The sequence below is a fragment of the Lethenteron reissneri genome, chromosome 64 (assembly GCF_015708825.2).
Source record: "Lethenteron reissneri isolate LAM-NWPU_2019-01 chromosome 64, ASM1570882v1, whole genome shotgun sequence".
Classification (NCBI taxonomy): Eukaryota; Metazoa; Chordata; class Hyperoartia; order Petromyzontiformes; family Petromyzontidae; genus Lethenteron; species Lethenteron reissneri.
In genome coordinates, this window is record NC_083842.1 from 254,783 (window position 1) to 398,961 (window position 144,179).

The 144,179-nt window shown below is 49.5% G+C and overlaps 1 protein-coding gene and 1 long non-coding RNA gene across 2 annotated transcripts; both read right to left on the minus strand.

Annotated features, from left to right (window-relative positions):
* Window positions 1–3,817: 3,817 nt before the first annotated feature.
* LOC133359080 (uncharacterized) lies at window positions 3,818–49,266 on the minus strand. Its single transcript, XR_009757147.1, has 4 exons — window positions 49,137–49,266; window positions 48,621–48,888; window positions 28,927–29,287; window positions 3,818–7,226 (listed from the first exon to the last, which is right to left on the minus strand). It is a non-coding gene; the product is annotated as an uncharacterized LOC133359080 (long non-coding RNA).
* Window positions 49,267–98,365: 49,099 nt separating this feature from the next.
* LOC133359040 (transmembrane protease serine 9-like) lies at window positions 98,366–137,005 on the minus strand. The gene is made up of 9 exons (XM_061577410.1): window positions 136,958–137,005; window positions 122,186–122,294; window positions 112,022–112,160; window positions 110,605–110,786; window positions 109,500–109,553; window positions 104,473–104,605; window positions 102,708–102,952; window positions 100,621–100,754; window positions 98,366–99,581 (listed from the first exon to the last, which is right to left on the minus strand). Exons 2-9 carry the CDS (start codon window positions 122,247–122,249, stop codon window positions 99,309–99,311), a joined length of 1,224 nt encoding a protein of 407 aa, XP_061433394.1. The 5' UTR covers window positions 122,250–122,294; window positions 136,958–137,005; the 3' UTR covers window positions 98,366–99,308.
* Window positions 137,006–144,179: the final 7,174 nt, after the last annotated feature.

Sequence of the window (144,179 nt, forward strand, 5' to 3'; positions counted from 1 at the left end):
TCGTGCTGTAACGGTTTATTTTTTACCTATGTGACTTTACTGGAAAAACCCAAGAATATGAATTCTTGCATTCACGAAAGCTTCAAATCTAGAATTAATACTCAATACACTCTCCAATAAGCGGAGCTACTAACAGTAAGCCATACATTACACTTCTATGTCGCAAAAAAATAATGATATGCCTCCAGCTAAACTTTTTTCTTACATCACACGGATATACCCCGTACTATACACTGCCATAGACAAACTAACATTGAATTATACACAGCGTTACTATACACTACCTTAAACTCTATACCTTAAACTCTATACCTTAAACTCTTATCATAGCTTGGCTTCACGAACGAAGATCTAGGAAGGACATCCACATCTTCTGCAGGCACGCTGGTGGCTGACGAGGCCTATGTGGGACAGGCAGGTCCTGCCACAACGGCTGCAAGTCTAGGTCTGATCTGGGATGGGTGCTGAGGGGTCAGGGTTCTTCCTCCTTCTCCTTTTGTCCTCCATACAGGCCCTGCAGGTATCTTCGAAGAAGGAGGTGGCCTGGTGGACTGTGTGCCGCTTGGAGTTGCGATCGGCTGCTTGTGTTGCTCACTGACGGTGATCGATGCAGCAAGCAGTGAGGGACTTCTTCAGGGAGTCTTTGTATCGCTTTCGTGGTGCCCCTATGTCGCGATAGCCGGAGAACAGTTCCCCATACAGCACAATCTTAGGTCGGCGGTGGTTCTCCATCCTGGCGATGTGCCCTGCCCAGCGAAGCTGTATCTTGAGGATCTTAGACTATACATTGTAATACTACACTATGTATTATTCTACACACCCTACTGTATATTACAGAAGAGTCTGAGTGGTGCCTTCCTAAGTTCATGCAAAATAATCTTTATTATAAGAACTGTATCCTGCGGTGAGATTTGAATTTGGAGACCTGACATCAACACACTAAGACATAATCAGTAAATTGTTGTGTATGTACCCCCTTTTTATTTTTTTAAATATTTTTTTTTAAAGAATTATTCTGCCAACATAGATAATATCGTTTTTTTTAATAGACGCGGCCACGTGGGAACGAACACGCCCCCACACTTCCACAGAGGCCCCCACACTTCCACAGATGCGCGCATACCTCATTTCAAAGGAAAGAGGACATGAAAGGGGGGGCAATAAGGTAATAAAAAAAAACTCCCCTAAATTCACACAAGAGGAACAAGGGAGGGGGGGAATTGCAGGCGGGGGGTTGCAGAACCAGGAGACACGGAGGAAGAGATAATTATATTCTTAACAAAGAAACAGCATCGACGACAAAAAGCACAGATGGGTCTTTGAACCATGTTAAATACACAAGTTACCAACTTAACCATAAAGATTAAGCAAACAGTATCCATCCTCACTCCAATTGAAAACCAGACGACAATCTGAACCAGAATCGCGACCCATCATTGTTAATAAATACTGACATTATTTACCTTTAAAGAATATCTACACGGCCGGGCCGAAGCATCAAAGAATAATTATGGCATCGATTTCGCTCCAAAACAAAATTCCTAGCCGGGATATCAGATCAAATAATCACAAGAAGTCAAAAAATAAGTACGGAATTAAAGTAGAAGAGAAATCAAGGGCGGAGAAGGCTCTCAAAATTAACCAAACACAACACCCATGGGAAGCGAGCAACACGGCCGCCTTTGTCTTTCCGAGAGGATCACGACACACAGGCACCAAGCCAGGAAATGACACCCATAAAAGTTGGGGCAAGGGCTCAAAGGAAATTAACACACGTCTTCGAATAAATAAGCATACGCCGGGTGCTCCCACCGTGGAAACAACCGCCTTTGTCTTCCCACAACACGGACAGCAAAAATTGCACAAGCCAGGAAATGACATTTCCATGGGAGATCGGGTCACGATGAAACATCGTGAACACGGTTTCGGCATAACCAAGCAGCAAATAAGTCGCATTTCAACTTCCAAACCAAACCAACTTAAGCTGTGTGAGACAAAGGATGTGATCCCAGAGCAAGGGAGTGAATAGTTAAGCTCGCTTAACGCGTAGGTTTTCGCGACAAATAGTATTCAGTAACAAAACATGGATTCAAATGTTTTTTTTTAACTCAACGCGAATCATCGGTCTGGCTAATGGATAACTTCTGAAGCAGCCGACACGAGGCCCCCACCCCTTTCTTCCAGAACGACACACACAGCTGTGTCTTCAAAGCTAATAAACACACGGACAAACACGCACGCGAAACACACGGACAAACACGCACGCGAAACACACGGACGGACACACACACGGACGCAGATGGTCCACCCCCACAGGAAGGTTTTATGACACAGCTTTTGAACAACTCGGGAAGCCGAGTGGAATTTTCCGATATAAACCGAAGGAAAATCCATACAACTCAGATCGACAGGGGCTCTGGCCCCCATCACAGATCTCCAGGGCTGTGGCTCCATCTCTCCTCGTCGCCGCCAACGAAGAAGCTCCTGTCATTCAGAATGACGAGGTTTGCGGAGTAGCGACGCGTAGCTACAAGCCGAGGTCTGCACCACCTGAGAAGAATCGCTACCCTGAGTCGCAGAGCTGCGAGTGAAGCCAACAAAGACGCCAACGTCCACCCTGCCACGAACGAAGCATCGCTCCTCGTCAGAGTGACGACCAGCGAACAACCCGCAGGAAAGGCGGAGATCGCTGAACGAGCGCTGACCGTGCGCCACCTTGCGCCACCGTGCGCCACCTTGCGCCACCGTGCGCCACCGTGCGCCTCCGTGCGCCACCGCGCGCCATCGAGCGACAACGAGCGACACCTTGCGCCACCGAGCGACACCGAGCGACACGAGCGACCGAGCATCTTCAAGGACAGCATCGTGCCAACTCGTCATCTAGCAGTAGAAAGAGAGAGCGCACGAGCAGCACCAAGCCCCCGGAACCATCAAGCGCCAAGCAAGCAAGTTTCTTCAAGGAACATCGTGCCAACGCCGCTCAATCCAGCAGTGGAGAGAGAGAGAGAGAGCAAAAGCCGAGCGACACGCCGAGCGAGGGAGCAGCAGGAGCTGTTCGTATCCTCCCACACCACACAAGCTAACGACACAATTAATATTACGAGAGGACAACGCACACACAGCACGCACACGAATAAGACTTTCAAAAAGTGATCTTTGCGTTTCAAAAGGGTTGCCATTTCGAGGTGGTGCGTTCAATATCAACTGATCGTGCAAAGCAGTTGCTGCCGTCGAGTTGCATGAATAAGAAATGTTTTAGTCATTTTCGTTAACTGCATAATTTCGCCAATGAAGAAGTATTTTTAGTCATTCAATTTAGTTAATTGCATAATCTTGCCCATGAATTATTGACGCATGTTTAACCTGCATGATAGAATGTCACGTGCTTGTTAGAATAAAATTGTAATCAAGAAGCATATCGAGTGTTCCTTCCAAGTCCATGCAAAACTGTCTTATTCTTGACAACTGTATCCTGTGATGAGATATGAAAATGGAGACCTAAAATATTATAACACACACTAGGATAATCGGTAAATGAATCTATGATAATCGTGTTATCCTGATTGATAACTCTGGATAAACGAAACTAAGCAAATTATCATAACTGCACACATTAACATAATCGCAAGCCTCCGCATAAATTACTACGATTATCATAATTTATGCATATAATCACACGCATTATCATAATTTATGCCTATTAATACACACATTAACATAATTAATGCGATTTGCGCATTTTTCGGGAAATTATTAATTTTTATTATTTTTATCAAAATTTCATAACCCAACACATACAACAAAATGTTAAAGCGAGAATAATTGTATTATCCCAATTGATAATACCACCCTAGACAACGAAGCTGAGCTTAATTTAGCATAATTTCATCACACTTGCATAACTTAATACAATTCATTGTATTGTCCCGACTGATAATACAACCCTAGACAACGAAGCAAAGCATAACGATCATAACTATATACATTAGCATAATCCCATACTTTAGCATAACCAATCAAGGCTACCTCTCTAATTAGCATAAAGTATGCGCATAAATACATAAAATAGTAATATTTCGGATAATTACGCTGGAATCCTTTCGTCTCCCTCTAACGCTTCTACCATGGGTTTTGTTTCTTATTGGCACTCAGACGATTGTCCGTTCTGGACAGGCCCCATTTTTTCAGGTTCTAAATGGGGGCCCGGAAGGGGTTCTGGTCCTTGTGGGTATGGTGCTGGCTCATGCTGCTGCCGCTTTTACGGATCACGACGAGGACGTGTCCTGCCAGGTGGTGAGTTTGACTTGTCCGGGTTCATTGTCGGCCCATCATTGGATCACTGAACTATGCCGTGAGAATTTGTCGTTGTCCGCCGACCAACGTGTGGGGCTGCGTGCGCTGTTTACCGAGTTTGCTGATGTCTTTAGTAAAGATGATTTCGATTTGGGTCGCACGTTTCTTTTGTCCCACCACATTGATACCAGGGAGACCAGCCCTATATCGGCAAAATTCCCACCGCTTGAGCCCTACGGAGAAGGAACGAGTGCAGAACACGGTGAACGATATGCTGGCCATTGATATAATTTCTTTGTCTAACAGCCCGTGGGGGGCACTGGCTGTTCTTGTCAAGAAGAAGGATGGCAATCTCAGATACTGTGTTGATTTCTGCAAACTTAATAAGGTGTCAATGGCTGACGCGTATACCCATACGTAAATGGATGACTCCCTCGATTCGCTGTTGGGAGCGCGGTATTTCTCGACTCTCGATTTGTCTTTCGGGTTTTGGCAGTTGCCCCTGGACGACTCTTCAAAGCCGAGGACCGCATTCCGCATGCCTCAGGGACTCTTTCAATACAACTGTCTTCCGATAGGATTGAATTCCGCTCCCACCACGTTCCAATGCTTGATGGAGCTCGTTTTGGCTGGATTGCAATGGGACACTTGCCTCATATATTTTCATGATATTATTGTGTTCAGTCGCACGTTCGAGGAACACCTCCGAAGCTTGCCTGCCGTTTTTGAGAGAATGCGCTTCGCTAACCTCAAATTTAAACCTAAGAAATGTCATCTGTTTCAACGTTCAATGCGGTACCTGGTTCACATTGTGAGCTCTGACAGTATCGCCACGGATCTGGACAAGACGGCTTGTGTTCGCGACTGGCCGACCTCTACATGCGTCGGGGATGTATGGAGTTTTGTTGGGTTCGTGTTGTACTACCTTCGGTTTGTTCCACAGTTTGCTACGCTCGCTAAACCACTGCACGTGCTAACTGATAAAAATCAGAAATTTTAATGGGAACCCGAAGAGGAGGTGGTGTTCGTGTTGCCTATTGTTCTGGTTTAACCACGTGATCGTGAGATGCTTTTATGATCATCCAGTACGGATTGATTATGTATATTTGCATGGGCACTGTTGGAATACTGATGATAAGAGTTGTTGGATATGAAGTTAAGTTGAGATTGAAGTTGCTTAGATGAAAAACAGATTTGCGAGTGCTTATTTACTAAATTCGTCCGTCATTGTCATAATAACGAACAGTATCCGGCGATGAGATCTGAATCCTGAAGACCTGACATAATTTCACATGTAACTATTAAAGTGTGAATCATAAATGCTGAAGCAAGAATCATAAATGTTGAAGCGACTATCATATATATATTGAAACGAGAATCATTGAGATTATCTCGATCAGTAATGCATACCCCTAGACAATGAGAGAGCCAATAATAAATCGCACAACATAATAACGACACATACAACAACAACAACCGCCATTCGCCACTAAGTGGCGGTGACGTCACCACGACACTTGTGTCAGGCCATGTACACCTTGAGGCCACGTGAAGTGTCGAACGCCCGCTGGCAGGAGGTCACTGCGCAGACACAGGTGCCACGGGTCGACTGACTGAGATGACCAAGATGATTGGCTGATGCACTACCTGTGCCCCCTACTGTGCCAACTTGCTGTGCTTTAGCCAACCGGAGCTCCGCTCGTTGTTGTGGGCGTCACTCCTCTGCCCTCCGTTGTTGTTGGAGGGCGGCTGCCTCCAACTGCCCAGCAGCGTCCTTCACGAGCCTCCTCCACAGAGGCCGATCTTGACACCGCTGGTACCAGTCATCGGCAAATCCACTCAGCTCCACATACTTCTGTACCTCATCACTCCATCTCTTCTCTGCCCGTGCCGCGCCTGTTTAGCCCCCTCTATCCGGCTGAACAAAAGTTGTTTAGGCATGTACAAATAAAAACACATACATTAATCATATAACACATTTTATCACATTGTTAAATACACCTAACGCATAATTTTTGTTAATCACACTTAATTACCTACAATAACATATTTTACCACCCTCTCCGCCACCATCACCATCATCCACATCACCACCACCATGACTACGACCACCACCATAACTACCACCATCACAATCACCATCGCTATCACCCCCGTCACCACCACCATCACCACCATCACCCAGGACCTCCGGCATACCAGACGAGGCAGATCACATCTTTGTATATCGAGGTGTCTCTGTAAAGGCTGCTGAATGACTCTCCATTGAAGTTCCATAGGTTCCACTCTTTGTTGAATGTTCTTATTTTGTTAAATTTAATCTTAAAACACAACAAAAATAAAAGAACTCACCACCACCACATATCTATCACCTGGGTAGGTTAGTGGGTGGGTGGATGAGTGGGAGGGTGAGTGAGTGGGTGGGTGGGTGAGTGGGGGAATTGGTGAGTGAGTGGGTGGATGGGTGAATGAATGAGTGGGTGAGTGAGTGGGTACGTCGGTGAATGGGACGGTCAGTGTCTGATTGAGTGGGTGGATAAGTAGATGGGTGAGTGGGTGGATGAATGGGTGAGTGGCTGAGAGAGTGAGTGGATGACTGGATAGGCGAGAGGGTGAGATAATGGATGGGTGAGAGAGTGGGTGGGTGAGAAAGTGGGTGAGGGAGTAGGTGGGTGAGTGAATAGGTCGGTGAAAGAGTGGGTGGGTGTATGAGTGGGAGGTTGAGTGAGAAGGTGGGTGAGTAGGTGGGTGAGTTGGAGGGAAAGGGGGCGAAAAGGTGAGTGAGTGGGTGGGTGAGCGAATAATGGTGTTACAGTTTGCATAACTTCAAGATCCCACCGGCGTTTAATAAGATAAGGTTAGATTCGTGGACAGTGAAGGACTTGAAGTTTCCATTGAGCATTGGCTGAGTCCACGTCGTTTGATGTACAGCCCTGCGAGAAGAACAGAGACACCAAAGACTGAGCACTGCACCATAAACTCAGCATCGCCACCCATAAAATCAGCACTGCCACCCACAGACTCAACAATTGCAACCATCGAGTGAGCACTGCCATGCATAGACTTAACCAGGGGCGGTTTCTTCATTAGGGCGATTGGGCGACGCACCACCAATGTCATTCAACCACAGAGTCACGCTAGCCGTCACTGTGCCTCTGGATATAGTCCAATCAGCGTCATGTCACGGTCTGTGGAGTACCGCCTCTTTTTGGGCGATTTCACTCCGGCTGAGAATCGCCCCGAGTGGCCCCATAGACTTACATTCAAAAATGTTTTTTTTCGAACAGGGGGCGCTGCAATGCATTCTCTATGGCTTCCGGGAGGGCTCGCCCTAACGTGCTTACGTCATCATACGTAAGCACGTTTCATCCAACAATATAATTTGTCGCCACCTAGTGGAATCTTTAATAAAAGAAACTTGAGTGAATGGTATTAATAGTGAGTATAGAAACAAACAAGATGTATTGTAAGTCACTTTATTTTTCATTAATATTAAAGAAGTGAAGTTGCCTTTACATGCTTAAGCTGTTAATTTATCCATTGCATGGGTGGACCTTATCCTTATCAATCATCCAGACATTTGCCCCCCCTGAGAGATTTTGCAGGAGCCGCCACTGGACTTAACACTGCCATCCATAGACTCAGGACTTCCACTCATACACTCAACACTGCCACCCATAGACTCAACACTGTCATCCATAGAGTCAGCAGTGCCAGCAATAGACTATGCAATGCCACCCATGAGACGCAACACAGGCACCCATAGAATTAACATTGCCAACTATACACTCAACACTGCCACCCATAGAGTCAGCATTGCCACCCATTGACTCAATACTGCCACCCATACACTTAACACTGCCACCCATAGCGTCAGCACTGCAACCCAAACACTCAGCACTACCACCCATAGACTCAACACTGCCACCCATAGAATTAACACTGCCACCCATAGACTCAAAACTGCTACCCACAAGACTCAACACTGCCACCCATAGAGTCAGCACTGACACCCACAAGACTCAACACTGCCACCCATAGAGTCAGCACTGCCACCCATACACTCAACACTGCCACCAACAGAGTCAGCATTGCTACCCATAGACTCAACTCTGCCACCCATAAGACTAAGCACTGCCACCCATAGAGTCAGCACTGCAACCCAAACACTCAGTACTGCCACCCATAGACTCAACACTGCCACCCGCATAAGTAACATTGCCAACCATACACTCAACACTGCCACCCATAAGACTCAGCACTGCCACCCATAGAGTCAGCACTGCAACCCATACATTCAGCACTGCCACCCATAAGACTCAGCACTGCCACCCATAGAGTCAGCACTGAAACCCATGCACTCAGCACTGCCACCCAAGGACTCAACACCGTCATCCATAGAGTCAGAAGTGCCAGCAATAGACTCAGCACTGCCACCCATAAGACTCAGCACTGCCACCCATAGAGTCAGCACTGAAACCCATACACTCAGCACTGCCACCCATAGAATGAACACTGCCATCCATAAGAAATCATCACTGCCACCCATAGAGTCAGCCCTGCATCCCATACACTCAGCACTGTCACCAAAAGACTCAACACTGTCATCCATCGAGTCAGAAGTGCCAGCAATAGACTGAGCACTGCCACCCATGAGACTCAACACTGCCAACCATAGAGTCAGCATTGCCACCCATAGACTCAATACTGCCACCCATAAGACTCAGCACTGCCACCCATAGAGTCAGCACTGCCACACATACACTCAACACTTCCACCCATAGAGTCAGCACTGCAACCCAAACACTCAGCACTGCCACCCACAACACTCAACACTGCCACCCATAGAGTTATCACTGCCACCCATACACTCAACACTGCCACCCATAAAGTCAGCATTGCTACCCATAGACTCAACACTGCCACCAATAGAGTCAGCATTGCTACCCATAGACTCAACTCTGCCACCCATAAGACTAAGCACTTCCACCCATAGAGTCAGCACTGAAATCCATACACTCAGCACTGCCACTCATAGGCTGAACACTGCCACCCATAAGACTCAGCATTCCCACCCATAAAGTCAGCACTGAAACCCATACACTCAGCAATGCCACCCAATGACTCAACACTGTCATCCATAGAGTCAGAAGTGCCGGCAATAGACTCAGCACTGCTACCCACAAGACTCAATACTGCCACCCATAGAGTCAGCACTGATACCCACAAGACTCAACACTGCCACCCATAGAGTCAGCACTGCCACCCATACACTCAACACTGCCACACATAGAGTCAGAATTGCTACCCATAGACTCAACAATGCCACCCATAAGACTCAGAACTGCCACCCATAGAGTCAGCACTGAAACCCATACACTCAGCACTGCCACCCATAGACTTAACACTGCCACCCATAAGACTCAACACTGCCACCCATATACTGAACACTGCCACCTATAAGACTCAGCACTGCCACCCATAGAGTCAGCACTGAAACCCATAGACTCAGCACTGCCACTAAAAGACTCAACACTGTCATCCATCGAGTCAGAAGTGCCAGCAATATACTGAGCACTGCCACCCATGAGACTAAACACTGTCACCCATAGAGTCAGCATTGCCACCCATAGACTCAATACTGCCACCCATAGAGTCAGCATTGCCACCCATAGACTCAATACTGCCACCCATAAGACTCAGCACTGCCACTCACAGAGTCAGCACTGCCACATATACACTCAACACTGCCACCCATAGAGTCAGCACTGCAACCCAAACACTCAGCACTGCCACCCACAAGACTCAACACTGCCACCCATAGAGTCAGCACTGCCACCCGTACACTCAACACTGCCACCCATAGAGTGAGCAGTGCCACCCATAGATTCAACACTGCCACCCATAAGACTCAACACTGCCATTCATAGAGTCAGCACTGCCACCAATCGACTCAGCACTGTCACGCATAGACACACTCATTCCACCCATAGACTCAACATTGCCACACATAGACTCAACTCTGCTATGCATATACTCACGAATGCGACGCAAATACTCAACACTGCCACCCATAGATTCAGCACTGCCACCCATAGAAGCAACACTGCCACCCATAAGACTCAGCATTGCCACCCATAGAGTCAGCACTGCCACCCATAAAGTCAGATCTGCCACCCATAGAGTCAACACTGCCACCCATAGACTCAGCACTGCCAGCCAGAGACTCAGCACCGCCACACATAGACTCAACACTGCCATGAATAGACTCAAATCTGCCACGCATAGACTCAACAATGCCACGCATAGACTCAAAATTTCCAGGCATATAGTCAACATTGTCACACATACACTCAACATTGCCACTCACACACTCAGCACTGCCACCCATAGACTCAAACCTGCCACCCATGGAGTCGGCACTGCCACCCACCGACTCAGCACTGCCACCAATACATTTAACATTGACACCCATAGACTCAACACTGCCACCCATAGACTCAACACTGTCACGCACAGACACAATAATTCCACCCATAGACTCAACATTGCCACACATAGACTCAACTCTGCTATGCATATACTCACCAATGTGATGCAAATACTCAACACTGCCATAAATAGAGTTAACATTGGCAACCATATACTCAACTTTGCCACCCATAAAGTCAGCACAGCCACCCATAGAGTCAATACTGCCACCCATAGACTCAACACTGCCAGCCGTAGACTCAGCACTGCCATGCATAGACTCAACACTGCCATGCATAGACTCAAAACTGCCGTGCATAGACTAAACAATGCCACGCATAGGCTCAACATTGCCATGTATATAGTCAGCAGTGCCACCCATACACTCAACACTGCCACCCACAGAGTCAGCACTGCAAACCCAAACACTCAGCACTGCCACCCACAAGACTCAACACTGCCACCCATAGAGTCAGCACTGCCACCCATACACTCAACACTGCCACCCATAGAGTCAGCATTGCTACCCATAGACTCAACACTGCCACCCATAAGACTCAACACTGCCACCCATAGAGTCAGCATTGCTACCCATAGACTCAACTCTGCCACCCATAAGACTAAGCACTTCCACCCATAGAGTCAGCACTGAAATCCATACACTCAGCACTGCCACTCATAGGCTGAACACTGCCACCCATAAGACTCAGCATTCCCACCCATAAAGTCAGCACTGAAACCCATACACTCAGCAATGCCACCCAATGACTCAACACTGTCATCCATAGAGTCAGAAGTGCCGGCAATAGACTCAGCACTGCTACCCACAAGACTCAATACTGCCACCCATAGAGTCAGCACTGATACCCACAAGACTCAACACTGCCACCCATAGAGTCAGCACTGCCACCCATACACTCAACACTGCCACACATAGAGTCAGAATTGCTACCCATAGACTCAACAATGCCACCCATAAGACTCAGAACTGCCACCCATAGAGTCAGCACTGAAACCCATACATTCAGCACTGCCACCCATAGACTTAACACTGCCACCCATAAGACTCAACACTGCCACCCATATACTGAACACTGCCACCTATAAGACTCAGCACTGCCACCCATAGAGTCAGCACTGAAACCCATAGACTCAGCACTGCCACTAAAAGACTCAACACTGTCATCCATCGAGTCAGAAGTGCCAGCAATATACTGAGCACTGCCACCCATGAGACTAAACACTGTCACCCATAGAGTCAGCATTGCCACCCATAGACTCAATACTGCCACCCATAGAGTCAGCATTGCCACCCATAGACTCAATACTGCCACCCATAAGACTCAGCACTGCCACTCACAGAGTCAGCACTGCCACATATACACTCAACACTGCCACCCATAGAGTCAGCACTGCAACCCAAACACTCAGCACTGCCACCCACAAGACTCAACACTGCCACCCATAGAGTCAGCACTGCCACCCGTACACTCAACACTGCCACCCATAGAGTGAGCAGTGCCACCCATAGATTCAACACTGCCACCCATAAGACTCAACACTGCCATTCATAGAGTCAGCACTGCCACCAATCGACTCAGCACTGTCACGCATAGACACAATCATTCCACCCATAGACTCAACATTGCCACACATAGACTCAACTCTGCTATGCATATACTCACGAATGCGACGCAAATACTCAGCATTGCCACCCATAGAGTCAGCACTGCCACCCATAAAGTCAGATCTGCCACCCATAGACTCAACACTGCCATGCATAGACTCAACACTGCCATGAATAGACTCAAATCTGCCACGCATAGACTCAACAATGCCACGCATAGACTCAAAATTTCCAGGCATATAGTCAACATTGTCACACATACACTCAACATTGCCACTCACACACTCAGCACTGCCACCCATAGACTCAAACCTGCCACCCATGGAGTCGGCACTGCCACCCACCGACTCAGCACTGCCACCAATACATTTAACATTGACACCCATAGACTCAACACTGCCACCCATAGACTCAACACTGTCACGCACAGACACAATAATTCCACCCATAGACTCAACATTGCCACACATAGACTCAACTCTGCTATGCATATACTCACCAATGTGATGCAAATACTCAACACTGCCATAAATAGAGTTAACATTGGCAACCATATACTCAACTTTGCCACCCATAAAGTCAGCACAGCCACCCATAGAGTCAATACTGCCACCCATAGACTCAACACTGCCAGCCGTAGACTCAGCACTGCCATGCATAGACTCAACACTGCCATGCATAGACTCAAAACTGCCGTGCATAGACTAAACAATGCCACGCATAGACTCAACATTGCCATGTATATAGTCAGCAGTGCCACCCATACACTCAACACTGCCACCCACAGAGTCAGCACTGCAAACCCAAACACTCAGCACTGCCACCCACAAGACTCAACACTGCCACCCATAGAGTCAGCACTGCCACCCATACACTCAACACTGCCACCCATAGAGTCAGCATTGCTACCCATAGACTCAACACTGCCACCCATAAGACTCAACACTGCCACCCATAGAGTCAGCACTGCCACCCATACACTCAACACTACCACACATAGAGTCAGATTTGCTACCCATAGACTCAACAATGCCACCCATAAGACTCAGAACTGCCACCCATAGAGTCAGCACTGAAACCCATACACTCAGCACTGCCACCCATAGACTTAACACTGCCACCCATAAGACTCAACACTGCCACCCATAGAGTCATCCCTGCAACCCATACACTCAGCACTGCCACCCATAGACTGAACACTGCCACCCATAAGACTCAGCACTGCCACCCATAGAGTCAGCACTGAAACCCATACACTCAGCACTGCCACCAAAAGACTCAACACTGTCATCTATCGAGTCAGAAGTGCCAGCAATAGACTGAGCACTGCCACCCATGAGACTCAACACTGTCACCCATAGAGTCAGCATTGCCACCCATACACTCAGCACTGCCACCCATAGAGTCAGCATTGCCACCCATAGACTCAATACTGCCACCCATAAGACTCAGCACTGCCACTCACAGAGTCAGCACTGCCACATATACACTCAACACTGCCACCCATAGAGTCAGCACTGCCACCCATACACTCAACACTGCCACCCATAGATTCAACACTGCCACCCATAAGACTCAGCACTGCCACCCATAGAGTCAGCACTGCCACCCACACACTCAGCACTGCCACTCATAGACTCAACACTGCCATTCATAGAGTCAGCACTGCCACCAATCGACTCAGCACTGTCACGCATATGTAGTGGTGATACGCGCTGGCAGTAGGGATCGTGTGGCAGCGCGTGGTGATTGGCTGTGTATTGGTGACGCACACTGGCAGTGAGGGATCGTGTGGCAGCGCGTGGTGATTGGTTATGTGGTGGTGACAAGCGCTGTCAAAAGGGATCGTGTGGCAGCGCGTGGTGATTGGTCAACTAGAGTGGGTGCTCACATCGCGGTCCGCATAGGCTCCGCCCCCTCAGGAGCGGAGGACTATGAAAGGCGATGCGCGCGGGCACTCGGGGAGTTGGTAGCCAGTGAAGACGGAAGACGGAGGAGGAAGAGATAGGGCCCTGAGACCCCTAGCCCCGCTGTCCTTGTAAGGGCCGGGACCCTGTGTGGCTCAGAGGCGGGACCTTGGGATCCGTGGCCGGACGTCCTTGTGAGGGCCGGGCTGCCCCAGCTGGGGTGGGTCTGTGAGTTCCCCTGGAAGCTACGGGGCTGGAGAGCCCGTGTGTGTGTAGCCGGGTGGAATGTGTAGCGTGAGCTGTAGTTGTCCACACGTGTTATTGTGGCTAAGTAAAGTGTTAATAAAGTGTACTACCCGTCAAGTGGTCTCCCGCCGTAATTTACAATATTACAACTGGCGTCAGAAGTGAAACAGTCTTCCAGCCATGGATACCAGGAAGACTCATCGGACTCACGAGCGTGACCGGGAGGAAAACCACGACGACTCGGGCCAGCAGGCATCGGGGGGAGAAGAGGAGGAGATGCCGGCGCCACAGGACCCCTCATGGGCGCCCAACGAGCCGCTGGGGTCCGATGTCGGACTCCGCGACGCGCACTCCCGCCTGGCAGAGCTGCTACTCGCCGGGGCGTCCATCCTAGCGGAGATCACCACGTCTGGAGGAGGGAGAACGTCGACGGACATCGAAAGGGGTCGCGTTGCAGATTCCCGCCAAAATGTGCTTCACACGAATGACTTTGAAAATCCCGCCATTTCTACCGAGCGGCCGTCTATTGGCGGGAATCGCGAGCAACACGTGGCGGGGGTCCTCCAATCTCTGCCGCTCACGTCATCAGCGTGCGCTACGGGCCGCCATCAGCCACCCGTCATAGGGGCCGCCATTTCACCTATCGACGGTGCGGCGCGGGAAAATCACGAGGCGGTGGACGACATTATTTTCCAGCAGCGTCTTCCCACGTTGACGGCTTTCAAGGCGGAAGGGGGTGATTGGGGCGCATTCCAGCGAAGATTTCTCGCCCATCAAGAGATGTCGGCCTGGTCCGACGCTACGGCGCTACGGGCACTGCCTGCGATGCTGGATGACAATGCGCTCGCGGCCTTCAGGTCCGCCCCGAGATCGGCCCGCTCCACGCTCAAGGCCGCGCTGGGCCTCATGGCCAAGGTGTACGGACCACCTTCGGCCTGCCGCCACCAATTTTACGAGCGACGGAAGGCGGACACGGAGATCGCGCTCGCCTACCGCACGGCGTTGTTGGCTCTCGCGGACGCCGCATTCCCTCGTATGGACGAGGAGGGGCAGGACGCTATGGTTTTGGAACAACTGCTGAAGTTGGCTCAGGACCTGGGGGTCCCCATCAACACAGCCGACGAGGTGGACATATGTTTGTTGCGTGTTGCGACGAACATCCAGGCGCACGAGGTCCTGAAGCGGAAAGAGGTGGTCGTCTGCGCTTCTGCCGCGGTCTCAGCTCCGGCCCCGGTGGACACCGAGCCCCAACTCATTCGCCCACGGGAGGAGGTGTTCGCTGCAGCACGACCAGGGGATTGGAGGTCGGGGGGTCGTTCGCCTCTGCGATCGACCCGCAAGCTGGAGCAACCGAGACCTCCGACGTCCCTCGTCACGTGCTACAACTGCGGCCTTCGGGGCCACGTGGCGTCCGGGTGCCGCGCTCCACGTCAGCGTGCCACGGGACCTCGGCTGGACGACGACCAAGGCCCCAAGTCGTCCCAACTACCCCCGGCAAGTCGCGGCACTTCACATGCTCGGCCTACATACACGACACACATGGGCCGCCACTTTGCGGCGGAGGAGGTGCGATTGGGGGCCGGGGATTCGGTTCGGAAAGGGGGGTTCGTACGGGGCCCAGGGGAAATTAAATGGTCCGAGTTGGGCCACAGAATAGTGGCTGCGTCGGCCGGCTCGTTTGTCGTTACGGGATTCATAGATGGTATCGAGGTCAGGGTGTTGGTGGACACGGGAGCGTCGGCGACTATCATTTCCTGATCTCATTTATAACATTCTCCCCGTCCAATGTCGACCTCTGCTCCCGGTGGACGTGCCATGTTACGCGGCAAATGGGGGCTCGTTGGGCATTGTCGGTCAGATTCGGGCGAGCATTTGCATAGGGGATATTAAATTGGCGGGACCTGTTTTGGTCTCCTCTTCCCTAGCGGTTCCTTGTCTGTTGGGCACAGACTTTTTGGCTAAGATGCCCATTAAAATTCTGGTTGATCAAGGTTGTATTGAGCTGCCATCGGGTCGCCGTATTTCCTTTTTGTCTAACCCTACTGAAATGCGGACGGCTTGTGCGACGATCCAAGCGCTAGCGACCCATACGGTGCACGTGCCCCCGGGTTCGCAGATGTTGGTACCCCTCCGGTTGCGGAAGCCATTGGGTGGGGAGACTGCGGGACAAGGCGTCGACAAGGTGTCGAATAGAGCTGTCGGGGGTCTGGATTTGGCGGTGGCTCAAACGTTGGTTCGGGCTGACGGGGACCCGTTCGTTATGGTTTTGAACGCTGGTTCGCGGCCAGCCGTTATTCCGCAGGGCACCGTACTTGCTCACGCGGCACGGGTCCCTGCGGAGGAGCGGCTTATTGCGCATGTTGATCCCGTCCCGGCGCAGAAAATTCAATCAGGTGAGGACCTTGAATGGGTGGACTCGCTGTGTGCGGGCTCCAGTGATTTGTCGAGGGTGCAATTGGGTGCGCTGCGCGCTCTGCTGATCGAATTCTCCGATGTGTTCAGCAAGCACAAATATAATATTGGGTGCACGGACTTGTTACGCCACCACATTGAAACAGGTGATGCGGCACCAGTCCGGCAGAATCACTTCCGGCTGAGTCCTGCCGAGAAGGAACAAGTTCAATCGGCCGTCAATGACATGCTGACTGCCGACATCATTTCGCCCTCATCCAGTCCATGGGGAGCACCTATCGTTCTGGTTAAGAAGCAAGACGGGTCCTTGCGTTTTTGTGTAGATTTCCGTCGCCTTAATAAGATCTCTGTGGCTGACGCGTATCCGCTCCCCAGAATGGATGAGTCTTTGGAGGCATTATCCAGGGCGCGGTATTTTTCTACACTTGACTTACTGTTGGGATTCTGGCAACTACCACTCGACGATGAGTCTAAACCTAAGACCGCATTCCGGACCCCAGGGGGCCTGTTCCAGTTTAATCGCTTGCCCATGGGACTCCATTCTGCTCCCGCGACGTTTCAGCGCCTTATGGAATTGGTTTTGTCAGGTCTGCAATGGGATACTTGCTTGATTTACCTTGACGATGTCATTGTTTTCAATAGAACTTTCGAGGAACACCTCCAGCGATTAAGGGGGGTGTTCTTGCGGATGCGATCGACTAAGTTGAAGTTTAAACCGGCTAAATGCCACCTGCTTCGGAAATCCATAAGGTACTTGGGCCACGTTGTCGACTCTTCGGGGATCTCCACCGATCCCGCGAAGACGAACTGTGTCAGTTCATGGCCGACTGCCCACGTCGGTTTCTGAGGTCCGCAGTTTCATTGGATTTGCTTCCTACTACCGCCGATTCATTGAGCATTTCGCCACCATTGCCAAACCCTTGCATGCTCTGACAGCCAAAGGGGTCAGGTTTCGATGGGGGCCAGAGGAGGAGGCCGCGTTCTGCTCCCTTCGGGACGCCTTGGTGGGTGCCCCGCCCTTATGTTACCCTGATTTTACGAAACCCTTCTTGCTGGATACTGATGCTAGTAACACGGCATTGGGGGGGTGCTCTCACAGGTCGTTGGGGGAGTCGAACGGGTGGTCGCCTATGGTAGCAGGGTTTTATCGCCAGCGGAACAGCGCTACTGCGTGACCCGTCGCGAGTTGCTGGCTATTGTTTTTTTTGTACAGCAATTTAGACCTTATCTCTATGGCCGTCATTTTACGGTCTGTATGGACCACGTGGCACTTCAGTACGCATTGAGGGTCGCCCAACCCTCGGGCCAATTATCACGGTGGTTGGAGGTCCTCCAGGACTATCAATTTACGACCACTTACCGTAAGGGGTTGCGCCACACCATCGCGGATGTCCTGTCGCGGTTGTCGCCTCGTCCCGAATGTGCGTGCTTGATGGGGTCGGCGCGCTGTAAACCACATGTTGCTGTACCCGAGGGTGAGTTGGTCGCGGCCGCGAATGCACCGTTGGTTGACGTTCCCGCTACTCCTGCGGGCGGGGACTCGCTACTCTCACTGTCTCTCGTTGAGTGGGGCCGACTCCAGATGGCTGACAGCTCCCTGCTCGCATTGCGTCGCAGGGCGGGGGGTCCCGAGGAAGGTCAGAAGCGAGCTGGCTCCTGGCTGCTTAAGCAGGGCCTGTTAATGAGATGGGACAATATGTCCCGGCGGCACGCACTCGTCGTGCCTTCTGCTATGCGGGGCAAAGTTGTTCTGGCCGCACACGAACGCCTCTTGCATCTGGGAGTAAACAAAATGCTCGCTCTGCTCCAGCGTGACTATTATTGGCCGGGGATGGGGAGCGATGTGGTCAATATACTGAAGGGGTGTGTGGATTGCATGAAACGGAAACCACCGCCCGTTGCGCCAAATCCACCGCTGCAGTCCATTCAGGTCTCGCGCACTAACGAGCTCGTTGCGCTGGATATTTTGGGGCCTTTTCCTGTCATGCCTAGGGGTAACAAGTACCTGCTGGTTGGTGTGGAATACTTTACTCGATGGCCTATTGCGTGGCCACTCGCCAACCAGTCAGCGGCGGCCGTGGCGGACGCCTTTGTCCAGGGCTACGTCTTGGACAAGGGGGTTCCCGAACGCTTGCTGACCGACCAGGGGAAGAATTTTTCGAGCAAATTGCTGCATGAGGTGTGCGACCTTTTGGGTACAAAAAAGGTGCGTACCTCCCCGTACCACCCACAGACTGACGGGATGGTGGAGCGACTCCACAGAACTTTAACTTCCATGTTGTGCCAGCAAGTGTGCGAGGCACAGGTTGACTGGGACTTGCAGGTCCCGAGGGTCCTCGCCACGTGCAGGATGGCCCCCCATGCAGCTACGGGATTTTCCCCATTTAATCTGATGTACGGTCGGGAGGCCGATCCGCCCATGGAGACTCAGCTGGGACTTTCCGTGCCACGGCCTAATTCCAAGTTGGCCGACCATATTAAATTTAAAACTGCAAAACTGGCCGAGGCACGGGAGGTCGCACGGCTAAATTCAAGGTCTCGCCAAATCGCCAACGAGCGCTTGCGTGCATGGAAGGTGTCCGTGCACGATTGGAAACCGGGCGATAGGGCCTGGCTGCACTGCCCTCATGCACCATTGGCTACGTCGCCTAAATTATTGAGGCCATGGCAGGAGACCCGTGGAGGTCGTGCGGGTTGCATGACCCCAGTGTGTTCAGATAAAATGGGGAAAGCGCCGTTGGTATATTCACCCCTCCCGGCTGAAACCGTTCTCGCCACCATATGGCCTTCCTTTATGTCGTGAGGACCGAGCATGTGATGTGACCGACGACCCGGGGAGGGAAATGTCTCCGCCTGATCCTCACATGTTTTCACCTGATCCGCTCCCAGGTGTCTCGGAACTGACGGCTGCCGACCACCGGCGACCGGATCCCCGCTGGCACGGGCGGTTCTTCCAGGCCCGAACCGTGCCTTCCTGGGCTGCCGGAGCCACCGGACGGTCGACAGCGTCCCGTCCCGTACGACGGACCGGCCAGGCGGACTCGCGCTAGATCGCGCCACTTTTCCTGACCCAATAAATGAGGTGGAGGTGCGGGACGAGTCGGCCGGATCGTCTCGTCATGGCTTTCCCCGTCCGTTCGACCGCTCTATCGTTCCATTCAAGGAGCAAGCGGGAGGGGGATCGGGAGTCTAGGAGACACTGGACCCGTCGGTCTTTTCAAAATAACTTTTATTGTGTTACTCGTCGGTTTGTACATAGTTCGTTGTTGTTACTGGTTAACGTTCGGTGTTGTTGTGTTGTGTTGTTGTGTTGCATTATGGTTATGTTACAGGGCACACTTGGGGAGTGGGGTTTTTTTTTGGCAGCCGGGCCGGCTGCGAGCTATGTGGGAGGGGGTGATGTAGTGGTGATATGCGCTGGCAGTAGGGATCGTGTGGCAGCGAGTGGTGATTGGCTGTGTATTGGTGACGCACACTGGCAGTGAGGGATCGTGTGGCAGCGCGTGGTGATTGGTTATGTGGTGGTGACACGCGCTGGCAAAAGGGATCGTGTGGCAGCGCGTGGTGATTGGTCAACTAGAGTGGGTGCTCACATCGCGGTCCGCATAGGCTCCGCCCCCTCGGGAGCGGAGGACTATGAAAGGCGATGCGCGCGGGCGCTCGGGGAGTTGGTAACCAGTGAAGACGGAAGACGGAGGAGGAAGAGATAGGGCCCTGAGACCCCTAGCCCCGCTGTCCTTGTAAGGGCCGGGACCCTGTGTGGCTCAGAGGCGGGACCTTGGGACCCGCGGCCGGACGTCCTTGTGAGGGCCGGGCTGCGGGACCAGTGGTCGTGATCCATACCCCAGCTGGAGTGGGTCTGTGAGTTCCCCTGGAAGCTACGGGGCTGGAGAGCCCGTGTGTGTGTAGCCGGGTGGAACGTGTAGCGTGAGCTGTAGTTGTCCACACGTGTTATTGTGGCTAAGGAAAGTGTTAATAAAGTGTGCTACCCGTCAAGTGGTCTCCCGCCGTAATTTACAATATTACACATAGACACAATCATTCCACCCATTGACTCAACATTGTCACACATAGACTCAACTCTGCTATGCATATACTCACCAATGCGACGCAAATACTCAACACTGCCACCCATAAATTCAGCACTGCCACCCATAGAAGCAACACTGCCACCCATAAGACTCAGCATTGCCACCCATAGAGTCAGCACTGCCACCCATAAAGTCAGATCTGCCACCAATAGAGTCAACACTGCCACCCATAGACTCAACACTGCCAGCCAGAGACTCAGCACCGCCACACATAGACTCAACACTGCCATGAATAAACTCAAATCTGCCATGCATAGACTCAACAATGCTACGCATAGACTCGACATTGCCAGGCATATAGTCAACATTGACACCCATACACTCAACATTGCCACACATAGATTCAACACTGCCACCCATAGACTCAACGCTGCCAGGCATAGACTGAGCACTGCTACGCATTGACTCAACATTGCCACACAAAGACTCAAAACTGCCACCAATAGACTCAAAACTGCCACCCATAGAGTCAGCACTGCCACTCTCATACTCAGCACTGCCACCCATAGACTCAAACCTGCCACCCATGGAGTCGGCACTGCCACCCATCGACTCAGCACTGCCACCAATACACTTAACATTGACACCCATAGACTCAACACTGCCACCCAAAGATTCAACACTGCCACCCGTAGAATTAATATTGCCAACCATACACTCAACACTGCCACCCATAGAGTCAGAATTGTCACCCATAGATTCAACACTGCCACCCATAAGACTCAGCAATGCCACCCATAGAGTCAGCACTGCCACCCACACACTCAGCACTGCCACTCATAGACTCAACACTGCCATTCATAGAGTCAGCACTGCCATCAATCGACTCAGCACTGCCACTCATGAGACTCAACACTGCCACCCATAGACTCAACACAGCCACCCATAGACTCAACACTGTCACGCATAGACACAATAATTCCACCCATAGACTCAACATTGCCACACATAGACTCAACTCTGCTATGCATATACTCACCAATGTGATGCAAATACTCAACACTGCCATAAATAGAGTTAACATTGGCACCCATATACTCAACATTGCCACCAATAAAGTCAGCACAGCCACCCATGGAGTCAATACTGCCACCCATATACTCAACACTGCCAGCCGTAGACTCAGCACTGCCATGCTTAGACTTAACACTGCCATGCATAGACTCAAAACTGCCGTGCATAGACTAAATAATGCCACGCATAGACTCAACATTGCCATGTATATAGTCAGCAGTGCCACCCATACACTCAACACTGCCACCCATAGAGTCAGCACTGCAAACCCAAACACTCAGCACTGCCACCCACAAAACTCAACACTGCCACCCATAGAGTCAGCACTGCCACCCATACACTCAACACTGCCACCCATAAGACTCAGCACTGTCACTCACAGAGTCAGCACTGCCACATATACACTCAACACTGGCACCCATAGAGTCAGCACTGCAACCCATAAATTCAGCACTGCCACGCATAAGACTCAGCACTGCCATTCAAAGAGTCAGCACTGAAACCCATATACTTAGCACTGCCACCCATAGACTCAACAATGCCATCCATAGTCAGCACTACCAGCAATAGACTCAGCACTGCCACCCATGATACTCAACACTGCCTCCCGTAGAATTAGCATTTCCAACAATACACTCAACACTGCCTCCCATAGAGTCAGCATTGCAACCCATACACTTAGCACTGCCATCCATAGACTCAACACTGCCACCCGTAGAATTAACATTGCCAACCATACACTCAACACTGCCACCCATAGACTCAGCACTGCCACCAATAGACTCAGCACTGCCACCCATGAAACTCAACACTGCCACCCATAGAGTCAACACTGCCACCCATAAGACTCAGCACTGCCACCCATAGAGTCAACACTGCCACCCATGAGACTCAACACTGCCACCCATAGAGTCAACACTGCCACCCATAGACTAAACCCTGCGACGCATAGGCGCAACAATCCCACTCAAAGATTCAACATTGCCACAGATAGACTTAACTCTGCCACGCATAAACTCAACAATGCGATGCAAAGACTCAACACTGCCATCGATAGAGTTAACATTGCCACCCATATACTCAACACTGCCACCCATAGAGTCAGCACTGTAACCCATACACTCATCACTGCCACCCATAGACTCAACACTGCACCCATAGAGTTAGCACTAACACCCATAGACTCAACACTGCTATCCATAGAGTCAGCACTGCCACCAATGGACTCAGCACTGCCACCCATGAGACTCAACACTGCGACCCATAGAGTCAACACTGCCACCTATAAGACTGAGCACTGCCACCCATAGAGTCAATACTGCCATCCATAGATCCAATACTGCCAGCCATAGACTCAGCACTGCCACGCATAGACTCAACACTGACACGCATAAACTCAACTCTGCCACCCATAGACTCAACATTGCCATGCATATAGTCAGCAGTGCATGCATAGACTCAATAATGCGACGCATAGACTCAACACTGCCACCCATACACTCAACACTACCACCGTTAGACTCAACACTGCCACCCATAGACTCAACACTGCTACCCATAAATTCAACACTGCCACCCGTAGAATTAATATTGCCAACCATACACTCAACACTGCCACCCATAGAGTCAGAATTGTCACCCATAGATTCAACACTGCCACCCATAAGACTCAGCAATGCCACCCATAGAGTCAGCACTGCCATTCATAGAGTCAGCACTGCCACCAATCGACTCAGCACTGCCACCCATGAGACTCAACACTGCCACCCATAGACTCAACACTGCCACCCATAGATTCAACACTGCCACCCATAGACTCAACACTGTCACGCATAGACACAATAATTCCACCCATAGACTCAACATTGCCACACATAGACTCAACTCTGCTATGCATATACTCACCAATGTGATGCAAATACTCAACACTGCCATAAATAGAGTTAACATTGGCACCCATATACTCAACATTGCCACCCATGAAGTCAGCACAGCCACCAATAGAGTCAATACTGCCACCCATAGACTCAACACTGCCACCCATAGACTCAACACTGCTACCCATAAATTCAACACTGCCACCCGTAGAATTAATATTGCCAACCATACACTCAACACTGCCACCCATAGAGTCAGAATTGTCACCCATAGATTCAACACTGCCACCCATAAGACTCAGCAATGCCACCCATAGAGTCAGCACTGCCACCCACACACTCAGCACTGCCACTCATAGACTCAACACTGCCATTCATAGAGTCAGCACTGCCACCAATCGACTCAGCACTGCCACCCATGAGACTCAACACTGCCACCCATAGACTCAACACTGCCACCCATAGATTCAACACTGCCACCCATAGACTCAACACTGTCACGCATAGACACAATAATTCCACCCATAGACTCAACATTGCCACACATAGACTCAACTCTGCTATGCATATACTCACCAATGTGATGCAAATACTCAACACTGCCATAAATAGAGTTAACATTGGCACCCATATACTCAACATTGCCACCCATGAAGTCAGCACAGCCACCAATAGAGTCAATACTGCCACCCATAGACTCAACACTGCCAGCCGTAGACTCAGCACTGCCATGCTTAGACTCAACACTGCCATGCATAGACTCAAAACTGCCGTGCATAGACTAAACAATGCCACGCATAAACTCAACATTGCCATGTATATAGTCAGCAGTGCCACCCATAGAGTCAGCACTGCAAACCCAAACACTCATCACTGCCATCCATAAGACTCAGCACTGCCACTCACAGAGTCAGAAATGCCACATATACACTCAACACTGGCACCCATAGAGTCAGCACTGCAACCCATACATTCAGCACTGCCACGCATAAGACTCAGCACTGCCATTCAAAGAGTCAGCACTGAAACCCATATACTTAGCACTGCCACCCATAGACTCAACAATGCCATCCATAGTCAGCACTACCAGCAATAGACTCAGCACTGCCACCCATGAAACTCAACACTGCCACCCACAGAGTCAACACTGCCACACCCATAAGACTCAGCACTGCCACCCATAGAGTCAACACTGCCACCCATGAGACTCAACACTGCCACCCATAGAGTCAACACTGCCACCCATAGACTAAACCCTGCGACGCATAGGCGCAACAATCCCACTCAAAGATTCAACATTGCCACAGATAGACTTAACTCTGCCACGCATAAACTCAACAATGCGATGCAAAGACTCAACACTGCCATCCATAGAGTTAACATTGCCACCCATATACTCAACACTGCCACCCATAGAGTCAGCACTGTAACCCATACACTCATCACTGCCACCCATAGACTCAACACTGCACCCATAGAGTTAGCACTAACACCCATAGACTCAACACTGCTATCCATAGAGTCAGCACTGCCACCAATGGACTCAGCACTGCCACCCATGAGACTCAATACTGCCACCCATAGAGTCAACACTGCCACCTATAAGACTGAGCACTGCCACCCATAGAGTCCATACTGCCACCCATAGATCCAATACTGCCAGCCATAGACTCAGCACTGCCACGCATAGACTCAACACTGACACGCATAAACTCAACTCTGCCACCCATAGACTCAACATTGCCATGCATATAGTCAGCAGTGCATGCATAGACTCAATAATGCGACGCATAGATTGAACACTGCCACCCATACACTCAACACTACCACCGTTAGACTCAACACTGCCACCCATAGAATCAACACTGCCACCCATAGATTCAACACTGCCACCCGTAGAATTAATATTGCCAACCATACACTCAACACTGCCACCCATAGAGTCAGAATTGCCACCCATAGATTCAACACTGCCACCCATAAGACTCAGCAATGCCACCCATAGAGTCAGCACTGCCACCAATCGACTCAGCACTGCCACCCATGAGACTCAACACTGCCACCCATAGACTCAACACTGCCACCCATAGATTCAACACTGCCACCCATAGACTCAACACTGTCACGCATAGACACAATAATTCCACCCATAGACTCAACATTGCCACACATAGACTCAACTCTGCTATGCATATACTCACCAATGTGATGCAAATACTCAACACTGCCATAAATAGAGTAAACATTGGCACCCATATACTCAACATTGCCACCCATAAAGTCAGCACAGCCACCAATAGAGTCAATACTGCCACCCATAGACTCAACACTGCCAGCCGTAGACTCAGCACTGCCATGCTTAGACTCAACACTGCCATGCATATGAAGTATTCGGAATGACGGCAGGAAACCACTTGACGGGTAGCACACTCTTTTATTAAATCTTGACTTGTTACGATACAACGTGTGGTCTCTATTCTCACACTACACACTCCACTGACACGTGTGGTCACTACTTCTCCCACTACACACTCCACTGACACGTGTAGTTACTATAGCTTACGCTGCATGCTCACACTGCATGCTCACACTGCATTCCAGCCCCGTAACGTCCATGGAGCCTACAGACCCACCCCAAGCTTGGGCGTGGGTCACAACCTCTAGGTCCCGCGAGCCGGCCCTCACACGGACGTTCGGCCCCGGGTCCCAGGGTCCCGCCTCTGGGTCACACAGAGCCCCGGTCCTTACAAGGACAGCGGAACTAGGTGCCGCAGGGCCCTATCTCTTCCTCCGCCGTCTTCAGTCTTCGCTGGTCACCAACTCCCCGAGCGCCTGCGCGCACCGCCTTATATAGCCCTCTTGCGGACCGCGATGTGAGCACCCACTAGTCGACCAATCACGGCGCGCTGTTCCTACGATCCGTTTTCCCAGCGCGTGTTACCACTCCACAACCAATCGCCCCGCGCTGCCACACGATCACTCCCTGTCAGTGTGCGTCACCAACACCCAGCCAATCACCACCACATAACCCATGACCCCGCGCTGCCCTGTGATCCCTCACCGTCAGCGCGCGTCACCGGCACACAGCCAATCACCACGCGCTGCCCCACGATCCCCACTGTCAGCGCGTATCACCACTACACATAGACTCAAAACTGCCGTGCATAGACTAAACAATGCCACGCATAAACTCAACATTGCCATGTATATAGTCAGCAGTGCCACCCATACACTCAACACTGCCACCCATAGAGTCAGCACTGCAAACCCAAACACTCAGCACTGCCACCCACAATACTCAACACTGCCACCCATAGAGTCAGCACTGCCACCCATACACTCAACACTGCCATCCATAAGACTCAGCACTGCCACTCACAGAGTCAGAAATGCCACATATACACTCAACACTGGCACCCATAGAGTCAGCACTGCAACCCATACATTCAGCACTGCCACGCATAAGACTCAGCACTGCCATTCAAAGAGTCAGCACTGAAACCCATATACTTAGCACTGCCACCCATAGACTCAACAATGCCATCCATAGTCAGCACTACCAGCAATAGACTCAGCACTGCCACCCATGATACTCAACACTGCCTCCCGTAGAATTAACATTTCCATCAATACACTCAACACTGCCTCCCATAGAGTCAGCATTGCAACCCATACACTTAGCACTGCCACCCATGATACTCAACACTGCCTCCCGTAGAATTAACATTTCCAACAATTCACTCAACACTGCCACCCATAGACTCAGCACTGCCACCAATAGACTCAGCACTGCCACCCATGAAACTCAACACTGCCTCCCATAGAGTCAACACTGCCACCCATAAGACTCAGCACTGCCACCCATAGAGTCAACACTGCCACCCATGAGACTCAACACTGCCACCCATAGAGTCAACACTGCCACCCATAGACTAAACCCTGCGACGCATAGGCGCAACAATCCCACTCATACATTCAACATTGCCACAGATAGACTTAACTCTGCCACGCATAAACTCAACAATGCGATGCAAAGACTCAACACTGCCATCGATAGAGTTAACATTGCCACCCATATACTCAACACTGCCACCCATAGAGTCAGCACTGTAACCCATACACTCATCACTGCCACCCATAGACTCAACACTGCACCCATAGAGTTAGCACTAACACCCATAGACTCAACACTGCTATCCATAGAGTCAGCACTGCCATCAATGGACTCAGCACTGCCACCCATGAGACTTAACACTGCCACCCATAGAGTCAACACTGCCACCTATAAGACTGAGCACTGCCACCCATAGAGTCCATACTGCCACCCATAGATCCAATACTGCCAGCCATAGACTCAGCACTGCCAAGCATAGACTCAACACTGACACGCATAAACTCAACTCTGCCACCCATAGACTCAACATTGCCATGCATATAGTCAGCAGTGCATGCATAGACTCAATAATGCGACGCATAGACTTAACTCTGCCACCCATAGACTCAACACTGCCATCCATACACTCAACACTACCACCGTTAGACTCAACACTGCCACCCATAGACTCAACACTGCCACCCATAGACTCAAAACTGCCACCCATAGACTCAGCAATGCCACCCATACCCTCAACACTGCCATCCATATTCTCAACACTGCTCCATAGACTCAGAACTGCCACCCAACACTGCCACCTATAGACTCATCACTGCCACCCATAGACTCAACACCGATAAACTCAACACTACCAATAGACTCAACACTGCTACCCATAGACTCAACACTGACCATAGATTATCACTGCACCATAGACTCAAAATTACCCATAGACTCTGCACTGCCAATTGATTCAGCACTGAGACGCATACACTCAACACTGCACCATATAATAAACATCACTGCCCATAGACTCAACACTGTATCATAGACTCAGCACTTAGACCTATTGACTCAACATTGCCACCCATAGACTTAACAACAAAACTCTAACCTGTGGTAGAGTTGCCCATTGTTTGCTTGGAGATAGACTCCACCCGCGGAGTCCACCTCTATTTTCCTGGGCAAAGCCGGAGCGTCTGGACCACTCGCCCTCACCCACGTCGTGTTGGCGCAGTCAATGTTGGGCTTACGCCACAGCCGGTACAAGGCGTCGCAGGCCCAACATTCGTCGGACGAGCAACCTACGGCGTAGACGTCGGCGAAAATTTGCAGGAGACTTAACGAAGCCGTCAACCAGGACAGGTGCTCGCCAGGCGCAGGCGCCCTGGCGCAGAAGACGCTCCAATAGCCATCCTTGTAGCCGGTGGCGTAGATGTAGCCCGGTGCTCCGCCCGTGAATGACTGTACGCCAGCTGCACGCATCCGTTCAAATATACATTCGTTTAGAAAATGCAAGTATATGGGACCTCCTTTGCTCGTACCAAAATATGGTAATAGGTTTTTCCTCTTTTTTCTGTCAACAAAACAGGTGTTAAGATGTTAAAAGACCAAAATCTCACCCTTTTACAAGGAATCATGTCTTCATTAACCACAATGCTTGTGGTCAGAATGCAAACACCATTTGAGACGAGGCTCAAAAGAAAGCTGTCTCTGGTGTGGGCCAATCAGTTTCAAGGACAATGCATATATTATCAGAGTATGTTTTTTTGTTTGCATTCTGACCACAAGCATTGTGGTTAGTGCAGACATGGTTCCATGTAAAAGTTTTCAGTTTGGTTTTTTAACATCTTAACACCTGTTTTGTTGCCAGATAAAAAGAGGAAAACCCTATTATCATTTATATAGGGTGATTCATATGTTAAGAACGTTTTTGTACGTTCTTAAGTGTGGTAGAACACTACCCCAGGAACGTAACCTCTCCCATTAACATTTCTTCCTACGGGAAAGTGGGTTTCACTTAGTGCTGCTTTACTTAAAGTCGCATTTCCAGGTTCCTATACAAGGTGCAGCTCTGCCTGTGCATTGCTGCACTCCAACAGCACGCATTCATTAATGTGTATATACTGTATAGGGTGTGGTTCAATGTATGTACACAAATATAAAAAACAAACATTCGATCGTAAATTTCCCCCGGAATGTAATCTGCCCTATTAACATTGATTCCTAATGGAGAGTGGGTTTGCACTTAGTGTGGCATCACTTAAAGTCAGACATCTATAAAGGGTGGTTCGTATATAGGGTGGCCTAAAGTCAAGACATATAGGAACTCGATGCATCTCTATTATTTCCATGAGTCTCTATGGATCTCTATTCATCTCTAAGAGTCTCTATGTATCTTTATGCGCCTCTATGTATCTCTATGAGTGTTTATGTATATCTATGGATCTGAATGTATATTTACTTATCTCTGAGTCTAGCATCTCTAGGGATCTCTGAGTATAAATATTATATCGGTATTTCTTGTATATCTGTGTTGATCTGTGTATCTATCTGGGCCTCTGTGTATTTCTATGGGTCTTTGTGTATTTCTGTGGCTCTCTGTGTATCTCTGTGTATCTCTTTGAGTCTCTGAGTATCTTATTGGGTCTCTGAGTGTCTTAGTCTCTCTGTGTCTCTATAGATCTTTACGGGTTTCTATGTTTATTTATTGGTCTTTGTATATTTCGATGGGTCTCTGTGTATCTCTATGTATCTCTAATGGCCCTTGTTCATATCCATGGGTCTCTGTATCTCAATAGGTCTCTATGCATCTCTATGGGTCGCTATGTACAGTATCTGTATTCATCTCTAAGAGTATCTATCTATACTCTTTGGTTCTTTCGGTAAAGTCACGTAGGTATAAAATAAAATAAATCACGACGTTTCGATCGCAGCACAACTGACCGTCATCAGGTGGAACAGATACAGCAGGAGAACTACTGACGTAGGAGAAAGATCTGCTGCAACAAGAGTTTATATCGGATTTTAGTGGGCTCAATCCAATGGTAAGTGGGAGGAGCTAGAAAGGGAATTTGTACGTAATTAAAATGTCAATGTAAGAAGGTCCCCAGCCACCGGAGGTGGTGGGAATCCTGTAACTTGGCTGCCTCACCCAAGGGTAAATGTGAGGAGCTTTTCTAGCTCCTCCCACTTACCATTGGGTTGAGCCCACTAAAATCCGATATAAACTCTTATTGCAGCAGCTCTTTCTCCTATGTCAGCAGTTCTTCTGCTGTATCTGTTCCACCTGATGACGATCGCTTGTGTTACGATCCAAACGTCGTGATTTAATTTATTTTATACATACGTGATTTTACCGAAAGAACCAAATAGTATGGATCCCTGCAGTCACGGAAACTTCAGATCTAGATTAGTATTTATCTACCGTTACGTGTCTATGTATATCTATTGACGTGCATGCATCTCTATCAGTCTTTATGGGTCTCTGTGTATCTCTATGAGTCTCTGAATATCTCAATGGGTCTCTGAGTGTCTATATTGGTATATTGGACTCTCTGTGTCTCTATATTAATCGACGGGTCTCTGTGTATCTTTATTGTTTTTTGTGTATTTCGATGGGTCTCTGTGTATTTATATGGGCCTCAGTGTATAGCTTTGGGTCTCTGTGTATCTCAATGCGTATCTGTGTATCTATATGGGTCTCTGAGTAGCTCTATGAGTCCCTGTGTATCTTTGTGCATCTCTATGGATCTCTGTGTCTCTATTGGTCTGCGTATATCTATGGGTCTCGTGAATATATGGGTCTCTCTGTATCTCTTTCTATCTATGTATATCTTTATGAGTCTCTGTGTATCGCTGTGTAATTCTATGGGTCTGTGTTTATCTATATAGGTCTTTGAGTATCTGTATGGGCTTATGTGTGTTTCTGTACATATTATATCTTGTATTACATGCAAAAGTCTCTGGGCGTGCGCGCTTGCAAGGGATTTGGCTCTCAAACGGTGGGCGATTCAGTTTTCCCATCCGTAAACTTTAAAGTAGTTTAATTAACAAATCTATGAAATTTATTATTTTAATTATTTACTTATTGCGCGCCATCGACCAACTACCTGGTTTATCACTCCGCACGAAGCTTCAGTTCTTCTCGGCCATGGTCATTCCCTCCCTTCTCTATGCTTGCGAAACTTGGACCTCCCTAATGGAACATTTTTGCCAGTTAGAAACATTTAGGATGGCCTGCCTATGATCCATCCTGGTTTTAACCAGGCTGCATTGTGTGACGAGCTCACAAATCCTTTAAAGATGTGCAAAAAGTCCCATCGGTGAGCTCCTCCGGCAGCCAAGGCTGCGTTGCCTGAGTCAAGTAGCCCGCATGGCCAGCCACCGCATGCCTAAACAGCTTTTGTTCGGCCGGATCGAGGGGGCTAATCGAGCGCGGCACGGGCTAGAGAAGACATGGAGTGATGTGGTACAGAAGGACGTGGAGCTGAGTCGACTTGCCAATGACTGGTACCAGCCATGTCAAGATCGGCCTCTGTGGAAGAGGTTCCTGATGGACGCTACTGGGCAGTTGGAGGCATATGCCCTCCAACAACAATGGAGGGCGGAGGAGCGATGCTCACAACAACGAGCGAAGCGCCGGGTGGCTAAAGCACAGCAAGTTGGCACAGTAGGGGGCACAGGTGGTGCATCAGCCAGTCGTCTCAGTCAGTCGACCTGTACCATCTGGGTCTGCCCCATGACCTACTGGCAGCGGGTGTTCAACACTTCACTTGGCCTCAAGGTGCACATGGCCTGGCACAAGCATCGTGGTGACGTCACCGCCACTTAGTGGCGAATGGCGGTTGTTGTGTGTATGTCAAGTGGATATGTATGTGTGTGTGAGTCCATATGTGTGTGTGTGTAAGTCGATGTGTTTGTGTGTGTGTGAGTCGACGTGTGTAGGTGTGTGTCAGTCCATGTGCGTGTGTGTTAGTCGCTATGTGTGCGTAGCTCCATGTTAGTGATTGGAAGTCCATTTCTTTGCGTGTCTGTTGGTTCTTGTGTGTGTCTTAGTCCATGTGTGTGGTTTATTGACCTGGTCAAGGCCTATGATACCATCAGTAGGCCTGGCCTCTGGGTTGTTCTTCGTGCTTTCGGAGTCCCTGACCCTCTGCTCATGATCCTTAAGGACCTTCATGATGGTGAGCAGCCCCGCGTCAAACTACGTGGCCGTGAGTCAGAGCCATTCCCTTTACACCTTCCGGTGCAACAGGGATGTCTGGCTCCCACATTATTTTACGTATATTTTTACCACGTACTTCGGAGGAATTACCATCTGCTACAGATACAATGGGAGGCTGATCAATGCCCGGGTGCGGTCAAAGAATGGTTGCCTATTGCTCAACCACGTTATGTATGCCGATGATCTTCTATTTGCTGCTCACTCGGAGGAGTTCGAGGCGCTGCTGCTAAACCTGGAGCTTGCCACTAAGAGGTGGGGCCTAACCATCAGCCCCACCAAAACTAAGCACCTGCCTGGGTATTTTATACCATCGGACAGTCTACCCCCACAACTCCCAATTGGTGATGTGGCAGTTGTGGAGACATTGGAGAGTTTCTCATACTTTGCCAATGTGCAAATGACTGGCTCCGGTTTAATAACACAGGTCTCACTTCGAATTAGTCGAGCCACATTATGTTTTCATTGGTTACGTAACACTGTGTGGAAGCTACCTGGTTTATCACTCTGCACGAAGCTTCAGGTCTACTCAGCCATGGTCATTCCCTCCCTTCTCTACGCTTGCAAAACTTGGAACCACCTAATGGAACATCTTTGCCGGTTAGAAACATTTAGGATGGCCTGCCTACGATCCATCCTGGCTTTAACCAGGCTGCATTGTGTGAGGAGCTCACAAATCCTTGAAAGATGTGCAAAAAGTCCCATCGGTGAGCTCCTCCGGCAGGCAAGGCTGTGTTGCCTGAGTCATGAGGCCCGCATGGCCAGCCACCACATGCCTAAACAGCATTTGTTCGGCCGGATCGAGGGGGCTAAACGGGCGCAGCACGGGCTGGAGAAGACATGGAGTGATGTGGTACAGGAGGACGTGGAGCTGAGTCGACTTGCCGATGACTGGTAACAGCCGTGTCAAGATCGGCCTCTGTGGAGGAGGCTCCTGAAGGACACTACTGTGCAGTTGGAGGCAGTCGCCCTTCAACAGCAATGGAGGGCGGAGGAGCGATACTCACAACAATGAGCGGAGCGCTGGGTGGCTAAAGCACAGCACGTTGCCACAGTAGGGGGAACAGGTGATGCATCAGCCAGTCGTCTCAGTCAGTCGACCTGTGCCATCTGGGTCTGCCCCATGACCTCCTGGCAGTGGATGTTCGACACTTCACGTGGCCTCAAGGTGCACATAGCCTGGCACAAGCGTTGTGGTGATGTCACCGCCACTTACTGGCGAATGCTGGTTTTCTTGTTCAGTCTATGTATGTATGTGTCAGTCGATTTGTGTGTGTAACTGCATGTGTGTGTCTGCCTTTTTCGCCCGGGCAACGCCGGGTCCTTACCGCTATTCTGTGTATATATGGGTAGTGAGTTTGACTGAGTGGAATACATATACTTGGAGGCAACACATTCATTTAACTCCAACACACGGGGTAACATCCCCTTAACAGAATAACAACCTATGGTGGTGACCACCAGGCTAACTACACTAATTACGAAGTAATGAGCTACTAAGGACCGGGACCACAGCTCGGGTCCAGGTCCACGTGTTGGAGACTCGTTGAGCAGAGAACGTAGACATAGATGAAGGTTTCTTCAGGACGAACAACAATGCCGGTCCCTCTGGAGACTCAGCTTATAATCTTTGTGGCGTGGCTGGCTCCGCCCTTAGCCACGACCACCTTCCAGAATCCTCGAACAGGATTTAGATGCTAACCATGTGACCACCCATAGCCCCCACTTGGGCCCCTTTGGAGACTTAACTGGTCCCGTGTCCTCTCGGGTCCACCAGAGTGCCATGGCCTTTAGATGTAGGGCTGGCAATGCCAGCCCTACATCTAGTGCTATCAATCAATGCTCACCGGGTCGTTCTAGGACCGGTACTACACCCACACCATTCTGGTGTCCGCGGTGTTGTTACACTGCACGCCGTGCCTCTCTAGGGCCAGCACTGCACAGTGACATCCCGCGATGTCACTGCATCTGTATTACAGTGTATGTCTATGGGTCTTTATGCATTTCTGTGTATCTCTGTAAATATCTGTATATCTCTGTGCATTAACTGGGTCTATCTGTGTCTCTATGGGTCTCTGTATATCTTTGTGTATATCTAATGGTCTTTGGTTATCTCTCTGTATATCTATGGGTCTCTGTATCTCAATAGGTCTCTATGCATCTCTATGGGTTGCTATGTATCTCTAGTCATCTCTAAGAGTATCTATCTACCTTCACGTGTCTATGTATATCTATCGACGTGCATGTATCTCTATCCGTTTTTATGGTCTATATGTAGATCTATGGGTCTCAATGTGTCAATGAGTTTGACGATACAGCTAGACTAACCAAATAAACACGGAACTTGACTCCCACACTAACAATAGCAGTGGAATGTTTAGACGCAGATAGAATATCATTTGTACAGCTGTGTTCATTCAATAAAGTGTGAGCGGGCGGGTGAGTGAGTGGGTGAGTGTGTGGGTGTGTGAATGGATGAGTGGGTGAGTGAGTGGGTGAGTTAGTGGGTGAGTGGGTGAGTGAGTGGGTGTGTGAATGGATGAGTGGGTGAGTGAGTGGGTGAGTGAGTGAGTGGGTGTGTGAATGGGTGAGTGGGTCAACCAGAGGCCTTTAGTAACCTCATCCTTCGGCCGGCACTCTCACACCCTGTCCTGTAGGGCTGGCACTGCACAACAAGCATGGTGCCATCCAGCGCTATCAATTCGCGCTCACCGGACCGCTCTAGGACCGGTACTACACCCACCCCATTGTGGTGTCCACGGTGTCGTTGCACTGCACGTCGTGCCACTCTAGGGCCGCCACTGCACAGTGACATCCCGCGATGTCACTACATCTGTATCTCTGTGTATGTCTATGGGTCTCTACACATCTCTGTCTATCTCTGTGGATATCTGTGTATCTCTGTGCATTTTACTGGGTCTCTGTGTATCTCTAATGGTCTTTGATTATCTCTCTGTATATCTATGGGTCTCTGTATCTCATTAGGTCCCTATGCATCTCTATGGGTCGCTATGTAAATCCATTCATCTCTAAGAGTATCTATCTACCTTTACGTATCTATGTATATCTCTCGACGTGCATGTATCTCTATCAGTCTTTATAATCTCTATGTAGCTCTATGGGTCTCAATGTGTCAATGAGTTTGATGATACAGCTAGACTAACTAAATAAACACGGAACTTGACTCCCACACTAACAATAGCAGTGGGATGTTTAGACGCAGATAGAATATCATTGATACAACTGTGTTCATTTAATTAAGTGTGAGCGGGTGAGTGAGTGGGTGGATGAGTAGGTGAGTGAGTGGATGAGTGGGTGAGTGAGTGAATTGGTGGGTGATTGAGTGGGTGAGTGAGTGGATGAGTGAGTGAATGGGTGAGTGAGCGTGCAGGTGAATGAGTCATTGTGTGAGTGAGTGTGTAGGTGGTTGGGTGAGTGTGTGGGTGTGTGAATGGATGAGTGGGTGAGTGGGTGGGTGAGTGGATGAGTGAGACAGCAGATGCGTGAGTGGGTCGGTGAGTAGGTGAATGGGTGGGTGAGTGGGTGAGTGGGTGAGTGAGTGAATAGGTGGGTGAGTGGATGAGTGAATGAGTGGGTGAGTGAATGGTTAGGTGAGTGGGTGAGTGATGGAATGAGTGAATTGGTGAGTGGGTGAGTGGGTGGGTGAGTAGGTGAGTGGGTGGGTGAGTGGGTGGGTGAGTGGGTGAATAAGTGGGTGAGTGAGTGAGTGAGTGAGTGGGTGAGTGGGTGAGTGTGTGAATGAGAAGGTCGATTCATGGGTGTGTGGGTGAGTGGATCGGTGAGTGGGTGAATACGTGAGTGAGTGAGTGGGTGAGTGAGTGAGTGAGTGGATGGGTGAGAGAGTGGGTTGGGAAGAAGGTGCGTGTCTGAGTGGGTGAGTGAATGAATAGGTCAATGGGTGAGTGGGTGGGTCAGTTGATGAGTGAGTACATGAGTGAGTGGGTGAGTCAGTGAATGGGTGATTGGGTGGGACGGTGAGTGGATGAATGATTCAGTGAGTGGATGAGAGAGTGTGTGACTGAATGGGTGAATGGGTTAGCAGGTGTTTGGGTCAATGGATGAGTGAGTGAGTGGTTGAGTGAGTGAGTGGGTGAGTGAGTGGGTTCGAGGGTGAATGCGTGAGTGGGTGGGTGGGTGAGTGGGTGGGTGGGTGAGTGGGTGGGTGGGTGAATGGATGAATGGGTGAATGGGTGAGTGATTGGGTGGGTGGGTGAATGGGTGAGTGGGTGAGTACGTGGGTGTGTCAGTGCGTGGGTGAGTAGGTGAGTGGGTGGGTGAGTGGGTGAGTGAGTGAATAGGTAGGTGAGTGGATAAGTGAGTGAGTGGGTGACTGAGTGAATGGGTAGGTGAGTGAATGGGTGAGTGAGTGAGTGAGTGAGTGAGTGAGTGAGTGAGTGGATGAGTGAGCGAATGGGTGAGTGAACGGGCGGGTGAGTAAGTGAGTATGTGGGTGTGTGAATCGGTGAGTGGGTGAGTGAATGGGTGAGTGAGTGGGTAGGTGGGTGGGTGGGTGAGTGGGTGAGTGAGTGGGTGGCTGAGTGAATAGGTGGGTGAGTGGGTGAGTGAGTGGGTAGGTGGGTGGGTGGGTGAGTGGGTGAGTGAGTGGGTGGCTGAGTGAATAGGTGGGTGAGTGGGTGAGTGATGGAATGGGTGAATTGGTGAGGGGGTGAGTGGGTGGGTGAACGGGTGGGTGAGTAGGTGAGTGGGTGGGTTAGTAATCGAGTTAGTGAGTGGGTGAGTGGGTGATTGAGAAGGTGGATTCATAGGTGTGCGGGTGAGTGGATCGGTGAATGAGTGATGGAGTTAGTGAGTGGTTGAGTGGGTGTGTGTGTGAGTGGGTTGGTGAGTAGATACGTGATTGAGTGGGTGAGTGCGTGAATAGGTCAATGGGTGAGTGGGTGGGTGAATGGATGAGTGGGTCGGTGGGTGAATGGGTGGATGAGTGGATGGATGAGCGGTTAAGTGAGTGGTTGGTTGAGTTGGTGTGTGGGTGAGTTGTTGGGTGAGTAGGTGAGTGACCGAGTGGGTGAGTTGGTGAATGGGTGATTTGGTGAGTGGGTGGGACGGTGAGTTGATGAATGAGTGTGCGAGTGGATGAGAGAGTGGGTGAGTGAATAGATGAATGCGTGAGCAGGTGGTTGGGTTAATGGATGAGTGAGTGAGTGGTTGAGTGAGTGAACGGATGAGTGAGTGTGTGAGTACGTGAGTGATTATGTGGGTGAGTGGATGTGTGAATGAGTGAGAAAATGAGTGAGTGAATGAATGAGTGAGTGGGTGAGTGAGTGGGTGAATGGGTGAGTGATTGGGAGGGTGGGTGAATGGGTGAGTACGTGGGTGGGTGAGTACGTGGGTGGGTGAGTGAGTAGGTGAATGACTGAGTGGGTGAGGGAATAGGTGAATGGGTGAGTGGTTGGGTGAGTGGGTTGGTGGTTGGGATAGTGGGTGGGTGGGTGAGTGGGTGAAAGGGTGAGTGGGTGGGTGGGTGAGTAGGTGAGTGACTGAGTGGGTGAGTGAATAGGTGAATGGGTGAGTGGATGAGTGAGTGAGTGAGTGAATGGGAGCTTGAGTGGGTGGGTGCGTGAATGGGTAAGTGGGTGGGTAAGTGGATGAGTGAAATAGTGGATGAGTGAGTGAGTGGATGAGTGAGTGAGTGAGTGGATGAGTGAGTGAGTGGATAAGTGAGTGAGTGGATGATTGAGTGGGTTGGTGGGTGGGTGAATGGATGAGTAGGTGAGTGAGTGGTTGAGTGAGTGGGTGATTGAGTGAGTGCATGGGTGAGTAGGTGAGTGGGTGAGTGAATAGGTGAGTGGATGAGTGAGTGAGTAAGTGGCTGAGTAAGTGGATAAGTGATTTCTTGAGTAGATGATTGAGTGGGTGGGTGGTTGGGTGAGTGGGTGGGTGGGTGAGTGGATGAGTGGGTGGGAGGGTGAGTGGGTGGATGAGTAGGTGAGTAGGTGAGTGACTGAGTGGATGAGTGAGTGAATATGTGAATGGGTGAATGGATGAGTGAGTGGATGATTGAGTGGGTGGGTGAATTGATCAGTGGGTGAATGAGTGGTTGATTGAGTGGTTGAGTGAGTGAGTGGGTGAGTGGGTGAGTGGGTGAGTGGGTGAGTGGGTGGGTGAGTGGATGAGTGAGTTAGTGAGTGGTTGAGTGGGTGGGTAAGTGGGTGAGTGGGTGGTTGGGTGTGTGGGTGAGTAAGTGGGAGGGTGAGTGGGTGGGTGAGTATGTGAGTGGATAAGTGAGTGAATGGATGATTGAGTGGGTGGGTGCGTGAATGCGTAAGTGGGTGGGTGAGTGATGAGTGAATGAGTGGATGAGTGAGTAAGTGGATGAGTGAGTTGATGAGTGAGTGCATAAGTGAGTGGATTTATTGAGTGGGTGGGTGGTTCGGTGAATGGATGAGTGGGTGAGTGAGTGGATGAGTGAGTGGTTGGGTGAGTGAGTGGGTGGGTGGATAGGTGAGTGTGTGAGTGGCTGTGTTGGTGAGTGGATGAGTGAGTTAGTGAGTGGGTGAGTTGTTGGGTGAGTAGGTGAGTGACCGAGTGGGTGAGTTGGTGAATGGGTGATTTGGTGAGTGGGTGGGACGGTGAGTTGATGAATGAGTGTGCGAGTGGATGAGAGAGTGGGTGAGTGAATAGATGAATGCGTGAGCAGGTGGTTGGGTTAATGGATGAGTGAGTGAGTGGTTGAGTGAGTGAACGGATGAGTGAGTGTGTGAGTACGTGAGTGATTATGTGGGTGAGTGGATGTGTGAATGAGTGAGAAAATGAGTGAGTGAATGAATGAGTGAGTGGGTGAGTGAGTGGGTGAATGGGTGAGTGATTGGGAGGGTGGGTGAATGGGTGAGTACGTGGGTGGGTGAGTACGTGGGTGGGTGAGTGAGTAGGTGAATGACTGAGTGGGTGAGGGAATAGGTGAATGGGTGAGTGGTTGGGTGAGTGGGTTGGTGGTTGGGATAGTGGGTGGGTGGGTGAGTGGGTGAAAGGGTGAGTGGGTGGGTGGGTGAGTAGGTGAGTGACTGAGTGGGTGAGTGAATAGGTGAATGGGTGAGTGGATGAGTGAGTGAGTGAGTGAATGGGAGCTTGAGTGGGTGGGTGCGTGAATGGGTAAGTGGGTGGGTAAGTGGATGAGTGAAATAGTGGATGAGTGAGTGAGTGGATGAGTGAGTGAGTGAGTGGATGAGTGAGTGAGTGGATAAGTGAGTGAGTGGATGATTGAGTGGGTTGGTGGGTGGGTGAATGGATGAGTAGGTGAGTGAGTGGTTGAGTGAGTGGGTGATTGAGTGAGTGCATGGGTGAGTAGGTGAGTGGGTGAGTGAATAGGTGAGTGGATGAGTGAGTGAGTAAGTGGCTGAGTAAGTGGATAAGTGATTTCTTGAGTAGATGATTGAGTGGGTGGGTGGTTGGGTGAGTGGGTGGGTGGGTGAGTGGATGAGTGGGTGGGAGGGTGAGTGGGTGGATGAGTAGGTGAGTAGGTGAGTGACTGAGTGGATGAGTGAGTGAATATGTGAATGGGTGAATGGATGAGTGAGTGGATGATTGAGTGGGTGGGTGAATTGATCAGTGGGTGAATGAGTGGTTGATTGAGTGGTTGAGTGAGTGAGTGGGTGAGTGGGTGAGTGGGTGAGTGGGTGAGTGGGTGGGTGAGTGGATGAGTGAGTTAGTGAGTGGTTGAGTGGGTGGGTAAGTGGGTGAGTGGGTGGTTGGGTGTGTGGGTGAGTAAGTGGGAGGGTGAGTGGGTGGGTGAGTATGTGAGTGGATAAGTGAGTGAATGGATGATTGAGTGGGTGGGTGCGTGAATGCGTAAGTGGGTGGGTGAGTGATGAGTGAATGAGTGGATGAGTGAGTAAGTGGATGAGTGAGTTGATGAGTGAGTGCATAAGTGAGTGGATTTATTGAGTGGGTGGGTGGTTCGGTGAATGGATGAGTGGGTGAGTGAGTGGATGAGTGAGTGGTTGGGTGAGTGAGTGGGTGGGTGGATAGGTGAGTGTGTGAGTGGCTGTGTTGGTGAGTGGATGAGTGAGTTAGTGAGTGGGTGAGTGGGTGTGTGTGTGGATGAGTGGGTGGGTGAATTAATGAATCAGTGGATGGATGAGTGTTTAAGTGAGCGGTTGGGTGAGTGGGTGGGTGGGTGAGTGAGTGGGTAGGTGGGTGAGTGAGTGAGTGAATGGGAGCTTGAGTGGGTGGGTGCGTGAATGGGTAAGTGGGTGGGTAAGTGGATGAGTGAAATAGTGGATGAGTGAGTGAGTGGATGAGTGAGTGAGTGGATGAGTGAGTGAGTGAGTGGATAAGTGAGTGAGTGGATGATTGAGTGGGTTGGTGGGTGGGTGAATGGATGAGTAGGTGAGTGAGTGGTTGAGTGAGTGGGTGATTGAGTGAGTGCATGGGTGAGTAGGTGAGTAGGTGAGTGGGTGAGTGAATAGGTGAGTGGATGAGTGAGTGAGTAAGTGGCTGAGTAAGTGGATAAGTGAGTTCTTGAGTAGATGATTGAGTGGGTGGGTGGTTGGGTGAGTGGGTGGGTGGGTGAGTGGATGAGTGGGTGGGAGGGTGAGTGGGTGGGTGAGTATGTGAGTAGGTGAGTGACTGAGTGGATGAGTGAGTGAATAGGTGAATGGGTGAATGGATGAGTGAGTGGATGATTGAGTGGGTGGGTGAATTGATCAGTGGTTGAATGAGTGGTTGATTGAGTGGTTGAGTGAGTGAGTGGGTGAGTAGATGAGTGGGTGAGTGGGTGGGTGAGTGGATGAGTGAGTTAGTGAGTGGGTGAGTGGGTGGGTAAGTGGGTGAGTGGGTGGTTGGGTGTGTGGGTGAGTAAGTGGGAGGGTGAGTGGGTGGGTGAGTATGTGAGTGGATAAGTGAGTGAATGGATGATTGAGTGGGTGGGTGCGTGAATGCGTAAGTGGGTGAGTGAGTGGATGAGTGAATGAGTGGATGAGTGAGTAAGTGGATGAGTGAGTTGATGAGTGAGTGCATAAGTGAGTGGATTTATTGAGTGGGTGGGTGGTTCGGTGAATGGATGAGTGGGTGAGTGAGTGGATGAGTGAGTGGTTGGGTGAGTGAGTGGGTGGGTGGATAGGTGAGTGTGTGAGTGGCTGTGTTGGTGAGTGGATGAGTGAGTTAGTGAGTGGGTGAGTGGGTGTGTGGGTGAGTGGGTGGGTGGGTGGGTGAGTGAGTGAGTCAGTGGGTGGGTGGCAGGGTGAGTAGTTGTGTGACTGCGTGGGTGAGTGAGTGAATAGGTGGTGAGTGGATGAGTGAGTAAGTGGATGATTAAGTTAGTGGATAGTTAAGTGAGTGTGTTAGTGAATGGGTGATTGAGTGGGTGGGTGCGTGAATGGGTAAGTGGATCAGTGGAAGAGTGAATGCGTGGATGAGTGATTGAATGGATGAGTGAGTGAGTGGATGACTGAGTGAGCGAATAAGTCGATGATTGAGTGAGTGGATAAGTGAGTGAATAGGTGCTTAAGTGAGTGGGTGCGTGAATGGGTAATTGAGTGAGTGGATGAGTGAGTGGATGAGTGAGTGCATAAGTGAATGAGTGAGTGAGTGGATTATTGAGTGAGTGGGTGGGTGGGTGAATAGGTGAGTGGGTGAGTGTCTGTGTTGGTGAGTGAATGAGTGAGTTAGTGAGTGGGTGAGTGGGTGGGGTGTGTGGATGAGTGGGTGGGTGAATGAGCGAATGAGTGGATGGATGAGTGTTTAAGTGAGCGCTTGGGTGAGTGGGTGAGTGGGTGGGCGGGTGAGTGGGTGGGTTAGTGGGTGGGTGAGTGGTTGAGTGACTCAGTGGGTGAGTGAGTGAATAGGTGGTGAGTGGATGAGTGCTTGAGTAAGTGGATGATTAAGTGAGTGGATAGGTAGGTGAGTGTGTTAGTGAATGAGTAGAGTGGGTGGGTGCGTGAATGGGTAAGTGGGTCAGTGGATGAGTGAATGCGTGGATGAGTGATTGAGTGGATGAGTGAGTGAGTGGGTGAGTGGGTGAGTGGGTGGGTGGGTGAGTTGGTGGGTGAGTTGGTGGGTGAGTGGGTGGGTGAATGAATGGGTGAATGAGTGGGTGAGTGAGTAGGTGAGTGAATAGGTGAATGGGTGAATGGTTGGGTGAGTGGGTCGGTGACTGAGTGGGTGAGTGAGTGAATAGGTGAATATGTGAGTGGATGAAAAGTGAGCGAGTAAGTGGATGATTGAGTGAGTGGATAAGTGAGTGAGTGAATGGGTACTTAAGTGAGTGGGTGCGTGAATGGGTAAATGAGTGATTGGATGAGTGAATGAGTGGATGAGTGATTGAGTGGATGAGTGAGTGAGTAGATGAGTGAGTGAAAAAGTGAATGGGTGAATGGATGAGTGAGTAAGTGGATGATTGAGATGAGTGGATAAGTGAGTGTGTGTTAGTGAATGGGTGATTGAGTGGGTGGGTGCGTGAATGGGTAAGTGGGTGGGTGAGTGGATGAGTGAATGAGTGGATGAGTGAGTGGATGAGTGAGTGCATAAGTGCATGAGTGAGTGAGTGGATTATTGAGTGAGTGGGTGGGTGGGTGAATAGGTGAGTGGGTGAGTGTCTGTGTTGGTGAGTGAATGAGTGAGTTAGTGAGTGGGTGAGTGGGTGGGTGGGTGGGTGAGTGGGTGGGTGGGTGAGTTAGTGGGTGAGTGAGTGGTTGAGTGACTCAGTGTGTGAGTGAGTGAATAGGTGGTGAGTGGATGAGTGAGTGAGTAAGTGGATGATTAAGTGAGTGGATAGGTAGGTGAGTGTGTAAGGGAATGGGTAGAGTGGGTGGGTGCGTGAATAGGTAAGTGGGTCAGTGGATGAGTGAATGCGTGGATGAGTGATTGAGTGGATGAGTGAGTGAGTGAGTGGATGAGTGAGTGAGTGAGTGGGTGAGTGGGTGGGTGAGTGGGTGGGTGAGTTGGTGGGTGAGTGGGTGGGTGAATGAATGGGTGAATGAGTGGGTGAGTGAGTAGGTGAGTGATTAGGTGAATGGGTGAGTGAGTGGATGAATGGTTGGCTGAGTGGGTGGGTGACTGAGTGGGTGAGTGAGTGAATATGTGAATAGGTGAGTGGATGAGTGAGTGAGCGAGTAAGTGGATGATTGAGTGAGTGGATAAGTGAGTGAGTGAATGGATACTTAAGTGAGTGGGTGCGTGAATGGGTAAATGAGTGATTGGATGAGTGAGTAAGTGGATGATTGAGTGAGTGGATAAGTGAGTGAGTGAATGGGTACTTAAGTGAGTGGGTGCGTGAATGGGTAAATGAGTGATTGGATGAGTGAATGAGTGGATGAGTGATTGAGTGGATGAGTGAGTGAGTGAGTGGATGAGTGAGTGAGTGAGTGGATGAGTGCGTGGATACGTGAGTGAGTGGGTGAGTGGAAGAGTGGGTGGGTGAGTGGGTGGGTAGGTGAGTGAATGCGTAGTGGGTGAGTGAGTGTGTAGTGACATAAGAAGGGAGGGGCTGCTGGGGGCTCTGGGATCCCGAGGGCGAGCATAGCCAGAGTAGAGTATCTAGAGTATCTAGGCTGTGTAGCTAGGCTGTGTACCTAGGCTGTAACAGAGTATCAGGACTGTAGGAGTGTTGTATTGTAATAAAGAAGTTACATCTACAAGTGTCTCTGGAACCCGTTACATTTGGCGTCAGAAGTGGCTATGGAGACAAGAAGTAAGCCACGTACCTTCAGTCCTGACGGCGATGAAGAGGAGCAGGCAGCGATGGGGCGGCCAACGCCGGCCGACAGCGACGCTGCACCGCCGGCCGACAACAACGCCGCACCGCCGGCTGAGCAGCTGTTTGCTTCGCCGACCGTCCCCTTTCCAGCGTCGGGAGCAGAGATGGAGGAGTCGCTGCTTCGCCTCGCAGAGCTGCTCTGCACCACCGCCTCCCTCCTGGGCGAGCTGCGGTGCTCGCGGCCGATGGCGGGAGAGAGAGAGGAGGCGCGGCGCTCGCCCGAGCCCGCCGCCGCCGCCATTCCCCCCACGGATGTGAGGGATACTTCCGGGAATGACATCACTTCCACCAGAGGAGCAGTGACCGCTGGGAGCGACGTCACTTCCGGGCACAGCGTGTGCCAACCCGACGACGCCGCGTCATCAGCGCTGCGTCCCTCACCGCCGGGTGACAGCTGTTGGCAACCTAGCATACCGCATCATCAGCGCTGCGACCGGACAGTGAGGGCGCCATTCTTACTGTAACCAGCGCCGGGGCCGGCACATCGACCGACACGCTGGTCGCCGCCTTTGCTGCTCTGGCCAAAGGTTGGAGGTCGGGAGACCAGGCCCCTGACACTTCGTACATTTTACGCGCTCCGGATTAATGATTTTTTTTTTATATTTTCTTCGTTGTCGTCGGGGAGTCGTGACTGTTGTTGGGTAAACTGTGTGGAGCTTCGCTCGTGAGTGTTGTCAATGTGTGTGCGAAACTTGCTTGTGATTGTTAACAATGTATGGTTTGTATTGAGCTTTGTTCGTGATTGTTAATGTATAGCTTGTGCTGTCATTGTTAACGATGTATATACTGTATGGGGCATTTATCTTGAGATGGTGAAAATGGACCAGCGGGTGTTGCGTGTCTAACACGAGAGTTGTGGTCCCGTCATGCTATGGCTGACGGCTTGACCTGACGGCCTGGAGGTTGAGACCCTCCGTGGTACGTCTGGAGCAGTAGGCTCGCCCTAACGGCCCGGAGATTGAAACACTCCGAGGCGCGTTGAAATAGTGGGCTGGAGATTCGTGGTGTTCAGGTGTAGTTGTCCCGTTACGTTGGGACTGTATCCCTCAGTTGTTAGGGTGCATGTTGTGCAGGGAGTGAACAATGGGTCGTCTCAGATCGGTCGGTACAGCTATATGCTGCGATGCGAATCTTGGAGAGAGGTTGGGTCTCAGATCGGTCGGTACAGATATATGCTGTGATGCGAGTCTTGGAGAGAGGTTGGGTCTCAGATCGGTCGGTACAGCTATATGCTGCGTTGCGAGTCTTGGAGAGAGGTTGGGTCTCAGATCGGTCGGTACAGCTATATGCTGTGATGCGAGTCTTGGAGAGAGACTGGGTTGAAGTCCCCTCCGATATGGCCGACGTGCCCGGTTTTAGGATGGAGACGCCACGTTGGAAAGGCGGGGGGTGCAAACGGTTGACATGTAATGTCGGTGGTGGTCCTCATTGAGGGCTGCTGGGACGCAAGCACGGGATGCCTTGGAGATGTGGTTCGCGTGTGCGGCCACCATTTATGGACAGGAGCAGGCAGATTTATTTTGGTTGTCATGTAAATTTTATATATATATTTAAAAATGTAGATACTGGAGCAGCCCTGAAGTGCGACTTCTTTGCCCAGTACATGGGTCGGCCCTGAAGTACGACTTCTCGACCCGGGACGTAGACAGATGTCCGGATAAGTGTGTGTAGAGGGATGCTCGACATGTTGGTCTTCGCCTTCTCTCCACCTGACTGATGGGAGGCTAGCAGAGTGGTGTGGATCCCTGCCATCCATGCGGTGGTTGTGTGATTTCGGTTCGATTACCGGTGTTGGTTGTGCATCCAACGCGTCAGAATCTGTATATTTGTTGTTGTTAATTCCCCGTTTTCTATGCGGATCCCGAGGAGGGCTAGGTGTGCCGCGGGTCATTTGTTCACGTGTCATTGCTTCACCTTCTTGTTGATTGATGCTTGTATATAGTGTAGAGTTGTACAGGTTGGTTATGGTTTTTATGGTTGCTTTCTTGTTCTCTTTTCTTTTCCTGTTGAGGCTCGCATATTTTTTTTCTCTCTCTCCCTTTCGTTAATTTAAACTTTCTAATTATTGACAGTCGGGACGGCTGGAGGCTACGTAGAGGGGGGTAATGTAGTGACATAAGAAGGGAGGGGCTGCTGGGGGCTCTGGGATCCCAGGCGAGTCCAGACGCTTAAGCCTCTGGGCGCCAGGCGCTGGGTTCCCAGGGGGTCCAGACGCTTAAGCCTCTGGGCGCCAGGCGTTGAGTTCCCAGGCGCTTAATCCCCTGGGCGCCGCCAACGGGGGGGGGGGGGCTGTGTGTGCTCTGTGGGATGTCTGGTGGCGCACACGGCCCCACCCCTCGTTGGACCAGGCATAAAAGGAGAGCTCCCTGGACGATCAGCCATCTGAAGACCCTGGGATGCTGTGAGAGCCAGTGGTGGGACTCTGGAACTCCCGACTCTACGACCTTGTGAGGGCGAGCGTAGCCAGAGTAGAGTATCTAGAGTATCTAGGCTGTGTAGCTAGGCTGTGTACCTAGGCTGTAACAGAGTATCAGGACTGTTGGAGTGTTGTATTGTAATAAAGAAGTTACATCTACAAGTGTCTCCGGAACCCGTTACAAGTGGGTAAATGGGTTAGTGGGTGAATGGGTGGATGAGTGGATGGATGAGTGGTTAAGTGAGTGGTTGGGTGAATGGGTGGGTGGTTGGTTGAGTGGGTGGGTGGGTGAGTAGGAGAGTTAGTTAGTGGGTGAGTGGGTGAGTGAGTGGGTGGATAAATAGGTGAGTAGTTGGTGAGTGGGTGGGTGGTTGAATGAGTGAGCAGATGAGTGAATGAGTGGTTAAGTGAGTGAGTGGATGAGTGAATGGATAAGTGAGTGAGTGGGTGATTGAGTGGGTGGGTGAATGTGTAGTGTTGTAAATAACAGATGAAGAAACTTATTTAAGGCACACACTGGTTTATTGTCTTTCTTCATACACAGTCCCTATACACACACAGAGGGATATGCGGTTCCCTCACCCGTAGCCTAAGGTACAGCCTCCGTACCTGGCAGGACCTATACACGGCTCTTGACGGCTAGCCTAGGGAGGGACATCCTCCTAACTGGCGGGGACTATTCTCCGTCTACCCGCTACCCTTGCGTCCTCCAGCTGGGACCTAGGGGAGGCTAGCTTGACCCACCGCTGGCTCGGTGGGTCCCCTGATCACAGGTCGTGCCAAGCCTTAGCAAGAGCTGGAAGGCTGGGGAGCCAGGGTCCTGCCTGCCAGGACCTATTCTCCCCTTGACCACTGGTAACACTGAACCTTAGCTCTTTGAAGAGGTGGAAGGCTTGGTCCAGGGTCCTAGCCATCTTGGGCTAGCTTGAGTATCTGTCTGAGGAGAACTGGCGGGCGCTCGCCCTTTTATACCCGTTTGTAATGGTCCTTATCCAATCCCATGCTCCTTCGTGCGACCCTCTGATTGGTTCTCTAGACTCTGTTTTCGATCCTCTGTTACCTTAACTGACCCTTGGCCGTTGGTATGGCGGGAAAGTGTATTTACGATCCACTCCCACCTTTCCCTGACCCCGGCCGTTGGTCCCAGAGTGGTAACACTGCATTTCCCCTCTCATTACATAATGCCCCGCAGGTTACCGAATAGAGTGTGTCTAAGCACCTCTACAAATGGATGATTGGGTGAGTGAAAAGTTGAGTGAGTGGGTAGGTGGGTGAGTAGATGAATGACTGAGTGAATTAGTGAGTGGATGAGAGAGTGAGTTGAGTGGGTGAGTGGGTGGGTGGATGAATAAGTGTCGTATTACTTTAAAATAATATGCTTGCAGTATTGGTACTAATAATAAAAGCAGTGGCAGAAGCAAATCATCATCTTACACATAACGTGGTACCACGCATATCGATGGTAGTAGTACACTGCTCCCGGCGTCGGTTCTCGCCCACGCGTAGAGGTCTCCGCTCGATGTTGCGGCACCCCGTCCTCGGCCACCGGTCGATATCTGATCAAACATCGCCCCCATTGATCGCCAAGAACAACCGGACCAGATGCTGACGTCTCTGTTGCCCCCAACGCCGATGAGGATCCCTCCGGGGGACGCCGAAACGTCCTTGAACGTGCTGCTGAATGGAGTGGAGCAGACTGCTGCTGTGGGGAGATAAAGATGGGTGGGCGGGTGGGTGAGTGAGTGAGTGGTTGATTGGATGGATGAGTGGGTGGGTGCATGAGTGGATGGATGAGTGGTGAAGTGAGCGGTTGGGTGAGTGGGTAGGTGAGTGGGTGAGTTGGTTTGTGAGTGTGTGAGAGGGTGGGTGAGTGAGTGGCACCTTCACCTCTATCACCACCCCCACCATCACCACCACCATCATCGTCACTACCATCACCAGCACACTCACCATTAACCTCTGTTGTAAAGATGAAGAGAGATCCCACCATCATCATCATCACCACCACCACTATCGCCACCATCATCAAAGACCTCAAGATTATTTTCCAGAAGGGGCTAGCCAGCTAAGTGATGGGAATGCTATCGATGTTCTAGAAGGGCTAGAGAATATTCTGACTTATAAAGATCCTTGCAATGCATGGAAATATATGTTAATTGTTTATGTTCATACTGAGTAAATATTAACAATTTAACCAAGGTCTCCAATAGCGCACGTACACAGACATTTGAACCTATACACACACGTAAGAATACAAAGACAAATATCCCCCGTCTTGCCTTAACAGCTTAAGGGGTTAGGCGCTGTTAGCGAGTAGCAAGCTGCCTCTGAAGGCTGTCGGCACTGTGGTACACACAGAGGGGGTGGGTGGCCAGCACCACGCACGTCTGACCGCCTTTGTCTTCCCAGTGGCGATGTTTACTACAGCACCACTTCATGGAGATGCTGAGTCGACTTAGGGGATGCCCAGTACAAATTCAGATAACACTGTGTATCAAAAAAATTGTTCCTGGGTAGTAAGTATTATTTCCTAATTGCTTATGCCTCGAATGTATATAAAATGCCTCTTATTTCCCACAAATTAAGCTTTTGTGACCAGGACATTGATCTTTTGAAAGGTAGCTATTTTCAATGAAAAAACGGGCGAAATTGTATATTTTCTTTCACATAGAGTCAGAAAAAATTGCAAATTTATCAAAATAAACATGTATTTATACTAAAGCAATACAAAAATGACTACAAAATATCGATTAGACACCAAGACGAACGACCACAGGCGAAACAGGCCACGACGGACTGATTTCTTTGTGGGGAGGAACAATCTCGAAAAACTACTCAATTCTAAATCTTTTGTAGTAATTGTCTCTACTTTTTAGGCATAGTCGATTACGAAATAACATTTATTAGGCCGTAAGGTGAACTAGGAAAAAGTGGCTAGAAAATGATTTTGGTTCCCACACCTGGGAACTACTTTTTAAATGATTTTCTTCATAGACAAAACCATTTTCGACTTTATGTTTAAAGTTCTCCGCAAAATACTCTGCAGTTTTTTTTTCAAAATCCATAAATGTATATAATTGTGAATTGGAAAAAACGAAAATCTTATGCTGCCGGTTTTGTTTGTAACTTTATTTATATACATTTTAGCAACACCAAATATCTCTCAAACTGACACTTATACATGTACCTAAACACTTGAGACAGGTTTTGGTGCATTATATACTCAAGTGTGAATGTAGACCATGAAATAGGGCACATTTGTAGAAAATATGCTTAAACTTCACGGATTGGCACTAAGCAAAATCAAACATAAACATTTTAAATTTAGCAAAACTGTGATGTTTTGTACATCAACATTTTCAGTAGGTACTGTGTAATCACAGAAAGATACAAATATAAGCACACTTTGGCCCAAGTTGGCTGAAATGACTCGACATGTTGCACTGTCCCCTTGTTTTGGAATGCTGCCAAAAAAATACAATTCTACCATAGATTATTTACAGCTCAAAATCACCTTAAATTATAACACAGCGCATAATTACTCATCGGTATCATCCCTATCACTATCAGAGCCATCATCCCATGTAGGTCTTTCTTCTGTTTTCTGTGAAACATTTGCACAATTTTGGCATCGACATAAATCAGTACAAGACAGTCTTGCAGACATATAGGAACATCTTCCAGTCTCACATTTGCTGTGCTTGCAACTGCAGTGGACTGCCTGAAACACACTTTCAGGAACAGGATTTCTAGTCATCCAGGTCACTGTTAACTCACCATCCTCGAGGTGCCATCCATTGCCAACGGGTGAAGGGGCACACATTATACCTTTCAGAGAATGTCTCATTATGGCTGCTTGGTAGTTTGCCCTTTTGCAGTGTTGGTACAGGGCGTCACTTGTCGGGGGCATGAATAGTTCTGGAAAAGCTGACGATGCCATAGAGAATGCTTTGTATCTTGCATCGTTGACATTTTCGGCAGATGACTGGCCATACAGGTGGCACATATGTGCAAAGTAGCTCAAAGGTAGACTGATCTAGGTTAAAACTGCTACCCAGATTTGTAAAAGCAGTCAGATATTCCTCTTTCTTACAAGCAACAGAAAATGCCTTTTGCTTTTGCCATAAAAGGCACTTGTAGAGTCACAACCTGAGAAGGTATGGATCCCAGTAAGTGCCAAACAGACACTTGTGCCGAGAGCTGACGACACCTTAGCTAAGTCAATGAGCCTTGTTTTGTTGCGAACCCCCGTGAAAAAATACAACCTACATGGTAAATCCGGCTGCAGACTTTAAGCAATCGCTGCCACATCAGTATCAGGGCTTTTGATGACTACAGTTTGATGTTCCTGTGCAGCATGTTGTGCATGTAAAAACACCCTGGTGTCACATTCCTCATGATCACATGTCAGATCTTCAACAGCACTGAGAGTATGTAAACCCTCCATTACAGTCACGCAGTGTACAAGCTTAAGTCATTTCCCACAGTGGTAAGATCAGCCTCTCGCCACACAACGTAGAGGAATTCTTCCAGTGCTTCTTTGTTTGTTCCATCTGATAGAAACTTTTCCATTGTGTTGGTGTCTTCTGATCCACTCCATAAATTTTCACCAGTTGTGTACCACCACCAGCTCTACGTGACCGTTCTAGGTTTTTAATACTCATGTTTGGATACTGGTCAATCACAAAGTCTATCCGTGTACAGTTGTGTTTCAGAGCAAGTTTGACTATGTACTGCAGTATGGTCTCTGCAAGCTCTCCAAAGGTACTTGGTATTGACCGAATGGCTTGAATGACAGAATTTCCCGCAGGTAAATTTTTCTACTTTGACCTATGACGAGTAATCTGGAGAATAGTTTCTTGTCGGCACGTAGAATCACTTCTTTGCCTGCTGCAGATTTCTTCTTTGTCTTTGCTTGGTCACTAAAGGTCTTCAGTTTTTGTGTTTTTATGGGAGCAAATATGTCAACTGATGATGATAAGAGTCTTTGGTCCATAAACTTTTTGACAGCATTTTCCCCCTTTTCTGGAGCTGCGAGCAAATACCACATGATTTCTTCAGCTGCTACTGTCCCAAAGCTATGACACATAATGCCATCTTGGTGTGTGTCAAAAGGATTCAGCATGGAATCTAGGGTGGAAATTATTCTGGTCACAGCCATTTCATCAGCATGAATTTGTGTGCTGTCAAGATCTTTTCGTTTCCTTATATCGGGAGATTTACCTGCCATTGCCTCACATTGTCTTGCTATGGCAGCCCTTTCATATTGTGACAATATCCAGCGATATACTGCAGCCCGATTCTGTGTTAACCCTGTCCAACCACCCTTTGTCTTGGAATCTCTGTTGCATGTTTGCTCAATGGCCTGGTCACAAAACAATCGAGGCAAATCCATGGACACTTTGACGTTGGGCAGTCCACTGGCCTTCAACACTGAGCTCACTGTGGCAAGAAGGATGTGTGAGGGGCAAATTGATCATTTCCAGCAAGTAAGAAGATAAATACCTAGCATAATTTACATGATCGTACGCAAAAAATCATGCCATCATCAAGCGCACTGTTGACAGATTCTCGTGTTGCTCTCACAAATAGAAGGGGTATCTGTACCATGTCGATGTATGAACTCCAGAAGGCAAACGTTGGGTTTTCTGCACTTCTTATTTTAACAAAGTCTTCATATTTCGATCACATTTTGTCAAATATCTCATTTGCACACAAAACAACCATTGTTCTGTCCGGGAATGCACATTTGATCTCATTGATGGCATCCAGACACTCATATCTCTCCTCTTGTGGCAGAGAATCTAAGAAGGTGAGAAGTCTCATGCATTGCAGACTCTCATACAGAAGTTTGTGTGCCCTCATGCTGCGGTTGTAATTATGACCACTGATCACTCCATTGATGGATCCTGGGGCAACAACTTTGGACTCAATGAGTATGTCTTGCAGTCCTGCATCTCCAAACCCTTTTCCTAGAATGCTCAGGTAGGACATGCATGTGTGAAATTGACCTAGTCTAATCACTTTACGCTGAATAAAGTCATCATCTTTCCAGCGGATTTGCTGAGCTTTGGCATATATAGCTTCGTCAAAAACTAACACTATATGGTCCAGTTCTAGCTGATTATAAATTTGGACACTTCGCTTCAGAATTCTGTCGGTGAAGCCTCAATGACTGGAAGAAAATACAGTTGTAATGCGAGCGTAAACGGCCTCGCGGATGTGACGTAACAGGTGGGAGGAGTTAAGGTCACGTGGGGAGGGGGAGAGCTTTTAAGGGCAGGAACCGGAAGGTCTGGAGGAGAGTGTGGGAATAAAGACAGGAGGAGGCCACGCAGGGCAGGAGTTGGAAAGTGGCGTGATCGCCACAGGTCGGGACTCGGCACCGTTGGCCAGCGGTGTCCGGGCACGGAGGAGACAGAGAGCCAGCAGCGGGGCTGCATAGAGAGCAGCCGTGGGGCTGCAGGTCAGAGGAAGAGAGGCTGAGTGGAGAGCCAGCAGCGGGGCTGCATAGAGAGCAGCCGTGGGGCTGCAGGTCGGAGGCAGAGAGGCTGTGTGAAGAGCCAGCAGCGGGGCTGCATAGTGAGCCAGCAGCAAGTCTGCAGGAGGGACGGCAGCAGTGGGGCTGCCGAGCGGGAGATGGAGGAGACTCTGAGCGAGACGCCGTGCAGGCAAGGTTGTATGAACCACAATAAAGGACAACGGAGACAGACCCAGTGCAAGAGTCCTTTATTACACTGGTGTCAGAAGTGAAACGGCATGTCAAAACAGCTCAGAAGAAAAAATATCCACGCACCATCGTCTGCTACATCTTCTGACGATGACGACCTTCCTCAGGCAGTGGCGCTGCCAACGATGGAGGGAGATATCGACGCGGGAACGAGTGGTGGCCCGGGAGTGCAAGAGGTCGCCGCTTCGGTGGATCCGCCCGCGCCGGGGGACGCTGACCAGCGATGGAGACAGATGGCGGCGCAGCTGGAGACTTTGAAGACCGTCTTGGAGCAACTGTGCGACCTCGTCACGCCGGCGATGGGTTCGGGGAGGCCCGGGGGGGACCAACAAACCAGGGCCTTGCCTGCGCCGCCAGCACCCTCCGCCACGCGGCACGAGGACGCCATCTTGGGCGTGGCAGGGGAAGAACCGCGGGAAGCCGCCATCTTGCACCCTCCGCGGCGGGAAGCCGCCATCTTTGACACGTTGCGGTGCGACGCCATCTTGAACATGCCACGCGACGCGCCGTCTGCAGAGGACAGCGGAGCGAGGACCCGCAGCCGTCACTTGACAACAGTTAAAGAATTTTCAATTGGAGGCGACTGGAGTGCATTCGCCTGCCGATTTTTGGCGGCGGTACGCTCCGCCAGATGGATGGAGGCAGAGGCCCTGGAAGTTCTGCCAACTCTTCTCGTCGATGAGTCGGTCAGATTTTTCCGTTCCATCAAGGCCGAGAAGAAAAAGACTCTGAGAGGGGTTTTTGACGAGATGGCGGATGCGTACAAGCCACCGGATGACGCTCACCGACGATTCGTTCAGCGCCAGCGGGCACTCGAAGAGTCGCCGGTGGCATACAGGGGTGCTGTCCTGGAATTGGCCATGGCCGCATACCCTGAGACGGAGCCTGACCTATTGGAACCCCTTATTTTGGGCAAAATGCTTGAGCTGTCGAGATTTGGGGATCCCTATGCCGGTGTGCGGCTATGAGAAGTTGACGTCTCAGGCTGCTGTGAAGTGTTTGGATGCCCAGTTTAATCGGCGCCGTTGGAAGCAGGTGACGGCGTGGACGGGGGGGCCCATCGTGGAAGGGGGTGCCGTGCGTTGGGATCCCAAGAAGGCAGTGTACGTTCCTGACGGGGGGGTCCCGCAGGAATTGATGGCCGCCTCTGCGCAGTGGCCTGCCCGGGGAGGGCCGGGGCCGCGATCTGCGCCGCCGACGCGGGAGCGTTGGGATGGGGGGAGTGCTGTGCGTCGTAATGACGTCGAGTGTTTCCGCTGCGGTCGCAAACGCCACTTAGTCAGGGATTGCTGGGCCCGTATCCCGGGGCTGCCCCAGCAGGAGGCCTCGACCGCAGACGTGCCACGGAAGGACCCTCCTGGACAGACAAGTCGGTGCGCAGCAGACACCCGGCAAGGCTTGGCACCTCATTCATCACCGTTGCCGCGCGATCCGGGTGTCGTTAACAACGGGAGGCCGCCGACTGGCCTATGTCTCTTGGTAACGCAGTGGCGTAAATTGGCATGGCGGGTTGTTGCGGCCGGTACTGGTTCGTCCACTGTGCCGGGTTCTATACAAGGGGTCGACGTGCGCATTTTAGTGGACTCCGGTGCGTCCGCGACGATTATATCGGATGTCATTTTCCATCTGTTGGGCATCCCGCCGGACGCAGTGCGCCCGGTTTACGATTCCTGTGTAGCAGCGAACGGGGGGAGTATGGGCATTGTGGGCCAGGTGGACGCCAATATATCCATCGGGGGGGGGGGGTGTCGGCCTCGGGAACTGTGTTGATTTCGAGGTCCCTTGCGGTTCCGTGTTTGTTGGGAACTGATTTTCTGGCCAAAATGCCCATTCTAATAAGAGCTAATCAAAATTGCATTGAATTACCGGGGGGTCGAAAAATTACATTTTTGCCGTCGCCCTGGGGGTGACCCGCTCCGGTCTGCCAGGTACAGGCGCTGTCCGAAGTATCTGTTGACATTCCACCTGGTTCACAGATGCTTATCCCCTTGCGATATCGGAAACCGGTGCCTGGTCGGGAAGGAGCGCCTGGGGTTTTGTTATCGCCGTCCGCAACCATAACGGGCGGATTGGCGCTGGTCGGGGCGCAAACTATTATCCGGCCGGACCAGCAGCCGTTTTTGCAGGTGCTTAATGGGAGTACGGAGAATGTTTGCGTGCCGGCCGGAACGGTCGTGGCCCATGCCACAACAGCGTTCATGGCCCAGGACGATCTGAGCCGCCGAGATGTGGTTGGCGGAGTTTTGGGCCCTGTGGGCCAAGATGATCGCTGGGTCGCCGAATTGTGTGGAGAAAATTCATCCCTGACCGGGGAACAGTGATCCGCGCTTCGCGCGCTATTGTTGAGCTATTCCGATGTGTTTAGCTCCGACGATCTGGACTTGGGACGCACCTCCCTGCTTTCCCATCATATTGACACAGGGGATGCTGCTCTGATTCGGTTGAACTCGCATCGGATGAGCCCGGCGGAGCGAGACCATGTTCGTGGAGCAGTGGATGACATGCTGGCTGCGGACATAATATCTCCGTCTAACAGCCCATGGGGCGCGCCTGTAGTCTCGGTGAAAAAGAAAGATGGCAACTTGCGATTTTGCGTCGATTTTCACAAATTAAACAAAGTGTCCGTGGCGAATGCGTACCCCCTGCCGCGTATGGATGATTCCCTTGATGCCTTGTCGGGGGCGAAGTTCTTTTCGACGCTGGATCTCTCTTCGGGATTCTGGCAGCTTCTTCTCGATGAGTCCTGGCGGGAAAAGACTGCTTTCTGTACACCGCATGGCCTATTTCAATTTAATTGTCTTCCAATGGGGTTGAATGCTGCCCCTGCCACATTTCAGAGGTTGATGGAGCTGGTATTAACGGGGTTGCAGTGGGAGACATGTCTGATATATTTAGACGATATCATCGTCTTTAGCCGCACATTTGACGAACATCTACAGAGACTGGAGGCGGTGTTCGCCAGGATGCGCTCCGCCAATCTGAAATTTAAACCTAAGAAATGTCACCTATTGCAATGGTCCGTGCGCTATTTGGGACATATAGTCAGTGCCGACGGGGTTGCCACGGATTCCGGAGAAGACGGCGTGCGTCCGCAACTGGCCAACCCCGGCCATGGTGGGGGATGTGCGTCGCTTCTTGTGGTTTGCCTCATATTGCCGTAGGTTCGTTCCCAATTTTGCAATGATCGCTCGGCCTCTGCACCTCCTTACGTGTAAAGGATGGAAATTTAGTTGGGGACCGCCAGAGAAGGCGGCGTTTAAGGGCCTGCGCGATCTTTTGGCAACGGCGCCGACATTGGACTATCCCGATTTTGATCACCCCTTCATTCTGAACACTGACGCGAGTGACACGGGCATTGGGGCCGTTCTGTCACAATCCAAAGGCGGTGTGGAACGCGTGGTGGCGTACAGTAGCCGCGTCTTGTCCCCCGTGGAAACCCACTACTGCGTCACTCACCGTGAACTTTTGGCCATTGTCTATTTTCTCCGCCAATTTCGGCCGTATCTCTACGGCCGTTCGTTTATTGTGCGCACGGATCATGCGGCTTTACAATATGCTCTGAGGGTAGACCAACCATCTGGCCAGCTGGCACGATGGTTGGACACTCTGCAGGAGTTTTCCTTCCAAATGCAACATCGGAAGGGGGCGCGTCACGCGAATGCGGACGCGCTCTCCAGGTTACCACAAGGATCTCCTTGCGCTTGCGCGTCAGGTACGCATAGGTGTACGCCGACCCAGCAGCCCCCTTCGGCCTATTGCGTTGGCGGTCGAGGTGCCTGAGGCTCCAGTGTGCCCGGGACCGGCCGATGGGGTTCTGAACCTTCCACGAGCTGTGTGGATTCGTGAACAAATGCTGGACGACTCGTTGGGGACCCTGTGGAGTCGGGCTGCAAAGGGAGGGGGGGGGACTGGTTTCCGGGGGGACGCTGGGGGCCGCTTTCTGCGACAGACTGCTGATGTGGAGGGAGGGGTTACATGATCGCTGGCGTCTGGTTGTACCGTCGTCGTTACGGTACGAATTGATTAGGACTCTGCATTGCGACACGCTATTACATCTGGGGGTGCAGAAGACCTTGTTGACGTTGCAGCGAGACTACTTCTGGCATGGCATGACGACGGATGTCGTCGGGCACGTTCGCGCGTGTCCCGAGTGTGCCCGGTGGAAGCCGCCTAAACACCCATATGTGCCGCCGATACAGTCTATACAAGTGTCTCGAGTTAACGAGTTGGTGTCCTGGCCCTTGCCCGACCAGTCGGCAGCGTCCATTACGGACGCCTTTCTATTTGGATATGTCATGGACAAAGGGGCGCCGGAGAGGCTGCTCACGGATCAGGGCTGGAATTTTTCTTCTAAATTGTTGGGGGAGGTGTGTGCTGCTCTGGGGACCAAAAAGATCCGGACATCCCCCTACCACCCGCAGACGGATGGCATGGTGGAACGACTAAATCGGACGCTGTCAGCCATGCTGTGTCACACGGTTAATGAGAAGCAAGCTGACTGGGATTTGCACATCCCTGGGGTACTCTCGGCATACCGGATGACGCCTCATGCGTCCACAGGATATTCTCCGTTTTTTCTCATGTACGGTCGCGAAAACGTGCTGCCAATGGATGTGCAGTTGGGAACGGGAGTGAGTGGACCTACTAAGCCTCTCCCCGATTACATTCAGGACGCCGTTCGCCGCGTCGCTGAGGCGAGGGAGGGGGCCAGAGTGGCTACTGCCAAAACCCAGGCCCGAAACGAACGCTGCGCTCGACGCTCGAAGGGGAAGTGCCCCTGGAAGGTGGGGGACATGGCTTGGCTGCATTGCCCGCAGGTGCGAACAGGAACCTCCCCTAAATTGCATAAACCATGGCAAGGGCCTGTTAGGCTCATTGAGGTTCCTAACCCGCAGTCCGCGTGCGTTTGGTTCGGATCTCGGTGCTGGTACATCCATACATCTCGCTTGAAACCATACGTGGCCCCTCGAACGGATGCGTCATCTCCTGATGTTGCCTTGCCGGTGTCTGTTGCTGCCGACGCACCCTTGCCTGTGCCTGTTGACCCTGCAAGAGCGCCTGTCGTGCCTTCTACAGACAAACTGGCCGTGACACTGCAGGAGGCAGCGGACTCTGCTCTGAGTGGGCCTACCACGGCTGCGGGGACACCTGACCCGCCGCCCTTCCAACCCCACCACAGACACGGTTTGTGGGACACCCCGGACTCTGGTCCTTCGGGGGAACGGGACCTTGGCGTTGGCGGGCCTCCAATAGCGACAGGCGGTTTTGATCCTGTCGCTCCTAAAACCCCGTCGCGTTCTCGGTCTGCAGGGGGGCCGCCGCTCGTCCGGGACGGGCCGGCGACCTGCACGCGTTCGAAATCCCTTTCTTTTCGTTGATTGTTGTTCTCGTTCTTGTTGTTATTGTTATATTCGTTGTATTCTTAGGTTTTTTCGGTAAACCTAAGAATATGAATCCTTGCAGTCACGAAAGTTTCAAATCTAGAATATATTCGTTGTATTCTCCGTTGTCCGTTCACGGCTGATGGTTGGTGGTCGCTCGCATTGCTTGTTCTGTTTCAGCCGAGGACGGCTGGAATTTTCTCTACGGGGGAGGGTGGTGTAATGCGAGCGTAAATGGTCTCGTGGATGTGACGTAACAGGTGGGAGGAGTTAGGGTCACGTGGGGAGGGGGAGAGCTTTTAAGGGCAGGAACTGGAAGGGCTGGAGGAGAGTGTGGGAATAAAGACAGGAGGAGGCCACGCAGGGCAGGAGGTGGAAAGTGGCGTGATCGCCACAGGTCGGGACTCGGCACCGTTGGCCAGCGGTGTCCGGGCACGGAGGAGACGGAGAGCCAGTAGCGGGGCTGTATAGAGAGCAGCCGTGGGGCTGCAGGTCGGAGGCAGAGAGGCTGTGTGAAAAGCCAGCAGCGGGGCTGCATAGTGAGCCAGCAGCAAGTCTGCAGGAGGGACGGCAGCAGTGGGGCTGCCGAGCGGGAGACGGGGGAGACTCTGAGCGAGACCCCATGCGGGCAAGGTTGTACGAACCACAATAAAGGACAACGGAAACAGACCCAGTGCAAGAGTCCTTTATTACACAGTGCTGACTTTTGCAGAGTGCCATCACCTTGAAGTAATGTATGTAAACCTGTCCAGCTTGGTATTGTGCATCTTTCAGCATCTATGGACTTTACAAAAACATATGCCAGTTTAGTTTGTACAGCAGACACCGTGTTCAATTTGTATGTGTCCGCCTGTAATGGAACACTTTCCTAATAAAACAAGTTCTGTGGTCCTTGTCTATTAGACTGATGGTATTGTTCGACAGGGATGCTAGGGGGTACTTTCAATGAGGTTTTTCCCTTCTGTAGTGGTTGTCTGTTTGTTGTTGACACAGGTTCAACTACAAATTTTTGCAGCATAATCCCATTTGTGTGGTGGGTAGTTCCACGACCTGACAGTGTCTCCTCCCCAAAGTCAATATTGTCCCACACAAGTACTGTAGGAACCTTCTTTGAGAATGCCTTTGGTATTTTGTCTCTGCCCTCTACTAGTTGAAGTTGGGCAAGGCTAGTGTCTAGACTCATCTAGAATATCAACATAATGGGTCAGTGTTAGTTCCTCAGTTGCACCCATAATCCAGGAAATCAGATTGTACAGTTCAATTGGAACGACAGATTTTGCCTCGCTCACATTTAGGTCATCTGATGTGGGTGGCCACGGGCATTTCATACCGGGAGAGTCACACAGAAGCATCTTTAATATTAATGCCGCACTGTAAAGTGTCCTCGTGTCCTCTGCAGTATTGATGGAGGCCATTGAACTTGGTCTTTGTGGACCAGCTTTTGCACTAGCCCTGTTTTCACAGTCACTTTCGCTAGTTACCTCAGTTGACTCTGTTGTTTCTGTACCTGATGGATGAGGTAGCTTGTCTATCAGCTTATCTGTAGACAATGTATCAACGAAAACCATCTCACTTATGTTGTGCTTCTTGGGGGAGTGAAACACCAGCTGGGAGAAATCACGGACCAACCTCCTACTTTTGAAATGTGAAAATGTGAGGGAATTATTAATTAATATTTATTAATATAAAATATTGCTAACTCACTGTTCTTCTGAGGTCACAGTAACTGATGCACTAGACTGTGTCAAGAACCTGGTGTACTGTCTATAACAGGACTTGTGGTATCGCACCTCCAGAGACACAGTCTTTGTCTCGAATATGCACAAGAATGCTAGTGTCTTACTTCATCTCAGCAGCTTTCAGCAAATTGCCTGTAAATAAATAAATAAAAACGAATTAAACTAATAAAAAATTGTGTTAAGAGTTAAACAATATTGAGTGTTATGGCTGTAGCTGTATGCAAAACAATGCAAATCTGTCTCTGACTGTAAAATAAACATTACATAAATTTTGTAATTGAAAATTAGCCATGGTACCCAGCATAAGGGAATAAAAGTTCAAACGTGTGTGTTTGTGTGTGTTTTGTTTTTACCTACCTGCTGACGTTTCTGCCTGTGAAAGATGGTCCTTCTGGCGTTTGCCTCCCACAGTAATGTACTTGTCCGTTTTCTTACAAATTATGCACAAGGCAGAAAACACAGGACCAGCACAAGCTACTGGCAGGCAGGTCCTGGACCTAAGTTTTTTTGCGGGACAATCAACTGCAGCAATACTAACGTTACTACCCGATGGCACAGACTGGCCTTGATCTTGAGCTTCAGGACGCTGTGTGGCCCGTTTCTCGGCCGCATCCAAGCGCTTTTTGTCAATGAAACGCCTGTAGCAAGTGGAGTGAAACCCATCGTCTTCGGGAACATTGTCAAACTCGATTTCTAGACAATGTTTGTATGTGTCTGCTATTCTGCGATTCTCACCTTGCAAAAAAGCCACCGTTTGATGCAGTTTATGAATGTATCCCACCGTGTGCGTGTGAAATCCTTTGTTTCTTCTTTCTTTATGGACGTGAGATGCATGTAGCGTTGTTTAAAATACTTTTTACAGACTTTTGAAGGAGGTCTGGCCGTAATTTCCTCCTCTTCACTACTCGATATTGACAACAAGGGCGCAGACATATTGGACTAATGTTTATCTCTCGTTCCAAAAAGCGGCCACCTTATTGGTCTAGCGGGAAGCACGTGACGATTGTTCCGCGAAGCCTCGTCACTGATGATCAAAATATAATTACGCGAGGAAAGAAATATTGCCGACTTTAAACAGTAATAAAAAAAATCAACTGCAGGATTAAATATGGAGAACTTTTATTTTCACGCCCAAAAACAATAGATCTTTTTATTAGAATGAAAAGAATTTAGTGCCCCATATATGGGAACGGGATTAAACGTAAAACGTCTTCACCTTACGGCCTATATTACCCAGGAACAAACATTGTGTTATGCAGCGTAATCATCAACACCAGTGTTGGCTGTGATCGGGAATCAAACTCAAAGTCGCCGGATTCGTAGCGCGGTGCGGCGCAAACCCGTACCACACCACCACTCCCACCACAGTGAGTGTGGTGAGTACCGTGCGTGTGGTGAATACCGTGGGTGTGGTGAATCCTGTGAGTGTAGCGAGTACCGTGAGTATGGTGAGCGTCGTGGGTGTGGTGAGCGCCGTGGGTGTGGTGAGTGCCGTGGATGCAGTGAGTACCCTGGGTGTGGTGAGTACCGTGAGTGTGGTGAGTACCGTGAGTGTGGTGAGTACCATGAGTGTGGTGAGTACCGTGAGTGTGGTGAGTACCATGAGTGTGGTGAGTACCGTGAGTACCGTGGGTGTGGCGAGTACCGTGAGTACCGTGGGTATGGTGAGTACAGTGAGTGTGGTGAGTACCGTGAGAGGTGAGTGCCATGGATATACACTACACTACTATGTACTACACTATATACTTCGCCTGCATATGCCGGAGGGCACCCTGCAAGGTAAACCGGTCTGCCGGGAGGATCGTGATGAACGCGGCGAGGTCCTCATCATCCAGCATGGCCAACCAGCCGGTCATCTCCAAGTGGGAGGTGAACCAGCGCTGGAAGGCTGCCAGTCACCGCCAGCAGCTGAAAAGACTTTAAGTGGCGGCAGGAGTCGCTGCACGGGCTGCAGCCGACCTCCCAGTAGCGCCGCGGGCCCCGTTGTTGTTGTTGTTGCAGCATCGCCTTGGACGGCAGTCACTCCGATGATGACGGGACAACTGCTGATTGGCCACCGTCCGGGCAGGTCGTGACCCCCGTCCCATGGTGCACCGCGAGGTCGGTGGAAGCGGTACCTGCTGTGGCGGGAGAATCAACATTTTTGGGGGGAGTTGGAGGTACGATGGAGGCAACGTCCATTGGCCGCTGAGCTGCACTCTCCACCCCTGCTGCCACCTCCTCGCGGTGAATTTCCCCCAGGATGGAGGCGGCGGCACTAAGTAGCTCAGCGAGGTGAAGGTGCGCCTCCTGCAGCAAGCGATGCAAAGGTGGTAAGGCGGCGGGCAGCGGGATAGGCAGCTGCTCAGCTTACAGTGCCTCCTCATCGGCAGCCACAGTCGCAGGAACCGTGGCCGCCAGTACATCGTCGTCGCCGTCCGGGCTCTGGGTGCGTCCTCTTCTTCGTATCTTCATGACCACTTCTGGCACCAAATATAGTGGATTCCACGGAGACTAGAGACGTAGTCTTTAGAGGCAACACGGTTTATTTAAATCTTAACAGAAAGCCCCCTTTACTCCCACTACCTGGAGAGGTATGGGCTCCAGGCTGACGTGCCTTATCACTGGGGCTATGGGCTCTGAGTCCCCTAGCTAAGGGTGACCTAGGGGAGGCTTAAATGACCCGACTCAGCCAAGGTGCAGGTCTCGACCACTGGTCCGTGTTCAGCCCTGGCCCTTAAAAGGACGTCCGGATCCCAGGGTCCTAGCCTAGCTGGTCTTCTGTCTTCGTCTTCAGAGCACTGCCTTGAGCCGTCCTGAGGTCTGTCTTTTAAACACCCCTCGGGGACTATCCGTCCCCGGTACCGCCCCCTTTCTGGATCCTTCCAGGGGGCTCTGGAATAACCCCCCAACCTCTCACCTGGGGTTGGGAGGGGGGGAACTCAGCCTCTCAACGGTCCTGCTCTCTCTCTCTAGCTCAGGGTGCACTCCCTATAGACCCGTGCCCGCAACTACAGGTATACACAGGGGCGGTGTGTGATATGTATTTCCGACGCTACACATACAGAAGCACAGTTGGCTATGTACAGTGCGAAGGAAGTTCAACATGCATACAGTAGCACTGTTGGCTACGTATGGTTAAAAAGAAGTTCAACATACAGTTACATTGGAGAAACCAAACGACATGTCTTGGACCGCATCCGTGAACATAAAGCAGACCTGAAACACGGTAGGACAAACACCTCAGCCGTGGCAGATCACTGTTACAATTCAGTGGGCTCACATGACATTGACATTTCCATGCCAGAGGTTCTCTGCAAGCTATCTGGCTATCATGAGAGATTCGTTCATGAGGCGATCCACATATACAAACACAGAGACAATTTCAACCGAGAAGATGGATTGTGGCTTAGCAATCATTGGAAGGACGTAATAAACCATTTCGGATCTTAACTGATTGTGTTCACGTTTACGGTGACTCTCAGACCGCGTTCCACTCACTGGCATTGTATTCTCCGCAGGGAATGGATTCTTTGCTTCTCTACTCTCCCATTGTCATATCTCGTTGCTGCCTCTTAGTATCTTTCACACGACGGTCAATGGTACAGTGTATAATAACAAATAGTATAACATTTATATGCTTAATACAATGTACAAAGTAATATATAGTATCGTAATTGTATCGTGAATATATAGCAGTGTGATATACATTAGGGTGGGTACAATAATACATAGTGTAATATAACAATGTATAAGGTATAGGGTGGTTTATAGCAATACAGTATGTAATTTAATGTTGGGTTTGTCTATGGCAGTATATAGTACGTGTAGACTCGTGTGATGTAAGAGAATAAAGTTTAGATGGAAGCATATTATATAAATTTTACGACGTAGAATTGTAATGTATTACCCGTGTGATGTAAGGAAAAAGTTTAAAAAGTTTAGCTGGAAGCATATTATATTTTTTGCGACCTAGAATTGTAATGTATTACTTAAGGTTGGTAGCTCAGCTTATTCAGAGTGTATTTGGCATACTGATGATACTATATAGTTTATACTTTTTTACGTGGTTGTTTGGTTGCTGCAGCTGCATACTATTCACATTCCTTCCCTTTGTTGGTGCTGCCCCTGCCCCCTCCCTTTAATGCTGCTAATCCTGCATAATGCATGGGCATAATATGACTTTGAAAACCCCCCTCCCACCTCCCACGCATTTCACAATTAGCACTATTCGCATTCCTGCATTTCCCATAAATATGCTAAATTCCTCTTCAAATGCAAATTCTTTTGTAAAGGCTCTCTTCCTCCTCCCTCACAGCTTAAATCGACACTCCAAGCCTAAGACATGTCATTTAGACTCTGTCTTATCGACAGACATGTTCTTCACCTGAGGACAGCTGCTTGCGTTGTGGCCGAAACGTCGTGAGAATTATTTTATTATGTTTTATTTGTATTAGTTTATTATTTCCCTTCTACGTGACTTTACCGAAAGAACCAAGAAGAGGTACACCACTTTGTCAAGCCACTGCTAGATGAAGGCCTAACCACGCCATGTCAGCCATTGAGCTTGTTTTGACCATACTTCACTCCGGTCATTGTGGGTGTGGTGAACATTGGTAATGGATTTTTTTAATAGGCTTTTGTGCATGCAATGATCGTAGAACCCTAAAAAAATCAATGAACATCCCTAACTGGGCATGTGTGCATGCTGGCAATGGCTGCCTGTGGCCATGTTTACGATTAAACTGGAGTCCCCCCCCCACTCCCAGCACACTTTCCAGTGATTACATTAATTGTGATTGATTTACAGTCATGATTTCATTATTTTTATTTTATTTTGACCATCTATATTTTAATTCATACAGTCATTTTTGGTTACTTTACTTTATCCTCAATGCAACATTGCGAAAATGCAATTTGAGTTTTCATTAGGCTTGGGCAAGACACGTCGTGGCTAAAAGGAATAATAGCAAGTGGACAGAACTTGGGATGGAATGTCAACCGAAGGAGAAAACACGCCTGAGAGAATAACCACCACAGAGATGAAGCAATGAGATCATCTCATGCGCATGAGGAATGGTGACAATATTGGGGAAAATATTGGGGAACCTTTTCTCCCAGCAGTGGATTGAGCATGGCTGATGATGATGATGAACATTGGCATGTAATGTACATGCATTGTACATAATCAAATCTCACGTGTGTAGAGGTGTAATTGTGTATGGGCACGGATGGCTAACAAACACAAGGGGCGTGGTTAGGGCCGTACACAGAGGAGGTGCTCACACCGACGTCCGCTCCTGCATCCCCCACGGGCCCCTTCCGGGGGCCGAGTGCTATAAAAGGTGGTGAGCCGGAGGGCTCGAGGTCGATTATTAGCTTTAACCAGCGAAGAGTGAAGACCAGCTAGAATAGGCCCCGGAGCTCCCCTGGCTCGCTGTCCTTGTCAGGGCCGACCAGGGCAAGCCGGTGGCGTGGCCCCGAGAGCCCAGACTGACGTTCTTATAAGAGCCGGTCTGGAGACTCAGGGTGCCGGGATCCCAGCTTGACCAGGGCTGGAATAGGTAGCCTCCCCTAGCTCCGTAGTGGAGGACTCGGGCGTAGGTTAGCGGGGTTAGACGTGGTGTCTCCCTGTTAGACGAGTGAAGGGGACGATACCCCTTCAAGTGCTGTGTACCCGTTACTGTGCACAAGTGGGTGTTAATAAATAAGTGTGCCTCCGACCCCGTCGTCCAAAGCCTCTTGCAACTTACTACATCTGGGGTCAGAAGTGATCGTGCAACAATGGACACACGAAAGACGACACGTACCAGGGAGTCAGAGATGGAGGACACCTCGGCCGACTCGGCACCAGAGATGGCCGAGGTCGGATCCGAGCAGCCAGGGCCGAGTACACCCGCGCCGCTACGACAGGAAGGGTGGGATGCGTCGGCCGACGGACTTTGGCTGGCTCACTACGGCCGCCACATTGGAGGATATCACGCGGCTGGGGGCTGGAGGGCCTGCGCGGGATGACGACGGCAGCCGTCGTGCGGCGCCGTTTCCCGCCACCCCGACGCAGCTCGCACTCAAATTTCCCGCCATCGCTACAGTGGGTGCAGAGGGCGGAGCCGGCCCGCATCAGGTGACCGCCGAGGGCCACGCAGAAGCCGTGACGTCATCGACACCGGCAAGCGCGTCAACAACGGAGCGACCGGCGATGCCATACGCTTGGCCCGCCCACACTGTACAGAGCGCCGGGAACGATGGAGCGCGATCTGCAGCCACGGACGTCGCGTTACAGCAGCGACTGCCGCCTCTCAAAGAATTCGTGGGCGCGGACGGGGACTGGGGCGGCTTCAAGAGACGGTTCATCGCTCATCAGGAGATGGCGAACTGGACGGACGCTGAAGCACTACGTGCGCTGCCGGCGATGCTGGACAACGACGCCCTGGCTACCCTCACCTCGGTGCCTAAGGAAAAGCGCGCCACGCTGCACTTGGCGCTGCAGCTGCTGTCAGCTGTCTACGGCCCGCCTTCGGACTGCAGGCAGCTGTTCCACGATCGTCATCGGGGCGCCAACGAATCGCCTCTGGCTTTCCGGACGGCTCTCCTGGCCCTGGCGAAGGCAGCTTTTCCGCGGATGGACGAGGAGGGAGTGGACGCTATGGTGGCAGAAAAGCTGTTGCTACTCGCGGATGAGCTGGACGTCGCCGTCTTGGCTCAAGACGACACAGAGATGTCTTCTTTGCTGGTTGCACGCCACATCCACGGGGGCTTGCGGTCCCTGCGTCGCAAGGCCACCAAGGGGGTGGCCGGCAATGCCATGGCGGCTACCACCCTCCCATCGGAGGAGGTCTGCGGGGTGGAGCGGCAGGGGGAATGGAGATCTGCGGGACCACAGGCTCGGAACGGACCGAGCCGCCAGGAGCAGCCCAGGCCATCCGGGGCGCTCACACGCTGTTACAACTGTGGCCTTCAAGGCGACGTGGCTTCAGGATGCCGGGCTCCTCGTCAGCGCGGGGCGACACCTCGTCAGGACTGCCGCGCCGCCTCCACCCAAGCTCCAGCAGAGAAATACGACGAGTCGTGGCACCTCACACGTTTGGCCCGTGCATACATCTGTCAGAAACTCACTCGCTGAAACAAACAGGGCTCGAAATTCGCCGGGCGTTGCGTCAGATTTTTCGGAAATGCGGCGAGCGCTCCAACCGGGCCAGTGGTCGGAGCTCGCCCATCGTGTCGTTGCAGCGTCGGCGGGGTCGTCGCTTGTGGACGGTCACATAGATGGGGTTGAGGTGCGGATTTTAATTGACACGGGAGCATCGGCGACCATTATATCTGATTTTATTCATAACATCCTTCCCGTTCAAAGCCGTCCTTTGCTCCCCGTTTGACGTGCCATGCTATGCTGCTAACGGGGGCTCGCTGGGCATCATTGGGCAGATCCGCGCCAAAATTTGCATTGGGGACATTAAATTATCCGGGCCTGTATTGGTTTCCTCCTCACTGGCGGTTCCGTGCCTGTTGGGGACAGATTTCTTGGCCAAAATGCCTATCCGTATATTGATCGACCAGGGGTGCATCGAACTCCCGTCGGGCCGACGTGTAACATTTTTGTCTTCCCCCGCCACGGAGCGTCGGACATTTGCGACCGTGCAGGCGCTCGTGGCGAGAACTGTACGCGTGCCCCCGGGAGCTCAGATGCTCGTCCCTCTTAGGTTACGTCGGCCGTTTGCTGAGGGGGTTGCGGATCGGGGGGTCTTGTTGGGACCATCTCGAGCCGGGGTCAATGGACCCGATTTGATAGCGGCTCAGACCATGGTGAAAGGGGATGGGGAGCCCTTCATTGCAGTCCTTAATGTGGGATCGCGAACGGCCGTGGTTCCTCAAGGGACCGTGCTTGCACACGCAACGCCGGCACCCTATGAGGAACCTCTCGTGGGTCAGGTGAGCACCAATCCTCCGTCGCAACCACATTCGGACTGTGATGACGGATGGCTGGATGCGCTTTGCGCGGGATCAGTGGACCTGTCCGACTCACAGCGTGAGAGGCTGCGAGTTCTCCTGAAAGAGTTTGCCGACGTTTTTAGTCAACACAAATTTTATATTGGTTGTACTAAATTGCTGCGACACCACATTGACACGGGTGACAGCGCGCCCATCCGCCAAAATCCCTTTCGGTTAAGTCCCGCCGAAAAGAATCATGTCAAATCGGCCGTTGATGACATGCTAGCCGCCAATATCATATCCCCTTCCAACAGCCCGTGGGGCGCACCGATCGTTTTGGTGAAAAAACACGACGGCTCACTGCAGTTTTGTGTCGACTTTCGCCGGTTGAACAAAATTTCAGTAGCTGACGCATACCCGCTTCCTCAAATGGATGAGTCGCTTGATGCCTTGGCGGGGGCGCCATTTTTTTTCCACCCTGGATTTACTTTCTGGATTCTGGCAGCTTCCTCTGGATGACGAATCTAAACCTAAGACGGCTTTCCGTACACCGCACGGCCTTTTCCAGTTTAACCGCTTGCCGATGGGCTTACATTCTGCGCCGGCAACTTTTCAGCGGTTAATGGAACTGGTCTTGGCGAGCTTGCAATGGGATTCGTGTTTAATTTACTTGGACGATGTCATCGTCTTTAGCAAAACGTTCGATGACCACCTCCAGAGGTTGCGTGCTGTTTTTCTCAAAATGCGGGATGCCAATTTGAAATTTAAACCGCAGATGTGCCATTTGCTCCGCGAATCGGTGCGTTATTTGGGTCATATTGTTGGTCGCTCGGGGATATCCACCGATCCCGCCAAAACGGAATGCGTCAGCTCCTGGCCGACTCCCACCTCGGTGGGGGAGCTCAGGAGTTTCATTGGGTTCGCGTCGTACTACCGACGGTTTTTGGCTGACTTCGCTACGATCGCGAAACCCTTGCATGCCTTGACGTCCAAGGGAGTCAGGTTTCGTTGGGGGCCGGAAGAAGAGGCTGCTTTTCGCTCCCTCCGGGATGCCCTGGTGGGGGCTCCGCCGTTGAATTATTCCGATTTCTCACAACCCTTTTTGCTCGATACAGACGCAAGTAACACGGGCATTGGGGGCGTGCTGTCCCAGCTCATTGGTGGCGTAGAGCATGTGGTGGCTTACGGTAGTCGGGTGTTGTCTCCGGCGGAACAACGGTACTGCGTTACCCGTCGTGAACTATTGGCGATCGTTTATTTCATTCAGCAGTATCGCCCGTATCTGTACGGTCGGAGTTTCACCGTCCGTACAGATCATGCGGCACTGCAGTACGCCCTGCGGATTCAACAACCATCGGGACAGTTGTCTCGATGGTTGGAGATTCTCCAAGACTACGACTTTGTCACCACATACCGTAAGGGCGTCTGCCACACGAACGCTGATGCTCTGTCGCGGTTGCCGCCCACTTCGGAGTGCGCTTGCCTCTCGGGTTCGGAGCGTTGTAGGCCCCCGAACGTGACCACGGATTCGGTCCTTGTGGCCGCCGCAGATGCGTCTTCAACTTCGGGTCCTATCGAGCAAGAAGGGAGGGATTCCTTGCTGGGGTTGTCCGTTGCGGAGTGGGGACGCCTCCAAATGGAGGACACCTCCCTCCTCGCTCTGCGCCGTCGCATCGGGGGGGTTGGTCAGGGGGCGGCGAACGTTGACTCGTGGGGGTTGTTCCAGGGGCTTTTAATGCACTGGGATGGGAAATCCCGCCGCCAACGGCTGGTGGTGCCTGCAGCATTGAGGGGTAAAGTGGTGTGGGCTGCGCATGAGCGGCTCCTGCACTTGGGGATTCACAAGACCCTTGCCATGCTCCAGCTCGATTTCTTCTGGCCGGGCATGGCAAGGGACGTGGGGGATCTCCTGGGGTCATGCACTCAATGCGCGCAGCGGAAGCCACCAGCGAGGGGGTCCAACCCTCCGCTGCAGTCCATAAAGGTTTCCCGAATTAACGAGCTCGTTGCTCTGGATATTCTCGGGCCATTTCCCGCTACACCCAGGGGAAATAGGTACTTATTGACAGGTGTCGAATACTTCACGAGATGGCCCATGGCCTGGCCCCTGGCCAACCAGTCGGCAGCAGCCGTCGCGGAGGCCTTTGTCCAGGGCTATGTCCTCGACAAGGGTGCTCCGGAACGGCTGCTGACTGACCAGGGTAAAAAATTTTCAGGGAAACTCCTCCACGAGGTGTGCGACCTCTTGGGTACGGAGAAAATTCGGACCTCCCCATATCACCCACAAACTGACGGGATGGTGGAACGGCTGCATCGGACTATCACGTCCATGCTGTCCCAGCAGGTATCGGAATCACAGGCAGATTGGGACCTTCGCATTGCGGGTGTGTTGCAAGCCTACAGGATGGCTCCCCATGCGGCCACCGGATTTTCACCTTTTTTAATGTATGGCCGCGAGGCTAACCCGCCTGTGACGACTCAGCTGAAGCTCTCGGCGCCTCAGGCGATGTCTAATTTTACATCGGGAAATTAACAGAGGCGCGGGAAGCGGCCGTGAAAAATTCTGAACTCCGCCAAAAGGCGAATGAGAGACTTAGGCTGGGGCGGGCACATGTGTTCCAATGGAAACCGGGGGACAGGGCATGGTTGCACTGTCCCCAGGTGCCACTGGCGACCTCGTCGAAGCTGGTGCGGCCGTGGCGGGGGCCCGTGGAGGTCATACAGGTCTTGCGGCCGCAGTGTGTACGCGTCAAGTGGGGGAAACGTCGGTGGTATGTGCACCCCTCCAGGTTGAAACCGTTCATTGCGCCGCCCCAGGGTTCTCACACACACACGCATGGCCAAACGTGTGAGGGGTCCGCCGACTCCCCGGCTTTGCTGCTTTCGCCTAACCTGACACCGACTGTTCCATCTCCAGGTGCACCAGAAGTAACGGGTCCACGACCGCCAGCCCCTCCCGAGGGGGTCGGGGGTCACTCAGCAGCGAAGCCAGACACTCTCGCACCCGGACTGTCGACACCCGCCACTGGGCGAGCCGGGGCGGGCCCTTGTGATGGGCCCGCCGCGAGAACGCGCGCTAAAACGCGCAGACTTTTGTGAGGTCGGCCATTGGGGGGCCCTTGCGGTAAAAGGGGGGGGCATCCAGAGTGCGTGTATATATGTTGGTTTTGCGGAATGGGGTATTTATTCAGGGGGGTGCGTCGGGTTGTTTTTTCTGTTTCCTGTTGTTATTGTTGTTGTTCTTGTTAAAATTACGCGAGGCACACACGGTTTTGGGGGGGGATGCACCTTTATTGTGATTTTGTTGCAGCCGGGGACGGCTGCGAGCTGTACAGGGGGGGGTGATGTAGAGGTGTAATTGTGTATGGGCACAGATGGCTAACAAACACAAGGGGCGTGGTTAGGGCCGTACACAGAGGAGGTGCTCACACCGACGTCCGCACCTGCATGCCCCACGGGCCCCTCCCGGGGGCCGAGTGCTATAAAAGGTGGTGAGCCGGAGGGCTCGAGGTCGAGTATTAGCTTTAGTGAAGACCACGTTGAATAGGCCCCGGAGCTCCCCTGGCTCACTGTCCGTGTCAGGGCCGACCAGGGCAAGCCGGTGGCGTGGCCCCGAGAGCCCAGACTGACGTTCTTATAAGAGCCGGTATGGAGACTCAGGGTGCCGGGATCCCAGCTTGACCAGGGCTGGGATAGGTAGCCTCCCCTAGCTCCGTAGTGGAGGACTCGGGCGTAGGTTAGCGGGGTTAGACAGTGGTGTCTCCCTGTTAGACGAGTGAAGGGGACGATACCCCTTCAAGTGCTGTGTGTACCCGTTACTGTGCACAAGTGGGTGTTAATAAATAAGTGTGCCTCCGACCCCGTCGTCCAAAGCCTCTTGCAACTTACTACACGTGCATTGTTTATTTGTCAGGAGCAAAATCAATTTCAGTTGATAAATATATTTTACGTGCCTACTCAACTGCTTTGGGTAGTTGCTAGATTTGTGGGTAAGACACGAGGTTGCCATTTATTAATTTGAAAAAAATAGGTTTGGCATTTATTAATTATCAATAATTCTGACATGACACATACATCGTGAGTGTGAAAAAGGATAATTGACAGTATTTGATTATTATACAGGTATAATTGACAGTATTTGAATATTATACAGGGAGGAACAACAGGTTCCACACTGTCCCACCAGGGATTATTTGGCTGTCTGTCGTGCATATTTGTCTGTCATGCACTCTGCGCAGTTCAGTGACTGTGACTGTCTTGGCATATTGCAGTTTGCCTGACTGAAAAAGTTTTCTGGCGCGATCGCCGACGTTCAGTGCAACCATCGGCGGTGTGAGATAGTGGGGATGTTCGCATCCATCGACGACGTCTGGCCACAGTACAGCGGCGGGCGCACTATAAAGGACGAGACGCCTGAAGAGCGTGCTGCCCGACTGGAGCGTGCACGCGTCGCGAAGGCTGAGAAGCGACGCGTCAGCGTCGATACTGAGGACGCCATGCTGGCGTCTCTGGCCGAGACCACTCTCACTGAGCAGGACCCTAGTGAGGAGACCATCAGGTTCCTGGCGAAGTCGCAAAATTTTGCGAAGGATCTGCATCTGGCGCTGCTGTACTTCCACCTGTGCGCAAACCATCCCGACGCCTTTGTCTTCAACGATGAGAGCCTGCGTGGGCCTAACGTACCCGCGACGCCTGCCCGCTGCCCACTGCCCCAGGGGCAGACTTTTGCAACCATGTGGAAGTCGTTCGTCAAGGACCTGAACGCCGGCCAGCTGGTGGACTTGATTTTCAACGTCATCGGCGGCGACAGTTTGTGCCTCGTCGTCATCAACGAGGTCAGCATGCTGCCGGCTGCCTTCCTCGTGCTGTTGGACCAGTATCTGCGCTCAATGTACAATCCATGCGTGGTTTTCGGGGGCATCTCCATCCTCCTGGTGGGTGACTTCATACAGCTGCCGGTTACATGTGGCGCGATTTATATCGCGTCATGTATGATGCCGTGTCGTCGGAAGACCTGATGGCGCGCTCCCTATTCGAGCGATTCCATGTTTTCGAGATGACTGAGCAGCTCCGGGCCGCTGGCTGTCCGGATCATTGCCGGCGCCTCCAGGGGATGCGGGCGCTACTGCGGCGTTACCCGACGGGGACCAGCTGGACGGATGCCGACTGCGCCTTCCGCCCCATCACCGACGACATAATCGATGGCCTGACGGCACCGATTACCAAGACCGAGATCACCGCAGATCCGGCCTGGCTCACGGAATCCATGTGCCTGACGACAAGCAATCGCGATCGGGCCGTCATCAATGCTGCACGTGCTGTACACGTCGCCGTCGCCACGGGTCGACACGTTCTGCGGTGGCGTCGGCGCCTGAAGCGCGACGTTCCTGTCTCGCTGCAGTCACTGCTCTACCAGGAGAAAGACAATCCCGAGCTGTTCGGGTACTTCGTCGCTGGCTGCCCTGCCCAGATCCTCGACAATGGCAATGGCAACGTCGTCTACAATGTCGTGAATGGCACGCCCTGCACGCTGGTATCCGTCGCGTGGGACAATGCGGATGAACGTCGCGCCACCATCGCCGCCATACGTGCTCAAAGTGACAGCGGCGACGATGGCGTCCGCCGTGTCATTGACGTGCCGATGCCGCCTGACCATATCATCGTCTCCGTGCATGGGGTCGATGTGGCCGCATGGCCGCGTCATCTCAACGTCGCCCCGCGCGATGCTGATGGTGGTGTCGGCGCGGTCCACATCCTGATCGGACTGATCAAACGCAAGCCGAAGACGATTCGGATCGGCAAAGTTACGGTCACCTACGAGATGCACGCGGTCGACCTGTCATTCGTAATTACCACATGGAAATGCCAGGGCGCGACGTTTGCGTACATCATCGCCCTGCTGGAGCCAAGTCGCGCCAGCCCAAATCTGTCATTCGAGTTGCTGTACGTGATGTTCAGTCGCGTACGGCAGGCGTGGTGATTTCGTTGCGGCCAAATATACATTCGACGAAATGGCGAATGGACATTGCCAAAAACGGCATGTGGCAACCACATGCGGGACCACAGGCTCGCAAGCCACTTGTCCCGCGCGGGAAACGGTCGCGGCCGGAGGAGCCAAAGCCGCAAGAGTCTGCTGTGGCGGTGAAGCGGCAGAGGTCCAAACCAAGCCCGCCTCCGCCCAATCCGCTCATCCTGCGTGGAAAACGGTCGCGGCCAGAGGAGCCATTTTCGACGCCGCAAGAGTCTGCTGTGGCAGTGAAGCGGCAACCAAGCCCGCCTCCGCCCGGCGTCACTCCACGTTGTCCGCCCCCTGTCTCGGTCGAACACGTTGTCTTAGTTCCGGGGTACGGAAGGCTGTTCCCGAACTACTTCCGCTGCTTACAACCTGGCCAGTGGTTGAACGACACCATCATCAACCTGTTCGGGCAGTTCTACTGCCTGCCGCGAGCGGCATACGTCCACCTGTTCAACACGTTCCTGTACACAAAGTTCTTGGCGGGCCATCTCGAAGACTTGAATTGCGTCTTCGATGGCGTGTCTTCCAGGCCGGTGTGGATCATACCGATCCACGACCAGTCGCACTGGCAGATCTTGGTCATCAGCAACGCCACGTGCCCACCAAGGTCGACTGCCATGCTGTTAGACTCAATGGCTGCGTGCGGGCAGTCCCGTAACGCCAAAAAAATCGCGGCCTTAGCCAGCACGGTGGTGGAGAGGGTCGTGCGCGCCGAATCGGTGAGCACGCCGGTGGCGATCACCACCATGGCAATCACCACGGTGCTTGTGCCGCAGCAACCGAACGACTACGACTGTGGCGTCTACGCCCTGCTCAACATCATGCACCTGGTGCGCCATTACGACAACATCGTGGCCGTTCAAGGACCAGGTCAGGTGGATTGGCGCGCGTGGTACACGCAGGAGGCGGCGTCACAGCACAGGCGCGACCTGCTGCAACAGCTACATGAACTTAAAGACCTACACCAATAAATCACCAATCATCATCTGATGCAATAGTAACAGCTACAACTTCCAACACGACTACGGTATCCAACACGGATCGCACGAATGCACTGTCCAACCAAGTTCCTACCTGCCCACTCCGAAGGAACGTGTTTAAGTCGGTATATTCGACTAAATAGTATGTAGATACTACTGTAGAGTAGGTAAATACTACTGTAGAGGTAGTATATATGGCCTTAGAGTCAGTAGATACTACTATAGAGTTTGTAGATACTGCTATAGAGTAAATAGATACTATTATAGAGTGGATAGATACTACTACAGTCAGTAGATACTACTATAGTCAGGATATACTGCTATCAAGTCGATAGATACTACTATAGAGTTAGTAGATACTACTGTAGTCAGTATATACTACTGTAGTGATAGTAGATACTACTATAGTCATACACTACTGTCGTGATAGTAGATACTTCTATAGTCAGTATATACTACTGTAGTGATAGTAGATACTACTATAGAGTTATTAGATGCTACTATAGCAGCTATCCAAGCTGTAGATACTACTATAAGTTAGTAGATACTACTTTTGTCAGTACGTACTACTGTAGTGATAGTATATACTACTGTAGAGGAGAGATATACGCTGTGCGAGCATTTATGTGGGTGCAACTGAGGACGAACAGGTCTGCGCATTGCAACATGAAGTTTTCACCGACAAAATGCCAGTAATTAAGGGCAGGAGGTTGGCGTCAGGGAGACGCAAGATGGGGGTGATGATAAGGGATTAATGAGGGTAACAGGCGCCATGCCGGCGGTGGCATAAGGGGGGGCACGTGATTTTCACTCACCCACCCGATTGTCGTCGTCCTCTCTCACCCACCCAGTTGTCGTCGTCCTCTCTCACCCACCCGGTTGCCGTTGTCCTCACTCACCCAGCCGGTTGTCGTCGTCCTCACTCACTCACCTGGTTGTCGTCATCCTCACTCACCCACCCGGTTGTCGTCGTCCGATTACGACTTGACTACAAGTCCATTTATTTGCTAATTTCTCGAGCCCCACCCGTCCATGCACACCCCCCTCTCCCCCTGGTGCTAGCCCTCTCCCGTCCCTGCACGCCACAAACCCTCCCCCTCTCACCCCGGTGCTAGCCCCCTCCCGTCCCGGCACGCCACAAACCCTCCTCCCACTCCCCTGTGAATACCCACAGCCAAACTCCTTCTACCCCCTGTCCGTGCCTATATAAAGCCACAACAGCAGATATTTTTTTCACACCTGAAGACGGACGCTTGTGTTGCGACCGAAACGTCGTGTTTTATTTTATTTTATTATTTTTTCTCTTTTCGTGACTTTACCGAAAGAACCAGAGAGTACCGGTGTAACTATCAGCTGCAACTGAATATCAACAGGCATATGCATACATCGTCTTCATAAATTGAAAATGAATGACCAACCACAGTGCGACTGTGGCCATGCAATCCAAACTATGGACCATATAGTCAACCATAGTCTACACTCATTCATTGCAGGAATAGTAAAACTGCACAAAATCTCTCTCCGTGGGTCTCTGTCTCTCTCGCTCTGAAGCCATCTCATAGCTATCAGTCCTCAACATTCACATTTTGCTGCTCAACAAGCTGGCATTAGCAAGAATGTGTGCATTTGGGTCTATCTGCAAGCCTGTGGAGCTCTATCACAGACTTACACAGAGACCCGCAGAATCACAGGATCTCAGTGGGGCTGGCTAAGTGTCTTTGACCTCTTCGCCTCCTCAGTTACAACGGTAGAACATACTTTCAAGATTGTGTTTTTATTCACTCACCTCTATGCTCCACTCTCAAGTATCTACTGAGATCTACGCTGGCAGTGAAGTTGACGCCACACTCCAAGCACCGATGCTGACCCTCATTACACTCCCCACCCTCTCCACCCCCACCATCCTCACCACCCTCTCCATCCTCCCTACCCTCACCATCCTCACCACCCTCTCCATCCTCCCCACCCTCACCATCTTCACCACCCTCTCCATCCTCCCCACCCTCACCCCGCTCTTCACCAGTCTTCTCAGTAACATCATCTGCAACAGCTGCAGTGGTGGCTGTGATGGTGGTGCTGGCGATGCCACCTGTGTAGAAAATGATGCACTACATTCAAAGATGGCGGTGATAGTGATGGTGGTGATGATGGTGTTTGTGATCGTGGTGATAAGAGGTAGAGTAGCGGTTAACACGTTTCGCTACAAACCCGGTGACCCGAGTCCGATTCCCCCTCATGGCCAACATCGACGACGAAAATCTGAACCAGTCCCGGGCCTCCTCTAGATCAACTCAGCCTCAAATGAGTACCTGGTGCAGTGTATAAACATCGGCACTTGGGGTCAAAGGCAGCCAGGCATGGTGCTGGCCACAGCCACCCACCCCCTTGTGTACCGTACCAACCTTCATAGGTGCTTGCTAACTTGCCTCAACAGCCTGTTAAGGGTATACGGGGGGTTTTGGTAATGAAGGTGGTGATGGTGTTGGTGGTATTGATGGTGGTAGTGAGGGTAGGGAGTAGTGTAATGGTGAGCGTGCTACGATACGAACTCGGCGAACCGAATTCGATTCCTGCTCATGGTCAACATCAGTGACGATTATCTAAATCGGTCCTGGGCCTCCCCCTAGTCGACGAGTGGTGATGGTATAAACATCGCCACTAGGAAGACATAGGCAGCCGTAGTGATGATGTTTGTGATCCTGGTCATAGTGATGGTGGTAATAGTGATTGTGGTGTTGATGATTGTGGTGGGTGTGATGTTGGTGGTGTTGGTTAAAACCCCCACCTCAGTGGTTGCCACTAAGTAACGCTGTGGTGGCTGTGGTAAATGCAATATTGGACAGACGGGATGTAACATTAGCATAAGACTTAAAGAGCACCAAAGGAAAATTAAATTATCTCAAACACAACTGTCAGCAGTGGCAGAACATGCTTGCCAACAAGGACACTCAATTTATTTTGATAACGTTGAAGTGTTATGCATAACTAATTATTACTGGCCAAGACTAATTAAAGAATCCATAGAAATTGAGAAAAATACAAATAATTGTAACCTCTCTGACAGCTGCAGACTTAGCGCAGCCTGGAAACGTATTCATCTTGATTTGAAGCTTTCGTGACTGCAGGAATCCATACTCTTTGGTTCTTTCGGTAAAGTCATGTAGGTAGAAAATAATAGATCACGACGTTTCGATTGCAACACAAGCAACTGTCATCCGGTGAGGCCAACCCTGCCGTGTTGAAAGAACCAAAGAGTCTGGAAGCGTATTATTAAGTAATACACTATACATATTGCAATTCCTTATAAAGGAGTCACATGCTAATTGGCCGAGTACTGATCTATGATATAATTTCAATACCCCCCCCACCTCCGTCTCTGATCTGGAAACCTGATGGGGTTCAACAATGATGACGTCATCCTGCACTATTTAAGACTGGAAGCAGGTGGATATCTTTTCTATTCTGGCAAATCGCCCAAAGATGCTGGATGTAATTACCAGCGAAACATCATACTCAAATTCTAAATGGTATGGATTCACTCTTCAAACACACTGGTGGGCTGAAGAAATAACTAATTGGCGTTTTGTTAACATGACACATTTTTTACTGATTTGCCGTGTCGGATGGTGGAGGGTTGCGACACATTTATAATTACTCGATCTAATCCAAAAACTTTTATTATGAGTGATGTTATATGATTGGTTCTTTCGGTAAAGTCACGTAGAAGGGAAATAATAAAATAATACAATTATAAAAAATACAAATTATCACGACGTTTCGACTGCAATACAACAATCAGCATCAGGTGTGAAATCCACAGCAAGAACATTTTCTTGCTGTGGATTTCACAAAAAAGAAAATGTTCTTGCTGTGGATTTCATACTTGATGATGATTGCTTATGTTGCAGTCGAAACGTCGTGATCATTTTTGTGTTATATTTTTATTATTTTATTATTTCCCTTCTACGTGGCTTACCCGAAAGAACCAAGAATATGAATCCCTGCAGTCACGAAAGCTTTAAATCAAAATGTATGAGTGATGTTGTTAGTGGTAGTGAGGGTGATGTTGACTGGTGGCTATGTATTGGTAGTAGCAGTGGTATCATGACACTAACTTTTCCTTTGCCGGTTCACCACCAAAGCCTTTCGTGGTGGCCCGGATTGCCTTTTCACCATCACCACCACTTCCTTGCACTACTGCCTTCATTGCATGTTTCCTAACATTCAACCCACACGTCCCACACGCCGCTGCGGGAAACGTCTGCCTTTGATGCTGTTTGCGCGCTAGCCCCCTCCTGCCACTTCTCCTCCCGCACTCAATGCATGGTAGCAACTTCAGCTCTGACCAACGGGAGCAGAGAGAGTGGGGCGGTGGCATCAGTGCTGGTGATTCAGTGTAGCAACAGCATCGTCAGTGGCAGCAGAATCATCAGCAGCAATACACGACTTCAATAATCCGTGGTGATCTGGTGAGACCAAGCATTCTGTAATCTACATCACCCTGTGGAGGCGAGTCCCATAAACTGCAGCAACGTGATTCTCTCTCTCTGCTGTGTCATAATTATTTCTCTACAGCTCCATGACTCTCTCTGCAGCTCCACGATTCTCTCCGCAGCTCAGTAATACTCTCTGGAACTTCGTAATTAAAAACTTCACAGAGTTTACATTGCAAGGCAGCCAGTAACTTATCTGCTATGTGGGGTGCTTTCAAGAAAATAAAACTGATATTGTTATTAAATGATATTAAAGCTTATTCTTTGGGTCGTTAGGTAAAGTCACGTAGATAGAACAATGAAATAATTAAAAGAAAGTGAATAAAAAATAATACAAATATCACGACATTTCGATCGCAACACAAGCAATCGTCATCAGGTGAAAAAAGGGGGAAAGCTGCTGAGGCAGGCTGTTTTAAAGGTTTTAAATGGGTGTAGCCCAAGGGTCATAAACGAAGTGGGCGGTGCTAGTGATGCTAGCCCTCTCCCGTCCCTGCACGCCACAAACCCTCCCCCTCTCACCCCGGTGCTAGCCCCCTCCCGTCCCGGCACGCCACAAACCCTCCTCCCACTCCCCTGTGAATACCCACAGCCAAACTCCTTCTACCCCCTGTCCGTGCCTATATAAAGCCACAACAGCAGATATTTTTTTCACACCTGAAGACGGACGCTTGTATTGCGACCGAAACGTCGTGTTTTATTTTATTTTATTATTTTTTCTCTCTTCGTGACTTTACCGAAAGAACCAGAGAGTACCGGTGTAACTATCAGCTGCAACTGAATATCAACAGGCATATGCATACATCGTCTTCATAAATTGAAAATGAATGACCAACCACAGTGCGACTGTGGCCATGCAATCCAAACTATGGACCATATAGTCAACCATAGTCTACACTCATTCATTGCAGGAATAGTAAAACTGCACAAAATCTCTCTCCGTGGGTCTCTGTCTCTCTCGCTCTGAAGCCATCTCATAGCTATCAGTCCTCAACATTCACATTTTGCTGCTCAACAAGCTGGCATTAGCAAGAATGTGTGCATTTGGGTCTATCTGCAAGCCTGTGGAGCTCTATCACAGACTTACACAGAGACCCGCAGAATCACAGGATCTCAGTGGGGCTGGCTAAGTGTCTTTGACCTCTTCGCCTCCTCAGTTACAACGGTAGAACATACTTTCAAGATTGTGTTTTTATTCACTCACCTCTATGCTCCACTCTCAAGTATCTACTGAGATCTACGTTGGCAGTGAAGTTGACGCCACACTCCAAGCACCGATGCTGACCCTCATTACACTCCCCACCCTCTCCACCCCCACCATCCTCACCACCCTCTCCATCCTCCCTACCCTCACCATCCTCACCACCCTCTCCATCCTCCCCACCCTCACCATCTTCACCACCCTCTCCATCCTCCCCACCCTCACCCCGCTCTTCACCAGTCTTCTCAGTAACATCATCTGCAACAGCTGCAGTGGTGGCTGTGATGGTGGTGCTGGCGATGCCACCTGTGTAGAAAATGATGCACTACATTCAAAGATGGCGGTGATAGTGATGGTGGTGATGATGGTGTTGGTGATCGTGGTGATAAGAGGTAGAGTAGCGGTTAACACGTTTCGCTACAAACCCGGTGACCCGAGTCCGATTCCCCCTCATGGCCAACATCGACGACGAAAATCTGAACCAGTCCCGGGCCTCCTCTAGATCAACTCAGCCTCAAATGAGTACCTGGTGCAGTGTATAAACATCGGCACTTGGGGTCAAAGGCAGCCAGGCATGGTGCTGGCCACAGCCACCCACCCCCTTGTGTACCGTACCGACCTTCATAGGTGCTTGCTAACTTGCCTCAACAGCCTGTTAAGGGTATACGGGGGGTTTTGGTAATGAAGGTGGTGATGGTGTTGGTGGTATTGATGGTGGTAGTGAGGGTAGGGAGTAGTGTAATGGTGAGCGTGCTACGATACGAACTCGGCGAACCGAATTCGATTCCTGCTCATGGTCAACATCAGTGACGATTATCTAAATCGGTCCTGGGCCTCCCCCTAGTCGACTAGTGGTGATGGTATAAACATCGCCACTAGGAAGACATAGGCAGCCGTAGTGATCATGTTTGTGATCCTGGTCATAGTGATGGTGGTAATAGTGATTGTGGTGTTGATGATTGTGGTGGGTGTGATGTTGGTGGTGTTGGTTAAAACCCCCACCTCAGTGGTTGCCACTAAGTAACGCTGTGGTGGCTGTGGTAAATGCAATATTGGACAGACGGGATGTAACATTAGCATAAGACTTAAAGAGCACCAAAGGAAAATTAAATTATCTCAAACACAACTGTCAGCAGTGGCAGAACATGCTTGCCAACAAGGACACTCAATTTATTTTGATAACGTTGAAGTGTTATGCATAACTAATTATTACTGGCCAAGACTAATTAAAGAATCCATAGAAATTGAGAAAAATACAAATAATTGTAACCTCTCTGACAGCTGCAGACTTAGCGCAGCCTGGAAACGTATTCATCTTGATTTGAAGCTTTCGTGACTGCAGGAATCCATACTCTTTGGTTCTTTCGGTAAAGTCATGTAGGTAGAAAATAATAGATCACGACGTTTCGATTGCAACACAAGCACCTGTCATCCGGTGAGGCCAACCCTGCCGTGTTGAAAGAACCAAAGAGTCTGGAAGCGTATTATTAAGTAATACACTATACATATTGCAATTCCTTATAAAGGAGTCACATGCTAATTGGCCGAGTACTGATCTATGATATAATTTCAATACCCCCCCCACCTCCGTCTCTGATCTGGAAACCTGATGGGGTTCAACAATGATGACGTCATCCTGCACTATTTAAGACTGGAAGCAGGTGGATATCTTTACTATTCTGGCAAATCGCCCAAAGATGCTGGATGTAATTACCAGCGAAACATCATACTCAAATTCTAAATGGTATGGATTCACTCTTCAAACACACTGGTGGGCTGAAGAAATAACTAATTGGCGTTTTGTTAACATGACACATTTTTTACTGATTTGCCGTGTCGGATGGTGGAGGGTTGCGACACATTTATAATTACTCGATCTAATCCAAAAACTTTTATTATGAGTGATGTTATATGATTGGTTCTTTCGGTAAAGTCACGTAGAAGGGAAATAATAAAATAATACAATTATAAAAAATACAAATTATCACGACGTTTCGACTGCAATACAACAATCAGCATCAGGTGTGAAATCCACAGCAAGAACATTTTCTTGCTGTGGATTTCACAAAAAAGAAAATGTTCTTGCTGTGGATTTCATACTTGATGATGATTGCTTATGTTGCAGTCGAAACGTCGTGATCATTTTTGTGTTATATTTTTATTATTTTATTATTTCCCTTCTACGTGGCTTACCCGAAAGAACCAAGAATATGAATCCCTGCAGTCACGAAAGCTTTAAATCAAAATGTATGAGTGATGTTGTTAGTGGTAGTGAGGGTGATGTTGACTGGTGGCTATGTATTGGTAGTAGCAGTGGTATCATGACACTAACTTTTCCTTTGCCGGTTCACCACCAAAGCCTTTCGTGGTGGCCCGGATTGCCTTTTCACCATCACCACCACTTCCTTGCACTACTGCCTTCATTGCATGTTTCCTAACATTCAACCCACACGTCCCACACGCCGCTGCGGGAAACGTCTGCCTTTGATGCTGTTTGCGCGCTAGCCCCCTCCTGCCACTTCTCCTCCCGCACTCAATGCATGGTAGCAACTTCAGCTCTGACCAACGGGAGCAGAGAGAGTGGGGCGGTGGCATCAGTGCTGGTGATTCAGTGTAGCAACAGCATCGTCAGTGGCAGCAGAATCATCAGCAGCAATACACGACTTCAATAATCCGTGGTGATCTGGTGAGACCAAGCATTCTGTAATCTACATCACCCTGTGGAGGCGAGTCCCATAAACTGCAGCAACGTGATTCTCTCTCTCTGCTGTGTCATAATTATTTCTCTACAGCTCCATGACTCTCTCTGCAGCTCCACGATTCTCTCCGCAGCTCAGTAATACTCTCTGGAACTTCGTAATTAAAAACTTCACAGAGTTTACATTGCAAGGCAGCCAGTAACTTCTCTGCTATGTGGGGTGCTTTCAAGAAAATAAAACTGATATTGTTATTAAATGATATTAAAGCTTATTCTTTGGGTCGTTAGGTAAAGTCACGTAGATAGAACAATGAAATAATTAAAAGAAAGTGAATAAAAAATAATACAAATATCACGACATTTCGATCGCAACACAAGCAATCGTCATCAGGTGAAAAAAGGGGGAAAGCTGCTGAGGCAGGCTGTTTTAAAGGTTTTAAATGGGTGTAGCCCAAGGGTCATAAACGAAGTGGGCGGTGCTAGTGATGCTAGCCCTCTCCCGTCCCTGCACGCCACAAACCCTCCCCCTCTCACCCCGGTGCTAGCCCCCTCCCGTCCCGGCACGCCACAAACCCTCCTCCCACTCCCCTGTGAATACCCACAGCCAAACTCCTCCTACCCCCTGTCCGTGCCTATATAAAGCCACAACAGCAGATATTTTTTTCACACCTGAAGACGGACGCTTGTATTGCGACCGAAACGTCGTGTTTTATTTTATTTTATTATTTTTTCTCTCTTCGTGACTTTACCGAAAGAACCAGAGAGTACCGGTGTAACTATCAGCTGCAACTGAATATCAACAGGCATATGCATACATCGTCTTCATAAATTGAAAATGAATGACCAACCACAGTGCGACTGTGGCCATGCAATCCAAACTATGGACCATATAGTCAACCATAGTCTACACTCATTCATTGCAGGAATAGTAAAACTGCACAAAATCTCTCTCCGTGGGTCTCTGTCTCTCTCGCTCTGAAGCCATCTCATAGCTATCAGTCCTCAACATTCACATTTTGCTGCTCAACAAGCTGGCATTAGCAAGAATGTGTGCATTTGGGTCTATCTGCAAGCCTGTGGAGCTCTATCACAGACTTACACAGAGACCCGCAGAATCACAGGATCTCAGTGGGGCTGGCTAAGTGTCTTTGACCTCTTCGCCTCCTCAGTTACAACGGTAGAACATACTTTCAAGATTGTGTTTTTATTCACTCACCTCTATGCTCCACTCTCAAGTATCTACTGAGATCTACGCTGGCAGTGAAGTTGACGCCACACTCCAAGCACCGATGCTGACCCTCATTACACTCCCCACCCTCTCCACCCCCACCATCCTCACCACCCTCTCCATCCTCCCTACCCTCACCATCCTCACCACCCTCTCCATCCTCCCCACCCTCACCATCTTCACCACCCTCTCCATCCTCCCCACCCTCACCCCGCTCTTCACCAGTCTTCTCAGTAACATCATCTGCAACAGCTGCAGTGGTGGCTGTGATGGTGGTGCTGGCGATGCCACCTGTGTAGAAAATGATGCACTACATTCAAAGATGGCGGTGATAGTGATGGTGGTGATGATGGTGTTGGTGATCGTGGTGATAAGAGGTAGAGTAGCGGTTAACACGTTTCGCTACAAACCCGGTGACCCGAGTCCGATTCCCCCTCATGGCCAACATCGACGACGAAAATCTGAACCAGTCCCGGGCCTCCTCTAGATCAACTCAGCCTCAAATGAGTACCTGGTGCAGTGTATAAACATCGGCACTTGGGGTCAAAGGCAGCCAGGCATGGTGCTGGCCACAGCCACCCACCCCCTTGTGTACCGTACCGACCTTCATAGGTGCTTGCTAACTTGCCTCAACAGCCTGTTAAGGGTATACGGGGGGTTTTGGTAATGAAGGTGGTGATGGTGTTGGTGGTATTGATGGTGGTAGTGAGGGTAGGGAGTAGTGTAATGGTGAGCGTGCTACGATACGAACTCGGCGAACCGAATTCGATTCCTGCTCATGGTCAACATCAGTGACGATTATCTAAATCGGTCCTGGGCCTCCCCCTAGTCGACGAGTGGTGATGGTATAAACATCGCCACTAGGAAGACATAGGCAGCCGTAGTGATCATGTTTGTGATCCTGGTCATAGTGATGGTGGTAATAGTGATTGTGGTGTTGATGATTGTGGTGGGTGTGATGTTGGTGGTGTTGGTTAAAACCCCCACCTCAGTGGTTGCCACTAAGTAACGCTGTGGTGGCTGTGGTAAATGCAATATTGGACAGACGGGATGTAACATTAGCATAAGACTTAAAGAGCACCAAAGGAAAATTAAATTATCTCAAACACAACTGTCAGCAGTGGCAGAACATGCTTGCCAACAAGGACACTCAATTTATTTTGATAACGTTGAAGTGTTATGCATAACTAATTATTACTGGCCAAGACTAATTAAAGAATCCATAGAAATTGAGAAAAATACAAATAATTGTAACCTCTCTGACAGCTGCAGACTTAGCGCAGCCTGGAAACGTATTCATCTTGATTTGAAGCTTTCGTGACTGCAGGAATCCATACTCTTTGGTTCTTTCGGTAAAGTCATGTAGGTAGAAAATAATAGATCACGACGTTTCGATTGCAACACAAGCAACTGTCATCCGGTGAGGCCAACCCTGCCGTGTTGAAAGAACCAAAGAGTCTGGAAGCGTATTATTAAGTAATACACTATACATATTGCAATTCCTTATAAAGGAGTCACATGCTAATTGGCCGAGTACTGATCTATGATATAATTTCAATACCCCCCCCCACCTCCGTCTCTGATCTGGAAACCTGATGGGGTTCAACAATGATGACGTCATCCTGCACTATTTAAGACTGGAAGCAGGTGGATATCTTTACTATTCTGGCAAATCGCCCAAAGATGCTGGATGTAATTACCAGCGAAACATCATACTCAAATTCTAAATGGTATGGATTCACTCTTCAAACACACTGGTGGGCTGAAGAAATAACTAATTGGCGTTTTGTTAACATGACACATTTTTTACTGATTTGCCGTGTCGGATGGTGGAGGGTTGTGACACATTTATAATTACTCGATCTAATCCAAAAACTTTTATTATGAGTGATGTTATATGATTGGTTCTTTCGGTAAAGTCACGTAGAAGGGAAATAATAAAATAATACAATTATAAAAAATACAAATTATCACGACGTGTCGACTGCAATACAACAATCAGCATCAGGTGTGAAATCCACAGCAAGAACATTTTCTTGCTGTGGATTTCACAAAAAAGAAAATGTTCTTGCTGTGGATTTCATACTTGATGATGATTGCTTATGTTGCAGTCGAAACGTCGTGATCATTTTTGTGTTATATTTTTATTATTTTATTATTTCCCTTCTACGTGGCTTACCCGAAAGAACCAAGAATATGAATCCCTGCAGTCACGAAAGCTTTAAATCAAAATGTATGAGTGATGTTGTTAGTGGTAGTGAGGGTGATGTTGACTGGTGGCTATGTATTGGTAGTAGCAGTGGTATCATGACACTAACTTTTCCTTTGCCGGTTCACCACCAAAGCCTTTCGTGGTGGCCCGGATTGCCTTTTCACCATCACCACCACTTCCTTGCACTACTGCCTTCATTGCATGTTTCCTAACATTCAACCCACACGTCCCACACGCCGCTGCGGGAAACGTCTGCCTTTGATGCTGTTTGCGCGCTAGCCCCCTCCTGCCACTTCTCCTCCCGCACTCAATGCATGGTCGCAACTTCAGCTCTGACCAACGGGAGCAGAGAGAGTGGGGCGGTGGCATCAGTGCTGGTGATTCAGTGTAGCAACAGCATCGTCAGTGGCAGCAGAATCATCAGCAGCAATACACGACTTCAATAATCCGTGGTGATCTGGTGAGACCAAGCATTCTGTAATCTACATCACCCTGTGGAGGCGAGTCCCATAAACTGCAGCAACGTGATTCTCTCTCTCTGCTGTGTCATAATTATTTCTCTACAGCTCCATGACTCTCTCTGCAGCTCCACGATTCTCTCCGCAGCTCAGTAATACTCTCTGGAACTTCGTAATTAAAAACTTCACAGAGTTTACATTGCAAGGCAGCCAGTAACTTCTCTGCTATGTGGGGTGCTTTCAAGAAAATAAAACTGATATTGTTATTAAATGATATTAAAGCTTATTCTTTGGGTCGTTAGGTAAAGTCACGTAGATAGAACAATGAAATAATTAAAAGAAAGTGAATAAAAAATAATACAAATATCACGACATTTCGATCGCAACACAAGCAATCGTCATCAGGTGAAAAAAGGGGGAAAGCTGCTGAGGCAGGCTGTTTTAAAGGTTTTAAATGGGTGTAGCCCAAGGGTCATAAACGAAGTGGGCGGTGCTAGTGATGTTAAAGTGAGAGAGATTAGCATGTCAATGTAAACGGCGGCTGCGTAAACGAAGTGGACGGGGCTAGTTATGTTAAAGTAAGAGAAATTAGCATGTCAAGGTAAACAGTGGCTTTGTTAGTGTGAAACTGTTAATGTAAAATCAGAGAGTCGAAAATAACTGCTAACATCGGAAGGTAAGATGGAAACATCACAGCCAGTTATGACTTAAACTGGTTAATAACGTCCTTCCAATGATTGCTCAGTTTGTACCATCTTCTCGGTTGAAATTGTATTATTTTATTGTTCTATCTACGTGACTTTACCGAAAGACCCAAATAATATGAATTCCAGCAGTTACGAAAGCTTAAAGTCAAGATATATTAAAGCTGATAGAAAAATTATAAAATTCGAATGACATTATAATTGTATTAATCTGCAGGTGGTGGTGATGCAGTGTGCCGAGGATTACGGGGGAATCAGCTGAAATAATTTTGCAAATTTCAGGGTCAATGTTGCCGCAGATCATAGGAGAAGTCGTAAACAATGGATAATCCACGGATTTGCGTTTCACCAGAGCACAGATTATAGGTGCGTGGACTACTGGAGACTGGATTACTGGAGCACACATGATCAAAGCACAGGTTACCAGATTTTGGACTCCTGGAGCAAGGATTAACAGAGTTTAGAATACCAGAGTGCAAATTTTCAGACCATGGATCACTGGTGCACACATTACTACAGCATGGACTAGTTGAGCAAGGACTACTTGAGCATGTGTGATGCCGCCGCCGCGAAGCAGCTCTGCGGGCGCCCCATCTACGACCTCGCCACCACCAAGCGACGGGCCCGACACTGCTTCCCCCTCACCCCCCCCCCCCCCCCACATAAACACACCCTCACACATTTCCCCCACATAGAGCTCCGAGGGGAGGTCACCTGGCCGACAGGTTTTCACCAAGAAGCCCTCTCATAGGGATAATCTTTACGGTTTCCTGCGGCCAGGGAATTGTGCAATCTCCCCCGATGCTAACTCGTACCGCGGCGCTGTGACTTGGGTTGAGATTACATGGTCACGGTGGGGCTGCCCAGCCACCGCGGTTAACACACACACCCCACATACGGATCGGCAGGCAGGTAGGGGGGCGGAGCCACGAACGGCGGGAAACCAGGGTGGGCGTCTGATTGGCAGGACGAATGTACTTGTGCATGGCCGCCAGCGCAGCAGCCAGCGGCGGTCCCTTTGGTATGGAAACCGGGATGTGGACAGCGCTGAGAGCGCCGAATGCTGTAGGACAGACGAGCAATCTGATTGGCCGGGAAGGCCATCGGATCAGCGACGGCTTTTCTTTGATGTGGGTAACAATAAAAAGGGGACGCAGAAAGGGGAAAAGGGCTCTTGCTCCTCAAGTCAGCCATCGGGACGCTCTCCAGTTCGGCCACTCGCAATCATTGAAGACTTGGTTAATCAAGAACTGAATGCTGGGGTACCCCACCTGATGAGACACTGCTTAACCAATACATACTTCACCTGGAATGGAACTTTCTACAAGCAAACTGAGGGCACCCCAATGGGCTCCCCCCTATCTCCGGTTGTAGCCAACATCTTCATGGAGAAATTTGAGACTGACGCCATCCAGACTGCCACTCTACACCCGACCTTATGGAAGAGGTACGTAGACGACACCTTTGTCATCTGGCCACATGGCCGGCCTGCTCTAGACCAATTCTCGACCACATCAATTCCATACACCCAGCCATCAGATTCACCATGGAAGTCGAAAAAGATGGCAAGCTACCCTTTTTGGATGTCCTAATTAAAAGGAGACCTGATGGTTCAATGAGCCACTCTGTCTACAGGAAAGCCACCCATACGGATGCTTACCTAAAACCGGATTCCCACCACCATCCATCCCAGAAGAATTCCCTCATCAAGACTCTATACCATAGAGCCCAATGCATCTCCGACCAGGAACACATTTCCAGTGAACTCAAACACTTACGCCAAGCTCTTAAGGCTAATGGTTACTCCGACTACACAATCCGCAAAGCCATCACTCCAACCATCAAGAAGGATCCTGTTGAGGAGCCTTTCAAGACCATCACCTTACCCTACATTGCTGGAGTCACAAAAAAGATCTCCATAATCCTGATTAAACACAAGATCTAGGTCCGATTCAACACAGTACATAAAATCCGTGATCTGGTCCCGTCTGTAAAAGATGTGGTTCCAGACATACAGTACCCTGGCGTCTACAAACTAAGTTTCCTCTGTGGTAGCAGTTACATTGGAGAAACCAAACGACATGTCTCGGACCGCATCCGTGAACATAAAGCAGACCTGAAACACGGTAGGACAAACACCTCAGCCATGGCAGATCACTGTTACAATTCAGTGGGCTCACATGACATTGACTTCTCCAAGACAGAGGTTCTCTGCAAGCCATCTGGCTTTCATGAAAGATTCGTTCATGAGGCGATCCACATATACAAACACAGAGACAATTTCAACCGAGAAGATGGATTCTGGCTTAGCAATCATTGGAAGGACGTAATAAACCATTTCGGATCTTAACTGATTGTGTTCACGTTTACGGTGACTCTCAGACCGCGTTCCACTCACTGGCATTGTATTCTCCGCAGGGAATGGATTCTTTGCTCTGCTACTCTCCCATTCTCATATTTCGTTGCTGCCTCTTAGTATCTTTCACACGACGGTCAATGGTACAGTGTATAATAACAAATAGTATAACATTTATATGCTTAATACAATGTACAAAGTAATATATAGTATCGTAATTGTATAGTGAATACATAGCAGTGTGATATACATTAGGGTGGGTAGAATAATACATAGTGTAATATAACAATGTATAAGGTATAGGGTGGTGTATAGTAATACAGTATATAATTTAATGTTGGGTTTGTCTATGGCAGCATATAGTACGGGGCAGACCTGTTTGATGTAAGGGAAAAAAGTTTAGCTGGAAGCATATTATATTTTTTGCGACATAGAATTGTAATGTATTACTTACTGTTAGTAGCTCAGCTTATTGGAGAGTATATTTAGTATACTGATGATACTATGAAGTTTATACTTTAGTTTTTTACGTGGTTGCTTGGTTGCTGCAGCTGCATACTATTCACATTCCTTCCCTTTGTTGGTGCTGCCCCTGCCCCCTCCCTTTGATGCTGCTAATCCTGCATAATGCATGGGCATAATATGACTTTGAAAACCCCCCGCCCACCTCCCACGCATTTCACAATTAGCACTATTCGCATTCCTGCATTTACCATAAATATGCTAAATTCCTCTTCAAATGCAAATTATTTTGTCAAGGCTCTCTTCCTCCTCCCTCACAGCTTAAATAGACACTCCAAGCCTAAGACGTGTCATTTAGACTCTGTCTTATCGACAGACATGTTCTTCACCTGAGGACGGCTGCTTGCGTTGTGGCCGAAACGTCGTGAGAATTATTTTTTTATGTTTTATTTTTATTATTTTATTACTTCCCTACTACGTGACTTTACAGAAAGAACCAAGAAGATGAATCCCTGCAGTCACGAAAGCTTTAAATCGAAATGTTTCTAAATGTGGAGGGAAAAACACATGACCATGGGGAGAGAGACACTCAAGCTCCTAATTACAGCAGGCGTCAGGGTTGAGATCGAACCCACGACCTCCTCTACAGCAGGCGATGTAGTTAACATCTCCGAGCCACCGCGGCGCCCAGAAAGACGCGAAGCCACATGCTCTCGGGCTCTCACCCGTGTCCCCCTCTTCTCTCTTGACAGAGCCACCCCACTGCAAGTGGAGCGAATCTTCCTTCTCCCCCCGCCCCTTCCTCCTCCTCCTTGATGCAGAAACCCGGAGCCCTACGGGGCACGCGCAGCATGCCGTCTCTCCCCTAGGTCCTATCAGCCTTAACCGAGCACCTTTCGCAGAGAACATCAGCAAACAGGGGAAAGAAAGGTGTAAGTGCCTAGCCTTCGTGACTACGACCTTCACAAGTCTTAGTGGGCTAAAACAAGAGGGACATTTTTTTTTACTTTCTGTGTACGTGTGTGTGGGTATGTTTGTGTGTACGTGGGAGAGTATGTAAGTACTGTATGCGAGTGTGTAAATATGCGAGTGTGTAAGTATGCGAGTGTGTGTACGTGTACGAGTATGTATATAGGGGGGAGTGGTGGCGTAGCGGTTAGCGCGCTGAGCTACGAGTACGATTATCACTTACGGCCACCAACACCAGTGACGATTATCTGAACCGGTTCTGGCCCTCCTTTAGATCGACTCAGCCTCAAATGAGGGCCTGGTGTGGTGTGTAAACATCATCACTGAGGAGACAAAGGCGGCCGGGCGTGGGGTTGACCACCCACCCCCTCGTGTGCTGTGCCAGCCTTCGTAGGTGCAACTCTCTAACAGCACTTTCCCCAACAGTCTGTTAAGGCTATACGGGGGATCTTTGTGTGTATGTGTGTGAGTGTACATCTTTGTGAGTGTATGTATATGTGTGTACGTGTGCATGTGTATTTGTGCGAGTGTGTATATGTGTGTAGGCCTGAGGTCTGGGTTGTTCTTCGTGCTTTCGGAGTCCCTGACTCGCTGCTCACAATCCTTAAGGACCTTCATGATGGTGGGCAGGCCCGGGTAAAATTACGTGGCCGGGAGTCGGAACCATTCCGTGTTCACTTTGGGATGCGCTAGGGATATTCTCTGGCTCCCACATTATTAAAAAAAATTCGACCATGTAGTTTGACAAGCCTTCCATAGCTGTACCGGAAGAATCTCCATCTGGTACAGATACAATGAGAGGCTTATCGATGCTCGGGTGCGGTCGAGGGATGGCTTCTTATTGGTAAACCATGTTATGTATGTTGGTGATTGCTGCTCAATTATAGGAGGAGTTGGAGGCGCTGTTCCTCGACCTGCAGCGTGTTACTAAGGCCCACCGAAACTAAGCACCTGCCTGGGTATTGTGCCATCAAACACTCCACTCCCTCAACTCCCCATTGGTGATGGGGCAGTTGTGGAGTGGAAATTTTTCCATACCTGGGTTGTGTGCTTATGACAGCAGAGGTCTCACTCCGAATAAATCTAGCGGTATTATCTTTTCATCGATTGCGTAACGCTGTGTGGAAGCTACCTGATCGGTCATTCCAAACGAAGCTCCGGGTCTTCTCGGCCACGGTCATGCCCTCTTTTCTTTCTGCTTGCAAAACGTGAACCCCCTGTAATGAAACATCTTCCGCTAGTTTGAAACATTCAGGCTGGCCTGCCTGCGATCTATCCTCGGGTTAACCAGGCTGGATTGTGTGAGCTCACAAATCTTTGAAAACTCTGGACAAAGTCCCATCGGTGAGCTCCCCCAGCAGGCAAGGCTGCATTGGCTGGGTCATGTAGCCTGCATGCCAGCCACCGCATGCCTAAACAGCTTTTGTTCAGCCACATAGAGGGGGCTAAATACATGGCACAGGCTGGAGAAGAGATGGAACGATGTGATACAAGAGGGCATGGAGCTGAGTGGATTTGCCGATGACTGTTACTCGCGGTGTCAAGATTGGTCTCTGTGGAGGAGGTTCGTGAAGGACGCTACTGGGCAGTTGAAGGCAGTCGCACTCCAGCAACAATGGAGGGCAGAGCAGCGACGCTCACAACAACGAGCGGAGCGCCGGGTGAAAAAAACGCAGCGAATTGGTACAGTGGTGGTCACAGGTGGTGCTTCGGCCAGTCTTCTCAGTCAGTCAACCCATGCCACCTGGGTCTGTCCCGTGATCTGACCTCCTGCCAGCAGGCGTTCGACACTTCCAGTGGCCTTAACGTGCACATAGCCTGGCACAAGAGCCGTAATGACGATACCACCATTTAGTGGCGAATGGCGGTTGTTGTATGTGTGAGTTTGTATATGTATGCGAGTATGTGCGAGGGCTGGTAACCAGAAGTCGCATCTGTATTTATACTACAGGAGGAATTAAATGAGCTATAAAGCTCTTTTCACATATGTCCGGTGGGGGCACGGGGTCAGAACGTTACAAAAACACGATTGGCGTGCAAAGTACAGGAAAGATAAAATAATTAATAAAAAATATATATCGACAAATAAAACGAAACTATGTTTATCTTAGATTTGGAGTTTTCGTGACTGCAGGGATCCATACTCTTTGGTTCTTTCGGTAAATTCACCGAGGTATCTTATTACCTGGTAAGGTCCACTGAGCTATTAGCTTAGTTGTCAGAAGCGATCTGCCCATTACAAATGATAGCGCAACATAGTTGCTTATCATCATGTGGAAATTTATAGCAGCAAAATAATCTGGACGCATGTTTCCAAATGTGGAGAAAAACATCCACACGACCACGGGGAAAACCATGTTACGTGTGAATGTACTGAGTGAATGCGTATTGAGTGAATGTGTTACGTGAATGCGTGATAAGTGAATGCGTGATGGGTGAATGTGTGATGGGTGAATGCGTGATGGCTGAATGTGTGATGAGTTAATGCGAGTTGTGTAAATGTGTGATGAGTGAATGTGTGATGAGTGAATGCGTGTTGAGTGAATGCGTGATGGGTGAATGCGTGATGAGTGAATGCGTGATGGGTGAATGCGTGATGGGTGAATGTGTGATGTGTTGTAAAAGTCACGAACCTGGCGACCCGAGTTCGATTCCCGCTCAGCGATTATCTGAGCCGGTCCTGGACTTCCCGCTGGGCAGACTCGCGCTTTGAATGTGTAGCCCTGGTGGCAGTGTAAAACAAATAGACAAAGAGACAAAGGCGGCCGGGCAGAGGGGGTGGCGGTGCTGGCCACCCACTCCCTCGTGCTGCCTTAATAGGCGCTCGCTAACAGCACTTTGCCCCAGCAGCCCCGTGTGGGCTTTGTCTTTGTGCGCGAGTTTTGTTAGGGGGTAAAGCGCTGTTAGCGAGCGCCTATTAAGACAGCACGAGGGTGTGGGTAGCCCAGCACCACCACGCCCGCCCGGCCGCCTTTATATGTCCCCCAGTGACGATGTTTACTGCAAACCGCCGCACCACGTGCTCATTTTAGGCCGAGACGGCCTAGGGGAGCGCCCAGGAACTGTTCAGATAATCGCGAGCACCGCTCGGTGTCTGGTGGTGGACGAGAGCGGGACTCGAACTCGGGGTTTGCTGGGAGCGGTTTGCGCACTCACCGCTCCCACTGCACTCGACGTAGACACACATGGAGACTGCGCGTGTGTGTTTATGTAGAGTGCAGATTTTATGGCCTTCCAAAGATCCACAAAGGAGGCACCCCGCTCCGTCCTATCGTCTCCACCATTAACTAACCCACCTACAAACTGGCCCGATTTATGTCTGAGACCCTGCTTCCTTTCAAAGGCAAGACCACCTCAGCTGTACTTAACTCAGCTCACTTGGTTTCTTTAATCAAGGACATCTCACTGTCTCCAGATTATTTACTTGTTAGTTTCTATGTAGTCTCCCTGTTCACCAAGGTACCTGTACCTGACACTATTGCAATCATTAAAGACTTGGTCCAACAGGGACTGAATCTGCCTTACCAACACTGGCTTTACCTGGAATGGTACATTCTACAAACAAAATGAGAGTACCCCATTGGGGTCTCCCTTATCGCCAGTGGTAGCGAATGTTTTCATGGAGAAATTTGAGACAGATGCCATTCAGACATCCACCCTACGTCCTTTCTTGTGGAAGAGATACGTAGATGACACGTTCGTCATCTGGCCACATGGCCTGCCAGCAATGAACCAATTTCTCAACCACACCAATTCCATATACCCATCGATCAAATTCGCCAAGGAAGTGAAAAAAGATGGCATGCTACCATTCCTGGATGTTTTGATCGAAAAGAGACCTGATGGCTATTTGGGACACTGTCTACAGGAAAGCTACCCACACGGATGCCTATCTAAAGCCTGACTCCCACCACCATCCAGCCCAGAAGAATTCCCTCATCAAAACACTGCACCATAGGACTCGTTGCATCTACCAGAATCACCTAGCCAGTGAGCTTGAGCACGTACACCAAGCCTTAAGATGAACAGATATTCTGACCGTACAATCCGCAAAGCTGTCTCTCCAGCCATGAGGAGACAACCATCTGTGGGATCCACCCAATATCATCACTTTTCCATACATAGGAGGGGTTACCAGAAAGATTTCCAAAATCTTAAACAAACACAAGATCCAGGTTCGTTTCAACACAGACACAAAATCCGTGATTTTATCCCATCTGTAAAGGATGTGATTCCTGATATGCAATACCCGGGTGTCTGCAAACTGAGTTGTGACTGTGGCAGCAGTTACATTGGGGAAACGAAACATGTCTCGGACCGCGTTCACGAACACCAGGCAGATCTGAAACACGGTACGACCAATACCTCTGCCGTTGCTGATCATTGTTTTAACACTGTGGGCTCACATGAAATTGACTTTTCCAAGACGAAGGTACTCTGCAACCCCACCGGCTTCAGAGATTTGTTCATGAAGCCATCCAGATATATAAACACAGACACAACTTCAACCGAAAAGATGGGTACAAGCTGAGCAATCATTGGAAGGACGTTATTAACTAAGTAAAGTCTTAACTGACTGTGATGTTTAAATCCTACCTGCCTATGTCAGCTGTTATTTCCGACTCTCTATGTGTCTTTCTCTCTCTCTGTGCATCTCTCTCCGATCTCTACTCCATTACTCCAGTGACCTGGGTGCTGCCGCGGGGTCCACTTCACTCCAGTGGCCCGGGTGTTGCCACGGGGTCCACTTTCTGCCCCGCCTCTCCCCCCCCTTCTCTCTTCCCCCCTGCAGCCGCTCTCTCTAGTGCTGCCGCAGTGGTCCACTTTACTCCAGTGACCCGGGTGCTGCCGCGGGGTCCACTTTCTGCCCCTCCTCCTCCCCCCTCCCCCGTTCTCTCTCCCCCCCTGCAGCCGATCTCTCAAATCTCTCCAAGTGCTGCCGCGGGGTCCACTTTCTGCCCTGCCCCCTCTCTCCCCCCCTACTTCAGCAGTTTTTTCTTGTTGTGGTTGTCCTACCTGATGACGATTGCTTGTGTTGCGATTGAAACGTCGTGATCGATTATTATTTTATTCTACCTACGTCACTTTACTGCCAGGCAACTCTTGCAGGTTTCAAATCCGGGGTAGAGAGGGGCCTCTTGTGCGTTCTCGAAAACCTACAGATTCGGAAAGAAGACTTGCCAATGCTTACAGGAAGGGTTCCCTCTTCTCATGCTGGCTCCTGGACAGGGCTATGGCCATCTTTCTGTTAGAGTTGCTGTTTGAGGTTTGAGCGTTTTGCTCCAGCACACTTTCCCTATGGCTCAAAGGCACCCCGGAGGAGGCTGCGACTTCCCCTGGGAAACCATCAGTGGACTGTGCGTGGTCGCATCCCCACCGGTGGGCCAGAGACTAGGCCCCAACAAGGCGTAGTCATTGCGAAACTAAAAACGATTAGCAAATTCTGGCAAATTGCCTGATGAAGCTGTTTGTTGTAATCACTAGCGAAATGTCACAGTACTCAAGTTGTAAATGTTGTAGTGGGTTTACTCTCCAACACTCTGGTGTGTTGATATAGTAACTAATTGGCACGTTTTGTTTACGTGACAAACCTTACTAGTTGGCTGTCAGGTGATGATGGATTAATGACACACTTATACTTACGTGATGTAACCCAACAAATGTTTTATTATGGATGGCGTAATGCGCACAGGGTTTGCAAACACCAGCTGCATTCATGTACGGGGCTGCAAACAGTGAGGTTAGGTCAGGACGGGCGGGTGCGAGCGTGGGGCCTGGAAGACCGCAGAGAGAGAGACGCCAGCAATTAAGGAAAGAGGCAGTGATTGGCTGGCTGCAAATGCAAACATGGGGTAGGCGCCATGGAAGCGAGAGATAGAGGCGATAAGGGGGGGAGCATGTGCAACTGACGCCGGGAGGATGCCGGCTTAGCGAGGACCACCTGAGGGCACTGAATGATGAGGGGGATATAAGGGAATGTGTGACGCAATGGGGGGAGTTGTTTGGAGATGAAGAAGTGAAGAGTCGACACAAGAGAAATCCGGGACCTCACCCTCCACACCTCGTCCTCCACAGCGGTGTTGGCTGAACCCCTGCTGGGGGCACGGGCGAGGTTGGAGGTGTAGGTGTCATAAGAGGCTAGCGGGGTGAGAGGCTAGCGGAATCCTTAGAGTGAGTGTGTTAGGCTAGCGGAGAATAGGCTAGCAGGAGATTCAGTAAAATGTTAGTGGAGTGAGAAGCCAGCAGAGTGTACAGTAAGAGGCTGGCGGAGGACAGACTAGCGAAGCCAGAGAGACAGCATCCATGACAGGCTAACAGAGTGTGGAGTAGCAGGCTAACGGAGCAAGAGAGGGAGAGTTCACGAGAAGAATACGTGTGGTGGAATGTGAGGAGCATCCGTGTGAAAGGCTTCGAATAAAGTGACATAGGAGAAAAAGAAGAAGTTTTCTGCGTGAATAACCACCACTACAGATGTATAAAATTGTCAACCATTCCAGTTTGCTGAAAAACTGAATTCATTGGTATATTTAGCCACATGGTAACTTGATTAAATTGGCTCCAAAGAAACTACGCATGCATCACATTCACTATCTTAGATTTATAAGCATACAAATTGCAAATATTGCACTCATGGACAGAGATGCGAGAGAAGTATCAACGCAGCAGTACACAGAGGAGACATCCGCGAGCAAGGTTTGGCTCAAGTAGATCGTTTCTTCAATAAAGGGAAGGAACTTGTCCAGTCTGGAGAAGACTCCCACCGTGGGCAGGGTCTCACAATGCGAATTCCAGCTTGCGAGCCCCGTCAGGTAAAAGTAGCCATCCTCTCCCAAGCACATCAGAGGCGGCGCCTGCAGATACTGAGGACAAAGTGCACGCAAGGGGCTTCACTTGAACTGCAGTTGAGGCCCTCCGTGGGCGTGAAGCCACGCGTCCTCATGTTTGGAATTTTTTTTTTACAAGCGCGACACCAAACACAACTGCACATGCCATTGAGGAAATAGGTCAGCAGCCAGTTTAAGAGGGTGAGCTACGGCCGTTGTGGTGCTTCTGGATGCCAACAGAGGCTTCAGAAGATTCTGTCAAACAGTCGTATTGTTGAATCGTGTACCTTGGATATGATGCCTATAAATCGTGTTATGAGACGGAAGACTCCAATGCAGAAGTAGGCATAAAAGTGTGAATAGAGAGGCATGCGCCAGGCTAGCACAAGATAGAGCAAGAGATGACATTTTAACTGTGCTGAAACCAGGCTGCTTTAGTTTTGGAGTGGCTATTGTGCCGGTCATCTTCAATAGCGTGCTCAAACAAAGTGACGTAGCTATCAGAAGTTAGTGACTCAGGGCACATGACATCTGCTCTAAAGACGAGGGTATAGCTGCAGACATAGGTTCTCGTCATCACCAAGTTTCTGTGGAGGCAAGAGTGAGGCTGAGAAGCAAAAACATGAGCGGTGCTGATGGGCACTTTGACACAGACCACGACCTTTCACCGGTGTCCGTTTAATGCTGCCACTGACAGTGGTAATAATTCACTCTCACTCTGTTCTTCCGAGTCTATTAATAACCGATAAAAAGCACTGCGATTATACGGGATAGGAATGAGGTCACTTGCATGCTATAGTAATGTCCAAAGCATTTCCACTACCCAATTGCAAAACGGTGGTGACTCAGGGTTTTATACGGAGCTGACGACGTTTAGGATAGGGCCGTGGTTTTGCTTGAGAGAGCAGCATGCCAGATCTCCCAATCGACTTCTACTGACATCCCCCAATTGGCACGACGCGTGCCACCCCACTTAGTGATTGCTCCCTCGTCCACCAGCCCCTCTTCATCCCCACACCACCCCGTCTCCACTAACAGAAGTCTGCGTGTGACAATGAAAGTGGCAGACACTCACGGTGTGCATGCAGCCATTGAAGTAGTACTCGTAGCTGGGCAAGCCGCACATCATGCGGCTGGTCAGAGCCTCGCCGTAGAATGCGGATGCACAGCTCGTCTGGTTCACGATGCGGACGAACATCTTTAAGTACGCTAAGAGAAACAATGGAAGATGGGGAGAGACGCCACACACTCTGTAGTTCGCCAACAGAGACGATGTATGTGTGTGTGCGTTGAACTTCTTTCACAACGTATGTCGCCAGCCATGCTAATCGGAGGTATGGGGTAAGGACAACAAACTAAACACAAAAAAAGGAGTCAGTTCTAAATAAATAAATAAATACTTATTGCCGATGTAAAAGTGCACAGCTCCCCGTGGCTTCCTAATATCAGAAGAAAAGTGTTCTAGACGGCCAGAAAAGCGAATCTGGAAGCGTGCAATGCGGTGACCGTCTTCGTTCTATGGTTAGCCATAAGCCATTGCGAGGATGACCGGAGTTCACGTGATGGTGGTTTATGCTCATTGACGAGATCAGTAAGGCATTATGCTTCATTTGTGGCAAGCACTTTGTGCGCAATGAGTGCAACCAAGTGGAGCTACACTTGTTGAACCGCATCGTCATGGCATCAGGTTCCATTCTGGCTGCACAGATGGTGGCATTGCCTCAGTGACGTTTTGATATCTGAGTCCAACCTGGGCACGCCTTCTTTACCCTGTTTGAATATTCTCAACATGAGTACTCGACGTTACGCGAACATTTTACCTTCCGTACTCCTCACCCAGATCGATGGTGTTCAAGTAACTGCTTTAAAATTGCAAAATTGTTGCTCGTGGCATTCAGTTGCTGTGTTTTAAGTAAAAAAAAAATTATTTTAATTCTTATTTTTATAGTTATTTGTCTATTCATTTTGATTCGTAAATATGTTTTTGTGTAGTTTTAATGTTAGGTTAGTAACGCTTAGTCTGTGCTACTCTCCAGTTGCGTGGGTGAAAAGTTGAGCTTGGTTTTGTCCAATGCGGGCCAGCTGGCTCCAACACCTAATAAATAAATAAGTTAATGAATCGGCACCGAGAAGACAAAAGCGTCGAATTTGCATGGGCAATTACCCCCAGTGTGCTGTGCCAGCCTTGATGAGCACAGAAGTAACAGAGACCGCTGGTCTTATGTAACGGCCACGGACGGTGCAAAAGAAGCTCAACATTCATACAGTCACAGGCACAGATGTTGTACTGGGCACATTCAGTCCGAGAGTGTGAATGCAGTACAGACGAATTGCACGGTTATCTAGTACGGTGCGAAAGAAGTTCAGCGTACATACATACAGGGAGGTTCACATTCATAAGCTGAGGCACACAGTGCTTTAACTACTTCTGGCCAAGATGTGGTGTGATACGAGCGGCATCAGACAGTGTCCTATGTGACAGACCATGGCTATAAAATGAATAGAAGTTGATTTCCCACTAATTAAATCCGATTGAGCTAAGCAGCTATTTTTTTCAAGGACGACTCAGCCAGCAGACAACATCAAATCACTCCAAAATTACTGATAAAAAAAAATAACATTCATATTGTAACATTTCATTCAGACTTCAACTTGAATAATGTTAATAACAGAATCAGTGTAAATGAGGTCAGAGATGGCCCTGTAGACGAAACTCGATGGCTCCACTTTTCCATTTCGAGATGTCTGCACGTTGCAGGGTGGTGGGTGTCCCATTCACCATCAAATCTCGGAATGTGCAAGCGTTTCAGCGTTCATTTTATTTAAATAGGCGTAGCAGCGCCATTATTTTTAAAGACATTGTTACTCATCACATCGGAATAGGAAAAGGTTAAATGTGTTTGATACAAATTGTTAGAAATTAACGGACAAATCAAACGCGCATCGCAGAAGATGCTGTGGCTCATAACTAGTTCAGAGGGACATCCTCAGCTCACGGGCAGCCAAATCAATCCACCCAACTTTTGGAAATCGCACGTAAAAATGTTTGAAAGCATTTGCGAGGAACCATCGAGACTCGCGCATGAGCATGCACTGTCCCTCGGGTAATGTTAAATTGGGGGGCAATCCCCCCCTTCCCCCGAAGGACGGCCACCGCTGTACTTATGTCGAAGGTGGGTTCGTCGTCGATGAAGCACATCTTCCCCGCCAGCGGCAGGTGCTGGATGGCCTCGGGCAGGCAGACCGGCATCAAGTGTTCGCTGAAGGACACCGGCTGATTCATCTGCACCAGCACGATGTCGTAGTCCAAGGAGCCCTCCTGAGACTTAGGGTGGAACACAATCCTGAAGATGTCCCTCGACTCGCGCGATTGCAAGAATTGGATGGACCGCTGCGTCGTGTTATCCCTGCGACAGACAACGAGTGAGCGAGGGGTTCGTTCGGTCGAGCAGCGCAGCCATGGTTCGCCAGCCGAGGGCAGTTTAACTCCACCGATGTAGATGTCGTCAGCATGTCACCCGTGTGCAGTGGTCGTCGCTAGAGGGCGGTGCGGGGCCCGGCAAAAGTCAGGTAAGGCCCACTGAGCTGTGTAGCTCTTTTCCAGAAGCGGCCTGGCCACCACAAATGATAGATTCAACAAAGTGGCTCATCACGTGCAAATTTATAGCCGCCAAATACTCTAAATGTGTCATGTTGATTCTAAATGTGGAGGGAAAAACTGGAAGACCCGGAGAAAACTCCACGTGACCACGGGGAGAGATATGCAAACACCAGATATACAGTAGGCATCAGGGTCGGGATCAAACCTACGACCTCCCGTATAGCAGGCGAGGTAGTTCACATCTCGTCACCACAGCGCCGAGACATGTTCACTCACGTGGGAAAGATTGCTTAAGCAACCTCGATGACCAAAATGGTGCGAGTCGCCATTCAACCATGAGCAGTATATTTACAAAGTGCTGGAGATTATTGTAATAGCAGTAGCGGTCGGCCCACTCGCCTTCAAACGCCACGAATGCCTATTATGTTTTAATTATCTTGATACTGCCTTATAAGGGTCTTTTAGATAACACATTCCTGCGGAGGGAGCTGGTAGGAACGTTGGGTTGCTCGGTCAATGGCCATCGGTCAACGGCGGCGTGGTGTATTCCGCAAATATGGCTGACTGTGAGGGTGGGCACAAGCCGGCGTGAGTAAGTTAAACGTTTATTTTTATAAGGGCACCACGGGGTGACCAGCCCCTCCCCACCCATCCCCACCCCTCCCACCCCCCACCTAGCCCCACCCAGCCCCACCCTCCCCACCCTCCCCACCCAGCCCCTCCCCACCCTCCCGACCCAGCTCCACCCTCCCCACCCAACCCTCCCCACCGGCCCCTCCCTCCCCACCCAGCCCCTCCCCACCCTCCCCTCTTCACCCAACCCCACCCCTCCCATGCACGACGGATACAATAATCCCCTGTGGGCTGGTGTAACCAGGAGGTTCCAACCAGTATAACTAACCCGAGCTGCGAATGCTGTAATATTTGCATTGTTGGCTTTTGGTATAATTCTCTCTGGTCTAACACCGGTGAGACAGGTCATAGAGGAGGTTGTTTCTGGTGAATCGGTGCAGGCCAATCAGTTTTAAGGACAATGCGTACATTGGTATCAATGATTGTTTGCATTGTCATTGTGCTGTTTACCTTTTGACGTAAACACCGGTGAAAAGAGGCCACAAAAAGGAGGCTGTCTCTGGTACTGGCCAATCAGTTTCAAAGACAATGAGCAGGCAGATGAGGGGAGGCAGCGTGTATGTCCCCCACCCCACCTGTATATATTTACACTGCTAAAGAGAATGTGCCTTGGTTCTGCTCCGTCGTGACTCTTGGACAGGGCAGCAGCTGCTGAGGAGGAGGAGGAGTAGAGCCGGCACGGATGGTACTCACATTGGACGGGAGAAGCAGTGAGCCGCCGTCAGGAGCCACCAGCTGTTGATCAGCGTGGCAAAGCAGTTAGTCACGTCGGAGTTGATGTAGGCCAGCCAAGGGTTTGCCGCGTTAATGGTCGCGATACCACAGACTGCAAAACAAAGACAAAAATCCCTCGTGTTGACTTAGCAGACTCAGTGGCGGCTCCTGCAAAATCTCTCAGGGGGGGCAAATGTCTGGATGATTGATAAGGATAAGGTCCACCCATGCAATGGATAAATTAACAGCTTAAGCATGTAAAGGCAACTTCACTTCTTTAATATTAATGAAAAATAAAGTGACTCTTACAATACATCTTGTTTGTTTCTATACTCACTATTAATACAATCCACTCAAGTTTATTTTATTAAAGATTCCACTAGGTGGCGACAAATTATATTGTTGGATGAAACGTGCTTACGTATGATGACGTAAGCACGTTAGGGCGAGCCCTCCCGGAAGCCATAGAGAATGCATTGGCGCGCCCCCCGTTCGAAAAAAAACATCTTTGAATGTAAGTCTATGGGGCCACTCGGGGCGATTCTCAGCCAGAGTGAAATCGCCCAAAAAGAGACGGTACTCCACAGAACGTGACATGACGCTGATTGGACTATATCCAGAGGCACAGTGACGGCTAGCGTGACTCTGTGGTTGAATGACATTGGTGGTGCGTCGCCCAATCGCCCTAATGAAAAAACCGCCCCTGAGCAGACTGTTGGGACAAGTGCTGTTAGCTTGCACCTATGAAGGCCGGTACGGCTTACCACGCCCTACCGCCTTTATCTCCCCAGGTGCGCTGTTAATACACCGCACCAGATACTGATTTGAGGCTGAGTCGACTTAAGGTGAGGCCCAGGACCGGTTCAGTTAATCGTCATCGGTGTCGGCCATGAGTGGGAGTCGAACTCGGGTGGCCGTGTTCAAAGCGCAACACGCTAACCGCTACACTACCGCTCTCCACAGACTGCACCACCAAAAGCGGATGCAGGCGGCGCGGTCACACATCAGCAAATCGCGTGGGAGACAGCGCAGCGACAAAAGCCGACGCCCCTTTGCAACTGAAGTCGACTATGAATCTGAATCAGTCTTCATACTGCAGGAGGAATCCGATGAGCTGTAAATATATTTTTCATAGATGTCCAGTAGGGGCACGGGGTCTGAACATTACAGAAACAAACACAATACAAACACACAATAGGTGTGCAAAGTATAGTAAAGGTAAACAAATCATAAAAAAAAGATTTCCAAATAAAACTAAACTATGTTTATATTACGAAGCAAAGCCCACTGAGCTATTAACTTATTTTCCAGAAGCGACCTGACTATCACAAATGATAGCTGAACGAAAAGACTCATCGTCACGTGAACATTGATAACGGCAGCAAAATACTGGTCGAGGAGGAATCCGATGGAGCTATGATGATCGGTTTCACAGATGTTCAGTAGGGGAGTGGTGCCACAGCCGCGGAGCAACTCCACCAACGTCGCCATCCACATTAACGCACACACACCCCCATGAAACACACCCACGCACCCACGTAGGGTCTCGATGGGGGGGGGGGGGGGTGCCTGACAACACGGGTTTTCATCCGAAGGGCTCCGAGCAGGGATGTCCCCCGGTTTCCCGTTGCCAGGAGATTGGCCGACCCCCCCCCCCCCCCAGGTCGGATTACATGGCGGCCCCCCTAAAATCAACTTTAAAAGTCATAGGGGCACATAGAGCTTTACAGGCTGGCCACGATGAAGCATACACAACAGGGTAGGTGGGGCCTTGAGGGCAAACACTCTACGGGCAGTGCAAACAGTGGGATGGGGGAAATCCCTGGGCGCCCTGGGAGGAGCGATTTAAGAGAGAGACACAGGGAATTACCTGTGAATCAGAGATGAGGAGCGCAGATACGGGAACAATGAAAAGGGGGGAGAGGGGGGAGGATGACGTCATGCCCCCCCCCCATAAAGGCCAGAGCGTTCAAAACTCGGCTGGTAAAGCGCTCAATTGGCCGCGCAGGATGACATGATGTTACCCGGGGATTAACGGGCTCTGAGAGGATAAGAGGGAAGGGAGAGAGCGAATTTAGAGGAGAGTTCTCCTGCGACCGTGGTGAATCCCAGCCACCCTCAGCGTCCGCGTGACGCCTGCCGGGTGTAGCTGTGAATCGTCGGCTGTCCAGCGTCCTCCCCAACCCCCACCGTGTCCATGTGACGCCGTGAGTGTGTCTGCGAGGTGGGTGATCGTTCAGTTGGTCGATTCAGCCCAGTTCGCCAATTAGACCTAGCCTGAGATAGGTGTGCATCGCGAAGGGTGGGAAATAAGAGGCTAGGCGCTACCCGTAGGGTGTTCGCCGGGGGCCATGAACAGGGGTTCACTATTCGCTTCGAGAATAAAACCTTAGTACAGATTGATGGTTGACGCGTTGTACGTGTGTGTGAACAGTGGGGGAACAGCGATTGGCGCACTGCTGTGTGTGGGTGATATAAATCAGTGTGTGTATGACGCGCGCGCATATTAAAATATTAACTTTCGCCCGCGCCAGCACGTGTACGTGCAAGAACCGCAGTATTAACGGCGAAAAACGCGCGTGAATCGCGTAGAGAAAATCAGTGGGTGGGTTTTGCGCGAGCGCAGATTAATTAATTAATATCCGAACAGCTGCAGAGCCTCTGTGGCTACCAGCGGGTTAATCAGTAACCACCCGTGGCCATTCGCCGTGTTGACACGACGGATTAGCCTCCAGCCCGCAGGGAGAGCGGACACACACGTATATTGTGCAATCAGCGCGGGCAGGTGGACCGCCGTGAGTGTAGACGTGCGTGTTGTGGAGTGAAGAGTGCCCATAGGGGCGCACGCGTAATAATCCCAGAGCGGTGGTGAGCCAGCAAGTGAGCGATGTCCCTCAAAGAGGGCGCTGGCGCGGGGAGGTCTGGCGAGAAGCGGCCGAGGAGGAGGGGGGAGTGGAGGAGATGGACGTCGCGCCCTGCCCACTCACGGGGAGCGGGGAGGTGGGCGTAATCCCCCACAGAGGCACGGGGTCAGCAAGTTACAACAACAAACACAATACACAAACAATTGCAGTGCTTCCTTTCACGGGCAAGTCCACCTCAGATGTGCTTAACTTGGCTCACTTGGTTTCTATAATCAAGGACATCTCATTGTCTCCGGATGCTTTGCTTGTCAGTTTCATTGTAGTCTCTCTGTTCACCAATGTACCTGTACTTGACACCATTGCAATCATTGAAGACTTGGTCCAACAAGGACTGAATCCAGATGCACCAACTTTGGTAAGGCACTGTCTTACCAACACATACTTTACCTGGAATGGTACATTCTACAAACAAAATGAGGGTACCCCAATGGGTTCTTCCTTATCGCCAGTGGTAGCGAATGTTTTCATGCAGAAATTTGAGACAGATGCTATCCAGACATCCACCCTACGTCCTTTCTTGTAGAAGAGATACATAGATGACACGTTCGTCATCTGGCCACATGACCTGCCAGCACTGAACGAAATTCTCAACCACATAAATTCCATACACCCATCTATCAAATTCACCATAGAAGTGGAAAAGGATGGCAAGCTACCATTCCTGGATGTTTTGATCGAGAAGAGACCTGATGGCTCGTTGGGACATTCGGTCTACAGGAAAGCCACCCACACGGATGCCTATCTAAAGCCTGACTCCCACCACCATCCAGTCCCAAAGAATTCCCTCATCAAAACACTACACCATAGAGCCCGTTGCATCTCCGACCAGCACCTCCTAGCTAGTGAGTTGGAGTACGTACACCAAGCCCTCAGGATGAACGGATAATCGGACCGTACAATCTGCAAAGCTCTCTCCCCAGCTATGCTCGAGACAACCTTCTGAGGATCCAACCAAAACCATCATTTTACCGTACATAGCAGGGGTTACCAAAAAGATTTCCAAAATCTTAAACAAACACAAGATCCAGGTTCATTTCAACAAAGTACACAAAATCCGTGATTCAATCCCATCTGTAAAAAATGTGGTTCCTGACATGCAATGCCCTGGTGTCTACAAACTGAGTTGTCTCGGACCGCGTTCGTGAACACAAGGCAGATCTAAAACACGGTAGGATTAATACCTCTGCCGTTGCTGATCATTGTTTTAACGCTGTCGGCTCACAACAAAAATGTATTTTTCCAAGACGGAGGTACTCTGCAAACTTACCGGCTACCTTCAGAGATTTGTTCATGAAGCCATCCAGATATATAAACACGGACACAACTTCAACCGAGAGGATGGGGAAGGACGTTATTAACTAGGTAAAATCTTAACTGACTGTGATGTTTCCATCCTACTTGCCTGTCAGCTGTTATTTCTGACTCTATGTCTCTCTCTATGCCTCTCTCTGAGATCTCTCATGCTCACATGTCCTTTGCATTGCACTCTTATACTCACATGCCCTTTGGATTGCACCCATTGAGTTGCACTCCCTCGTCGAGGAGGCTGCTTTCCTCCTATCTTACAGTTACATGCTAATTTCTCATATTAACATCCCTAGCCCCGCCCACTTCTTTATGACCCTTGGGCTACACCCATTTCAAACCGAAAGAACCAAAGAGTATGAGTAAATGAAAGTAAGTTACTAAATATATATAAATGAGCTTCCTCCGAAGGTATTTAGTTTTTTACCATCTCGAGCTTAAGTCTAGTTTGTGTCTTGTGTTGTACACGGCTTAACACTAATTACATAATGTTATATACAGCAAATCTGGCTGTGACGGTCCCACCTGATGACGGAGACTTGTGTTGCCTCCGAAACGTCGTGATTTTATTATTTTATTTTTATTAATTTTAATTTCATTTTTTACCTACGTGACTTTACCGAAAGAACAGAGAAAGTAGTCCATTAGGTCTCAACATCCCAGAGCACTCATCTCAACGCCTCACTTAAGCCAGGAAACCTTCCCAGGATGAGGGCACCCATCCAAGGTGACCACGAGGGATCGTTAAAGCAAGAGATTAATTAAGCAGACACTTACATCCTGTCGGCCACGTTGGGGTGACCGATTTGTAGAGCAGGCTGAAGCCCCTTCCTGCACGGGAATTAAAACAGAGCATGGTTGTGACTTGAACCCTCCCAAATACTGACACACGGCGCCATAGACTCGCAAATAGAAAAACACTTACACAGACCCACAGACTCACGCAGAGACAAAGACTCACAAAGAGACACAAACTCTCACAACGACCCAGATTCACACAAACACTCATAGACTCACACAGAAACCCACAAACTCACACATAAACCCATACACAAAAACCCATAGACTAACACAGAGACCTTCAGACTTGCGCAGTGGTTTACAGACTCACACAGAGAACCAAAGACTCAAACATGGACCCATAGACTCACACAGAGACCCACAGACTCCCCCAGAATCCCATAGACTCACACATAGATACATACCACACATTGTTATGTGTTGTATAGTTTTGCATGCAACTGGGGCTCATGTCTTAGCCTTAACAGACTGTTGGAGCAAGTGCTGTTAGTGAGCATCTATGAAGGCCGGCATAGCACACGAGGGGGCGGGTGGCCAGAACCAAGCTTATCCGGCCTCCTTTGTCTCCCGAGTGGCAATGTTAACTACACAGCGCACCAGTTCAGATTATCGTCACTGGTGGCCGTGAGCAGAAATCGAACCCGGGTTGCCGGGTTCGTAGCACAGTGCAGTAACCATTGATCGCACTATTTCCACTGTGGCTCACAAACATTGGAACGTCTTTCCTTTGCCAATAAGTCAATCAGAATCGTTAGATATATTTAAGTCTGTCCTGAAAACTCACCTCTTTAAATTGACTTTCACCACCCGCCTAATGTTGGCTGTTTACCCTGGTTCTGAGTGATTAGGTGAGTGAGTGAATGAGTCAGTGGGTGACTGAGTGAGTGGATGAGAGAGTGGGTGAGTGGGTGGGTGGGTGAGTGAAAGCGGGTACCGCCTGTAATTATGGCCAAATGAAATGCATTCGCATCAGTGCACGACCTATTCAACCTCTGATCTCAGGAGTGTGTGTCACACATTACTGTGCACATTTGGAAATGAGGTGCCCTCTGCTGTCACTTCTCATGGCTAACAAATTCACCTTCCATCGGCCCATTGGACTTTAGCACCAGCGTGATGTTCTCTCCACTCGACTTGATGCTGCGTGGAGGCACGGACTCCGGGCCAGTTCCACACAGCAAAGCCAGGGAATTTCGTTGTTGGTCAACTTCTCCATCCCAGATCTCCAGGCTCTCTTTGGCACACATCAAGTCATCCAGCAAGCTGAACCAGCAAAAGTAGGGAGAGAATAGACATTATAGCAACACAAAGACAAAGATCTCCCGTATAGCCTTAACAGACTTGGGACAAGTGCTGCTAGTGAGCACCTATGAAAGCCGACATGGCACACGAAGGGGGTGGATGGCCACCACCGCGCCCGGCCGCCTTTGTCTCTTCAGTACCAATTCAGATAATCGTCATCGGTGTTGGCCGCGAGCGAGAATTGAACTCAACTTGCTGGGTTCGTAGTGCAGCGCGCTAACTGCTACACTACCGCAGCACACGAACACATTCATGAATTGCCTATATTTCTAACCTGGAATGAGCTCATTTAGGTCAAGAGTCTCTTTTTCAAGGAACAGCTGGGATGGACACGCAGAGAAACATGGAGACACCACCCTTTACGACTTACACCCAGCAACACTATAAACTATACACTTACACTTTTTTTTACCAGGTAAGGCCCACTGAGCTATGCCACTCTTTTTAGCCCAATGCACCGTGAACCCAACGACCTGAGTTTCATTCCTGGTCACGGCTAATATCAGTGACGTGATACAAATAGAACTGGTCATGGGCCTCTTCTTCACCAATTCAAACTGATCAGCATGGTGGGGATTGAACAAACAACCCCTTTAAATGACAATGTACAGCGAAGCCTTCACTCAGGCAGTGGATTGAAATAAATCCTTAGATAATTATAATCGTCATGGTGCAAGATGAGCCGGGGGGTTTTGAGAGCTGATCCCCCATCCTCACATCTTGCCCGTGTTTAGTTTGTTGTCCTTCCCCCACACCTCCGATTAGCATGGTTGGTTAAGTACGGTGCGAAAGAAGTTCAACATGCAAATAAGCCCCAAGAGCTCAATTCCATCTGACTGGGAATCTGCTAAATTAATTTTGCTGTCCCACAGCTGTGAATGTAAAACAATCTGTTGCTCATTTGGATAATAAAAACAACCAAATATGTTCAGCAAATCCCCAATAGACATAGCAAGTAAGAAAAAACTTGCCCTTTATGAATTCACCACAAATGCTTGACACAAATTAAGGCAGATTTAGTGACATAATTTGGATAGACCTAGTCATGCTATTGGGAGAAACTTGGAACGGCCCTCATGTGAAAGATTGGAATTGACCTTGTGACACAATGGGGACAGATTTAGGAACCGATTTTGGACAGAGCCGGATGAAAACAATAGGGAAAGGCCTGGTGACACGGCAGGGATTGGGCTAACCTCAACCATGTGAACTTGATCTTCACGGCCTCCCCTGCGCGGGCGTGAATGATGAACGTGGACGTGATGGCAGTGTCGTTGGGCACCGAATGGAGAGACGAGAGGGCGCCGCTGCTGCCCATCATCTCCACCGTCTCCCCTGGGGCAGGGTGGGGGACTCGGCATCGTCAGCTCTGTGCAATGTAGAGGCCCCGTCGATTCGCGTCTCAGTCTTCACCAGTCTACGGGTCTCTGTGTAGGTCTCTGTGTGGACTATATGAGGAGCGGTGGTGCAGTGGTTAACACGCTGTGCTATGAACTCGACGACCCGAGTGTGATTGCCGCCCATAGCCAACACCAGTGATGATTATCTAGACCAGTCCTGGGCCTCCCCTAGGTTGACTCAACCTGAAATGAATACCTGGTGTGGTGTTTAAACATGACCACTGGGGAAACAAAGGCGACCGGGCGTGGTTTTGGCCACCCATCCCCTCGTGTGCTATGCCGGCCTTCATAGGTGCTCACTAACAGCACTTGCCTTAAGTCTGCTCAGACTATACGGGGGTCTTTGTCTTCGATTTTTTATGTATTGGATGAGTCTGCGGGGCTCTATGAATTTATGGGTGTTTATGGGAGTATATGAGTCTCTACCTGAGTCTATACTTATCTGTGGGTCTCTCTGTGAATCTATGGGTCTCTGTATGTTAGTCCGTGTGTGTCTGTATGAGTCTGTAGGTTTCTTTGTGAGTCTGCGGATCTATGGGTCAAGCTAAGTCGGTAGGTTTATGTTTGAGTCAATAAGTCTCTCTGTGACTATATTGGACACCGTGCCTCTCTCTATTTTGTCTGTGGATCTCTATCTGATTCATTGTGTGAGTCTGTGAGTCTCTGTAAGTCTATGGGTTTCTTTAAATGTATATGGCTAAGTGTAAGTCTCCAGGTGTCGATGTGATCTCTGTGTCAGGCTATGGTTCTCTGTTTGAGTCTGTGGGTCTCTCTGAATCTATGGGCCACTCTGTGATCTGTGGGTCTCTCTGTGAATATATGGGTAAAGGTGTGTCAATCGCTGTGCGTGTGCCTGTTGTCCGGCAAAACAACCCCCTACCTCCTCGTTGGTGCCGGACGGTAATGCTGTGGTGAGCAGTTCGATGGGAGTAGGGCCAATTTAAATTGGCCATTGCCCTCATGGTGTTTGTACCCACCACAGTAGCCAAAAGGGCGCTTTGGACTGGTGTGAGGGACTAGTAACTCCTCCACCTTAAATGTAATTACCACAAAACCACATAAAAATATCCAACTAAGCTTGTGTCAGAGGCCCCGAGGGGACACGCGTCTATGATATTTCCTGGTCAAACCCCATTTGGCGGCGCCAGGAGACTGAATCCTTAACTTGGATTTCCTCCAGAAACAACAAAAAGCCACTGCTCACTGCGGAGGAGAGGCTGTCACTCCTCTATCGGGCGCTGAACCAGTACTGCCTGGATCTCTGCGGTATTCAGGAGGTCTGGTGGGCCAGCTCTGGCTCCTGCCACCATGAGGGATGGACAGTCCTTTACTCCGGGCAAGATACTACCAAACAACAGGGAGTGACTCTTTTTCTGAACTCAAAACGGAAGGGGGCATGGGAGCGTGGCAGTGAGGTATGGGAAGCTATATGCCCCAGGCTACTTTGGGTTCGTTTTCCCATCAACCAAAGGTGATGAGTGGTTGTCGTGGTTATTTATTCCCCCACTGAAGATGAACATCAGTGGAACGATGCAGGCAAGGCAGATGAATCAGATGCTTTCTATGACCTCCTGTCACAGGTGCTGGCTCGCGATAGAGTCATCCTGTTGGGTGACTTTAATGCCCAAGTTGATCATGATGCTGGAACCTGGTCTGAATCAGCTCAATAATAATGGTGGGAGGCTGCTATACTTTTGTGCAGCCCATGGGCTTGTAATTACCAATATGCTGTTCCAGCATCGACGCATCCACACAACATCATAGATGCACACGAGGTCAAAGCAAGAACATCTGCTGATCTATATAGTGACGTAGAGCGGATGTGAGTCCATGTCCTTGACACCAGGACCTACCATCGAGCTGATCTGCCCACTGACCATGAGCTCACTGACCATTCTTCCACTCCCCCTACCGCACACTCCCACCCTCCCTGTCGCTCCTCCCTGGCTCCTCCCCCCACCCCCGTCTCTTGCCTATATGGCCTCTTGTTGCAGCAGCCCTTTTGCCCACTTCAGCAATTGTTTCTTGCTGTGGTTGTCCCACCTGATGACGGACGCTTGTGTTGCGCCTAAAACGTCGTGATTTCATTTAACTTATTTTATACCTACGTGACTTTACCGAAATAACCAAAGAGTATGGATCCCTGGAGTCACGAAAACTTCTAATCTAGACATTCAATTGATGTTGATATATTGAATTTTATGGTTGCTGGGGTGTTAAGGGCTGTTGTCACTGTAAATGGGGGGGGGGGCTCATGGGGAGACTGCAATGGTCGAGGGGTAGGTAGAACCGAGGACGTTTTTTTTCTTTCCAAGGGGGGGGGGGGGCGGGGGTGATGTAAGGGATGTCAGGGGTAAGGATCCCCACCAAAAGGAGGGGCACAGTGGAGTGGGAACAGTGGATGGGGGAGGAGCAGGCGAGGAGATAGGAGGGGGGCTGAGGGAGGCAAAAGGAGAACTGGCGGGGAACAGACCGAGAAAGCTGGAGACTAGTGTGGACTGAGGGAGGAAATAAAGAACGAACCCGCTGCAACCTCGTTTCGGCTCTACTTTACAGTAGTGTAATAAAAGGACTCGAACACTTCTCTCTGTCTTCGTGTCTTTATTCAGGTTCACGTCTTTACCCACACGGCACTCTGTTATAACTCCTGTATTTGTAGCCCCCGGCTATTCACTGCTATTATAGCTTCCTCTCCCCTCTGACTCTCTGCTTCATCTACTGTAACCTCCTCCCTGCAGACTCGCTGCTACCCCTATGCAGACTCCCGCTGCTACCCCTATGTGCAGACCCTCTGGCTGTCACTGTATGCAGACCCGCTGCCCACCCTCTCTGTGCAGCCCCGCTGCTGACTGCAGCCTCCTCGCTGCTTCGGGTCGGTCACCGCTGGCCAACGGTGCCGATCCTCGCTCCCCCCGTGTTCGTGGCGATCTCGCCACACCCCGCTTCGCCCTTCGTGGCCTTCCTCTGTTCCTGGTTCCCCGTCACTCCCCTTGCTCTTCCGGTTCCCCTCCTTCTATACTCAACCCCTCTGCCCCCCACGTGACCTAACTCCTCCCCCCCTGACGGCGCCTCAGAAGGGCCGTTTACAACCGCATTACATCACCCTCCCCCCTAAAGAAAATCCAGCCGACCTCGGCTGAATTGCAACCTGAAAAGCAATGCGGGTGTAAAGGGCCAACACGCAAAAAGACACGAAGCATTGAAGAACATTATAACAATAACACAACACAACACAATCTAACGAAACGTGAGGGATTTCGAGCGAGTACGGGTAGCCGGGCCGTCCCGGACGGTCGGCGGCCCACCCGCCGAGCGGGAACGTGGAAGGGTTTTAGGGGCGACGGGCGCAAGTTCTTCCGTCGCCATTGGAGGCCCGCCACTGTCCCGCTCGCGTCCAGAAACATCCCGTACTCGCGTCCGCGGAGGGATAGGAAGAGCTGCAGGTCCCGTGGGTTCTGCGGCTCCGGTCGGCGTCCCACAAGCGGAAGGTCCTCCTCCCTGCGCTGTCACGGCCGGATTGTCTGTGAAGGGTACGACAGGCGCTCTCGCAAGGTCAGCAGACACAGGCAAGGTCGAGTCGGCAGCAACAGACCCCGGCAAGGCAACTTAGGGAGATGACGCATCCGGCCGTGGGGCAATGTATGGCTTCAACCGGGACGTGTGCACGAACCAACGCCGTGCACCAACCTGAACACGCGCCGACTGTGGGTTGGGAACCTCAATGAGGCGGACCGGACCCTGCCAAGGTCGATGTAATTTAGGAGATGTACCTGGCCGCACCTGTGGGCAATGAAGCCAGGCCAGGTCCCCCTTTTTCCAGGGACACTCCCCCTTTGAACGTCGGGCACACCGCTCATTCCTGGCCTGAGCCTTGGCAGTAGCCATGCGGGCATTTTCCCTCGCCTCAGCGACACGCCGAACGTTGTCCTTAATATACTCAGGAAGAGGCTTAACAGGCCCCCTCGCACCGGTTCCCAACTGGTCATGAATCGGCGGTACGTTCTCACGGCCGTACATAAGGAAAAACGGCGAGTATCCAGTAGCCGCGTGCGGCGTCATGCGATACGCCGAAAGCACCCCAGGGATATGCAAATCCCAATCAGATTGGTTTTCCCCGACTGTATGGCACAGCATGGCGGACAGAGTCCGATTCAACCGTTCCACCATACCATCCGTTTGCGGGTGGTAGGGGGACGTCCGTATCTTTTTAGTTCCAAGAGCCGCACACACCTCCCCCAACAATTTAGACGAAAAGTTACGTCCCTGATCCGTAAGGAGCCTCTCCGGAGCCCCTTTGTCCATTACATACCCAAATAGAAAGGCGTCAGTGATAGACGCCGCTGACTGGTCAGGCAAGGGCCAGGCCATCGGCCAGCGAGAGAGATACTCCACCCCCACCAGTAAATACTTATTCCCTTTAGCTGATGGCGGAAAGGGTCCCAAAATATCTAACGCCACCAGCTCATTAACCCGAGATACTTTAATCGATTGTATCGGCGGAACATATGGATGTTTAGGCGGCTTACGGCGGGCACAATCGGGACACGCGCGAACGTGACCGACGACATCCGTCGTCATGCCGTGCCAATAATAGTCTCGTTGCAGCGTCAATAGGGTTTTCTGCACCCCCAGGTGTAAAAGTGTGTCACAGTGCAAAGATCTAATCAGCTCATAGCGCAATGACGCGGGCACAACGAGACGCCAGTGTTCCTGTATCCCTTCCCTCCACATCAGTAACCCATCTCGGAGAGCAGTTTCCGAATTACCACCCGCACCGACTTCCTTACCCGCCCTCTCCGTTCGTTTCCGTAACGACACCAAAGAATCGTCCAACATTTGCTCCCGAATCCACACAGACCTTGGAAGACGCAAAATCCCGTCAGCCGGTCCCCCTTCAACCGGTCCCGGTGTAAGCGGAGGTTCGAGAACATCCACTGCCCGCGCGACAGGCTGAGGGGGGGGCTGAGCCGGTCCACACCTATGCGTCCCCGACGCACACGCACAAGGGGATTGTTGCGGCAACCTGGACAGTGCGTCCGCGTTAGCGTGACGCACACCCTTCCGATGGTGAATTTGGAAGGAGAATTCTTGCAACGTGTCCAGCCATCTCGCCAATTGTCCGGATGGCTGGTCCATCTTAAGAGCGTACTGCAAGGCCGCATGGTCCGTTCGGACAATAAACGACCGACCGTACAGATACGGTCGAAATTGGCGGAGAAAATACACAATAGCCAAAAGTTCCCTGCGAGTGACGCAGTAACGAGTTTCCGCGGGAGACAAAACCCGACTCCCGTACGCCACCACACGCTCAACACCACCTTTTGACTGGGACAACACCGCCCCAATCCCGGTGTCACTCGCATCAGTATCCAGAATGAAGGGATGTTCAAAGTCCGGATAATCCAACGTCGGCGCAGTAGCCAGTAGATCGCGCAGGCTCCGAAACGCCGCCTCCTCCGGCGGTCCCCACACAAATTTGTGCCCCTTCCCAGTAAGGAGATGCAAAGGCCTGGCGATAGTAGCGAAATTCGGAACAAACCTCCGGTAATATGAGGCGAACCCCAAAAACCGACGCACATCACCCACCGTGGCGGGGGTTGCCCAATCCCGGACACACGCAGTTTTCTCTGGATCCGTGGCCACCCCGTCCGCACTAACAATATGTCCCAAGTATCGAACGGAACGTTGCAGTAGATGACATTTCTTAGGCTTGAATTTCAAATTAGCAGAACGCATTCTGGCAAAAACGGCCTCCAACCGCAATAAATGCTCATCAAATGTGCGGCTGAAGACAATAATATCATCTAAATAAATGAGACATGTCTCCCACTGCAACCCCGTCAATACCAACTCCATCAATCTCTGAAAGGTGGCAGGGGCTGCATTCAACCCCATCGGCAGACAGTTAAATTGGAACAACCCCTGCGGCGTACGGAACGCTGTCTTTTCCCGCGAGGGCTCGTCAAGGGGAAGCTGCCAGAAGCCCGAAGAGAGATCTAGCGTTGAAAAAAACTTAGCCCCTGACAAGGCGTCGAGAGAATCGTCCATACGCGGCAGGGGATACGCATCTGCCACCGACACTTTATTCAACTTCCGAAAATCCACACAAAATCGTAATTTACCATCTTTCTTTTTAACCAACACGACAGGCGTGCCCCACGGGCTATTAGACGGAGATATAATATCCGCTTTCAACATGTCTTCCACTGCCCCTCGCATGTGCTCACGCTCAGCCGGACTCATCCGACGCGAGTTCAAGCGGATAGGGGCCGCGTCCCCCGTTTCGATGTGATGAGAGAGCAGCGAGGTGCGTCCCAAGTCCAAATCGTCCGAGCTAAACACATCGGAATAGCTCGCTAATAATTTATGAATCGCACAACGCTGCTCAGCGGAAAGGGCCGAATTTTCCGCACATAGTTCGGCGATCCAACGATCGTCCACCCCTCCGTCGTGTGAAACACCACCCACCAGCCCCCCGTTCGGAATGTCACTCTGAGCCGTAAACGCCGTAGTGGCGTGTGCCACAACGGTACCAGCCGGCACACACACGCTTTCAGAACTCGCATTTAACACCTGCAAAAACGGGCGTTGATCCGGACGGACAATGGTTTGCGCCCCCACCAGTGCCAATCCGCCCGTAACAGCGGCGGACGGCGACAGCAAAATTCCACAAGCACCCTGCCGACCCGGAACCGGCTTCCGGTATCGTAGGGGAATGAGCATCTGCGAGCCAGGTGGAATATCAACTGAAACTTCCGATAACGCCTGCACCTGGGCAACCGGAGCCGGTCGCCCCCAGGTGGACTGTAAAAACGCCAATTTGCGGCCCCCTGGTAGTTCAATGCAATTTTCATTGATTCTAATTAGAATGGGCATCTTAGCCAAAAAATCCGTGCCCAACAAGCAAGGGACCGCCAGGGACCTCGAAATTAACACAACGCCCGAGGCCGAGACCCCCCCGATAGAAATATTAGCGTCCACCTGTCCCACGATGCCCATACTACCCCCGTTCGCAGCGATGCAGGAAGCGTAAGCCGGCCTCACGGCCCCCGGTGGGATGTTCAAAAGATGGAATATGACATCCGAAATAATGGTCGCGGACGCCCCGGAATCCACCAAAATACGCACGTCCACCCCTTGGATCGACCCCGGTACAGTGGACGAACCTGTAGCGGCCGCGACAACCCGCCGAGCCAACTTACGCCACTGCGTTATCGAGCGACAAGGCGCAGATACTGGCCTCCCATATTTTAGAACATCCGCGTCGCACAACAACGGCGATGAGTGAGGTGTTAGGCCTTGCCGGGTGTCTGGTGCGCACCGACTTGCCTGTGCCGGAGGGTCTTTCTTTGGGACGTCCGCGATCGAGGCCTCCTGCTGGGGCGGCCCCGGAACCCGGGCCCAGCAGTCCCTGGCATAGTGGCCCCGACGGCCGCAGCGGAAACAGTCGACGTCGGGTCGGCGCGCAGCAGGCACCCCGTCCCGACGTGGCCGCGCCGGCGGCGGAGCCCGCAGCCCCGGCCCGCTTCGAGCCGGCCACGGAGTGGAGGCGGCCGACAGCTCCTTTGGGCCGGTCGCATCCGGCACGTACACGGCCTTTGTAGGGTCCCACCCTACGGCCCCCCCATCGACGACAGGACCGCCCGTCCACGCCGTGACTTGTTTCCAGCGGCGGAGATTGAACTGGGCGTCCAAACACTTGGCCGCGGTCCGGGACGTGAGTTTCTCGTGACCGCACGCCGGCATAGGAATGCCCAGATCCCGGGATAACTCCAACATCTTCCCCAAGATGAGAGGTTCCAGCAGGTCAGGCTCCGTCTCCGGGTAAGCGGCCATCGCGAGTTCCAGCACGGCGCCCCTGTACGCTACAGGCGACTCCTCCGGTGCGCGTTGCCGCTGCACGAAGCGGCGATGGGCGTCATCCGGTGGCTCGTACGCGTCCGCCATTTCGTCGAACACTCCACGCAATGTTTTCTTCTTCGCAGCTTTTATAGAGCGAAAAAAACGAACAGACTCATCGTCAAGGAGAGTCGGAAGCACCTCCAGCGCCTCGGCGTCCGTCCACCTTGCCGTTCGTACCGCCGCCAAAAATCGACAAGCGAACGCACTCCAATCGCCCCCGATGGAGAACTCCTTAACAGTTGTAAGGTGACGACTGCGGCTCCTTGGCCTGCTTCCGTCCGTCACCGACTCTTCCGGCGGCAAGTTCAGCAAGGCGTCGCAACGCGGTGTCGCCAAGATGGCGGACGATCCTCGTGGCGGCCCCAAAATGGCGGCTTCCCGCCTTCCGTGGTGCGCCACGCCCAAGATGGCGTCTTCACGCCGCGTGGCCGATGGCGGCGCCATCGAAGACGACCCGGGCTCCTGCCGATCACCACCATCACCTTCCAACGCCGCCCTTGGCGTGACAAGGTCACACAACTCCGTGATGACGGTTTTTAGGGTCGCCAGTTGCTCCGCCATCCGGGTCCATCTTAAATCTTCGTCCTTCAACGCAGATGGGTCGGACGCAGCGGCAACCTCCTCCACACCCGGGCCCTCACGGATCTCTCCCTCCGCCGAAGTGAAGCCGACCTCAGGAGGAAGATCGTCGTCGTCCGATGATGAAGCCGACGCCGGAGATGGGATATTCTTCTTCCTCAGTTGTTTCGCCATGCCGTTTCACTTCTGACTCCAGTGTAATAAAAGGACTCGAACACTTCTCTCTGTCTTCGTGTCTTTATTCAGGTTCACGTCTTTACCCACACGGCACTCTGTTATAACTCCTGTATTTGTAGCCCCCGGCTATTCACTGCTATTATAGCTTCCTCTCCCCTCTGACTCTCTGCTTCATCTACTGTAACCTCCTCCCTGCAGACTCGCTGCTACCCCTATGCAGACTCCCGCTGCTACCCCTATGTGCAGACCCTCTGGCTGTCACTGTATGCAGACCCGCTGCCCACCCTCTCTGTGCAGCCCCGCTGCTGACTGCAGCCTCCTCGCTGCTTCGGGTCGGTCACCGCTGGCCAACGGTGCCGATCCTCGCTCCCCCCGTGTTCGTGGCGATCTCGCCACACCCCGCTTCGCCCTTCGTGGCCTTCCTCTGTTCCTGGTTCCCCGTCACTCCCCTTGCTCTTCCGGTTCCCCTCCTTCTATACTCAACCCCTCTGCCCCCCACGTGACCTAACTCCTCCCCCCCTGACGGCGCCTCAGAAGGGCCGTTTACAACCGCATTACAGTAGTATGGTGCAGTCGTGTAGTATTTGGTATAGAGTGGTGGTATATAGTGGTGGTGTAGAGTGGTAGTGTAGTGTGAAAGTGCAGTAGTTGTTGCAGTGTGGTTAGTGCAGTAGTTGGTACAGTAGTTCCTGCAGTGTGATAGTGCAGTACTATGTGCAGTGTGGTAGTGCAGTAGCTTTACAGAGTGGTGGTGTCGAGTGGTAGTGCAGTTTGGTAGTACAGTTTGGTAGTGCAGTGTGGTCGCGTGTGTGGTGAGCCAGGGTGGGAGTGCAATTTCGTTGTAGTACAAAGTTGAGTGAGATTAGAAGAAAGAGGTAGATACTGTTTGTGGAGATAACAGGGAAGGAGGTGATGATGGACATAAGAAGGTAATGGTGAACGTGAGGAGATGATAGTAGTCGTGAGGAGGTGATGGTAGATGTGAGGAGATGATGGTGAACGTGACGAGGTGACGGTGGAAGTATCGAGTTGATGATGGATGTAAGGAGGTGATGGTGGATGTGAGGAGGTTATGGTCATCGTGAGGTTGTTATGATGGATGTGAGGAGGTGATGGTGTGTGTGACGAGGTGATGGTGGATGTGAGGAGATGATGAACGTGAGGAGGTGATGATGGATATGATGAGGTGATGGATGTAAGGTGTTAGTGGAGGTGACGAGGTGATGGTGGTCGTGAGGAGGTGATCGTGACGAAATGAGGGCAGGGTGAGGTGAATGAGGTGAGGAGGAGCCAAGTGCTCACCCGTACACTCAGCGCTCATGGCGACCAGGACGGCCAGCACCATCGTTGCGATGGTGCACGTCATCGTTCCTCCTGAGCTTATTCTGCTGTTTCTGCTGCTTGCTGGGTCCTGCGTCATGCATACAACAGTGTGGGCACCACGGTGACAATATGTTAATTCCCTTGCCTGGTTTGCAGGTGATCGTGGGTTCAATCCCGAACCTGACGCCTGCTTTATATTTGGTGTTTGCTTGTCTCTCTCTCTCTACCCACTGTCGCTTGGAATTTTCTCCGGGTCCTTCGCTTTTTCCCTCTACATTTATAATCAACATCACGCGTTTAGAGTATTTAGCTACTGCTTTCAATATCGACATTATAATACGCTATTTCGTTAAACTATCGTTTGTGATAGCCAAGTCACTTCTTAAAAAGAGCTACATAGCTCAGTGGGCATTACCTGGTGAAATAAAAATAGTTTATCGTTTTACAAACAAAATGAGTTAATGGGGAGTGGCAAGATGTTTCCTTCCTCGCCTAATATGCAGGGGGTCGTGAATTTCATCCCGACCCCGACGGCTACTGTATATTTGCAGTTTGCGGCTTTATCTCTCTCCCTGCGGTGACATGGATTTTCTCTGGGTCCTCCGGGTTTTCCCTCCACAATTAGAATCAACATCACACGTTTAGAGTATTTGGCTGGTAAAAATGTCCACATGATAAGCCACTTCGTTGAGCTATCATTTGTGACGGCCAGGTCACTTCTGAAAAAGAGCTACATAGCTCAGTGGAGCCTTAGCTGGTAATAAATACATAGTCTTAGTTTATTTTTTTGGTGATGCCCAAGCGTATCGTGATAACCTCTTCGTGGTGTGTGCCTCCGGTGAATATTTGGAAATCACATTGCATATTTGAAAATCACATTGTAGACAATTTGACCGATTGGTCTAAATTCGTGGTAACTCTTTGAAGGGTTTCAGAATAAGAATCTGGATTTAGACTGCAAAAGGAGGAATCCGATGAGCTATGAAGCTCTTTTTCACAGATGTGGGTTAACGAGTTACAACGACAAACAACACAAATACATGGTTGGAATTTCCTGGCTTGAGTGAGAAGTTGGGACTGTGGTCCGGGATGTTGTGAGACCCAATGGACTAATTTATTTGGTTTAACAACTTTCTGTTGGGTGTGCCTTTTGTTTTGGTGTCATTTATTTATTCATTTTTATTTTATGGCGGTTGTGGGATGAAATTAGCACGATTAACGCTGCCATATAAAGTTTAACTATTGTTATTATAACGCTCATAAAACCTAAACAACAAAGAAAACACACTGAATGCATTAATCTGTAATGCTGTGTGGCCTTAAAAGGAAAGTGATGTGATAGGCGAAAGAAGTTCGCAGTGGCTTTTGGCCGGCCATCGAACAAAGATGGTCACTGCATCGCGGGGTGCTTTTGGATACGCTTCTGTGGCCGTTTGGAATGCTCTTCCGATATAAGGAAGCTACTGGTAGCTATGAACTTTTAAATTATCTAAATTGAGAATTTATTTCTTCAGTACTGCTTTGTGTTCTTCTTGTTTCTTTCGGTAAAGTCACGTAGAAGGGAAGTAATAAAATAATAAAAATAAAACATAATAAAACAATTCTCACGACGTTTCGGCTACAACGCAAGCAGCCGTCTTCAGGTGAAGAATGAGACACTACCAAACTAGGAGCTTATATATAAGCTGCATTGGGGGTTGAAGAGCGCCTTAACAAAAAGAATGTGCATGTGAAGAGGAATTTAGCATATTCATGGAAAATGCGTAGGCGTTGGGCGGGGGGGTGTCAAAGTCATATTATGCCCATGCATTATGCAGGATCAGCAGCAACCAAGGGGGGTGCAGGGATTAGCAGTAACAAAGGAAAGGAATGTTAATGATATGTAGCTGCAGTTACTCAACAACCACGTAGAAAACTAAAGTATAAACTACATAAAAAACTAAAGTATAAACTGCATCGCACCATCAGTATACTTACTATACTCTATAATAAGCTGAGTTACTAACAGCAAGTAATACATTACAATTCTACCTCGTAAAAATTCTATAATATGCTTCCATCTAAACCTTATTCTCTTATATCACACGAGCATATACCGTACTATATACTGCCATAGATAAACCCAACATTAAATTATATACTGTATTGCTGTAAACCAACCTATATCTTATACATTTAATATAACACTATGTATTATTCTACACACCCTAATGTGTATCGAAATGGTTTATTACATCCTTCCAATGATTGCTGAGCCAGAATCCATCTTCTCGGTTAAAATTGTCTCTGTGTTTGTATATGTGGATCGCCTCATGAACGAATCTCTCATGATAGCCAGATGGCTTGCAGAGAACCTCTGTCTTGGAGAAGTCGATATCATGTGAGCCCACTGAGTTGTAACAGTGATCTGCCACGGCTGAGGTGTTTGTCCTACCGTGTTTCAGGTCAGCTTTATGTTCACGGATGCGGTCCGAGACATGTCGTTTGGTTTCCCCAATGTAACTGCTACCACAGAGGCAACTTAGTTTGTAGACGCCAGGGTACTGTATGTCTGGAACCACATCTTTTACAGACGGTACCAGATCACGGATTTTATGTACTGTGTTGAATCGGACCTGGATCTTGTGTTTAATCAGGATTTTGGAGATCTTTTTTGTGACCCCAGCAATGTAGGGTAAGGTGATGGTCTTGAAAGGCTCCTCAACAGGATCCTTCTTGATGGTTGGAGTGATGGCTTTGCGGATTGTATAGTCGGAGTAACCATTTGCCTTAAGAGCTTGGCGTACGTGTTTGAGTTCACTGGAAATGTGTTCATGGTCGGAGATGCATTGGGCTCTATGATATAGAGTCTTGATGAGGGAATTCTTCTGGGATGGATGGTGGTGGGAATCCGGTTTTAGATAAGCATCCGTGTGGGTGGCTTTCCTGTAGACAGAGTGGCTCATTGAACCATCAGGTCTCCTTTTGATTAGGACATCCAAAAAGGGTAGCTTGCCATCATTTTCGACTTCCATGGTGAATCTGATGGCTGGGTGTATGGAATTGATGTGGTCGAGAAATTGGTCTAGAGCAGGCCGGCCATGTGGCCAGATGACAAAAGTGTCGTCTACGTACCTCTTCCATAAGGTCGGGCGTAGAGTGGCAGTCTGGATAGCGTCCGTCTCAAATTTCTCCATGAAGATGTTGGCTACAACCGGAGATAGGGGGGAGCCCATTGGGGTGCCCTCAATTTGCTTGTAGAAGGTTCCATTCCAGGTGAAGTATGTATTGGTTAAGCAGTGTTTCACCAGGGGGGGTACCCCAGCATTCAGTCCTTGATGAACCAAGTCTTCAATGATTGCGATGGTGTCAGGCACAGGTACCTTGGTGAACAAGGAAACCACATCAAAACTGACAAGCAGGTCGTCTGGGGACAGGGCAATCCCCTTGATTGTCGATACCAGGTCAGTAGAGTTTAGTACTGCAGAGGTGGTTTTTCCAGTGAAAGGCCGTAGGATTTCGGACAAAAAACGAGCCAGTTTGTAAGTGGGGGAGTTGATGGTAGAGACAATGGGACGAAGAGGTGTATCTTCTTTATGTATCTTTGGCAAGCCGTACAATCTTGGTGGTCTGGCTGCAGAAGGTTTCAACGAGAACTGTTTGGTCTGATCAATTAATGCGGTTGAAGCAGAAATGATGTTGTTGGTTTTGGAGACGAGGCTGTTGGTGGGGTCTCTTTTTATTTTTGTATAGCTGCCATCGTTTAATAGTTCTTGAATTTTGTTGTTGTATTCTATTTTGTCCATGATGACAGTGGCATTGCCTTTGTCGGCTGAGAGGATGACAATGTCATCCCTCTTTTTTAATTGAGCTAATTCAAAACGCTCCTCTTTGCTGATGTTGCTAGCTGGCATCTTAGCGTTTTTGAGGGTTACAGAGATTTCAGATCTTGCTACGTCTGCAGCGATGTGACTCAAGCCCTTGAGAGCTACATCTACTCGAGCAATTATATCATTAACTGGTATGTGTCTAGGTGTGACTGCAAAGTTTAGTCCTTTAGCTAAAACGGATTTCAAACCTTCAGAAATAGGACTGTTACTGCGATTAATTACGACTTTGTTAATATCTAGCTTTTCAATGTGTGGGTCCGGTTTCTTGTTTGAGAGGCGATTGAATTTGGAAATCAAGTTGTCCTTACATTTAGTCGACATAGCGGCAGCTGAAGAGGCAGTCATTTTTTCCCACATGTTCCCAATCCGATGTGGACATTGTTACACTCAAAGATAAGTGTGATTTGTAGAGTGTCTTGTCTAACTGATCTAGTTCGGTGCGCGTAAGTCTGATTTTCTCTGAGATAAGAGCTAAGCTAGTTCTAGACAGAATTCGTTTCGCATTAGAAGAAGTTACAGCAGCAGATGTTAGTGTAAATGCGTTTGGTATTACCTTAGAGTCGCGGCATCTCTTCAGAAAGGTGAGAGACTCGATTAGCTGAGCCTTCTTATCCCGGAGCTTGTTGAAGGATCTCAAAGTTATGTGGAAACCCTCCCCGTAGAGGCGGTTAAATTTCGATTTAAAGCTTTCGTGACTGCAGGGATTCATCTTCTTGTTTCTTTCGGTAAAGTCACGTAGAAGGGAAGTAATAAAATAATAAAAATAAAACATAATAAAACAATTCTCACGACGTTTCGGCTACAACGCAAGCAGCCGTCTTCAGGTGAAGAATGAGACACTACCAAACTAGGAGCTTATATATAAGCTGCATTGGGGGTTGAAGAGCGCCTTAACAAAAAGAATGTGCATGTGAAGAGGAATTTAGCATATTCATGGAAAATGCGTAGGCGTTGGGCGGGGGGGTGTCAAAGTCATATTATGCCCATGCATTATGCAGGATCAGCAGCAACCAAGGGGGGTGCAGGGATTAGCAGTAACAAAGGAAAGGAATGTTAATGATATGTAGCTGCAGTTACTCAACAACCACGTAGAAAACTAAAGTATAAACTACATAAAAAACTAAAGTATAAACTGCATCGCACCATCAGTATACTTACTATACTCTATAATAAGCTGAGTTACTAACAGCAAGTAATACATTACAATTCTACCTCGTAAAAATTCTATAATATGCTTCCATCTAAACCTTATTCTCTTATATCACACGAGCATATACCGTACTATATACTGCCATAGATAAACCCAACATTAAATTATATACTGTATTGCTGTAAACCAACCTATATCTTATACATTTAATATAACACTATGTATTATTCTACACACCCTAATGTGTATCGAAATGGTTTATTACATCCTTCCAATGATTGCTGAGCCAGAATCCATCTTCTCGGTTAAAATTGTCTCTGTGTTTGTATATGTGGATCGCCTCATGAACGAATCTCTCATGATAGCCAGATGGCTTGCAGAGAACCTCTGTCTTGGAGAAGTCGATATCATGTGAGCCCACTGAGTTGTAACAGTGATCTGCCACGGCTGAGGTGTTTGTCCTACCGTGTTTCAGGTCAGCTTTATGTTCGGATGCGGTCCAAACGACATGTCTCGGACCGCATCCGTGAACATAAAGCTGACCTGAAACACGGTAGGACAAACACCTCAGCCGTGGCAGATCACTGTTACAACTCAGTGGGCTCACATGATATCGACTTCTCCAAGACAGAGGTTCTCTGCAAGCCATCTGGCTATCATGAGAGATTCGTTCATGAGGCGATCCACATATACAAACACAGAGACAATTTTAACCGAGAAGATGGATTCTGGCTCAGCAATCATTGGAAGGATGTAATAAACCATTTCGATACACATTAGGGTGTGTAGAATAATACATAGTGTTATATTAAATGTATAAGATATAGGTTGGTTTACAGCAATACAGTATATAATTTAATGTTGGGTTTATCTATGGCAGTATATAGTACGGTATATGCTCGTGTGATATAAGAGAATAAGGTTTAGATGGAAGCATATTATAGAATTTTTACGAGGTAGAATTGTAATGTATTACTTGCTGTTAGTAACTCAGCTTATTATAGAGTATAGTAAGTATACTGATGGTGCGATGCAGTTTATACTTTAGTTTTTTATGTAGTTTATACTTTAGTTTTCTACGTGGTTGTTGAGTAACTGCAGCTACATATCATTAACATTCCTTTCCTTTGTTACTGCTAATCCCTGCACCCCCCTTGGTTGCTGCTAATCCTGCATAATGCATGGGCATAATATGACTTTGACACCCCCCCGCCCAACGCCTACGCATTTTCCATGAATATGCTAAATTCCTCTTCACATGCACATTCTTTTTGTTAAGGCGCTCTTCAACCCCCAATGCAGCTTATATATAAGCTCCTAGTTTGGTAGTGTCTCATTCTTCACCTGAAGACGGCTGCTTGCGTTGTAGCCGAAACGTCGTGAGAATTGTTTTATTATGTTTTATTTTTATTATTTTATTACTTCCCTTCTACGTGACTTTACCGAAAGAAACAAGAAGATGAATCCCTGCAGTCACGAAAGCTTTAAATCGAAATTTAACCGCCTCTACGGGGAGGGTTTCCACATAACTTTGAGATCCTTCAACAAGCTCCGGGATAAGAAGGCTCAGCTAATCGAGTCTCTCACCTTTCTGAAGAGATGCCGCGACTCTAAGGTAATACCAAACGCATTTACACTAACATCTGCTGCTGTAACTTCTTCTAATGCGAAACGAATTCTGTCTAGAACTAGCTTAGCTCTTATCTCAGAGAAAATCAGACTTACGCGCACCGAACTAGATCAGTTAGACAAGACACTCTACAAATCACACTTATCTTTGAGTGTAACAATGTCCACATCGGATTGGGAACATGTGGAAAAAATGACTGCCTCTTCAGCTGCCGCTATGTCGACTAAATGTAAGGACAACTTGATTTCCAAATTCAATCGCCTCTCAAACAAGAAACCGGACCCACACATTGAAAAGCTAGATATTAACAAAGTCGTAATTAATCGCAGTAACAGTCCTATTTCTGAAGGTTTGAAATCCGTTTTAGCTAAAGGACTAAACTTTGCAGTCACACCTAGACACATACCAGTTAATGATATAATTGCTCGAGTAGATGTAGCTCTCAAGGGCTTGAGTCACATCGCTGCAGACGTAGCAAGATCTGAAATCTCTGTAACCCTCAAAAACGCTAAGATGCCAGCTAGCAACATCAGCAAAGAGGAGCGTTTTGAATTAGCTCAATTAAAAAAGAGGGATGACATTGTCATCCTCTCAGCCGACAAAGGCAATGCCACTGTCATCATGGACAAAATAGAATACAACAACAAAATTCAAGAACTATTAAACGATGGCAGCTATACACAAATAAAAAGAGACCCCACCAACAGCCTCGTCTCCAAAACCAACAACATCATTTCTGCTTCAACCGCATTAATTGATCAGACCAAACAGTTCTCGTTGAAACCTTCTGCAGCCAGACCACCAAGATTGTACGGCTTGCCAAAGATACATAAAGAAGATACACCTCTTCGTCCCATTGTCTCTACCATCAACTCCCCCACTTACAAACTGGCTCGTTTTTTGTCCGAAATCCTACGACCTTTCACTGGAAAAACCACCTCTGCAGTACTAACCTCTACTGACCTGGTATCGACAATCAAGGGGATTGCCCTGTCCCCAGACGACCTGCTTGTCAGTTTTGATGTGGTTTCCTTGTTCACCAAGGTACCTGTGCCTGACACCATCGCAATCATTGAAGACTTGGTTCATCAAGGACTGAATGCTGGGGTACCCCCCCTGGTGAAACACTGCTTAACCAATACATACTTCACCTGGAATGGAACCTTCTACAAGCAAATTGAGGGCACCCCAATGGGCTCCCCCCTATCTCCGGTTGTAGCCAACATCTTCATGGAGAAATTTGAGACGGACGCTATCCAGACTGCCACTCTACGCCCGACCTTATGGAAGAGGTACGTAGACGACACTTTTGTCATCTGGCCACATGGCCGGCCTGCTCTAGACCAATTTCTCGACCACATCAATTCCATACACCCAGCCATCAGATTCACCATGGAAGTCGAAAATGATGGCAAGCTACCCTTTTTGGATGTCCTAATCAAAAGGAGACCTGATGGTTCAATGAGCCACTCTGTCTACAGGAAAGCCACCCACACGGATGCTTATCTAAAACCGGATTCCCACCACCATCCATCCCAGAAGAATTCCCTCATCAAGACTCTATATCATAGAGCCCAATGCATCTCCGACCATGAACACATTTCCAGTGAACTCAAACACGTACGCCAAGCTCTTAAGGCAAATGGTTACTCCGACTATACAATCCGCAAAGCCATCACTCCAACCATCAAGAAGGATCCTGTTGAGGAGCCTTTCAAGACCATCACCTTACCCTACATTGCTGGGGTCACAAAAAAGATCTCCAAAATCCTGATTAAACACAAGATCCAGGTCCGATTCAACACAGTACATAAAATCCGTGATCTGGTACCGTCTGTAAAAGATGTGGTTCCAGACATACAGTACCCTGGCGTCTACAAACTAAGTTGCCTCTGTGGTAGCAGTTACATTGGGGAAACCAAACGACATGTCTCGGACCGCATCCGTGAACATAAAGCTGACCTGAAACACGGTAGGACAAACACCTCAGCCGTGGCAGATCACTGTTACAACTCAGTGGGCTCACATGATATCGACTTCTCCAAGACAGAGGTTCTCTGCAAGCCATCTGGCTATCATGAGAGATTCGTTCATGAGGCGATCCACATATACAAACACAGAGACAATTTTAACCGAGAAGATGGATTCTGGCTCAGCAATCATTGGAAGGATGTAATAAACCATTTCGATACACATTAGGGTGTGTAGAATAATACATAGTGTTATATTAAATGTATAAGATATAGGTTGGTTTACAGCAATACAGTATATAATTTAATGTTGGGTTTATCTATGGCAGTATATAGTACGGTATATGCTCGTGTGATATAAGAGAATAAGGTTTAGATGGAAGCATATTATAGAATTTTTACGAGGTAGAATTGTAATGTATTACTTGCTGTTAGTAACTCAGCTTATTATAGAGTATAGTAAGTATACTGATGGTGCGATGCAGTTTATACTTTAGTTTTTTATGTAGTTTATACTTTAGTTTTCTACGTGGTTGTTGAGTAACTGCAGCTACATATCATTAACATTCCTTTCCTTTGTTACTGCTAATCCCTGCACCCCCCTTGGTTGCTGCTGATCCTGCATAATGCATGGGCATAATATGACTTTGACACCCCCCCGCCCAACGCCTACGCATTTTCCATGAATATGCTAAATTCCTCTTCACATGCACATTCTTTTTGTTAAGGCGCTCTTCAACCCCCAATGCAGCTTATATATAAGCTCCTAGTTTGGTAGTGTCTCATTCTTCACCTGAAGACGGCTGCTTGCGTTGTAGCCGAAACGTCGTGAGAATTGTTTTATTATGTTTTATTTTTATTATTTTATTACTTCCCTTCTACGTGACTTTACCGAAAGAAACAAGAAGATGAATCCCTGCAGTCACGAAAGCTTTAAATCGAAATTACTGCTTTGTGTTTAGTTTGTTCTCCATCCCCAGTACCTCCGATTTGCACGGTTGGCTGCGTACGGTGAAAAGAAGTTCAACAATCATACATATGTAATGCGAGCGTAAATGGGGTTGCTGCTGGGCTCTGGCCCAATCACACGGCCCGGGGTATTGGGGGCGGAGCCCGGTATGGAGGGGGGGAAGCGAGGTGAATGGAGGTGGAGCCAGCAGGGCAGTATGGGAAGGCCGGATCGGACGATCCAGAAGGGGATGAGTTAGGGTCACCTGGGAGAGAGGATATAGAGAGGAGCCCGGATGAGAGCGGGGTCAGTTGAAGGAGTGAAGAAGCGGGACCACGTTGGGTGGCGGCCGCGCCATCAGCCACGTGGCTGATGGGGCTTCGTCACACTGTCGGCCAGCGGTGTACGGAGCAGGGAGGAGCGGAGCGACTGGCGGGAGAGGAGCGTGTGGTGCACGCGAGAGGAGCGTGCGCGACACGCGAGAGGAGACGCTGGTCCCTTGTCAGGACCAGCGGGGTGTGAGGACGAGTGGAGGAGCTGAGGAGGAAGCGCGTGCGGGGCGCGTGCGAGACGACGCTGGTCCGCGGAGGAGACCAGCGGGGTGCGGAGAAAGAACTTGAATGAAAGACCAACGGAGACCAGCAGTGCCTGACGGAGTCTTTTATTACACATACATTAACATTCATACGTACAACATAATCCAATGTAATTGATATGACTACATTAACCCCCTCTGGTCCTCGCACCTGATAGGCTCGCAGTGATGACATCGCCTTTACTCTATTTAAGGACCGGAATAGGAAGACTTCACATTTATGGCAAATGATGAAGCTGGTTGTTGTAATCACAAGCGAAACGTCATAGTACTCAAATTGTAAATATTGTGCGTTTACTTTGCAACACACCTGAGTGCTGAACTAGTAACTAATTGGCACGTTCTGTTTACCTAACAAACCTTACTATTTGGCAGTGTCGGGTGGTGGTAGTGGGTTATATTTACGTGATTTAAACTAAAGTAACCTTTATTGTTAATTATTATGATATGCGACGTTTCAGGGAAGGGCCCTTCTTCAGAGCTCATGAGGGATACGAGTTTTAGACTACAGTGTACAGCATGTGGCTTGGTAAAGCATTACATTGTAAAGCTGTTTCTTGGTGAAGTTATTACATTAGGAAATGTAGCTATCGAATAAAAGAAATGTTTAGTAGCAATGCATGTTTGATTATAGTATGCATTGATTATTATTGCATTGATTATTATAATCATACATGCATTGCTACAAAAATGTATACATATGTAGTGAGTCACTTCGGAGACACTAGTTATGAGGCAACAACGTTTATTCTACAGTATATAACACCGTTACACACGGGACTACAATATGCCTATCTCTTACACACCGTTACACACAGGATAACTATAAACAGGTCAGAGCAGCCAACGTGCTGTCTGACCCACGATGTCGGAGACGAAGACGTAGCACCTCGGGTTCACTTCACCTGCAGACAGCCCCGATCAAATATCGGGGCTTCCCTTTTAGCTCTCTCGGTGCAGCCTAGCTCCGCCCTCGGCTGCGCCCCCTTCTGGAACATTCTGAAGTTTCCTGGCTATCTTGCATGTGCCACCTGCCCGGCTCTGCCCTTAACCATGCCCCCTTTAAGAACTCTCCAGAAAATTCCCAGGTACACTTCCCATGTCCCCTCGGTCACCTTTGCCCCACATTCCTCACCTCGTCCCATCATGTGCTTCACCCGAGGCTGGGGTGACTAGTCCTCATATGCCCCCTTCCGCCAGCAGCCCACACCACACTCCCTAGTGACCAATTACGTGGCATTCACTCGCTATGCTGGCGGAGTGGCTGCTATCCCCGACTCTGTCGGTAGGACTCATCAGCCTCTCTCTGCTAGCACCCAGTACCACTCACCCGAGTGACCCACTGTGTGGTACTGCATGGTGTGTTCGCCTCTACACCCTTATTTCCTCATTCTACTGTACTTAGCGCTACGCGCCGTAGTGATCTATTCTAAATCACTACACATATATAAAAAAGTATGAAAATGTTGCTGGCACATTGCATCGTAGTCCTGTTGCAGTGACGTCATCAAAATCATAATTAGCATAATAATATATCTAATCGCATGTATATATTTATGGAGCGCATTCACTCAAGGTACTTAACACAAAATGGAATGTTGTAGTTGAAAGCGGCCTACAAGAGTTGAGGGATGATTGACAGTGATAGAGGGGTACTTGGAGATCACGAAACGGTAAGGGAGGGACGGGCAGGAGTGGAATTGTGAGGGGAGGGAAGAGGATGCGTGATGGGGAAGAGGTGGTGAGGCTTTAAGAGAGTAACAGAAAGGAGGAGATTTAAAGTTTTCGTGACTACAGGGATTCATCTTCTTGGTTCTTTCGGTAAAGTCACGTAGAATGGAAATAATAAAATGATAAAAATAAAACATAATAAAATAATTCTCACGACGTTTCGGCCACAACGCAAGCAGCCTCCTCAGGTGAAGACCAGGTCTCTCGGGGAGAATTATTTTATTACGTTTTATTTTTATTATTTTATTATTTCCCTTCTACGTGACTTTACCGAAAGAACCAAGAAGAAGTTCATTACTGTTTGGTTTTTAAATGTTTTGTCTTTTAATAGGGAATTGTTTATTATGAATGTCTAGAGAATGTATTATTTGGCTAGTTTTTTGTTAGATTAAACACATTATCAGCCGATTGTTGTGTTATAGTATCGATTATATTCCAATAATGCATGGATACACTATTGCTTATATCTAAGTGCAACTGCCTTAGAGATTCCGAAATGTAAGACAATTCACTCCTGTTGTGCTGTATTCTCTTTATTAATAATAATTTGCTAGCTTTGTGTAGTATTTGGTTAGCTTTAACAGACGTTATGTGATGTAAAGTCACGTAAAGGGAAGTAATAAAATAATAAAAATAAAACATAATAAAACAATTCTCACGACGTTTCGGCCACAACGCAAGCAGCCGTCCTCAGGTGAAGAATGAGACAATGCCAAGCTAGGAGCTTATATATAAGCTGCGTTGGAGGTGGAAGAAAGAGCGCCTTAACAAAAGAATGTGCATATGAAGAGGAATTTAGCATATACATGGAAAATGCGTAGGAGGTGGGCGGGGGGGTTTCAAAGTCATATTATGCCCATGCATTATGCAGGATCAACAGCACCAAGGGGGGGTGCAGGGATTAGCAGTAACAAAGGAAAGGAATGTTAATGATATGTAGCTGCAGTTACTCAACAACCACGTAGAAAACTAAAGTATAAACTACATAAAAAACTAAAGTATAAATTGCATAGCACCATCAGTATACTTACTATACTCTACACTAAGCTGAGTTACTAACAGCAAGTAATACATTACAATTCTACGTCGTAGAAATTATATAATATGCTTCCATCTAAACTTTATTCTATTGTATCACACGAGCATATACCGTACTATATACTGCCAACATTAAATTATATACTGTATTGCTGTAAACCAACCTATACCTTATACATTTAATATAACACTATGTATTATTCTACCCACCCTAATGTGTGTCGAAATGGTTTATTACGTCCTTCCAATGATTGCTAAGCCAGAATCCATCTTCTCGGTTAAAATTGTCTCTGTGTTTGTATATGTGGATCGCCTCATGAACGAATCTCTCATGATAGCCAGATGGCTTGCAGAGAACCTCTGTCTTGGAGAAGTCAATATCATGTGAGCCCACTGAGTTGTAACAGTGATCTGCCACGGCTGAGGTGTTTGTCCTACCGTGTTTCAGGTCAGCTTTATGTTCACGGATGCGGTCCGAGACATGTCGTTTGGTTTCCCCAATGTAACTGCTACCACAGAGGCAACTTAGTTTGTTGCCTTGGTTTACAGCAATACAGTATATAATTTAATGTTGGCAGTATATAGTACGGTATATGCTCGTGTGATACAATAGAATAAAGTTTAGATGGAAGCATATTATATAATTTCTACGACGTAGAATTGTAATGTATTACTTGCTGTTAGTAACTCAGCTTAGTGTAGAGTATAGTAAGTATACTGATGGTGCTATGCAATTTATACTTTAGTTTTTTATGTAGTTTATACTTTAGTTTTCTACGTGGTTGTTGAGTAACTGCAGCTACATATCATTAACATTCCTTTCCTTTGTTACTGCTAATCCCTGCACCCCCCCTTGGTGCTGTTGATCCTGCATAATGCATGGGCATAATATGACTTTGAAACCCCCCCGCCCACCTCCTACGCATTTTCCATATATATGCTAAATTCCTCTTCATATGCACATTCTTTTGTTAAGGCGCTCTTTCTTCCACCTCCAACGCAGCTTATATATAAGCTCCTAGCTTGGCATTGTCTCATTCTTCACCTGAGGACGGCTGCTTGCGTTGTGGCCGAAACGTCGTGAGAATTGTTTTATTATGTTTTATTTTTATTATTTTATTACTTCCCTTCTACGTGACTTTACCGAAAGAACCAAGAAGATGAATCCCTGCAGTCACGAAAGCTTTAAATCGAAAGTTATGTGATGTGTTATTTTAACTGCGTTTGGTATTACCTTTGAATCTCTATGTGTGTCGGTCGATGTGTGTGTGTGAGTCCATGTCTGTGTGTGTTAGTCCATGTGTGTGTAAGTCCATATGTGCATATGTGTGTGTAAGTCGATGTGTGTGCGTGGGTCCATGTGTGTGTGTCTTAGTCGATATGTGTGTGTGTGTAATCCATATGTGTGTGTGTAGGTCGATGTGTGTGTAAGTCTATTTATGTGTGAGTCGATGTGTGTGTGTGTAAGTCTACCTGTGTGTGAGTCCATGTGTGTGTGTAACTCCATGTGTGTGTAAAGTCGATGTCTGTGTGTCAGTCCATATGTGTCTATGTGTGTAGAAGTCGATGTGTTTGTGTGTGCGTCGATGTCTGTGTATATGTAAGTCGATGTGTGTGTGTGTCTTTTTCGCCCGGGCAACGCTGGGTACTTCCCGCTAGTAATAAATTTACAGAAAGACAAGACGGTGTCTCTGAGAGCTACATTACACAGTAACCTTCTTTGTTCGATGGCCAGACAAAAGCCGTCGCTGTGAACACGATTTCATCATAATTCGCCCTCGCATCCGGGTGGTGATGCACAGACCGCTCCCACGCTCACCTGCAATTGCCGCGGTGTTGGAGTCTCTCTGGCGCTTAAGACTGTGCGAACTCATATTATAACCTCTCCTCATATCGCCCCCGCCACATTCCTCCCCCGTCACACCTCCGACTAATACTCAATTACCCCATACCTTGCTCGAGGAAAAATGCATTCCGGAATTTCACAGCAAGGCGAGGCCAGCCAGTGACCTATTGCATAACAGAAGAGGATAAAAGTTTTGCAAATGTGTATGTTTGTGACTTTATGGAGTGTGTTGAGCGTGTCTGTGCCTGTGTGGGCATGTATGTTTTGTGGAGAGGTATTGGAGCGGTTAGCGCACTCGCTACAAAGCCGGCGACCCGAGTTCGATTCCCGCTCACGGTCAACACCAATGACTATTATCTGAACCGGTCCTGGGCATCCCCTAGGTCGACTCAGCCTCGAATGAGTAGGGAGCACAGGTGGTGCATCTGCCTGTCATCTCAGTCAACCCATGGCACCTGCTGGGTCTGGTCCTTGACCTCCTGCCAGCAGGCCGTCGACAATTCACGTGGTCTCAAAATGCACTTAGCATGGCATAAACGTTGTGGTGATGTGACTTCGTGGTTAACGACGGTTATTGTTGCTGTTCCCTCATGGCGTTCACAGCTGCCACTGTGGTGTTAAGTTGGCTCTGAACGGCTACGAGAGGGCTGGTAAACCCCTCCATCTTCAATTCACTTACCACTAAACCACAAATACAAGATCAAACCTGTGACGCAGGCCCCAGTGGTACAGCCGTCTAAAGGCGTCTCTTAGCCAAACCCGATTTTTCAGAGTCAGGAGACTGAACATACCGTCGGGGTTCCTCCAGAAATAGCAGCAGACAAAATAGCAGTTACCCCGCTAGAGGGGCAATGCATTCCAACATTCCGCAGCAAGGAAAGGCCAGCCAATGACCTATTGCATAACAATAGAGGATCAAAGTTTTACAATATGTGTATGCGTGTGCATGTTTGAGTTTGTATGGTTATGCCTGTATCTATGTGGGCTTGTATCAGAATCTTTATTTATCTTGGAGGAATCCGATGAGCTATGAAGCTCTCTTTTCACAAATGCAAAATGAAGAAAATGTATAAATAAATCAAGTATATGAGTATACATTTCATGAGTAATGCCGAATATAAACTTAGGGAATGGCAGAAAAGCAACCAAAACAGTATCAGAGCACAGCAAGATAACACAGGGTCCCTCAGTAAAATTGCACAATACAATGTTGCTATCGACACACGGGTAAGGATTAGTTACAAATCACACTGGCAAATGTGGCTATATCCATTTTATGTATCAGGATATTTTCTGAATGAATTATTATACATATAGTTTTGGTGATCTGTGCCTAACGTCTGACACACTGTATGCTGTGTGTAATGCTGGGTAGGCTACGTGGATTTTTACGCAATTTTAAATGTTATTTTCATGAAAGGCTTATTCAATTTGTAACTAATTAGTTTGTGATTAAAATAATACATTTTCTCCAAAAATATACCAGCGCCGCTTTTGATAAAACCAAAGTGTACCCCTGTTTTTGCATTTTATCTTTTTGTTTTGCACACCATTACAGAATAATAATAAATCTTCTATTTAGTTAATTTCTGCGTGACGATAGTTTTTTTTATGTGTTGGACATCGAATAAAAAGTGAAATAAAGAAGCGGAATCCGCTTTTAATTATAACTGAGTGCACTTTAATGACTTTTGCTCGCACTTATAGTGAAAATTTGTGAACACCAACCTGTCCTTCCGGTTTTTGTAAAAAAAATTGTATTCACATCAATACAGAATCCAGTAAGTCGATACTTATAATAAAATTATTCTTACAACAATTTAACATTTGCAATAAACCTAATTCGAGAACCAAGTGTTACATTTTTTTTTCTTTACTCTCACAGGTGAGGAAAATGTAAAGTTTAGAAGCCAATTTTTGATTGAAACATTTAGTTTACTTTCTTCCTGATATAAAGGTAACTCAAGCCGATATTATAATGATACGATAAAGGTGATTTACATGAAGACATTTTCGATTAAATAAATGTAATACAATCTTTAAATTCAAGTTTTTTTCGTTACATAGAATTTTGATGAACCTGTCATATGACGGGTAATTACATTAGTTTACGATGATAAGGGAGGAAACAAGGTTGTTCCAAAATGTTGGTGCTGCAACGGGCAAATGCTTTACCAACGATTACAATTCTTGCGATGGGAATAGGAAAATCGGAGGTTCTGCTCGTTGGCACGTGAGGTCAGGTGAAAAATAAATTGGGAGCATCGGATGCGGCAGTCACAGACTCCAGGATTCGGTTTCTACTAATCTGAAGAGCCTCGGGACCCATACTCAGCCAGAATGTCGTTTAATCACCACTTGCAAAATATAGTCAGGTCCTGTAATGTTCATATGAGGGTTCCACAACACATTCGACCACTTCTGAGTCGTGACATAGTCGACACGGTGGCATGTAGAATAGTATCGACAAGGCTCGATAATTGCAACTCGCTACTCTACGGGACGTCATGCAAAAACATAAGAAAACTAAAGCTTGTACACAATTATTTGGCACGTGTCGTGATGGGTACTGCAAGATCCGACTGTGTCTGTCCAGTGCTCGCCAAACTGCGTTGGCTTTCGGTTGCTGAAGTAATACATTATGAGGTCGCACTTATTACACACAAAGTACTTGCCACAACTGAACCACACTAGTTTGCTGATCGTCGTTAGGAACATAAACCATACCATGTACTCTGGTCATCCTCACAGCAACTTTTCACTAACCATCAAAGATGGTCACTGTATCGCGCACTTTCAGATGCACTTTTCGGCTGTCTGGAATGTTCTTCCTTACAATATTAGGAAGCGACTGGAGCTATGTACTTTTGAAGCAAAACTAAGAACACATTACTTTATAACTTATTTTTTGTGTTTAGGCTCTTGTACTTTACCCGCACCTCTGATTAACACGATTAACTATGTACAGTGTGAAACAAGTTAAACATACATATGTAATGACCGAGTCAACAGACCAACTATCTCACATAGTATACGTGCTAACGGACAGTTGGCTAAGATAAGAGATTCAAAAGGATTAGAGAGATTAAAATGTAAAAGAAGGGAAACGAGGTTTGACTGAAGGGGAGACGGTTGACAACCATTGGAGGAGGACAAGGATTCGCTGAAGGAAATGAGGTGAGCGAAGCTTTCAGAAAGGTGGCTCGGAGGATATAAAAGGGGGTGGTTGGAGAGAAAACGAAGTTCAAGCAACAAAAACGAAGCCTGGGCCTACAAATGTGTTTTGTCCGAAATAAAAATTCTTCGTAAAGGAAGAACGTGTGTCGGTGTCACTACACATGCAGTTAAAAGGCAATTAGATGGACGTCTTATGTTTCTTGAATATGTCAATGTGGTTAAAGAATTAGCAAAGTATAGCGCATATTTGCAAAATAAGGATTGTATGAATGAACAGGGCCTTATGTAGATGTATCATTGCATCAAGTGATGTGAGATTGGATTTTAAGTATACATAACAATGGTGGATCTTGTATGGTACATCCAGTGAAAATCGAAGAGCAGAATGATAAAGCAGGTTTCGTCAGTTTAGCTGATCTGTAAGCAGTGTCACAGTAGTCAAAACATGGTAGAATGATAGCTTGAACAATTTCCAGGTGCAATCCAATCGGAAAACAATGTTTGTTCCTGTATAAACCCCTATGTTTTATTTTCTTTGAGATGTAATCAATGTGGTTGGAATGTTAGCTTTGAATCTATCACTAAACCTAAGTATTTGATGCACTCCTTTTGGTCAATTATGTTGTTTCTGATATAGGTGAAGTTAGTGAAAATGGATAATTGTTCGAATGAAATGCATTATGTTCATATTTTGGGGATTTAATAGCAATTTGTGACGACAAGTGATATTGAATTTACTCGAAGTCATGTTGCAGATTCTGTTTGATTTCATGTTAAGATTTAGCAGATACTAGTGTAATGTGAGGATATATCCGGCTCACTGACGTATCACAACTCGTCACGATGATTGGCTCTGCTGGTCCTGGTCCATAGCCAATGGGGGGAAGCCGAGGGGCGTGGCCCTGATGTAATGGAAAGGTGACAGCTGTAAGTAGCGGATTGGTTCTGTGGTAGCGTTCACGACTCTTGGACACCGGAGTTGGAGGCACACGGGTTTATTTAACACAGCACGTTCGTGGCATACAACACTGGAGGGGGTATCGCCCCCCTCACCCGACTAGCTGAGGATAGACGTCCTAGCTACTCCTAGCCTGCCTCCTAGTCCTCCACTAACGGGCTAGGGGAGGCTATCTGGCCCGACACTGGTAAGTCGGGCCCGGTACCCGGAGTCCCAGACCAGCTCTTACAAGAGCACCGGCTCTGGCTCTCGGGACCACGCCGCTGGCTCAGTCCTGTTCGGCCCTGATAAGGACGGCGAACCAGGGGAGTCCAGGGCTCTATCTAAGACGTCTTCAGTCTTCCCTGGTTAGCTTAACATAACTCCCGAGCCCTTTGATACATCCCCTTTTATACCCAACCCCTCGCTGAGGGGTGGGGCCCCGGGGGATCATAACGTCCGAATCAGCCCCCCCAGGGTGCCTGGCATGGACGTCGTAGAAGGCACCTCCCCGTGCACTCACGTAGCCCCGCCCACTGTGTTTGTTTGCTATAAGCTGCCATGCATAACGGGCTCTCTCTCTAACACCCCTACATCACCCCCCCCCCCCCCCGCATAGCTTGCAGCCGTCCCGGCTGCCAACATACAAAAAAAATGACAATAAAAATGCATTTACCCCCTGACCGTGCGTGTGCCTCACTATTTTTCAACAATAACAAGAACAACAACAAGAACACAACAAGAACGCAACAGCAAGAAGAGAAAACAACCCGACGCACCCCCCCCCCCCCCCCCGAATAAATACGAATTCCGTAAAAACAGCCTATATACAATTTGCAGGGAACCCACCACACACACAACACATGGTGAACCCAACATATGTACATCCAATGAGCAGGGAACACACCACCCACACAACACACAATGAACACAACCTATGTACACATCTTCCGGCCTCACAACAGTCTGCACATTTTAGCGCGCGTCCTTGCAGCGGGCCCCTCACACGGGGTAACCCCGGGTGGCGGACCGTCAGGTGGCAACTGTCCGTCTCGGAGTGAGTCCTCATCCGACGCCGCGCGACCCTTGGCATCCCCAGGAGGGGTGATCGGGCGTGAGCCCGTCACTCCTGATGCACCTGGAGGTGGCACAGCCGGCAAGGCATTAGGTGAGAGCGACGGAGACGGACCCAGTGAGTCGGTCGACCCCCCACATGTTTGGCCACGCGTGTGTGAAGTGGGGATGTGTACCGCAATGAAGGGTTTTAATCTAGAGGGGTGCACGAACCACCGCCGCTTCCCCCATTTGATGCGCACGCACTGCGGTCGCAAAACCTCGACCACCTCCACAGGGCCCCGCCACAGCCGCACCAGCTTAGAGGAGGTTGCCAGTGGCACCTGGGGACAGTGCAGCCATGCCTTGTCCCCCGGCTTCCACTGCAGCATGTGCGCCCGACCCAGTCTGAGGCGCTCATTCGCTTTCTGACGGAGGTCAGAGTTTTGCATTGCAGCATCCCGTGCCTCTGTTAATTAGGCCAGATTAAATTTTACATGGTCAGCCAATTTAGTTTTTCCCTGCGGCTCGGGGATCTGCAGCTGGGCACGAACAGGCGGGTCGGGTTCGCGGCCGTACATGAGGTAAAAGGGGGAAAATCCCGTAGCTGCATGGGGTGCCATCCGGTACGCTGCCAAGACCCCTTGAATTTGCAGGTCCCAATTGGTCTGTGAGTCCGAAACCTGCTGTGACAACATTGACGTGATAGTGCGATGCAGACGCTCGACCATCCCGTCAGTTTGCAGGTGATACGGGGAGGTACGAATTTTCTTCGTGCCCAGGAGCTCACAGACTTGTTTGAGTAGTTTACCGGAAAAATTTCTGCCCTGGTCGGTTAGTAGCCGCTCCGGAGCACCTTTGTCCAGGACGTATCCCTGAACAAAGGCCTCCACGATGGCTGCTGCCGACTGGTTGGCAAGGGGCCAGGCCATAGGCCAGCGTGTAAAATACTCCACACCAGTCAACAAATATCTATTGCCCCTGGGGGTGGCGGGGAATGGGCCCAAAATATCCAGCGCGACAAGCTCGTTTATTCTGGACACTTTGATTGATTGCAAGGGTGGGTTAGACTCCCGTGCCGGCGGTTTTCGTTGCGCACACCGAGGGCATGATCCCAATAAATCCCCAACATCCCTCGTCATGCCAGGCCAAAAAAAATCAAGTTGTAGCAAGGCGAGAGTCTTTTGGGTCCCCAGGTGTAGGAGGCGCTCATGAGCGGCCCACACCACCTTGCCCCGCAACCCCGAAGGGACCACCAGCCGATGTCGATGGGATTTCCCGTCCCAATGCATCAGCAGACCTTGCACCATTTCCCATGCGTCGGAATCACCCCTCCCCCGCCCACACCGCCGACGCGACGACGCCACCCGAGGAGGGAGGTATCCTCCATCTGGAGGCGCCCCCATTCAGTGACGGGCAACCCCAACAGGGAATCTTTTCCCTGTTGTTCGATCGAATTAATAATCAATGTTTCGTCGTCGTCGGCGGCCGCCAAGACCGGAACCGATATGTCCCCTGGAGGCCTGCAACGTCCAGACCCCAGGAGGCATGCACATTCGGACGTGGTTGGCATGCGCGACAGAGCGTCCGCATTGGTGTGGCGAACGCCCTTACGGTAGGTGGTTTCAAAATCAAAGTCCTGGAGAATCTCCAACCATCGAGATAATTGTCCCGATGGTTGCTGAACTCGCAGGGCGTACTGTAGTGCCGCATGATCTGTGCGGACGGTGAAATGCCGACCATACAGATATGGGCGATACTGTTGGATGAAATAGACAATTGCCAACAGTTCCCGACGGGTGACACAATATCTTTGCTCCGCAGGAGACAACACCCGACTACCGTACGCGACCACCCGTTCCACGCTGTCAACCACCTGGGAAAGCACACCCCCAATACCCGTGTTGCTCGCATCGGTGTCGAGCAAAAAGGGCTTAGAAAAATCGGGGTAAACCAAGGGAGGAGCTTTTACGAGAGCGTCCCGAAGGGAGCGGAAAGCAGCCTCCTCCTCCTGTCCCCAGTGGAACC

What these genes read in the sequence shown, in the direction of transcription:
- LOC133359040 (XM_061577410.1), bottom strand. Translation starts at nt 122,249, where the DNA reads ATGACGTGCACCATCGCAACGATGGTGCTGGCCGTCCTGGTCGCCATG. An exon ending in CACTGCTTCTCCCGTCCAAT is followed by an intron (nt 102,953 to 104,472) that starts GTGAGTACCATC and finishes TGTCTGTCGCAG; the next exon opens with GGATAACACGACGCAGCGGT. An exon ending in TCAATGGCTGCATGCACACC is followed by an intron (nt 99,582 to 100,620) that starts GTGAGTGTCTGC and finishes CTTTGTCCTCAG; the next exon opens with TATCTGCAGGCGCCGCCTCT.